General features: G+C 48.5%; 2 protein-coding genes across 2 annotated transcripts; one reads left to right on the forward strand and one right to left on the reverse strand.

Moving 5' to 3' along the window:
- Positions 1–25,852: 25,852 nt before the first annotated feature.
- Positions 25,853–92,760, forward strand: Rab6b (RAB6B, member RAS oncogene family). The gene is made up of 8 exons (XM_028869924.2): positions 25,853–26,276; positions 55,756–55,814; positions 74,958–75,011; positions 75,213–75,318; positions 76,226–76,337; positions 77,570–77,663; positions 82,796–82,862; positions 88,574–92,760. Exons 1-8 carry the CDS (start codon positions 26,207–26,209, stop codon positions 88,636–88,638), a joined length of 627 nt encoding a protein of 208 aa, XP_028725757.1. The 5' UTR covers positions 25,853–26,206; the 3' UTR covers positions 88,639–92,760.
- A 2,476-nt stretch (positions 92,761–95,236) lies between these two features.
- On the reverse strand, positions 95,237–112,005 carry Srprb (SRP receptor subunit beta). The gene is made up of 7 exons (XM_028869923.2): positions 111,783–112,005; positions 111,147–111,241; positions 108,901–108,978; positions 105,146–105,228; positions 99,200–99,336; positions 97,901–97,955; positions 95,237–96,288 (listed from the first exon to the last, which is right to left on the reverse strand). The coding sequence occupies exons 1-7, from the start codon at positions 111,928–111,930 to the stop codon at positions 96,075–96,077; spliced, it is 810 nt and encodes a 269-aa protein (XP_028725756.1). The 5' UTR covers positions 111,931–112,005; the 3' UTR covers positions 95,237–96,074.
- Positions 112,006–112,704: the final 699 nt, after the last annotated feature.

The following is a 112,704-nucleotide window of genomic DNA, read 5'->3' on the forward strand; positions in this document are numbered from 1 at the left end:
ATCATTGCCCTTGAGTTCATATCCAGAAGTGGGGCTGGTCATAAACAACTATATCCATGAATACCATAGTCATTTACTATTATCTAGCAAATCTTGCCCCTCAAATGCCAGAGTGGCTATAAGGATCTCACTTTCTTTTCAATTAGAGAGCAAAGTGTCACACACTTTAATTGTATCCTGCTCAAGATTACTGTTAAAATTTCAAAACACCCTACACAAAGTCTGAGTCCATGTCTATGACTGTAAAAGGGATCCAGAAAGTCCACTTTCCAGGTAGGTGGATGTAGCCCTCAAATCCTATGTGGTGAGTTAGAGCCAAGTCTGGTCAAACTGACCATCAGCATTAACCACCAAAGATGCCTTTCCATTTAAGAAGGCCATAAAAGGTCTTTGGCCCTTCTTGTTTCTCCATGAAGCCTAGAAGTCCTGTAGAGTCTGACTCAGGGCCAGGGTCCCCTTCCTGGGCACAGCCACAGCTATAACTTTGCCTGCCACCTCATTGGAAGATGCACCACCCAGCCTCCCAAGGGAGGATCCAAGGGACCAGGAAGTAAAGGGTCTGCAGGGATTTTCCGCCCATCTTCTGACTCTTAGAAGAAGAAAGGGGTATCTCTATCAAGCAGCCTTTGGCTCAAAGCCTTCTGGCGGGATCCTCACCACAGTTCATGATGAAGGCCACACTAGTCTTGGGGTTCTATTTGAAAATGAAGAATCTTAGCTGGGCATGGTGGAGCACACCTTTAATTCCAGCACTTGATAGGCAGGTGGATTTCTGTGAGTTCAAGACCAGTCTGCTCTACATAGTGAGTTCCAGGACAGCCAAGTCTACCAAGTCTACATACTGAGACCCTGTCTTGAAAAATCTAAGGAGAGAGAGAGAGAGAGAGAGAGAGAGAGAGAGAGAGAGAGAGAGAGAGAGAGAGACTCTAAAGTCAAAGAAACAGCCAGCAAGGTTCACATTACACAAATAACTCACCAAGCTGTCCAGTTCTTTCTGGCTGCCCCAACCCCCTCTCTTCTTCCGAGTCATCCTGAAGTTATGGGGAGCCTTAGGTAGTGAAAAGTCCCCCTCTTTTCCCACTGAAGTCCACTGACTTGTGAGAGGGAAGTGGAGATATCTCTTTAGGGCCATACAGGTTGGATGGTAGAGGTTGGGAGACCCAGGTAACTATTTCACTTGCCCACTGTCTGTTCAAGTATTCTAAGAACGTTACAACTACTCATGAGACAAGACCTGGGGAGCCCTGTGGGCACCACACAGTAAAGAACAGACACAGAGGACAGAACTCTGAGAAGCAGAGCTGTGAGAATGAGGCACACAGACAGACCTTTTGGAGACACTAGCATCTGGTAACTGGTTATCACAGTTCTCGCTTAAGAAACAAAGTCATGTTGTATTTGCTTCAACACTTTCAAAGATGGAGAGATGTGGCTAAGCTGGGTCCTGAATTAGTGTCAACTCGATATTAAAATATTGTATTGCAGCTTCCCAGAGAGATTGGCAGTGGTGTGTGTGAGACAGAGGTTGGTGTGTGTGTGTGTGTGTGTGTGTGTGTGTGTGTGTGTGTGTAAGAGAGAGATTGGGGTGAGGAATCTGTAAATCCAGGAGAAAAATCTCATCTTTCCCAGTCACAGGAACCAAACATGGGAGGAAAAAAATGTCCATTCCCTGCCAAGAGGGCCAGATTCGTTAACCTTTCATCAGTGATTAAATATGTAAACAGGTTCCGGGCAAGCCCTTGGCAAATCATTAATGAGAGAAAGCCTTTCTCTCGTGACAAGCCCTGCCCATTTATCAGTCTCCACACCCATTCCCAGCCCTGTACTGTGGCCACGGGACACAGGGCTCTCTACCTTGCTAAAGTCCTTGCTCCCTAGACACCTGCTACACTTTGATAACAATAATAAAATGTGCGTAGATCATTACAGTTTGCCAAGCAATGCGCTCATTTAACGAACTCCTCAACTCACTCAGAATAGACTTGGCTAGGCTTCCACGAGCCTCACCAGTCTCCGTCACACGACACAACACATTTATCTCTTGTTTGCACAAAGCCCATGGCTTGTCTGGGTGACTCCATAGGGCAGTGTGGCTTCCAAGGGTGGCTCAGTATGCCAGCTATTTGGACTTGAGACACCTCTGTTTCATCATCCACAATTAATGAGGCAGGCAAGAAAGCTAAGAAGGTCTCACCTTGGTAAGCAAGTGTTTCGGCCAAAAGGCGTAGAGTCTTTCTGTTCCCAGGCCCTTGGCCAGAACTAGTCTCCTGGCCATATCTAACTGCTGTATAGGTGGGGAAATAGAATCCTCCGGGCTCAGAGAGGCGAGGGGGCAGATTTGGACAAGTGCTAGAATCTTCCACCATGGGCAGTGATTCTAGGTGAACCAATATGCTCACTGAGACCCTTCAACTAGACTTGACAGACTGTTGGAAGAGGAATGAGTCCAGCCAGGAAATCCCAGGAGAGGAAGCATCCACAGTGGGTCCCCAGACAGGAAAAGATGATGTCTAGGCAGGGCCAGGACTGACTTAGGGACGAAGGTGGGAAGGAAGGTGGGCTCAGAAGAGGCAGAGATGATGGATCAAAGGCTGGGAGAGATGCGGGATCAGAAAAGGGCTCTCTTTAATTGACAGAGACCTAGGCAAAGGATGCGAAGGCTGAGGAGCTGGAGGGAGGATGGCCGATTGAGCATGCCCCCCGGAGGGGAGGAGTCTCTCCAGAGCTTCTCCCTGAACAGTGAGGCCAGCGTGACCATCACATCCCACAGATAAATAAATGAGGTCCCTTCCAGCTGTCAGTCATGCTTTGTTTAGTAGCTGGTGTGTGCAAGGACCAGATGTGACACATTCCTTGAGGTTGCAGAGTGTATACCTTGAACAAGGAGCCAAGAACCAAGTGCTCTGAATTCAGTTGAGAAACCAGAGAAGGGACTAGAGCTGATTTCAAGGGTCAAAAGTGTAAGCAGACGGGACAATGAAGTTGTGAACAAAGGTAGGAAGGAAGGCACATTCTGAGAACTCACTGGTCGGGGGTGCCTGAAGAACAGCGGTCAGGCCAGGAGAGGAGTAGTGTCTTAACAGCTCCTTAGCGGTCATTCAGGGCTGGGTTAGACCAAGCCATGAGGAGTGGAGCCAGCCCTGTTCTCTACCTATTCAAAACCTGAAGGATGGCTTTAGAGGCCAGTCAAACAGTCTCAGGAAGGCATTCCTAGCCCAGAAGGATGTCTAGCTCAAAGTACAGCCCCAGGGGTATACCCCAGAGAGCAGAAAAGTCACCTTCTCAAGCAGTCCGGGGTTACTCCTGGGGGAGCCTCCCTCCTTTGCGGCAGCCAGAGCTGGCTCCCCCTCCCCCTTTTCCTCCTATCTTGCTCTCCAGGTGGGAGCTGGAGCCCCAGGGCTGTAATTGGAAGTCATAGAGACAGGCTCAGTGTACAGTGGGGCCGCTTATTTTAACAGGTCCTCTGTTCTGGTTCCTTATGTGACCCCAAAGTCCTTCTCTTTGCACTGTGGGTCTCTCAGTACATCATCTAAAGTGTGCACAGCATCCAAATCTCTGAGTGACCTCAGAGGTCTCAGATAGGGACAAACATTAGACGGAAAGTTCTTATCTCTCACAAATACCAGCTTACAGGAACGGGCACTCGAAATAACAAGAGGGCTCTCCACTGGGCTTGTCCTGGGAAAAGGCAATCAGAATTCCAGAAAGGCTCCAGAAGTCAAGAGTAGGTTAAAAGATCAAAGAACGCCCTCCGTACTTTCTGCGTGAATCGTGAGGTGCAATTACCACGCTGTTTAATGACAGGGGAGCAGATCTGGCTCCTGGGCAGAGAGCGGTGTCCCGGCCCTGTTCTTGCAGCATCACCAACGCTCCCGGCCCCTGCAATCTCAGTCCGCCACCAGGGGGCACCACTCAACTGAGCCGTGATGAAGTAGCGCCACACCGGGGGTCACCGCGTCTAGCCTGCTGAGAGGGTGTTCCTGCTGATCAGAAGCTCGCTGAGAAGGGCACCCCTCAAACCCACCGCCACACTCTGACATTCCAGACTCCCCACCCAAGCACCCTCGGCCCTGTGGGCGAGTGTGATTTCCCCAGGCCCTGCGACAGTATGGGCAGGTGGTCTGGCTGCATCACGGGACCCCTCTCACCCAGGGGCTGTCAGCCTCCCCAGGGGCTGTCAGCCTCCCCACGATCCACAGGCTGCAGTATTCAGCGGCTGCAGGGCGATCAGTGGGCTTCCACCTCTACCGTCTAGGGCTCCAGTGTTTATCAGGGCACCTCTTGGGCCTCAGGAACTGGCCTCTGAGAGAAATCTGTCCTAATCAAAGGCACTGCCCACCTCCAGAAAAGGTTCTTGTGCCCCGGTCACCTTCTAGGACACTCTGGAAAGGACTGACCTCCAAGGCTAGGGGCAGAGTGAACAAGACTAATGACGCCCCTTGCTCCTTGGGAGCAAAGACAGGAAAGCACACAAACTGGGCCCCTGCGATTGGCTGATCAATTCCAGGCACTGCGGTGCTTGAAGGAGACTCGCAGAGAGACGCCTGTATCCTGATGCAGGGGAAACTGGATTCCCCAACTTTGGCCTCAAATCTGCTATCCTTGACTTCTGCATCTCAGCTAATGACATTCCAGCCTTAAGAGATTAGGCCAAAAACTTACAAACAACATGAAAACATATTTTAAGTGCCTTTCCTGGCAATGCACAATTAAAATCATTTCAAGTCTCTTACTGTTCAGTGCATTTTGATAAATGTACGCAAGAACACAACCACCATGGTCATTTAGGTGTAGAACAGTGTGACTCTTAAAACCATGTTGCTATTCCTTCATGTACAGTCTATGCCTGCTTTCCCACCCTGTACCTCCTGCCACTATTGAGAAGCTTTCTCTCGCTATGGGTTAACTTAACTTATCCTAAAACTTCATATAAATGGTATTATGCAATCCGTTGTAAAGCTTTTGAGATTCATTGCTTGTAGTTGTGATTGTTCATTCTCTTTTATTGTTATGTGGCACTCTGTTGGCTGAATAGGCCATGATTTCTGTATCTACTCAGCTGGTTGTTTAGATGCTTTGCCATTTTTATGATTATGAATAAAATTACTATGAAGATGTGTGTGTGTGAGGTTTTTGTGGACCTATGTTTTCATTTCTGTTGGAAAAATGTCCAGAAGTAAAAACTGATAGATCATAGGCTAAGTATCTGTTTAGCTTTATAAGAAATTAACTCTTGGCCGGGTGGTGGTGGCGCACGCCTTTAATCCCAGCACCCGGGAGGCAGAGGCAGGCAGATCTCTGTGAGTTCCAGGCCAGCCTGGGCTACAGAGCAGGATCCAGGAAAGGCGCAAAGCTACACAGAGAAACCCTGTCTCGAAAAACCAAAAAAGAAAAGAAATTAACTCTTTCCAAAGTTGAACAATTTAACATCTCACTAGCAATGTAGAAGTCTCTTAAAACTTTGGTGTTTAAAAAACAAAACCAAACAAACAAACAAAAAAAACAGCCTTCCTGAGGTTTAATTGGCATGTGGTCATATCCACACATTCTCAGTGCTCTGTCAATTTGTTAGGATGAATGCATGCATTCATGTGACTACTGTGGTGTCCCACATGAGCTCGTGTACTGAATACTTGGTCCTCAGTTTGTGTGACACTCTTTGGGGAGGCTGTGGAGAGGTGTAGCCTTGCTGGGAGAAGGGCCCTGGAGCCAACTTCCATGACCCTTGCTTGCTGTTTCCAGCCGCCATTAAAGCTGTGATTGCCAAGCTTCCTGCCCCAGCTTCCATGCCTCTCCCACCATAATGGACTCTTCCTGGGGAGAGTGAATCACACATGCTATTCACTGAGCTATTATATCCTAAATGGGCTTTTTTTTTTGTAATTAATTTTTTAGACTCTTCTGGAACTCAACCACTGTGGCTGATCTGAGACATTCTGCAGATCCTTGTTCCTTTCCTTCACCCTTTCTTCTTGCTGATCCTCAGATTACATTTTTATTGAGCTGTCTTCAAGTTTATTGAGTTTTCTTCTGCATCCTATAAATACACTCTTGTAACCACCCAGATATATTTTAATTTTAGTTTTATGTTTTTCAGTTCTAAAAATACTGTTCCTTTTTTTTAGTCACTTCCATACTTTCTCTGCTAAAAGTCTTTATTTACCAATTAAGATTGCATTTTCCTTTAACTATAAGATCTTTGAACTATTTATATTAGCTACTTTAAACTATCTGTCTGCTAAGTCAGACATCTGGGTCATTTCACACCTTGGCTGCTTGGATTTCTGGACTTTGGCCACCTTTCCTTTTTATTGCTAGTCTAGTTCTTTTTAGTGTACACTGGATGTTAGGAGTGACGTTTTGTGGACACTCCAGATTCCATGGTTGTATTTTTCCCCGGGTACTGGGATTGAACACACGGCTTTGCATGTGGATGTTCAGGGAAAGCTCTGGTGTCCATTCTAACATCTTGAGGCCTTGAGGTCGTAGAGATAAGGGACTGGGGAAATAGGTGGTGTTGGGGTCACAACTGATTGCCTTCTACCTATGGAAGGGAGCTTTCTTTGGTCTCTTACCCATCTTGTCTTTCTCAAGAGCATCCAAGGTACACCCATGAAGAATATTGCAGGACCAATGTATGATCTGCCAGCGACTGTGGCACCTTAGTGTCTGTGTTTCCTAATCCTTCTAAACAGATGTGCAGATGTGCTAGCCCAGATGTTCCAAATTCGTCTTTTAGGAGCTTAGTGAAATAGGAGCTGATTGTTTTGTTTTTGTGTTGTTTTGTTTGCCCAGCTAGATGGTGAGCCACCAAAAGTGTCACACGGACACACAGTCTTACATCTCCTCAGTGCTTTTGTAATCAGTGTCTGAAGGACTCACACAGTGCTGTACCTTGATTGCCTGTCTGGGTTTGCTGTTGTCTTAAGAATGGAAGAAAAGCGGCGTGGTCACAGCTTAATACACTAGCAGAGCACATTCTGTGAGTTCAGCAGCCTAAATGACCCAGAAACAAAAACAAAAAATCGAAAAAAAAAAAAAAAAAAAAAAAAAGAATGGAAGAATATTCTCTTACAGCTTTTTATTTGTTGGATAGAAAGAAAGGACCTCAGAAACCGTCTCCTACACAGAGAAAAGTAGCACTAACCATAAAATGATTGATCAGTTGAACCATATTGTCTTAGAGTTTTCATTGCTGTGACAAAACACTGGGACCAAAAGCAACTTGGTGAGGAAAGGGTTTATTTTCACCTTACGATTCTCATCACAGTCCACCACTGAGGGAAGTCAAGGCAGGAACCTGGAGGCAGGATATGATGCAGAGGCCATGGAGGGGAGCTGCTTGCTGGCTTGCTCCCAATGGCTTGTTCAGCATGTTTTCTTACAGCACCCAGGACCACTAGCTCAGGGGTGGCCCCAACCACAATGGGCGAGGCCTTCCTAATTATACTACTTATAACGCTGCCAGTACACAACACACAGCATCACAGATAAATCTTGCAAATATTTTGTTGAGTGAAAACTGAAACATAGAACACAAAACCAATGATTCCAAATCCAAACCATAAAAAGGAAGAGGTTAAATTTTGAGGAAGGAATGTTAGTGGCTGGGAGGGGGAGGGAGGGGCATCTATTGTAACAATGTTCAACTTCTTGAACCCACGGTGGGCACGCTGTGTTGTGTATTCTTACTTCTTGTACTTCTGTGTATTGAACTTCCCAGTATAAAATATTACAATTCCAGGCACATACCTCAGTTGGACACTATAGTAATTGCTCCACCATCCCAGGAATTAAACAAAGAATCATCTTTGAAGTCAAATTCATACCTAATATTTTCTACGGATTTATTTAATTAGCAGTTTTAAGTGATTTCAAGTAATAGCCAGCACTCTATTATATTCTATTATATTAATAACATGCTAAAAAGACTGGAAAGAAATGTTTTCATGTTAAAAATGTCCTGACTAGAAAGCACTCTCCATTGTGGAATTTATACCAATTTGTCTCTCCATGTATTAAGTTGTTTGAATGACAGCTGATATGAATGCACTCCAAGAAACTACCTGCTCTGAAATTCATTTTCCCTAGACATGGCCTCAGGCCAAAAGTCTGATTTTTTTTTTCTTAGTAAAATCTAAGAGAAAGGTGACATTGCTTCCTTGCTTTCTCAGTCTGCAGACATAGGGAGCAAACAAATTATGTGGGAAGAAATGGGACTACCAGTTGTAACACTCAGCATAATTTATAATAGCAGACTAGCCTATATTGCTTGAAACTCATTTGGAACTGAAAATATTGCAAGTAGTAGGTTTTTAGCCCCAAACATCTTCATCTACTTGTTACCCCTCAACAGAATGCAGTATTCATTTTAGATGAAAGCTTAATTATTACTATCAGGCTTAATTTTATACTTACAAAGTACTTATCCCAGAAACGTTTTGTTGTTGTTGTTGTTGTTTTAAATAAAGTCTAGTCCTCTAACCACAAATTAAAAAAAGAAAGAAAGAAACTAATTTAATATGCTTACCCACATCTCAGAGTTTAAAACTCCCAGTTTCACTCAGCTTTCTATGGGGTTGACAAGATGGCCGCTGCACCCGCCTCACCCGCCTCACCCCTGGATGTAGAGACACATGGACAACAGAGGAAGGAACACGACCGTCTGTGGTGATATTTGTTGTACTCTAATAAAATTTCCCTGAAGAGCAGAGGACAGAGTCAGCCACTAGATTAAACACAGAGTCAGGCAGTGGTGGCCCACACCTTTAATCCTAGCACTCTGGAGGCAGCGAGCCATATGGATCTCTGTGAGTTCAAAGCCACCCTGGGCTATATGAGATTGATTCCGTCTAGGGGAGAAACAGAGCCAGGCAGTGGTAGCATACATCTTTAATCCCAGCACTTGAAATCTCATGCCTTTGCTACCAGTATTTGGGAAGCACACATGCCATTAATCCCAGCACTAGGAAGGAAGTAATATGGCTGGGTGGAGAAAGGTGTGTAAGGTGTGAGGAGACAGGAACTAGAACCCTTTTGGCTGAGAGGCTCTTTCGGTGGAGGACTCAGAGACTTTTAGTCAGAGGATTCATGAAGATATTCAAGGAAGATCCTTGCCTTCCAATCGACCTGAGGATTTGGTGGTGGTGAGAAGTTTCTCTAGCGGCTTGTTCCTTTGTCTCTCTGATCTTTCAGCATTTACCCCAATATCTGGTTCTGGTTTTTATCATCATCATCATCATCATCATTATTATTATTATTATTATAAGAACTTTTAGAATTCAAGCAACATCTGTCTGCCTCTGCTGTGAGGACCGTGAGTCTGGAAGCTGCAAACCACTTTGGTGTTTATCTGAATCCAGGAATGTTATCGCATCTTTGTACTGGTGACCTGCCAGGGCTAGTGGATCAAGTGTGGGATGTCTGGCAGAGGTGTGATGGCTAGTGTCTTCAACTCAACAGGATCTGGGATCACCTATAAGGCAAGCCTCTGGGCACTGAGCAGCTGCAAGGGATCTTTAACCTCTGTGCCAGTAAGGGATTGTGTTGATTAGATGAACCGGCATGGGAAACTAACACAAAAGTGGGCATCATCATTCCCTGAGGTCGGCTCCAGAATATTGTAAGAGGGAGAGACCTAGCTGAGCACAGCCTGCCCACCTCCTCCAGCTGGAGCTACCTCAGTTCCTTGACATTCATAAAAGAATGTCCTGTTTTATTTAAAATGAACCTGCTATAAATTCTGACAAAAAAAAAAAAACTCAAAAAACAAAACAAAATATAAACCTCTTAAGGAGCAAAGTTTACCATTACTTTGTTTTTCAGTGTTGAGGTCAAACTTAAGACCTTGCGCCTTTCCCACCGAACCCACACATGCCCTCCCACAGGCTCTTACATGTTTCACCAATGGTTTATAGACTCTCTGATCATCACAGGACAAGAGAGAACACAGCCAGGGATTCCTTGTCAAAGAACAAATTCCAGTTTCTAGCACAGACAGAGTTGTTAACTCCAGGTGAGCAGCCGCAGTTTTTATAAAATGTGCCCTCGGAAGTACTCCTTACCCGAATAAATAGACAAAATAAAGCTAGCACTGTAAGTGTATTTCCACAGCTTCAAGGGGTGGGGGTGGGGGGTGAGGGTGTGGTTGTGGTGGTGGTGGTGGTAGTGATGGTGGTGGTGAAGGTGGTGGTGATGGTGGTGGTGGAGGTGGTGGTGATGGTAGTGTGGTGATGGTGATGGAGGTGGTAGTGATGGTGGTGATAGTGGTGGTGGTGGTGGTGATGTTGGTGGTGGTGATGGTGATGGTGGAGGTGGTGGTGGTGATGGTGGTAGTGATGATGGTGGTAGTGGTGCTGGTGGTGGTGGTGGTGATGGTAGTGGTGGTGATGGTGGAGGTGACGGTGGTGGTGTGGTGGTGGTGGTGATGGTGGTGGTGGTGGTGGTGGTGGTGGTGGTGGTGATGGTGGTGGTGATGGTGGTGGTGGTGGTGGTGGTGGTGGTGTGGTGCTGGTGCTGGTGTGTGTGGTGGTGATGGTGGTGGTGGTGATGGTAGTTGGTGGTGATGGTGGTGGTGGTGATGGTGGTAGTTCTGGTGTGGTGGTGGTGATGGTGATGGTGGTGGTGGTGGTGGTGATGGTGGTGGTGGTGATGGTGATGGTGGAGGTGGTGGTGGTGAAGGTGGTGGTGGAGGTGGTGGTGATGGTGGTGGTGGTTGTGGTGGTGGTAGTTACGGGGGCAGGGGTGGCAGTGGTGGTGGCGTTCAAAATGCTTGAAACTGAACGTATGGTCACATGAGTGCTGGGCAAGCACTACCACTGAACTGGATCCCAAGTCCAACTCCACAAAACCTCAATATTAAGGACTAAATTAACCTTCCAGAATTAACCACAAAGCCTAGAGTTCAACTGCAGAAGGTTAAAACACTTAGGAAAATAGACTACTTCCAGGCCAAGACATGATTAAAATAAGCAAAGAATTATTATTTTCCCATTTTATATAAAGAAAACTCAGTTTGGTTTTTTTTTTTTTAAAAAAAGGCATGATTAGTATAAATTATTCACACACTGCCAAGAGGTTAAAACAGTTCAAAGCCACCACACATGAATAATCAGCATCCACATCATCCAGGCAATCTTTGTGTTCTAGAAGGCTAGACAAATACAGTAAAACGTTTGTATAAATATGTGATTTCTTTCTATACACTATTTGTAATAAGTTATTACATCTAATTGCATTCATATTTTCAAATTTAAAAAGAAGTCAAAGGGAAAATGAAAGAATTATGAAATTTTAATTAGGTATTATTTGCTTCAAGATAATTTTGAAAAAAAAAGTTCACATCACAAAAACTAAGCTTTGGGGGGAAAATAGAGCTGAAATGAGACTAAGATACTCTGTACCCGACTAGAGTTTGGATCTGGAATGTGCTCCCAGTGGTCTGCAGTGATCCCTGGGACTGGAGGTAGAAACCACTGAGAAGGGCAGCTCTGTGGGAAGTTCTTGGGTACTGGGCGTACACTCAAGAAGGGGATGAGTGCTCTCTTTTCCCCTGGCTTCTCATGTAAGCTGTTTCCCTTCTCCACACTTCTGTCATGATGTGCTGTCTCAAAAATGGGTACAAATTGCTAAAAACATAAGGCAAAATAAATCCTTTCTCTAGCATTTGTCTCAGGCATTTTGTTACACTAACAGAAAGCTGACTATTGCACAGTCTAAATTTCAAGAGGTACTATTATTTGATTCTGCTATGAGTGATGAAGTCTGTTCGGCTGGAATACCCAGCTCAGCCCCATTTCTTTCCCTCTCCAAAGCCCACCCTCTCAGAAAAAAACACCAAAAAGTCCAGTTCAGCCTTCCTGGTGGTTGTGGCGGCTCCTGCCCTGAAGCTGTCAGCTGCCCAAGACCTCATCTTGTACCATACTCAGGCACAAACCTAGCTTGTGGAGGACACGCCATCCCCCTCGACAACAGGGTACATAAACACCCCGTTACTGGCCAGTCAGCATTTATTTAACCAATTTGAGTGACAAATCTTTACAGTGTACAAAAGGATTATTTCACAGCAGGATGCTCTTCCAGAGGGTCTGAGTTCAATTCCCAGCAACCACATGGCGGCTCACAACCATCTGTAATGAGATCTGGTGCCCTCTTCTGGTGTTCAGGCATACATAATAAATAAATCTTTTTTTAAAAAAAGATTATTTGTTCCACTAAGAAGTATCCAATGCACTGGGGCAACAGGAAGTATGCCTTATGGGCAAGACCCCACACAGGCAAGGGCATCAGGATACAACAATGTAAATTCATTTGAAAAGAGTGTGCCTAAAAAAAGAAATTGCCTTCTAGGTGACCTGCTGGAGAACAGAAGACTTGGGAAGCATTTTCTCAGATTCAGCTTTCAGAGACTACTGTAGCTGTGGTCCAAGGGGACCAGGATATACCTCAGGCTAACAGCAGAACTTGACATCATTCCCATAATTGCTTGTTTTACAGGCATGCAAGATTCATGGGGGTGGAGGGGCAGTGTCATGGAGGCTTGTACTAAGGGCCCAAACAGTTGCTGAGGCCAAGCATTGTATATGCAGGAGCAGAGTCCTTGCATGGAACTCTTGAGTGGGCTATGTTCAAAACTGTGGAGGTGAGGTTGAGGTTGTAGTGGAGGGCCCAGGATACTGGAGGTGCCAGAGCTATGGGACATTCACTGAAAAAATGGCTGGCACTGAGCGGAGCCAGTCCAAGAGAGATGACACAGGAGCAAACAATCAAACTAGAAAAGTGAGGATTCCCAAGTCCATGGGAACCCTGATGATGCCTCCAAGAGCCCCAGATGCTGGACATGAAGCTGCTGGGTTTGGCCTTTGTCCTGTTGAGTTTTGTTTTTTGTTTCCTAATATGGTTGCATTCTTCCCCTTTGGAATACGAATGTTTACTCTATGATGTGGCATATTTGAAGTATGTGACTTGCTTTCATTGACTACACAAGGGGCTTACAGTTAAGTGATTTCCTTGAATCTTACAAGAGACTTTGGGCTTTTGAACAGCATTGGGATTATTGAGATTTAGGGAGTTCTTAGGAATAGACCAAATGCATTTTGTGCTATGAGATGGACAGGAGACTTAAGGAGTCAGGAGTAAAATGTTATGGTCTAAAGTGAAGTTTTGAGTATCAAGTTGGCAAAGGGTGCACTTGTTAGTAATGGTTAACTTAAACCATCAACTTGATTGGATTAATAGACAACTGAGGTTTTGAGACACGCTTTTGGTTGTGTCTGTCAGAACTATTCTAGAGAGGACTGAGAAGGGATACCAGACCTGAATGTGGGCAGTCCATGATCCAGGGTTGTGGGGTGACTAAAAAGAAAAGAAGAGGAGGAGCGGGGAGAGGAGGAGGAGAGAAGGAGGAGGAAGAAGAGAGGAGGAGGAGAAGGAGGAGGAGGAGGGAGAGAAGGAGGAGGAGAGAAGGAGGAGGGAGAGGAGGAGGAGGGGGAGGAGAAGATCAATTAGGCCCTGACATTTTTCCTTCTCTCTTTTCTGTTCCACTGAGAAGCTAGGAGGTGAAAGTTCAAAGATAAGTGCCATGCTTTCCGTGTCATGATGAACTGATACCCTCAAATCATAAGCTAAAATAAATAATTTTCCCTTTGTTTCTTGTCAGGTATTTGGTCATAGCAACAAGAACAATAACTAAGACACTAGTTTCAAAATCATGTTGCTCTAAGAATTCAGAGCACAGAACCTGTGTCATCTTAGCATTAATATCCCGTCAAAGGGGTAATTATTGCTTAAAAATAATTCTAAATTTATCAACATCAGGCATTCTTCACAAATTTCTTCTATTTTTGCAGCCTATGTATATAATAGCAATGATTATAATTAAAATATGCATATCGATTCATTTTCAAAAACTGTTTCAAGTCATTATTTTTGGTTTGTATTATAAAAAGCTGCAAAATAAATGTTTGTTCTTATTTTGCCAGGTCATAAATAATCTTTCCTCTTTCTTTGCTATTTCAGAATTAGATACTTTGCATGAGAGTGTAATACCAGGAAGGAAACAAATCCCACTGACATTTTTATCTTTGTTTATTGAATATCTGGCCAACATTTGTTTTGAACTTATCATAAGTCTGGGTTATTTACTTAAAATTTCTGGAACACTTTCTGGCATGATCTAGCCTAATTTTATTTATATCTAGCTGAGATTATTTTTGACATATATAAAATATTCAAAATATTCTTATTTCAGATTCAGTTCAGACTTTTAGGCCACAAATGAACAATATTTTATAAACTAATTTGGACACACTAGAGGATATCACATCAAAACATCATAGAAAAATATCCCTTATGTCACATGAGCTACTTAGACTTTAAAAAATACCTGTAATTTTTCTAATATTGGATCAATTATCTTTGATATCATGAAGAAATACTCAACTTCATATGGAAAAACAAAAAACCCAGGATAGCTAAAAGAATACTGTACAATAAAACAACCTCTAGAGGCATCACGATCCCTGACCTCAAGCTCTACTATAGAGCTACAGTAATAAAAACAGCTTGGTACTGGCATAAAAACTGACATGTGAACCAATGGAATCGAATTGAAGACCCTGACATTAATCCGCACACCTATGAACGTATAATTTTTGACAAAGAAGCCAAAAGTGTACAGTGGAAAAAAGAAAGCATCTTCAACAAATGGTGCTGGCATAACTGGATATCAACGTGTAGAAGGCTGCAAATAGATCCATATCTGTCACCGTGCACAAAACTTAAGTCCAAGTGGATCAAAGACCTCAACATAAATCCAGCTACTCTGAACCTGCTAGAAGAGAAAGTAAGAAGTAGTCTTGAATGCATTGGCATAGGAGAGCACTTCCTAAATATAACACCAGTAGCTCAGACACAGAGAAACAATCAATCAATGGGACCTCTTGGAACTGAGAAGCTTTTGTAGAGCAAAGGATACAGTCAACAAAGCAAAACAACAACCTACAGAATGGGAAAAGGTCTTCACCAACCCCACATCTGACAGAGGACTGATGTCCAGAATATATAAGGAACTATTTTATTTTTTGAAATGGGTCTCTCACTGAGCCTGAAGCTCACTGATTTGGCCAGACTGGTTGGCCAGCGAGCACCAGGGATCTCTCTATCTCCACCTACTCGGCACTGGTTTTACAGTCATGCACACCACCATGCCCAGCTTTTATGTGGGTGTGAGGATCAAACTTAGATCCTCATGTTTGTGCAGCAAGCACTTTGTAGACTGAGCCATCTCCACAGCCCCTGGTTTCTGTCTTCTGTTCTGGCCACAGTACTATTATCTCCACTAGATTCTACACTTACACTTCCTTTTTATATGTAAAGCTTTGTACACTCATTTTCTCTTAATTAATTAATTAACTAATTAACTAGTGTGTATTGTGTAGACAGATTTTTTTTCTTTGGGCTGCCAGCTCACAAAAACAACATAGAGACTTGTTATTATGAAAGCTTGGCTGATAGCTTAGGCTTGTTTCTAACTAGCTCTTATAACTTAAATTAAACCATTTCTTTTAATCTACATTCTTTTACGTGGCTCAGTTACATTTACTTTGTAATGTCCATGCTGCTTCCTCTGTGTCTGGCTGGTGACTCTGCCTCTGCCCTGAAAATCCTGCCTAGTTATTGGCTGTTTAGCATTTTATTAAACCAATCCAAGTGACATATTCTCACAATGAAAAGGAATATTCCACAACAGTTTGGTGTGTATGAGAGTATGTGTGTTGTATGCACATATGTGTAGTTGCATGATGTGCCTATGTGTGTACACAGAAGCCAGGGAAGAATGTCAGGTGTCCTGCTCTACATCTTATTTCCTTGAGACAGGGTCTCTCACTCAACCTGGAGCTAGGTGGCAGAAAGCAAACCCCAGTGAGCCTCCTGTCTCCTTGCCCTCACAGTGAAGGGATTTCCAGGTTCATGTGACCACTCCTGTCTTTTTATGTGGTTTCTGAGCATTTGAACTCAGGTTCTCATGCTTGCCCACATGGCAAGCTTTATTACTCATTTCCACTGCCCCTATACAGTTACTTTCTAGACTAGGATAATAATTTCATTAGTACTTACAACATATATATATATATATATATATATATATATATATATCCCACTGTACCTATATTATCTAAATAGAATATTATGCTATTATATAAATATATAAATTCATGCTGAGTCAATCCATTAGCACCGACTAGAAACACGAAGTGCTTAGGCATAATTATAGAAAATCCTGTGACACAATGATACAATAAGTTATGTAATGCAACAATTAGAGCAAACTATAGTCCATAAAAATTATAAAGTTGTGTTAAGAAGAAAATACTTTATACTGTTTTGGTGTTTAAATTGTGATATTGATATTAGCCATGTTTGTGTGGAAAACACACTGTTAGGAAAACAGTTCAGGAGCCTCTTCAAAGTCAGTCATATGACAGAGAAATCTAACTCCTGGGCACTCATATCAGTGGCCTGAAGATATATGTTAACACCAAGGTCTGTGTGTGAATGTTGATGGCAGTTTTATTTATAATTTCCCCAAATTGAAACAATAAAACTGTATTGTAATTGATAAACAGGTTTTTAAAATAGCATATCTAAATAATGGAATACCACCAACAATAAGAAGGAATGAACAATTTAGTAATTCCACAAAATGAATGAAGCTTAAATAATTTTTCTAAGTGAGATAAAATAGATCCCAAAGGCTATGTATTGAGTGACCCCTTTGTATGACATCCTGGGAAGGACAAAGCCATAGAAACAGAAAGCAGATCAGTAGCTGCCTGAGATTGGAGAGAAGGGATGGATTCATTGTTGTGAGTAAGAAAAGGGACTCAGAGGACTTTTCTGTGTGATGCTTTAACAACGGGTCTATAACTCAAAATCTGTAGGAATTACTACAAGAAATGGTTTTGTTTTTTTAAAAAGATTTATTTATTTATTATGTATACAGCATGTATGACTACAGGCCAGAAGAGGGTACCAGATCTCATTACAGATGGTTGTGAACCACCATGTGGTTGCTGGGAATTGAACTCAGAACCTCTGGAAGAGCAGTCAGTGCTCTTAACCTCTGAGCCATCTCTCCAGCCCAAGAAATGGTTTTACTGTGTGAAAATGTCACATGCAAGCTGGGCTATCAAGAGAACCCAACGTGGAATACAGGCTGATAGGCAAATCAAGCTCTATTATAAATTAACGCCATAACCATGTCTTAGTTTATTTTCCTGTTACTGTGATAAAATACTCTGATCAAACCAACTTAAGGGGTAAAGGGTTTGTGCTGGCTAGTGTTTTGGTTTTTTTGTTTGTTGGTTGGTTGGTTGGTTTTTGCCTGCCACCTTAAGCCAAGATCTGGGAAGAGAAGACCCCAGCAGAGAAAAACGCCTCCATCATATTGGCCGGTAGGCAAATCGGTGGGTCATTTTCTTGACTGACTGATTGGGAAGGACCCGGCCCACTGTGGGTAGTACCACCCCTGGGCAGGTGGTTTGGGATTCTATAAAAAAAAGCAGGCTGAGCAAGCCATGAGGAGCAAGCCAGTAGGCAATATTCCTTCATGGCTTCTGCTTCAGCTCCTGCCTCCAGGTTCCTGCCCTGAGTTCCCTCAATGATGAAACTGTAATCTGTGAGCTGAAATAGACCCTTTCCCCATCAAGTTGTCTTGGTCATGGTGTTTACTACAGCAATAGAAACCTAACTAGAACGGGGTTTATTTTAGAAAAATGTCCCAATGGCAAAAACCTCACACAAAGGGGGCTCCATATTGTGATGATCCAAATCCACTTAAAGGAAGAAAACCCAACTTCAATGAGTTCCCTGCTCCTTGAGAGCAACTGCTTAAGAAAGTACTTCCCCAAGGCCAGCACACAGAAGCTGATGTGACTGTGGTTCAATGGTACCAGGTTCCATCCGAAGCCAGTCCAGAGTCTGACAGATAGAAGATACAAGACCCTGGATGAGCAACTGAGGCCTGGCAGTGTGTAGCAGGGCTGGAGTTCCTGCACAGAGATACTAAGAGGTCATGGTGTGAAGTTGTGAAAGTGAGGCCTCAGTTATAATGGAGACCCCAGGATATCAGAGATGTCAGGACTGGAGGTCATCTGTCAAGGAGAGCTGCAGACATGGAGTGAGGTGGAGACAATCTGTGGTGCTGCAGGTGGCAGAGACAAAGGAGTAAAGCTATCCAAGCCTTTTGGAGCCCAGTTGATTCTATTATTAGCTCCAGATGCTTGACAGAAAGCGGCAGAATTTGCTATTTGTCCTGTTGGATTTTGGTTTGTTTTGGTGTGACTGTTCCCTGCTATGCATGTTTAAATATATTTACTCTGGCTTTATATGTTAGAAGTGTGTAACTTGTTGGGTTTTTTTTATTATTATTTTATTTTATAGGAGCTGACATTTAAAAAACTTTGGGCTTTAAAAATATTGAAATTGCTAAAAAAAAAAAAACTATGGGGACCTTTAATGCTGGAATAAATGCATTTTATATGGTCATGAGCCTATGGGGGAAAGAAATGGAAGGGTGTATTAATTACTTTTCTATTGCAGTGATAAAACACCATGACCAGACATTACTTAGAAATGAAAAAGCTTATTTTGACTTACAGCTCCAGAGGAAGAGTCCATAATGATGTAGGAGGCATGGCAGGTAGTTGGAGTCTTCAACCCAAAGCAAAGAAAATAAACTGGAAATAAGGGAAGGCTATAAACTCTGAAAGCTTGATCCAGCTGACATACTTCTTCCAGCAAGTCTCCATCTTCCAAAGATTCCATAATCTCCCAAACAGCTCCACCAACCAGGAACCAAGAGTTCAAATCTGTGAGCCTATGGGGCCATTCTCACTCAGACCACCACAAAGGTTATGGCTTCAAAGTGGTGTGCTTGACACCCTTCCTTCAAATCTCAGGGAACAACATGGAAGAGGAGGGGGAAAGACTGTAAGACCAGGAGAACAAAAACAGTGTCTTCTGCATATGGCAGGACCACTGCACTCATGAGTTCACAGCAGCTATGACTGCCCACATAAGACTCACACAAAACAAACCAATGAATAATATCGATAAATCAAAAGTGCATTAAGGCAATCAATTAACCTCTAGACAGAATGCTGGGGGGCAGGGAAGAAGAAATATATACACTGTCAATATCTGGAATAGGAGACATATCACTAGAGAGTTTATAGAATTAAAAGATTAATAAGGCAACATTACAAATAACTTCACATAAATAAATTCTATGGCTTAAGTAGAAAAATTCCTTGAAAGACACTAACTGTTGGCGTTCCCTCAAGTAAACAAACAAACAGTTAACCCGAAGGACCTAAAGAAACTGAGTTGGTATTTTTTAAAAATATTACCATAAAGAAAATGAAGAATGAATGGCTTCATTAGTTAATTCCATGCAACTTAAATTTTTTTCATTAAGAAAAAAATCTTAGCTGGGTGGTGGTGGCTCACATCTTTAATCCTAGCACTCAGAAGGCAAAGGAAGATGGATCTCTGAGTTTGAGGTTAGCCTGGTCTACAGAGAATAGTCAATTTAATGGATGTTTCCTATCCCAACTGCTTGTTCCCAAACACCTGGCAGCCACTTCCCAAATTATCACACAGAGGCTTATATTAATTATAAATGATTGGCCAATAGCTCAGGCTTGTTACTAACTAGCTTTACATTTTAAGTTAACCCATATTCCTTATTTATGCTCTGTCACATGGTGGTACCTTTATTAACATGGCTTGTTCATCTTCTGCTCCCTCTGCATCTGGCTGGTGACTCCTGACACTGCCCTCCTTCCCATCATTCTCAGTTTGGCTTTCCCGCCTAACTTCCTGCCCAGCTACTGGCCTGTCAACTTTTTATTAATCAATGAGAGTAACACATATTCATAGTGTAGAAAAGGATTGTTCCACAGCAAGTCATGGTTACACAGAGGAACCCTGTTTCAAAAAACAAAACAAAAAAAATCTTTATGTGTGTCTGTGTGAGTGCATACCACATGCATGTGAGGCCAGAAGAGGGAGTCAAAGCCCCCTGTAGCTGGTCATGAGCTGCCTGATGTGGGTGCTAGGAACAGAAATCTGGTCCTCTGGAAGCACAGGAAATGTTTTTAACCACTGAGTCATCTCTCCAGTCCTTCCATCCAACTTTTAAAGAAGTAATACCAATTTTACACAAACTCTTGCCAGAAATTGATGATGCCCTTGTACTTCTCAGTTCATTTTATGAGGCCAGCATGACTCTGCTACCCAAACCAATTGATGGCATTATAAGAGAAGAAAATTGCAGGCCAGTATCACTCACAAACATAGGCAAAAAAAAAGCCCCCCAAATTCAGAAGGTCAAATTTAACTTTATGTAAAAGAACAATTTATTATAACCAAGTAAGGTTTATCCAAAGAATGCAAAGAATGTGGGTATCCTTCATGAGTGAGGGACTAAACAAACCTCTGTCATCCCCACCACAGCGTATCTTTCAGCAGTAAATGGAGTGAACTACTGATACAAACAGGGACTTGAGAATCCCCATGGAATTACCCTGAATGGAAAAGAAAAGCCAGTCCCCCAAAGTCACACACTATGTAATTTCAATGAGATTCATGAGATGACAAGTTTCAGGAAACCAAACAGTTCAGTGATTGAGAGTGAGGAAGGAGGTGCAGGTGTGAGGAAAGCAGGTACAGGAGGGTCCCCATGGTGATGGGAATGCTTTTTCCTCGGTTGCCAATATACAGGCCGTGACAATGAACTTGCAAGGTGCAACCATGGTGGAAGGTAGGGGGAAAATATAGGACCCTCAGGGTCTGCCTTTCTTGAAATTGCTTGTGATTCTACAGTGACTTCTGTTGTTTTATCTTCAGCACAGTGGTTGTGCCTCAATCTACTGCTATTTCAGCCCACAATTGCGACATGACAGTTACTGGCCTGCTTCTCTGAAAGTACCCTGGTGCTCGGGCTGCAGCCTGGTGGGAAATTTGTTCCTGTAGGCACCAGCTTTGTTGCTGCTGCTACAGATAGCTTTAACTAAATCTCTGTCGTTCTATTTAGGCTGGGGTGAAAACCTGCTAGCTCAGAGAGGTTGAGTAGTAACTAGTTAACCTTCTCTCCTTGCTGGTATCTCCCAAAAAGTCCACCCTTCTGCTCTGCCAAAACACAAAAAAGGCTATGCCACTCAAAATCCCTCCCTACTACTTCCAGTGTCTCTCTATCTCTTCCAGATGCCCTCTGATGCTCTATGATTACTTTCTGTTAAGTAGTTGCTAGCTCAGCCTCCTGACCCAAGGTTAATTTTATTTAATTAATGCAAATGCAGGGTTCACAGTGTGATAGAATGTCCCCCAACATTTTTCCCTTTTTGTCTAAATAAAAAGGAGATGTTTTAACTCTAACACAGTGAAACTATATACAATAAGAACAATTATCAAGTTAGTATTACATTCCCAATGTCCTGTCCATCTGTATTCGGCAAATTCAGAGAAACTACTTTGTTATCTATCCTATCTTGGTGAGTCCAAAGTTTGATACCCAATTCACTTTCTATCCTAACTTGTATTGCCAGTTCAAAACTATCTTTTTAGACCTCAAGAACATTTTCTTAGAAAAACAAGCTAAGCTTTTATGTCTCTCAACCTGATACACTTTATACCTCTTTTGTGAGTTTCTTTTCTGAATTTGGTAACAAAGAAAACTGTAACTATAACTATTTCATCTTCAACTCCATCAGAGACCTGGAAGGAGAAGGATATAATATTACCTAAGTAAACAGGAAGTGCAAGCAAGCAACTTCCAAAACTACAGAAATGACAGAAGCAGCTGGCTGCCAAGACAGCCACCCAAGTTTCCTCTGCAACGTTGGGGCATCCATCTTCAGTCCACAGCCCTAGAATATCTGACAAACTTTTCTGTGAAGCAAGAATTTTGAAGGACTGTCCTATCTTGCCTCAGTAGTCTCCTTCTTTTGTGCCCTACTTGTCTAATTTGTATGGTACACTGTCAGCCATCAAGGCAAGGACAGTTTCTTGTCTAGTAGCTAAGTTTGCCATAATAAAGACAAACTCCATATGAAGCTTCTTCAATGCCCATCATCCTTTTTTTTTTTTAAGCAAATTGGTGCTGCCAGGAGCAGATGTGTCTCACTGTCATGAAAAGCCTAGGCTATTAAAACATCTTAAATGCCATATTCTGTAGGTTTGTGAAGTCTTTGAAGACCATCTATCTATCTAAAATATATCTCTGTTTAACCTTGAGAATATACCTAACATGACTACAAGTTTGATTACTACAGATGACTAACCTGTACTTCTTAATTATACATTATATTTTTTAATGAGCTGTATAGGTACAATACCTTAAACAATAGTAGAACACATACAGTATAACAAAAATAACCTTAAATTTGTATCAATATACAAAAATCCATACCAATGTAAAATATTTGATATTAATAGTTGCTTTTTAGTTTGAAGTCAATCTAATAATCTACCCTTTTATCCTATTCTTCCTAGACTTCCAAATAAAGAGTAATTTGTAGTACGTTTTTATATAAATAACCAAGGGCAAATAGCCAAGACCTTCTTGAAGAAATATGGGTAACGAGGTAGCTATAGGCTCTGACAACAGTCTTTGGCATAAAGATAACATACATTAGGTTCTACCTCACAATGCATCTCCTCTATGAAGAGCTTTGAAATCTTTTCACAGGTGCACCAGGAGAGAGGTAGAGAGCAATCCTATCTGCATCGTTTGCAAAGCAGAAAGAAGGTTGGGTGCGTTTTCCAAGGTTAATTTCCTGTCTCTGTTAAGGTACTGTGGTTATGTAAGATGTTATTGTGGGGCTGTTGGATGAAGAGACACAGAAACTTCCTGTACTATTTTTTGAAACTTCTATGTTAGTCTAAAATTATTTCAAGCTTTAAAAACTGGACACATTTTACTGAAAATGGTTTCAAAATTGGGGCAGACAGTGGAATACTGAACAGTCGTGGGAATGACAGACTCTCTGCTCTGTGCATCAGCAGGAATCTTGGGAGCATACGGAGAAGGAAAGTCATGAGACAGAGTTTGAAATATCAATTCAAAAGATTCAAAAGAAGTGCAGGTGTTGAGAAGCACATCTAAACAGACTGCAACGGAAAGAAAAGCCAGAGTTTGGGGTTTGTGGGTTGAGGAAGGAAGAAGGGGAGGAAAACCCCCAGGGGCATCGGAAATATTAGAAGGCAGGTGTGTGTGTTCATGGTGGTGACCATTTCTTTCTATGTTCCTCATCCCTCCACTGACGGGCCAGAAAGATGCTATGCAGAAGAAACTTTCTAGTAGGGTTGCCAGGTCAAGGCTTATAGAGCCTATTTTTTCCTATCACTTGAGAAATGTTTGGTGTCCTAGGACAGAATACCCCTAAGAGACAAAGGAATGAAAATGTAGGAGAGAGACTTGGAATAGAGCAGACTCTTAGTGCCTGAGGCTAAGATTCCCACAGCATGAAGACCACACTGTGTGAACCGAGTCCTGCCCAGACTACAGGAGCCAACCCAGCGTTTGCCATCTGAATCATAATTTGAAGAATCCTGCAATGTATTCTTGTCCATGGCTACCTCAGGTGGACTTGGTGCCAAGCCCCATGAGCTGACTCAGAGGCTCAGACGTCCTCGACCCTATTCCTCCTTCCCAAATGCCCACCCTACCTGTAGGTAAACGATCAGCCATTCAGAGAGAAGGTACGGGGTCAAATGGCCAGAGAAGGGTGGTCAGGGCTGAGTTAGCCTTGCCCAGAAGACCACACTTTCTCTTGCCTCAATGATGTCCTCAGGCCAGCATGAGATGGTGTGGGGACACAGTAACAATGTGGAGGTGTGACGTGGAGGAGGTGACCTCCTTGGATGCCTTGACCTCCACTGGCCTTTTACCCACACGCAGAGGGGACTGTGGCTTAGAAGTATTTGTAGGGATGTCCAACCTCTTGATATTGAGACAGGACATTGACAGACTTCACACTGGAGAACCAGGAAATGAAATCAACAGCAACAAATTGCAAAAAATAAAAAGTAAAAATATCCACCCCATATCTCATAACGTTTTACGTATGATGACAATATTGTGTTGGGTAGCATTCATAGTTATCCTGCACAGCATGTGGCCTGTGGACAGTGGGCTGGACATACCTGTCAGACCTTTCTTCAGCCCTTGCTTGGTGATCCTGAGACTGCAGCAATCTCAGGGCAGAAGGTGGGTGGAACCTGAGAGAGTGAGCCTGTATCCCAGGCTTGTATCCCAGGGGGATGATCTCCAACCTCAGGGACTCCAAACCAAAGAAGACCATGAGAACAGAAAGGTTACAATTATTTGAGTCCTAGACATGAATTCGAGCTTTTGGTGATTATACCTAAACTCTGAGGTCCTTGGGATTCCAGATGGAGCCTCAGCTGCTGTTTCCATGGAGTTTACTGTAAGGGTTTAAAGAGCCATGAGAGACTCTAGTGGTACACTCTGAGTAAATTGCTCCTGAGATGGAGTTTCTCTGTGTAGCCCTGGCTGTCCTGGAACTCACTCTGTAGACTGGCTGGCCTTGAACTCAGAGATCTGTCTGCCTCTGTGAGTGCTGGGATTAAAGATGTGCACCACCACCACCACCACCACCCACCACCACCACCACCACCACCTGACTAAAGTTTCAATATCTTTTTTCCTTTGTTTGTTTTTGTTTTTGAGACAGGATTTCTCTGTGTAGCCTTGGCTGTCCTGGAACTTGCTCTACCAAGCTGGAAGTTATCTTAGTAGGCGTGGGGTGCATTTCACTCCTGGCTCTCTTTGCGTAACACACACCACACATTCCAAACGTTCCCACATAAGCATTCCCTGCAAGGTCAGAGGTCAAGACCAGCGGGCAGCAAGAGAGAAAGAAGGGGCTTCTTAAGAACTCTGTTAACCAGATGTTTTTGAATGGGCTGTCCTGGGAATGCATCTAGTCCTTGTCTGCCCCGTGCTCTTTGCTCTCACCCTGTTATGTGTGCCCAGCAAGCAGAGGTGAATAGGAGGAGGTCGCCCTCGTGTCCTCTTGGGGCTCATTATACAAATAAACCTAAATAGCAGGGCGGAAGAGTGTAGTTGGGACTGGTGGTCTCAGGGTCAAAAAAGGCTGGACACTGTCCTGGAGTTAGTGGAGCTGGCTTCCACCAGGCCTTCTCTCCCACGGAGCAGACTAGGACTCAAACCAGTGGGTTAACCGTAGGCACATGCTATAAGGGCGTCTTTCCTCCCACTGGCCAGATCTGCTGGGGACAGCCAAGCCACAGACCCTTCCCCATGAAAGAGTCTGGGCCTAGATGGGAGGGCGAGCTAGAGGCCACCAGGGGCGACAGAGGAGCCCCACCCCGTCTTTGCCAGGTATCCTCATATCTTCCTACTTGTCACTGCACCATGCACTGGCCCTTTCCTACCGTGCCGCCCTGTCCGAACACTGCTCTGCTCATCTGTGTCTGAGACGAAAGAAGGGACCCTCCCCCATCCAGGTGTCAAAGACCAGAAGCAAATGTCCCCCTGACCACCTCGTGTCTTTCTTTTTCTAGGTGGGTGGAGGGGGAAACAGAAGTAGCCAGGCCGTGCGAGCCGCTCCGAGGAGGGGTACCTCTCGTAGGCACAAGGCGAGGTGACTCTCCCCGGGCGGGCTGCACGCGGGGGGCGGGGGCTGGCGCACGCCCCCCAAGCCCCGCAAGCCCACGGGCCCCGCATGACATCAGAGGCAGGGGAGCGCGCAGAGCGCAGGCGCGGGCGGAGCAGGCGGGCGGGAGGGGGCGCGTGGCGCTGCTGGGGAGAGCGCTCCTCCGCCCAGCTCGGTCCCTGCGCCCCGCTCCACCCGTGCCTGGCTGCCCGCGCCGAGCCTCGGGCGTCCACAGCGCGACTGTCGCCCGTGCAGCCAGCGCCGCCCTAAGCTGCGCCGCGCACCCTGCCTCCTCCCTTTCCGCCGTCGCCGCCGTCGGACACGCAGCCGCAGGCCGGGGCCGGGCCGCAGCTGGGGAGTCAGGGGCGCGCGCAGCCAACCCTTCCCCCTCCGGCTCCCGCACCGCCCGCCGCCTCCCCTCGCCCTCCTACTCTCCCCTCCCTGCTCCTTCGCCGCTTCCTCCTCCTCCTCCTCCTCCTCTCGGGGCCCCAGCTGCCAGCATCATGTCCGCAGGGGGAGATTTTGGGAACCCGCTGCGAAAATTCAAGTTGGTGTTCCTGGGGGAGCAGAGCGGTGAGTACTCGGCTTCTTCTCTGGGCTCGGAGCCGAGTCCTTTCCCCACGCCGCCCATTCAGTTACCCCACTGGGGACCCTCCCAGCCCCGGCTCGCCAAGGCCCTTCCACGCCCGGGCGGAGGAGGAAAGGGATGCAGATGGGGAAATGGGGCCGGCTCGGGTGGGGCCGGGCTGGGAGGACCTGGGGTAAAGGATGGAGGTGGCTTCGGGGTCAGGGGATGAGGATGAGGGTGGGATCTGGATAGGGGGACCCCGGGCAGGTGCGTCTGGCAAGACCGAGGGCGGTGGCTAGCTCGGTGGCTGTAGGCGCCGGGTTCGCGGGCTCGCTGACTAGCTCGCACTGCGGCACCGGCTGCGGAGCACGGTGCAGGTGTCTGGGTGCCGGCGAGGTTGTGGGCGAGGGGACAGGAGCCTCTATTGGGAGAACGAGGTGGGGCTGGGGGCTGATTGCCCCCACCCCATAAGATTGCGCCCGAGGGGTTCCCTGTGGACCCTGCCCGGAACCAGGGGAAAGGACACGTTCAGCCCTGGAGCAGATGGCCGCTGGAGAATGGGGGACACGACACCTGTCCCTTTTCGAAAAGAGTGGGTGCAGGTGGTAGGGGAACAGAGCATTTAGCCCCCCCCCCCTGGCTTACATCTGACTGGGCAGAAGGTTCTAGACCCACTGCCCTTCGCTAATGAATTAGCCTCTTTGGGGCTCAGGGGTGTGGATCATGAGAGTGAAAATTCTCTCCTTAGCAGGTGACTTGGGGGATGGTACAGAGGCATCTCATATCAAGGAGCTTGGCACTGGGCAGAGAAAGGCCTAAGCGACACGCCCTGCCTGGCTTCCCTGCCCCCTCCAGAGAGCATCAGTGGAGCCGGTGGATTCTCCCACCCCCATCTCCCAGCTCACCGCCCTTCTTGGGGGAGGGGAGGTCACCGTGACAGCCAGCCAGAGCCGAAGGAGGGGGAGACTGAGGGTTTCTTTGCTGCCCAGGAGTTTCCCCACCCCGAGTATCTGAAACCCAGGTTGGTCCAAGGTGGGAAGCCCAGAATGAAGAGCAGCGACCCCTCTGATAACCTGTAGGAAGGTGTGGCTCCATGAGAGACCTCAGTCCAGGAGCCTCATAACCAGGGGCTTACAGAGACAAGCTGGGTTCCGAGCATTTCTGCTGGAGGAGAAGGGGATCCCCAGGGGGCGGGATTTCCAGCTCTAGCTCTGTAAACCAGTCCTGTTAGCTGGTTTAGAGCAGGAAGGCTGTGGGAGGACCTGGTGGGCTCAGGCACAGTGCAGCTATGACGTGTGTGCGTGGGCTCTGGGGGGTCACATGGTCACCTTCTGTCTGCTGATGCTCAGTACCTGAGAAGGAGGCTTGGGATCCGAGTGGAAGTGGTTGCCTGTCCTGGAGAGCTGGGTTTGGGACATTTCAGGTTGGGACTAGCCCAGCGAGGTAGTCAGCTGGATCTGATTTCCAGGCCTTTGTAGATCCGAGTGTCCTAGTGGACACCTCCGTTCCCTGCTGCGTGGAAAGGATTTGGGTGCACCTCAGCCCTAGGAGGGAACCTGCAGGGGTACAAGCAGCCTTGAGGTGGAAGTCTCATCTGTGTTGTCTTTTGCCTAATTGGAGGCCTCTGGAACACTCAGTTTCTGTCTCTGAAAAATGGGTGGCTTGCGGGAGACCTTGTGCCTCATGTTCTCCCCGGTGCCTGGACTATGCTGTAGTCTCAGAGACTATTTGTTTATTCCGAGTTCGAACACAGTTCCATAGTCTTATGTGGTGAGTCTGGATGAAAACTCTGGGGTCTCTTAGAAACAGTGCTGATGAGTTCTGCCAACCCCTACATGTCTGAAGTCACAAAATGAGAGTCTACCTTCACCTCCATGCTGTGCGGAAAGGGAGCTCCGGGGAATGGGGAGGACTTGCCTGGAGACCCCCTGTGAGTGGTGAACACTTTGGGAACAGGAATCCACACTTCCGTTTTCCAGTCTACCTTTTTTTTACTAGCATGCCACTGGGAAATGAAATGACCTTCAGTGGGGGAAGCAGCGTCCGGAACCTCTTTGAGAGGAAATATGGGCTCAGGGGTAGTTGATTTGGGTGACCCCGTGGGAATGCCGCACTAGTTGGTTGGGGGCAGGGTTCATGGGCCTTTGGAACATGGTCCATTAGTGAGATTGACTGCTGGCCACCTTGGTCCCTTCTGGCAGACAGCCCAAAGCCCCTGAATAGCTCCTTCCACTTAGATGTGTCATTAGTGAGCTGTTTACCTCAGGTTTACAGAGCGTTCGGTGTCTGTGAGATGCAGAGGTTATGTGTATCCCCAAGCCCGGTGGGATGAGATTGCTCCTGATGTAGCCCTGGTCTATGCACAGTTTTCTATGTTAGCATTCTCTGCAGCCTGTGCTGTGGAGGGAGCCTCCTGAGGTCTGATCCAAACCCTACCCTAGCGCTCCCTTCTTCTGTGATCTTGGAGGCCCCTTGCCTTCTATACCAGGGCACTTGAAGCAGCTGAACTCTGAAGCATAAGCTTGCCTGTCTGAGCTGAGTCTGCTGGTGATGGGGAGAGTGGACACAGACGTCTCCTGACCTCTGTTCCTGGCATTGTGGTGGTATCCCTCTAGACTGGTGGGCATCCCTCCAGGCTGGACTCCAAAGAGGAGTGTCAGGGTTGGAGCAGGGTGAGGAAGAAGATACCCTGGGGCAGATAATCACAGGTAGGCATGAGTCCCTCAATGGTACCAAGGAACTAGTTCAAATGGGAAGCCTTTGAGTGCCCTCCTTCCGGAACACACCTCCAGCCTGGAAGAGAGCGTGACAGCAGTGAGTGGTGTCGCATGGCCTATGGACTGTAGTCTGGCTGGCAGTGCCAGCACCGCATGGGGTGGGATCCTGGGCAGGTGCTGTGGACCTAGGAGGGGGTATTTCCTTGCATCAGAGAGGCCATAACATCCTACTGGTGCTCAGGCAGCTGTCTGGATCTTCCTGACTAATCCTAACGTGGATGGCGATGGTGGGGAACACAAGAGGCTGACACACACCAGACTGGTCTGGGACACTTGATAGCATCCAGAAAAGACAGAGAGGAGCAGGTGTCTGAGGGGAAGTGGACCTACAGGGTCCCTAGCTTCTCCCAAGTTGGCAGAGTCTTCAAGGGCATCTAGCCCCCTCATGGGGTGCATCTTGGCGTGTGTGGTGAGGAGGGGGGAAGGCAGGATGGGAAGCTGTCTGCTTTCCCAGGCTGAGGCCAGTAGGGCAGCCTGGGCCTCTGCAGGCCTGAGTGCAAGATTAGGAGGAGATTTCAGAGAAACCTCCCTTTCCTAACCCGCTCTGCAGAACGAATAGATGGAGACACAGGATGTCCAGAGTGGCTCTGGGTCGCTGGCACCCATAGAGACTGACCCTCACTTCCTCCCATTCCTCTCTAGTTAAGGGTTAGGGAGCAGCTGTCCACAGGCTGTTCCCTGCAGCCACCCTCTGCCCCCCGACACCGCACACAGCACACAGCTGCCCTTCACTAGCTTGGTGATGTACCGGCTGCCCTTCCAGAACCTTTCACTTCCTTTCAGCTCCCAGGCCTGTCTTGCCACAAATGGGCACAGCTCGGATTTTTTTTGTTTTAAACAAGCATTTAAGAAAATAATTGGTCATGTGCTGTCCCATGACCCCTCTTCTGTTGTCTCAGGTAGCTAAGGATCTTAAGATGGTAACCTTCTGGGGTGCCCAAATTCCAACTGAAGCGGGTGACCAGAGCACTTCTGAGGGACTGTGTCTTAGTCATCTCCTGCTCCCCACCCCCTCTGTGGGCTGGGTGTGCTCACCGAATATCTTGATTTGAAGATGATGACATCCTTGATGTGTGAGATTTGCTGATGGCCTGTCAGCAGATTAGCAGTGAAGGAGTCAGGGCAGCTTTGTGTGGCTTCCCTTCATCCCAGCACTGCCGCTTTCTTGCCAGAGCTTCTTACCAGGGACACTTGACAGGTTTTTTGTTGTTGTTGTTGTTGTTTTTTTTTTTTTTTTTTTTTTTTTTTTGAGAACTGAATCATTGTGCTATGGTCATGCCCAATCACCTGAGAGTCTCAAAAATTCATAACTCTCTTTATATCTCTGAAGAAATATGGGGGAGCTCCATCCTACCAGAGGTAAGAAAGGACATGTCAGACCAGAGCAGATCTCTTGGAGACCTGGACTAAATCACCAAGCTGTTCTGTGCCTCAGTTGCTCATCTTACTTTTTCTCTCCTTTTAATTTTCTTTCTCCCTACCCCCTCCCTTGAATGCTAGCACAACAGAGAGAACCTTGGATGCTGGGTACAGACCTAGAACCCTTGGTTTTTGTTTGTTTAAAGAAGTGTGTAGGAGAGAATCGCGTGGACACTAAGATGAGCCTACCAGTGTGTGTTGTTACTACAGTGAAACACCCGAGTCAGGCTAGCTTTGTAAGGAACGCAGGTTTCGTTAGCTCACACTCTGAAGAGTCAAGGACAGGGTGCTGACAAGTGGCTCAGTGCTGGTCAGGCTGTCATAACAGATGACATCACAGTGGTGGAAGTGATTATGAGAGCATGAGGTCACATTACCACAGGACGTTAGATAGAGCTTCATAATCCTTTCCCAGCCAAGCTACAGTGGATCAAAAACCTCTTCATAGGTTTCCTGTCTTATTTATCTGTGTGGAGGGTTGAGTGGGGGCGGGGAGATAGGATGGTGGACAAGGGTCTTATATAGGCCTCACTGGCTTTGAATTCCCTGTGTAGCTGAGGATGACCTTGAACTCTCCCACCTCCACCTCCTGAGTGCCAGGGATTGAATCCAGGGCCTCCCACATGCTAGATTAAGCACTCTGTCATCTGAGCTAAATCCCCGGGTCCCACCTCTTAACAGACCCATTACAACGTGAGGGCCAAACCACATCCAGACCAGAGACTTGAAGGTTAACCTGTATACAGCGCAAGAGAAAAACGGCATCAGTAGTGAGAATTTCCCTGTAGAGAGACAGGAAACTGAAGTGTGCTGGCTGTGCGCTGTGGTGATTGCCAGCTTTTGGAAGATAGGACTGTCATTAGTTACAGTCCCCAAATAGTTATAAATCACTTAAAAATGTAATGAAGTAACTTCCTGTCCCCCTCTTCCACACTGCCTCCCTAAAATCAGTCCATGTTGCCCTGATGCTGCAGACCATCCTTGGCAGACCCAAGAGAGGTGTCTGTTGCATCCAGCCCACACTCCCCACCCAGTTCCCCACTCAGTGGCTTTCACTGTTGCTAGACACACAGGGCTGCCTGGTCTCAATATAAAGAATTAACTTGTTGGGCAAAACCATGGAGGGAACTGAAGAGTTAGGTAGAACGGCAAAAGCCATAAGTAGGGATGGACTACTGTCCTGGGCGTGTGTGTGTGTGTGTGTGTGTGTGTGTGTGTGTGTGTGTGTGTGTGTGTGTGTGGGGGGGGGGGGTGTGTGTGTGTGTGCATGTGTGTGTGTGTGTGTGTGTGTGCGTGCGTGTCTGTCTGTCTGTCTGTCTGCCTGCCTGCCTGTCTGTCTGTCTGTTATCCTTTATTGCGTCTCACTGTGCAGAAGGGAAGATGGAGGAAACCTTGGTGGAGGTTGCCAGGGAGAAGTACCAGACACGCCCTGAGATGGGCAGCTCTTTTGTTCCAGCCAGAAATACAGGCTGCTGGGAAACGGGGCTCCAGGCAAGGCCTGGGGACTTGAAGTCCCAAGAGGACTGGGAATGGCAGGCACTCTTTGTTTCTAGAACCAGGAAAGGATGGATGCTAGTTCAATTCTCAGGGCTCCTGAGGAGGACTATATTATATGCCTGGGCTTCAAAAGTCAAATTTTCTTCTTTATTTCTATAACTTTGTTTGAAACCAAGAAGGATCATTTTAAAAAATAAAATTTTCTTTGCCATGAGTACTTCTTATCATTTTAATAATGTAGTTTATTTTTAGTAGAAAAACATATTTATCCTGTTCTCTCGGTAACAAGACCAGTGGGAGCTCAGGTAACTGGAGCTACGTACCTTGGCCTGGCACTGTCTCCAGGGGGTGGCATTACCCAAGGGATAGGCCTGGGTCTTGAAGGATCCAGATGATAGTGGATCCCTGAGCTCAGAATAGAGTTGTTTAAAGTGATCTCCAAGAGGGCTGGAGAGAAGGCTCACCCATTAAAGGCTAGCTCGCAACCCAAACTAAGGTGGTCTCTACGAAATACAGAGAAAGGCTGGCTGTGTCCCTCCCCTGTTAACCTCAGGTGGTTCCAGGTACCTCAGGTCTGTCTGCCCCAGGCTCTCCGGGAGCACTCTGTACTTTCCTGATCACCCCATGACAGACATGCAGTGGTAATCATTTTGCGGTTCATGAGACAGCAGCAGGAGAGAGATGCTCCTGCCTTCTATTAGTGTAGCAAAATTAGAATCTGGAGCTGGGGCTGGAGGGATAACTGAGCTAAGGGGGTGCTTGCCTTGCAAGCATGAAGAACTTTTTTGATTTCCCCCAAAACTCACATTAAAAAGTGGGGTGTGGCTGGGCAGTGATGGCACACACCTTTAACTCCAGCACTCAGGAGGCAAAGGCAGGTGAATCTCTGTGCATTAGAGGCCAGCCTGGTCTACAGAGCGAGTTCCAGGACAGCCAGGGCTGTTGCATAGAGAAACTCTGTCTTGAAAAAAACAAAACAAAACAACTAACCAACAAATAAAACACAAACAACAGGGCTGGAGAGATGGCTCAGCCGTTAAAGGCTAGGTTCACAACCAAAAATATAAGAGTTCGGTTCCCAGCACCCACGGCTGTCTCTCCAGCCACACACACACACACACACACACACACACACACACACAAAAAAAAAAAAAAACAAAAAAAAAAAAACCCACAAACAACAAAAAAGTGGGATGTGGTGACAGATGCTTGTCACCCCAGCACTGGGGAGGTAGAGGCAGGTGTATCCCTGTGACTCAGTAGCTTGCCAACGGAGTCTACTAGGTGAGCCCCAGGCCAATGAGAGACTCTGCCTCAAAAGGGGTGGGGCTTATGTCTGAGGAATGACACCTAAGGATGTCCTCCAACCTCCTCTCTCTCTCTCTCTCTCTCTCTCTCTCTCTCTCTCTCTCTCTCTCTCTCACACACACACACACACACACACACACACACACACACACACACCCCACACAAGCATTTAGACCATGTCGTTGTCAAAGTCAGGCCTTGGCCCAGGAGCAGGGACAGAAGAACATTGAGGTCTTAGCAGCATGAGGTCTGCCGTAAATGACTCAGAACATCTGTGCCAAGCACATGCCGAAGAGGAACCAGCATATCCCTGTACGGAGCAGGCCATGAAAGGCGTTGAGGCCCAGCACAGGAAGGACAGGCCTTTAAGGAGTAGGTACGGTCTCCATGATAGAGGCCGGTGGCTCTGGCGTTGTACGGCAGGCCACACTTGGTCATCTCCCCACACAGTGAACTACTTACTTGGGATGATTTGAAGGGGCCAGCAGAGAATCAACCTTCAGCCTACTTCTCTGGGGGACACTGACCAGGGTGTAGCCGGGAGCCAGTTACCAACAGGGGCCGAACCAGTCAAAGTGTCTTGTTAAACCACCTGCTGTGGACTGCGTGCCTGGGTCTGCCATGTCCTGGAGACACAGACGTTATCTGTCACCAGTTGGTGGTGTTAAATGAGCCCCTTCTCCACGGTGGCCCCCAAGGCTCCTGGGTGGGGTGGCTTCTGGGTGAGCCAGTGGGGTTCAGACTCTCCTTCTGGTAATTCTGTGCTGGCACCGAGCATGCTGCCAGGCATATAACAAGGCTTCAGCCTGGAGGTGGGCACGCTGCTGGCGTGAGGAGCAGCAGGGGTGGTGGTTCTGGTTAGGATCAGGGGTTAGCCGGCTCTCTCTCCCAATGTGTTTGGTCCATCCTCTGCTTCCTGTCGCCAGAAGGCATCTCTTCCACAAATGGATGGCCTAAGAGGAAGGCGTCGGGAAAGGCGTAGCTCTCAGGCACCAGGGCTCAGATAAGGAAAGAGCCAGAACCAAGGCGGGTGTCAGCGACCCTGCCCCAGCTCCTGCTCCAACCGTCACTGTGTCAGACCTCCCGAGTCCTGGGCTTCTGCCCAGCTCAGCCTTACTGTCTGGATGGTGTGTGGGGTGCAGTAGGACCATGCATGCTCACTCAGTTCATGACCTTGCTGGAATTTCACGAAGATCGAATGTGTGAGCGCACAGCTCGTGGTTAAAGCTCAGGTGCCAGCTGGCTTTGTTAATAAAGTCGTGACAGAAGCTTCCCCACCCTCCTCCCCTCGCAGCTGTTAGGGAAGGAGTATGGGTGCCTGGAGCCTCTCTTCAGGTAAGCTGCGGCCCACAGCCTCGGGATGGCACAGTCGCTCATCCCATTGGACAGCTGAAGAAAAGGAGGCTTTGAGAGGAGAGGAGGAGGAGGAGGAGGAGGAGGAGGAGGAGGAGGAGGAGGAGGAGAAGGCGGCAGTGTCTGTGTTCCTAGTAGAGCCCAAAGGCAGCCTCTACTCAGTGAGAAAGGGACCTGGGCCTCTGGCTTAGGGTCTGCCCCTGCTCATCCCTCCTCAGTGGCGGAGGGGGCACCGACTCACCAGCCTACCTCCTCAAGGGCCACCAAAGCCCCTCGTGGGAAGAGTACTTGGTCTTCCCCGAAGAACTGCAGGGGCAGAAGCTGTGTGTGGTGTGACTGGAGGCATATGGACTGTTCAGAGCAGCGCTTGGCCTAAGGTAAGTGGAAAGGAACGCCGGTCATTATAAACAGGAAGCATTACATACAGAAGCAAGGCTGTGGCCATGCTCTGCCTGAGGGAGCCGTGGAAGGCTCTCAGAGGTTTTTATAGTGAGTGGGAAAGCCCCTGCAGACGTGGAGATGCAGGGGACAGGGGCCCCACTGTGCCAAGGCAGTAGAAGACCTGAGGCTTCTGGAGAACTGGGTCTGGTTCAGGGCTGCTGGATCCTGGTGGCCTGCCGGTGCGGGAGAGTAGCCGGTGTAGGGATTGAGCCTACAGAAGATGGCAGAGCCAGACCACCACGGAGCTTTGGCCAGAGGAGGCCCATGCTCATGGATTAGGAGAAAAGGCAGAATGTGGCCCATTTGAAGGTCCAAGTGACTAAACTCGGTCAGACAGAGGATGTGTAGAGCTCCGAGTGGGCTTTGGGAGGCGGAAGCTCAGTCCTCTGCCTAGCTCTGGCCTGCTCAGTTGGGTGGGTATTTTCTCTCAGTTTGGTCTGCAGAGAAGAGCCTCAGGACAATGAAAGGAGCCGGGGAGGACGCCCAGCCTTCTCTCCACACTGCCCCCAGATGTCCCAGAACCAGCCACCTTCAGCAGAGGGAAAGGGCCCAACTTTGACTTGTTCCAGCCTCTCCTGGGTCCCTCTTTGTCCCCACTCCTGGGACAGGCAGGGGTTGAGAGCTAGAGACCCGTCCCTGGTTCGGGAATAGATTGCTGTAACTGTGACCTGTGCACCAGAGCCAAGTCCCAAGGGACGGGCAGATAAACTTCTGGCTAACTCTGAGAAAGGGAGGGAAACGTTGCACCTTGACCCTGTGATGAGCAGGAAGTAGGACATAGGACAGAGCACTGGAGACATTTAAAATGCATTTCTCTCACCCCCCCCCACCCCTCCCCCAGTGTCGAGCGTGGTGAGCAGGCCAGGAGGGAGCCATGGGTGTAGCCAGAGGAAAGGGACACCAAGGATGTGCCGAGTCAGGGGAGATGTGCTTGCTGGTCTCCCTGGGGCTTCCAGAACCAGGATACTTAGCAGCTCTTAATAATGGTACTGGTCCGCCGGGCAGTGGTGGCGCACGCCTTTAATCCCAGCACTCGGGAGACAGAGCCAGGCGGATCTCTGTGAGTTCGAGGCCAGCCTGGGCTACAGAGCGAGATCCAGGAAAGGCACAAAAAGCTACACAGAGAAACCCTGTCTCGAAAAACCAAATAATAATAATAATAATAATAATAATAATAATAATAATGGTACTGTCCATCCCAGGGTTCTGCCCAAGTTCAGCCAAAGGCTGGAGGTTCTGTCAAACTGCCGCTGGTTCTTGGGCATAGGACGTTGTGGCTGTGAAGGACAAGAAGGGGACTGTAGCCCAGTGGGGCATCAGGGGAAAGAAAGATTCTGACTGTGCTGGGGGGGGAGTGGGCGGGGGTAGAAGGGGGGAGACACACGACACCTCCATCAGCCCCACTGTCCCAGGGCTTCCTGTGGGGGACCTGAAGGGAGGGGCGCTGAGCTCCACCTCTTCCTCCCCCAGGGGTTTTTACTCCTGTCTCCGTGACCCTGCAGGTTAACACTTGTTTTTCCGGTAATAAAGTCCCACCTGGGAACTGGGCTCTCTGCTGGCTTCTGCTCTTTCTGTAGAGAGCAGTCCCAGGAAGGGCTTCATTTCAGGGCAGACCACTCCCAAATTATTTTTCAGTTCTTAACACATCCTACATGCAGCCCTAGGGTCTGTATGTTCTTGATGCTATTTATTCATCGAATTTCCTCCCCTTTCCCCACACACCCCACCTTAGTACTGCAGGCCACTGCCCAGATGACAGGGAGCAGGAGGTCTGACAGGGAGGCACCTGGCCAGCCTCTGGTCCTGGTCCTTTCCTACCCACATCAGAAAATGGCAGAGCCCCACATGAAGGGCCAGGAAAACTCGGTTCTTCTCCAGCTCTGGGAACAGAACGGCTGCCAGAGCTGGCCTTGTCTGGGGTCTGCTATCTGGGGGTTCCAGATGTGGTGTCGGGGAGCTGGACAGAGGTGTGCACCCACGCCTGGACCAGTAGACACGGTTGAGCAGCCCTCCATTCTGCCTTTATGGCAGCAGGCTAGGAGAGATGTCCAAAGGCTAGGGGACCTGCAAAGTGTTGTTCCGGGGTCAGCCCAGTTCACAGCAGCGGGAGGGGGAGGGAAAGGCAGTCCCTCTTGTGAGCCCATCACTGTGAGTCCGGTCTTCTCAAATATCCTTCCCCTGAGTGCAGATGGGACTCTGTGACTTGCTGCGAGCCCATACAGTACGGCGAAGGTAACAAGAGGTCACTCCTTGACTTGAGTCATGTTATTGGGAAAGGTAACGGGACAGTTTGTCCCTTGACTATTTCTTTTTATTTATTAATTAAAATGTATTCTTTGAAAATGTCATACATGTATTCCGTGTGTTTTGATCATATCCGTCCCTTATTCCCCCCACTCCACTTCCCCCAGGGGACCACGCCAGCTGGCCTACCCACTCTTCTCTCCACCATGTATTTTGAGACAGGGTCTCTCAGTGACCCTGGAGTCACTGATTGGCTACATTAACTGTTCCGTGAGCCCTGGGAATTCTCCTGCCTCTACCTCCTGTGCTAAGATTTATAGGCACGTGCTGCCTTAGAAAAACAGCACGTGGCTTTTCACATGGGTGCTGGGGATCTGAACTCAGCTCCTCATGCTTGTGTGGCAAGCCCGTGACCCACTGAGCCGTCTCCCGAACCCCTCTTGAATGTTTTATTAGAAAGCCATTCCTCCGTGCCTCAGAGAAATAAGCTGCCATGTGTAGTGTGTACACGTGTGTGGAGAGAGTGACTTGGGGACTGGGGCTTGGCCTCTAAGAGGAAAGTGCAGCCACTAGCCAGCAAGAGATTGAGACTTCAGTCCCACAACGGTGAGGACCCCGACTCTTGTCTTCAACTTCATAGGTTTGGAGGAGGATTCTAACTTCAGAAAATAAATGCAGCCTAGCAGACACCTTGTTTGTGACCTTGTGAGAGCTAGTAATTGTTACACAGCAACAGATCGCTTACACGGAGGAGGGAGATTTTTCAGGCAGGGAGTGTCTTTATCAGAGGAGGCGTGGAGTTCTCAGGAGGGATCCGGGATCTGCTCTGGGTTAAGTACCTGCCCAGGCCCAACCTGTGAAGCCCTGATGCATGATCTGCTTATGTTCTTCATGTGACCCCAGACAAACCTCACTCCTGGGGTTTTCCTCTGCCACATGCAGGGCTAGAACATTCTGTAGGCCCTTCCTGCCATGCCCTGTGTTCTGAGGCCACTCTGATCGATGGCCCTCCCGGAAGCCAGGCTGCCCACTTCGTTGTCCTCTAAGCTCTCTACTGACCCTTGACACTTCCTGTTGCGTGTTTCCACTGGGGTCTTAGCCAGTAGAGTCTCCCTGGCCTGGTGACACATTGGTGACCTTGTGGGTTCACATCAGCGGCAAGAACAGGAGTAAAGAGAACAGCTTCTGAGGGCAAACTCTCGGTTGTGCATTGGACGAGAACAGTGCCTGACTGTGGCCCTGGTGCTGTGTCTGTTACACAGGTGACCCTTCTCCTCTGGCTTCACATCTCTCCGATATGTGAAGAGTAGCATGGAGCCAGCAAGCAAACCAGGATGCTCTCAGTCTCCATGGGAACGGGGAGGGGAGCTGCTACCAGTGACCTGCCTCTCTGGGCCCCAGCTTCTCTTCCTGTCCTCTGCAGATCCTCATACAGCTTCTCACCTTACTGCTGGCCCAGGAGAAACATTGATTCTGAACCATCAGCTCCAGAGTCTTCTGTGGCTTCCAACATTATGGGGGCTGCTTTTGAGAATGGCTCCTGAGAGGCCTAGAGCTTTCAGTGTGGGGGCGAGAATCTGAACATTGCCCTGGTTCCCCTGCTCCTTTGTCCAGTCTCATGCCTAGCCAGCAACCGTCTGTGCTCCACAAAAGCTGGAGGCAGGCACAGTGGTCCTGCCTGCATTCCAGATGCCTCCTCATGGTCACTCACAGGCCCAGGGGCCTGAGGTGTACAGTGCGTTTTCTTCTTCGAGACAACAGTCTTCATGGTACTTCAGCAGAAGACCTGCCCCTATGCAAGTGTGTTTACATATGTCTAAGGAGCAGGAGGATGCTTGGTTTGGGGTTAATGAGAGGCTAGAAGTTTCACTCTTTTGTTCCTCTTTCCAGCCGGCTTGAAGGGAACAGGGCTGGGCCTCTGTCCATCTTCTCCTAAGCCAGAAGTAAGGTGAGAGGCTGTGTAAGAGGCTGTGGAGGACAGGAAGAGAGGCTGGGGACCACAAAAGCTGCCCCGGAAGCAGCCCCCTGCTCTCATGGCACCAGGCTACCCAGCCCAAGAGTTCCTCTGAGAAGGGGATGGACTTCTGGGAAGAGGCCTGCCAGCAGTCACCTGCAGGCCTCTCCCACACTCCTGAGCGAGCTGGGTTCCATTGTCATGCTTAAAGCTTTGACCCTAGTGTTGGGACCTGTAGGTTATTACAAGTCTCTTTGATGACCTAGGGGACACAGCTTTGCCTCTCAGCACTCTGTGCGCCATCTGGTCACCTGACCTTTGTTTCTATTACTGAGGCTTTTAACATCCACACCACCAGCCTTGGGAAGAAAAGGATGAGCATGTCCATTAGTTTACCAAACTCATGGCTGGCTGAATCAAGACATCCTGTTAGGTAAGCTCTCAGATTACATTAACAGGAACATTTTCAAGAGATAGGGGCCAATGGGAATGTAGCATGCACATCCCCCTTCTCTACAGCATGTTTGTGTTCATGGCGGAATAGTTGTGCAGCTACTCAGATAGATGGACACAGTTGGCCTGTAGTGTCTGGCTGGGGTTGGGCTGAGCCTCAGAGCAGTTGAGTGGGAGTACATTTGCCTACTCTAGAGTGGCTTTCCTGAGAAGCGAAGGGTTGCTGTGTGTGCTGTGGATGGGAACCTGTCAATGCCATGTGTCCAGCATTCAGAAGTTTTACTTGGACCTACATGGAAGACGCCATGCCTTTCTGAAGTTGCTCCTAGGGTTTGATACCACTCTGAGAGGCAGAAAGGACTCAGACCTGGATAAGCTGGCTGGAGCTGGAGTAGTTCTGCCATCTACAGTAGGATGCCAAGGTCTCAAGAGGGTCTTAGAAACCCTAAAGGTGGTATTCTTGACCATCAGTCCTAAAAGCAAAAAGCCCAAGAAAACCAAGGCATTTCCACGCAGACCATTTACCATGTATGTACACATGTATGTACACATGTACACAGCAGTATGCACACCTGTATATGTATGTCCAACATGCATCTCAAGTATGTACACATCAGTGGAAACCTGTAATAAGAAAAGCTCACAGCAGCCTCTGACCCTACCCAATCCTGTTCCTCCATGAGGCTTGAATAGATGTATAGTACCATTCCAGTTTCTTAGAGAAATCTCACCAGGGGCTGTGTTAATCCCACCAGTCGAGAAGAAGACCACTACCACAATTTAAAGTCAAATTTGAAGCAAGCTTTAATTAAATACTGGCCAGGTGGATGGGTTCTGGCCAGGTCCATACTCAGATTCCTGAGAAATGGCTCAGAATCAAGTATGGCAAAGGCTTAAGAAGGAAAACCCATAATTCATTGCATTTCCCATCAGGTCCAATCAGGGGCAAGCATACATTCTGACAAATGTCCTGCCTACGTACCTCCCGCCCACATGTGATCGAGCACATCCATCTGGTGTAGATGGGTCAAACAAACTTGTTTAGGGGAGTGAAAACATGAGGCTTGTTATCTCCCAGAAACAATAGCCACCAGCATTTCAGGAAGTATCTGTCCTTGGGCAAGGGACTTGTAGACCAGAGGTGTTTTTGTGGATCTCTTAGGCATAGTAATTAAAACTTAAAATGTAACATTGGCTCTCAAGATGCTCAGTGGTTCAGAGTGTGGATGATTCTTTCAGAGAACCTAAGCTTGGTTCCCAGCACTCACATTGGGTGGTTTATGACCACTTGTAACACCAACTCCAGGGGTTCCAAGACCCTTCTCTGGCCTCCTCAGCCATTGGCTCTCATTATGTGCACATTATTCCCCCCCCACACACACACATGAACACGTACTTAAAATCTTAAAAAAAAAAAAAACATTCATATTCACCAGCACATTTGTTTAATCAGAATACACCATTTCCTGAATATGCTGGGTATCTCAGAGACATGTATACACATATAACTAAAATAATACTTTCCCCTTTGTTTTTTAGGCCTATAAAATGTTACAAAACTAATATAAAGACTTCCCATTTGCCTTTTACCCAGGACCCCAATTTCTAAATTTTCACTACTCTCCTAGAATTCTTAAGACTGTTGTGAGATAGATTGTATGTGTGAGGAAGACGAACCCCAGAGAGGGTGGTAACTAACGTAAGGTCACACAGCAAGCCAGAGGCCTGCCAGTCCTTAAAGCAGCCACGCTGCGTGAATCCATGAAGGCCTCTCCTTCTGCCCTTCGTTTCTTTGCTTGTACACTAGATCTGCCAGCAGTGAATTATCTTGGCATTTGTCTGTATTTCACTTTCATCTTTGAAATATTTTTTTCTGGGAATAGAATCTGGGGCTGATAATATTTCAGAGATGCCACTTGCTCAGCATGTGATCATAGCTGGAGTCCTAGGCCAGAGGTCCAGCTCTGGAAGTTCCAACATACCAGGTCCCCGTCATCGTCACTTACTCCAGAGGAAGCCGGTGGGGATAACGGCGAAAGGACAGCGAAGGACTTTAATGAACACAGCTATGCTGGGAAGCAAACACCACTAAGCATTTGCAGTCCATCTTCTGGGAACTGACTCAGGCTTTAGGTTAAACAGAGGAATGAGTGTGACTGGGGTGAGAGGCATGCCTAAGTAAGCAGTCTTGGTTAAACTGGTCAGTTCCGGTTCTGCTGAAGTCCTTGCTTGAGGGGGCAAGCCAGTTCCCATGAGACAACTACTTCTGTGCCAGGGGGTGGGGTGGGGTGAGGATGGATATGGTGACACTCAAGGTGGGTGTTCTTTGAGCAGCTGTTCTCTGGTACCCTGTGTTTCATTTTGTCAGGGGAGGGGAGGTGTCTCAAACAGAACATCGTAAGATCTGACAGGAAGAAGCTTTTATCTGCATGCTTCCCCGCTCGAAGGGGAATGAGGTAAATCAGGTATCACTGATTTTGCACAGACCTTCCTTGAATGACTAACATGCTGTGTGCAGAGCTAAGCAGCAGCCTGGACCTAAGTTGTTGGTTTGAGACAGGGTCTCACTAGGTAACAGGAACTGGCCTGTCACTATGTAATAGAAACCGGCCTGCTTCTGCCTCCTGAGTGCTGGGATTAAAGGGGGGCACTGGGATACCCAGCTTTGACCCTAAATTTAGGACCAAAGAGAAAGATATGGGATGGAGACTTTTCTCCTGCTTTTATTCCCTCATGGGCCCAGGGAGGATCCATGCTTTCAGTAAAAAGCAGTTTCCAAGCGTCTGTTGTATCATTTCAGAGTAACACGGATTTTTCTCATAATCCTCTCAGGCTTATTGTTATTTTTGTTTAGACCATCACTTATCTTCAGAGGGATTTAAATGGCAAAAATCTTGGTATTTGCCCATGGCCACCATTCTCTAGTGACGCTCCACATTTCCACCCAGCATCATTCCCCTTATTCCTGAAGAAGTTCTGTTAACAGTTTTTGTCATGAGGATCTGCTAGGGACAAATTCTGTTAGCTTTTCTATGTTTCTAAATAAACAAACAAGCAAATAAATAAATAAATAAATAAATAAACAAGCAAACGAACGAATGAATGAATGAATAAATAAATAAATAAAATTAACCTCTTTATCTTGCCTTTACTTTGAAAGATGCTGTCCCTGGGGATAGAATTCTAAATTAATACCTAGTGTAAGTTTTCCCTGTCAGAACTTTATACACATTTACTTCTCTCTCTCTCCCTCCCTCTCTCTCTCTCCTCTCCTCTCTCTCTCTCTCTTAACCATAGGGCTGAGAATTGAACCAGGGCCCAGGGCACGCTAAGCCCTCCATTGTCTTCTTGCTGGCATCACTTTAGGGGAGAGCTCTTCCGGTTCTTGGTACATAGAGAATCCCCCACCCCTGGCCCCACCTCCCACCCTCAGCCCCTATGTGCACTTTTAGAGTTTTCTGCTCACCCCTGCCTATATGTCGCCTGGCAATGGTGCTTCTCGGTGGATGTTTAGTGAACTCTTTTCTTCTTTCTCTTTTTCCCCCTGCCTCTGTCTCTCCTTCAGCCTTGGAGAACACAAGTCACATACATGGAAGACCATTTGACTAGCCCACAGTTCACTGGTTTTCTCACCATTTTGATCTCCCTTCCTCCCCCACACCCTCTCATCTTAGATAGTGTTCATCACTGATCTCAAGTTCACTGCCGTTTCCTTCTGTGATGGGTAATCATCTCTGACACTGTAGTTTTCACTGCTGGAAGTTTGATTTGTGTCTTTACAAACATATTCCTTGTCTCTATTTAATATTTGAACATACGGAATATAGTTATAACAATCTCATAGTGTCTATCTGCTAATTCTAGTGTGCTGGTTTGGATTCGGTTCCAACCGATTTTTTTCCCTCTCCTTTTTATGTTCCTGTTTTCAGGCTTCTTTGCAGGCCTGGTGATTTTTTTTAAGACTTTTATTTCTTATGTGTTTTGCCTGTATGTATGTCTGTGTACCACATGTGTGCCCAGTGCCCAGACAGGCTGGAAGATGGCATGGAATCCCCTAGATCTAGACTTATATATAGTTGTGAGCTACTATGTGGTTGCTGGGAATTGAACCCAGGTCTCCTGGAAGAGTAGCCAGTGCTCTTAGCCTCTGAGCCATCTCTCCAGCCTCACCTGGTGATATTTTTTTTATTGAGTATCAGATACCATGAACTTGGTGTTATTGGGCACTGCATAGTTTTGTAGTCCTATAAATATTCTGAAGATTTATTAGTTAGGTCCTAAGCAACACTCAATTAATTGCAACCCACTTTGAGCATAGCCCTTCTGAGGTCTCCCCCAGGGTCCTTCAAGTGATAAGCGTTCCACGGTGACTGGTGGGGACAGGGGCTGTCACCAGCCCTGTGTAGGCACCAGACACGGCTTCCTCTGATCTGGAAGGAGTTCTGTTCCAACTAGTTTCTCCACACACTGGCTGCCCAGCACTCAGCTTGAGACATGAGAGACCCCCAAAGATGCTACAGTTTTCTCTCTGAGCTTCCTCTCTAGAACTCTGTCTTGTTGACTCTGGTTTAACTTCCTCTAGGATGTCAGCTCCATCCCCTCCACCTAGGGGTGCACCAAGTTTCCCTGACTCTCAAGGCATCGTCTGTGGGGTACATGACATTTGTTTCATGTCTCTCTGAGAGTATCATTTCCCAGAAACCATTACGTTAAATTGCTGTTTTCTGTATTTGTCTGTCATTTGGATGAGATGACTTATCTGGTCTCTCTTGACTAGAAGCTGAAGTCCCTAGATCTTGAGTTTCTCATATCTTCATTGTTTGTCAGAACACTAACCTGAACCTATGACTCTGAAGGCTGACTTGGTCTGGTCATTAGCCTTGGTTTTTCGGTAGTCATGGCATGCAGTTAATTGTATAAGTGTACATATACATGTTGGCTCTTTGAGTGGCTATATAATTTCTGCACTCCAGACCCTTTTCTAAATTTATCTGGAGCACAGCTCATAAAAACCATCTCAATATCACACCTGGTTTGGTTTTTCTCACATGAGTAGAGTGGTACCCTCTATCTGTCTCATGTCTTCTGCTTCCGTTACTAGTGGCCAGTTGGAAGAAGTAGGGTTAACACAGTACAGTAGGGTACTTTGAGTGCAGATGGTGGGATATTTGTGTAACTTTGTAATAGTGAATTGTTGCACTTGTAATATTATGTTATGATTATTATCAATCTCATACACTACATTAGAAATTAAACATTATCATAAGTGTATATACATAAGATGCAACATAGTTTATATAGGGCCTGGTGCTGTCTGTGACTACAGGCACGCTCAGGTCTCAGAATGAATACCCTGTGGATAAGTGAGGGTTGCTATACCCTCAATTTTTTTTTTTTTTCGGTTTTTCAAGACAGGATTTCTCTGTATAGTTTTGGTGCCTGTCCTGGGTCTCGCTCTATAGACCAGGCTGGCCTTGAACTCACAGAGATCCACCTGGCTCTGCCTCCCGAGTGCTAGGATTAAAGGTGAGCACCACCGCTGCCCAGCTACCATGAATCTTATAACTGGTCCTGCTGTGTTTTTTCAACTTTGACTGCCAGGGAAGATGAGGAGGCCACCATCTGGGGAAGTTATTGTGAAATGTATTTCGACAAACAAACTTTGTCTTTTTACTGACCTACCTTTTTGCCTTCCTGAATTTGTAATTGTAAACAAGAGATCTAATGTCCCAGTCCAGCTTGAGCACTGGAGGAAAGATTGGACTGTAACTAGAGTTTTCCTGCCTTGCCCACAGTCAGGACAAATCTTTGTCACCTGCCAGTCCCACAGCCGCTCAGACCCAACCAAGTAAACACAGAGACTTATATTGGTTACAAACTATATGGCCGTGGCAGCCTTCTTGCTAACTGTTCTTATATCTTAAATTAATCCATTTCCATAAATCTATACCTTGCCATGTGGCTTGTGGCTTACCGGCATGTTCACATGCTGGCAGTGACTCCTCCCACCTTCCTGTTCTCTCAATTCTCCTCTCTGTTAGTCCCGCCTATACTTCCTGCCTGGCCACTGGCCAATCAGTGTTTTATTTATTGACCAATCAGAGCATTTGACATACAGACCATCCCACTGCATTGGACAGTTCAGGGCAGAAGGTCAAAGGCACCTCAGCAGTAGCCTGAGTCCCATAGGAGTGGTGTTGGGGAGACGCAATTCTAATGCTGGGTGCCGGCAAATGCTAAAGCCCATCCTCCCATGGTGGCTGCCTCTGAATGCAGAGTCCAGGTTGTAATGAGTTCTCCATCTCACTAGGTTCACACCCGTCCCCTGGTAGAGTCTTGTGTGAGTCTCTGAAGGGAGAAGGCTACTGTGTGCCTCCATGTGTTGCAAGGTGGGCCTTCTCCATTGGAGAGGCAAGCTGTGGCTTCTCCAAACAGTGGACATCCACAGGGATTGGGAAGTTGTTCAATTTTATTAATAGGAAGGTACCGTATTCTGACATGCCTTTCAACAATTACATGTCCGAATATTATTTTCGAGAGTTATGAACAATCTTTTTGGCATAGAGGAGGAGTTACCTGAGTAAATAAATAAGGGCAGGTACTCCTGGCAGTCCTGAGCCAGAGAACACACCTTCTACCTCATGCAAGCTCCCCCAGCTCCCCTCTGCCTTCCCACCACGGTAGATGGCCAGATTTCAGGTCCTTCCTTTAGCTTCAGGGCTCTGGGCTGGATAAAGGGAAGTGGGGACATGAGTAAGGTTTGAAGCCCTGGGGTAAGAGGATTCTGCCCACAGCAGTGAAAGAGCCCTTCTGGAACGTCCATCCTGCAGGATATCAAAGTCGATCCGGATCTTAAAGACCATTTGGCTCAGCCGCATTGGACTACCAATGAGCCCAGGCAAAGCCAAGACACGCGTGGGTGGCACACTGGCAAACTTGTTGGCCGCGTCACTGCCTTGGCCCTCCATCACTTGACAGGCAGCTCTGGACATAGCCCTGGCTGCGTCTGGACAACGGGGCAGGCCACTGTTCTGTCAGTGGACCTCTCTCATGAACGGTGCCTTCCTTGGTTCCAGACTCCTGGCCCAGATCTAGCCCTCTGCAGTGTTTCGGTAAGAATGTCCTGGGCTCTGGCATTCGAGTCTGTTCTGGGACACAGTGTCTGTATTGCAGTGTCCTGAGGCCTCTGCTGCAGAGCCACCTTCGGGCAGACCTGTCTGGTGTTTCCAGTAATGGCTTCCCTTCCTTAGCCCTCAGCAGTCCGGTGTCCCCTTTCCCTTTTATTGCCCATGTCTTCCATTAACTGAGTCCTATAGCTACCGTCTGTCCAGCCCAAATCTGGTGCCCTCCTGACTTCAGGCAATAGAAGTTGGAGCCAGGGACTCCATGTCATTCCCTGACCTTGAACTAGAAAAGCCTCAGGTCAGAGCTTGAGACTGTTTGCTTCCCGGTTCTGGCCTGAGGCTGGCCCTGACTAAGTTTTAGTGTTTTAGGTTTAAGGGGTGGGATATCCTGTAGCTGATACACCCCAAATCATTCAGTCTCACTTGGCCAGGACAAATGCCCCAAGGGTCTGCTTGGGACTGGGGAAGAAGAGGAAATCTCAGTTAGGTCTGACTGGGAAGGGATGATTTCCAGTGTCCTGGAATCTCCTGAGGTGGGGGAAAGGAGGGCCAAGTCCAAGACGACCGTGCAAGTTCCCAGGCTTTGGAGAGGGAAGGAGGGAAGCTGGGATGGGATGTACTGTCTAGTTGCCTGTGGACTGGACTCACCTGCACTCACCTTATAACCCAAGTTTGGACCTTTGACTGACATCTCCCCACTTTACCCCACCCTGCGCCCCTACGCTCTGTTTCTGAAGATTGAACATACAGGTGGAGGAACCGCATGGCTGTGTCTTTGTGCATCTGGCAAACCCTAAGTATTGTCATCACAAAAAACGGCACCTGGGAGGCTGGGCCGATGACTCGGTAGGTGAAGCACTGGCTGTACAGTGTGAGGATTGGTGTTTGGTCCCCAGCACCCACATAAACGCCAGGTGATCATACCCACCGGTGATCGTAGCACTCAGGAGCTGGAGACAGATTATCCTTGGAGCAAGCTGCTTAAAGGAGTTGAGACAAGGAACTCTGGGTTCAAGTGAGAATCCCTGCTTCAATACATAAGGTGAGGAGCAATCGGAGAAGATACCTTACGCCAACCTCTGAGTGCCACATGTGCATGCACGCGCGCACACACACACACACTTGTGCCACACACACCCCACCTGCATACACCTTATATACACACCATGCACGCATGCACTCGCACCACACACACACACACACACACACACACACACACACATGCACGCACACCCCACAGGCACGCATATACACATGTCAGAAAGGTAGCAGTGTTGTGATGAATACATTAGACTAACTGCTGTATCATTTCCTAATGCATATGCCTACTATCTGTATCTATAGAGGGGGAGTGCCAGCGAAGCATCACATTGTATGCTTTAACTATATATAGCTTTCATTTGTCAGTTATGCCTTAGTAAACCTGGGGGTGGAGAAAGAAAAGAAGCTGGAGAACAAAAGGAAACCAAAGATGAGCATACACTCTGTAGGCAGGAAGGTGCCAGAGCTCTCCCTCAGGGCAGCCAGAGGCTGAGCACCTTTGGAGGAGTCTCACCTAGCCCAGCCCTGTGGGCAGCGCTTTCCTCTACTTACCTTGCTACTGAAGGAGGAGCCACTGGAAAAGAAGTGGGAACACAGCCAAGAGTGTTTAGAAAGGGAAACTGAGGCTAGACCTCTCAGTGCACTATCTGGGCACTAGCAATGGGCACAGGGCCTTGATAATGGTATCTGGAGGACTGAGCATCCTGCGTACCTGAGGGTCCCTGCAGGAAGGGAGCATGCTTGTCTGTAGTATTAGGCTTCTTGGGGACAAGGAGCCTTTATTTTGGTCCTTCTGTTTTCTGCCCTTATCTTTTCTACATGGTAGAAGTGGGGGTTTCTTCTTTATTTTATAGCATTGTACTTTTTATTTATCGTTGTTGTTGTTGTTATTACTATTGTTTATTATTACTGTTGTTGTTGAAATTATGTGTATGTGCCCAAGAAGGACAAAGACATCAGACACCCCCCCCCCCCGGAGCTGGAACTGGAGGTATGGGTAGCTGTGAGCCACCAGACATGGGTGCTGGGGACTGAACTCTAGTCATCTGGCGGAACAACCAGTGCTCTTAGCCACAGAGCCATCTCTCCAGCCCCCGAGCTGTGACGTCTTATGTTACCAAGATTTCTTTGGCTCCCCTGATCCTGCTCTTTCTTGCTCAAAGGGCTGCGACCCTCAGGGGGCTATAATGGTTCCAAGGTCTGTGGCCAATCCAGGCCAGATAGGAGGCCAGAACTCCCTTGTCTCCCAGGATCCCCATTTTTCCAGCAAGTGTCAAGAGTGGTAATGAAATGGCATTGTGCTGCAGAGTCAGGACAGGCTTCCAGGGACACTGGGCTTGGCTAGAGGAGCTGGGTCTGTGGAGGGCTGTGAGGCAGGAACACTCAGTAAGGAGGCCAGAGGGTCAGGCATGGTCAGCCTCCTGGCTGGTGCAGAAGGGCCTGAGCCACACCGGCCTGCCCCGTGCCTTGCTGTTTGTTCTCAGCCTCCCTCTTCCTGCCTTCCATCTCCCTGTTCCATCTTCACTGGCCCCTGAGTGAGGCCCAGGCAGCCGAGCATCCGCTGGCAGAGGGAATTAACACACTTAATTAAAGTGTCCGATGAAGAGCTTTGCATATTTCTTAATTACCGTCTGAGTCTGTGGGGGAAAGGTTTGAAATGGGATTTTTCACCTGTTTCCTCATTTAGCCTACAGTGAGCCAGCCGGGCCCCGAGGGCTCAGGTGGGAGCCGTCAAAGGCACTTTGAGCACGGGGTGGCAGAGTGGGGTGTGAAGGGGGAGCCTGGCCCTAGGCGTGGTTTTCTTCCACAGTCAGAGAGGGCTGGATTTTTCTGTTTCTTTAACAGAGAGCAAAAGGAAACAAGACTCCAAGGTAGCTGCTGTCTGCCACTGTTCCTCTCCTCACAGGGTCTAGATGCCGCGTACACCGCGGCCCGGCCAGTGAGAGAGGACCCGGCGTGCAGAGGTTGCAGGGGATGGTGGAGGCATCTTTGAGGACACAGGGTCCGATGGCTTGTCCTGCCAGTTCCAGGCCCCGGGCTCAGCCCCTCTGTAGGCCCTTGCCAGCATCCCCAGGGCATTTCCCATCTGTGTCCTGAAAACTGAGTGCTTGGGACAGCTGAGTGGGCTGGTCCCACTCTAGGAGTCTGTGGCTTGAGCTGGAAGGACACAGATTTGAATTTTCAGCCCCTCGGGCCACCTTCTCAGAGCTGCGGATCTGCTTTGATGAGAGCTGTAGCCGGGTGCAGAGTGTCTGGCATGGGGCCCGTTCTCCTAAAAACACTGAGATCTGAGAGGCAGACAGTCCACCTTGGCTGTCACCGTGAGTTATATGCTGCTGCCACCCAGGGCGTGAGCTCCTTCGGGACCATCAGTGGGACTAGAATGAGCGCATCTCTGTCCAGGAGTGCTGCCGAGCAGTTAGGGGCAGTAATGTGAGCTGAGCTGTGAGCAGGCTGCAGGCCGAGGCTCTCTGTAGTTGTTACAGCTTCTGCCAGGTCTTGCAGACCCCCCATCAAGTCTGCAGATGATTCCTTGTGCTCTGCCTCATTTCCTGGCCCTAACAGCCATCTCTTTTTGCCTACATTCACACTCGCTGTGGAGATGAGGAGGAGATGTGTCCTTCACAGAGGGAAGCTATCTATTCAGCTCTTGTCCTGTGACCAGGACCCAAGCCACACCCAGAGTCCTCATGGGTACTGACCCTCGGGCATGGCACTGATGGAGCAGTGTGGGTGAATGACTTTGTGATGGATAAGCCCATCTCTCAGCCCTCAGATCTTCATTTTTGCCCCTCCCCACCAACCCAGGTACCACCTCCCTTCCAAGAGCATGCTAGGACTCCCCCAGCAGGGCCTCATTACAGCCACCTCCCTCAAGTCTGGCATTTCAGGTGCTCATGGCAGGGTCTTGCGCCGCATGGCCAGGGCTGCTCTGGGGTAGCCTGCCTTCTCACTGTGAATTGGGTGCCCAGATTGAACCTCACAGAGTCAGCACTCAGTAGAGGTTCGCTGAATGCAGAAACTTCTCTGTGTTCTAGAAGCTACTTAGAAACCACCAAAATGTACAAAAATCTGTCAGCCTGGAACTTGTGCTGAGTCACTGGGGCCCACAGACTGTGGGAGGCCAGTGGAGTGCGTGGACCCGGAAGAGACAGGCAGGCAGGCACTGGTAGCAGGCCACCTAGGGCCAGTGTTCTGTCTGTCCAGTGGCTGGTGGTATTGCCGTGGTGTGGGGGACTGAGTGCCACACAGCCTGTGGGTATGCAAGAGCCTGGTCCAGCAGCTCGGGATAGAGTTCAAAGAAAATAGATAGTTATTTCATGGAAAATGGGCATAGATCCTTTGTTCATGAGACTGAATGATTGCTTTTATTTATTTACTTTCTGGAAACAGGGCCTATGTGTGTGCCCTGATCTGATCATTATGAGGAAAGTTTTTACAGTGCTCTGAGGGGTTCTCATTTGACTCTGATCTGGGGTCCTGTCACCTTCTCTGTTCTTTCACCCCTGTTGCCCCTGCAATCTTCCAGATGGTTCATCTCTCACCAGACTTCTGCTCCGCCACCACAGTGGCTTCTGTAGCCAGTCTCCAAGAGCAGTATGAGTAGTTTCTTTGAAAGCTCAGAACTGACTCTGAGTATCTCATGCCCTGTATCAAACCACCCAAAACTCAGCTGCCCAACCAAAGGAAGATATGTACCTGCCTCTCAGGTTCCTAATTGAAGCAGGACACAGCAGGGCACATGTGCTTTGGTTCTGAGCATGCAGCATTGAAAGCAGCCTGGAGGCTGAGGCAAGAGTTCTCAGAATGAGAAGCCTTTGCACGCACAGGTCACCTGGGATAGGGGATGTCTCAGTTTCTTGTCACACGGAACACACTAGAGTGATCTCCCCCAGGTGGTCTGGCATGGGCTCTTGTGAAATCTGACAGCCCAGCTCTAGGGCAGGAGCACATTAGAGGCAGGCGAGCTGCCCTGTCTTGCCTGGTGTCGGGAAGCACACAGCACCATTTCTGTGATCAGAGTCGGACCCTCCAGACTGAGCCCCCGAATGAGTGCCCGGCTTGCATTGTGAGCGCAGGTGGAATGGGGACCGCTCCGGGAGCCTGTGGTGGGAACGTTGAACGACCATCACTGTGCACATCCATACTCCTTGTGCTGAGGTCTCTTCTGGAGCGCTCACTGCCTTGGAAGCTTCAGCTATGGCCGCCAAATCCCTGGCAGCCTAGCCTTTCCATCTGACCCTTGTAAGCCCTCCACAGCTGGCCCCAAAGGTGAAGCTTGGTTTCAGTCAACCCTGCAACCTCACAGAGCTTCTGGGAACAGTGTTTTCCGTTCACCTCTCTCTTCATATACTGTGTCTGGCTCCGTTACCTGTAAGGCAGTGTTAAGATTGAGGGGCCTCTGCATAACATCCCGTGATGACCTGGCCTTCTCCTCTCCTTTCCTAACAGACATCTCCCCTGCATCCCGCCCCCACCCCGCCTCTGTCTTTGCTCACACTGGTCCCGCTGCCTGGGGTGCTGCTGCCCACCCCACCCTCCCCTCCCTCCAGCAGCCTTGCTTGGGGACCCCATGATCTGTTGCTTGCCGGATGGCTCCATGAAGCGGCTGGCTCTGAGGAGCAGCTGAGGCAGAGGTGCCGGCGGACCTGTGCCCCCATCCCGGCTCCACCGCCTGTCCACTTTGTGACCTTGAGCATCTCAATGCATAGGCTGGAAGTGAGGATTCCTGAGGCCACCCAGGGACAGTGCCAAATCCCCCTGTGTGGCTTAAGTAGGGGCCCAGGGAGCATGGGGGTTTCCTCTTCCTGGAGGATCCTGGCCAGTGCGCAGGAATGACTTTTCTCACCTTCATTTGGTTGAAGGAAGAAAAACGCAGCTCCCTGTGTAGTCACGGGGAGGGGGGGGGCGGGGGACGGGGACGGGGGACCGCGCATCCACGAGATGACAGGAGTGTTGCCGAGCCCGGAGCCAACGGTGAAAAGAGCTCTGTGATGGTTCCGCTGCGCGTTTCTAATAAAGCCCAGCCCTGCCTTGCTGCAGTGGGTCTGTGAGCCATTGTTGGCAGTGTGGCAGGGTGACCTTGAGGATGGGGCAGGGTGGGAGGTGGCTCTCTCTGAAGGGTTCCTGCAGGGATTAAAGGCAGAGCGCCTTTCCTGCCCCTCCTCCCCCCTGCCTGTCCTGGTGCCTGCTGAGCACCGCCATCCTCTTAGCCCTCGCTTCTGCCATGACCCACAGTAGAGACCCACAGTAGAGTGCCTCATCGGGTCTATTTCCAGATTCCGGTGTCCGTGATCTGCCCAGGGCTGTGGTAGAGGGCAAGAAAGGGACAGGGAAGGGGCTTCTGCCCTTCAGGGTTAGATGACCTTGGCCGAGAACACCCCAAGCATGAGCCACGGAGCTCTTTCATTTGATGCCATGGTGGGGGCCAGTGTGGGTGGACGGAGGGGGATGTCTTGTAATGAGCTCTGCTCGGGCCTCCTGGAGGTTCCTGGAGGCAGCCATGGAGGAATTACAGCTCTCCCTGCAATCCCTGGTGTCTGGTAGCATTGTCATGCTTTGTGTCCCAAGCAGGGCAGTCCAGTCCCCTGAAGACTGTTGAGCCCAGAGACCTCAGAAGCCAGGGTCAGGACAGAGACCCTGCGGTCCCACGCTTGGCCAAGGTGGGGCTTGAGACAAAAACAAAGTGATCCGAAATAAAAGAGCAGAGACAAACGCTCTAGAGAGCATGATGGCCTGGGAAAGGGTGAGAAGGTGTACCAGGCCCGTCAGGAACTGGAAAATGTTTAGGGGTCCCCCAGACATCTATACTTATGACCAATTAGCTCTAAATCTAGGGGGTCCCCAGTGCCCCTCAGGTCAACAGCAGACCCTCAGGAAAGCACCCCTTAAGATTGAAGCTGTGAGGATGGAGGACAGTGGAGCGAGAGCTCAGCTGGTGTCTTGCCATGCAATCATGAAGACCTGAGTTTGGCTCCCCACGTGACAGATGTGGTGCTGCACATCTGTAATCACAGTCCTGAGGAGGCAGAGACAGGCAGAGCCCTGAAGCTAGCCAGCCTCACCAGTGAGCGAGCTCTGGGAGCATCCCGAATGCAGACTGGCTGGGCCCTCTCCTCACAGAATCACAGCCTGTCCACCCTCCAGGCACATCTGTGTGTTCACAACCCAGGCGGCTCCTCCACAGGGCCTGGCTGTCTAGAGTTCTTCCTGGGGTTTCATTATGTAAACAGAGCTGGTCGAATATTGTCGTCCATGTGTTGGAGCTCAGTCTCCAGCCTTCCTCCCTTCCCTGGACCCAGCCTTCTGGCCATGTGATTGACAGCTCATCCTGAGGCTATCTGGGGAGCCACCACCTCATTAACATAGGCTCCGTTGTAGTCACTAGAAACTCCTGTTGTCCCCTAAAATTCCAATCCTGGCATATGTGCCCTTACCCCAAGACAAGGAGGAATCCGTTTCTTCAGTATACGACCTTAGTGCTGGTGGGTTTGTTTTTCCCTTGTCATATGTCATTCTGGAAAGTGCCTCAGCTCTCTCAGGTGGCCTGATGCTTCCTACTCTCCAGCACTTCCCATGTGCCTTCCACTCTTATTACCTTCCTTACTTCTCCTTACATCCTCTGCCGACTTTGGTATGTTGTAACGAGGTCCAGAGGAGGGGTGATTACCTCAGGTGACACAGCTGAACAGTCCTCCATAGGATTAGTCCTCACCCGGGTCAGACTTGGGTCTTTTGGCTGAAGCCCAGACCTAGTCTGTCAGAGGCTCCTGGTCAGGAGACTGACGCTCTTTGGCCAGTGTTGGCTGTCAGGAATGTTACATGTCTGTAGATTCAGACCCGGCAACGAGCCTTCCCATGGATCATTGGGTTGTCCTGCCCTGCCCAGACAGTGACTAGCCACGCCACCAGACCCAGTCTGGGAATGACCTGCTGAACATGGAGAGGGCGGGATGGTGAGAGCTTGTGGTCTTAGGCACCTTCATCTTCCTTGTCAGGGATGGCTGTCTCCTGCAGCTCCCTTCTGAACCTCCCAGGACTGTGACAGAGTCCTGGTGGGACAGAAGAGAGAAGGGTTCCATGTAGTGACCCGACAAATGTCCTTTTATTATCCCAGATGGCTCGAAGTCCCACAGTTGGCATTTCTGACACTGCCATGTCCCAGGGGACCTGCTCGGGGTTGTATCAGAAGCCAAACCCTGCGGTTTGGGAAATTAGCGCCATTTATGGGTCTCCCAAGAGACTCTTGGCCTCTTAACCATACTAGCAGTTTTCAATTGGGGACGTTTCTGCCCCATTTGGGGTGCTTACAGACCTGTGGGTAAGCCTGCCGTCGGCACAGTATCTGGGAATCCTCTTGTCATTGACTCAGTGGGATCCAGGAATGCCAAAGGCCCGGTGTTGGGCTGGACAGTCAAGCCCACTCTGTGGGGAAGAGGATTGCCCTGGAGAGACACTAAGAAAGGACTGCTGCCTTCACCTGCCCCTTCCTCGCCAATGCTGAAACTGAGTAAATGGGAACCGAAGGGTGTCCCCTGTGAGCAGATGCCCTGTGGTGCGGTGGTGTGGCCCGGCGAACACAGACGGCTATGAGAAGAGCATCCGTGGGCATCACATTTCAGCTGGCACTGGGGTCAGGGCAGACCTGGACTTGGGTGGTAGGAATTGGGGGAGGGGTGGGCCTCCTTCTCCATGGCAGCCTGGCGTCTGACCAGAGTGTCTCTGGAGCTCACCTGGTGTAGACCCCCAGTGCCTTGACTTGGGTCTTCTTCCTGGGGTTCTTGTAAGCCTGTCTCTCTTCCGAGTTTAGAAGCCGCTGGCCGTCAGGCTGGTCTCCTTTCATCTGAACATCTCTCTCCTTTTTGCCTTGCAGTCGGGAAGACGTCTCTGATCACGAGGTTCATGTATGACAGCTTTGACAACACATACCAGGTGAGATTTCCCCACGTCCCTCACGCCACCCTCCTCCTCCCCCGCTTCTCATCTCTGCCTGTGGCACCTGTCTGGAGACCACTGGCAGCCTGTCTCCAGGGATGGCTGAGATCAGAGTGGGACAACTCCAGGTTTCTGAAGTGTCTTTTCGCTTTGAAGGAACGTCTTCCCTGAGTACTGGGCCTATGCAGGAAATGATCTCAGAATCTAGAGGTTGAAAAGGAGACATTTTTGTTTTTCAGGGAGAAATCCCAAAGCCAGAGAGGGGATCTTTTGCTGTTCACAGTCAGGTCAGAACCATTACAATGTTTGGTTATGTTGGGAGGCAGACAGAAGAGGACGAGCTGAAACCCTGGAGCAGTTGAGGAGGGTATACCTCAGGAGTGGTCATGTTCTCTTCGCTGGACTCTACATACCCATAACCCAGAGCACACACACGGAGTCCCTCACACACGCGTGCATTTACATACTCACATTCCCTAGATATCACACCCTCGGCCCCTGTGGTCATTGCTGAAGCCACAGAGAGGCATGGGTGGTGAGTTTATCCTGCCCTGTGTGGTCAGGAGACTGGACATAATGACCTCTGTGGATCTTGATTTTGGAATGGTGGTCTGGCGTCAGCCACAGATCTATTATACTTTAGGTGACCCCAAATCAAAATCCAGGGGGGACAGAGACATCTCTGTTTGGTTTCAGTGGTGCTGGTGGGGGTGTTGTACAAGTGAATTTTCCTCATAATTCAAGCTTTTTGCTGAAGTTGTAAAACTTAGGCATTTCAACTATTCTGATATATTTTAAAAGTACTGTTTTTTTTTTTTTCCTCAGAGTATAGACAGTTCTCCAGTTCATTTCTCTGGGCTGGGAGTCCTGTGAGATACTGGTTCCCAGACATGTTAGTAGGTATTACTTGAAAAAGGGAGGGTGGGGTTTCAAGCAGAGCTGGGCTCTCCAGGCAGGAGACTGCTCTCAGCAAGACTTCTCGGCTCTTCTTCTCAGTGTGGGGCTTCAGCCCGCCACCACCGCAAGCAAATTCAGTGTGTGTGAACGAGGAATCCCTTGTCATCACATTCTCAAGGACGAGTATTTATAGAGCCGCTGGGGCAGCTGTTCCAAGATGTCGCTCCCCACCACTTGGAACAGCTCACCATGCCTGCAGTTCTGTGGCTGTCTGTCCGTCTCTCATTACCCTGGACCGTCAGTCATCCTTGTCTCGGATGCCCTCAGAGGGCCCCCTTTCTGCTGCCCTCGAGTCCCTGCTTTCACTCTGCAGCGGCTGGACCAAAATCCTGCATCGTGTGGAATCCAGGATTGTCTAGGGGGAAGGTCAGGAGTCTCTGGGTGCTTCAGAGTGGGGCCCATGGTGCTGCGCACGGCTTTAGGACATCGATGGTGGCCCTGCCGTTGCGTCCTCCCCAAAGCCAGGACTCCGTATCACTTTGTCTCCCTGTGGCCTGTCCTTCCAGTAAGGGGAATTCTTCTGTCACTGTAGAGCAGAGGTGCCAGCCCTGGGGGACTCCCTCCTAAAGTCTCACTTCGTGCTGTGTGTGCACTCACGTGCGCGTGTGTGTGCCTGCGCGCATGCTCATGTCTTGTTTTTGTTATCTCACTCTTCCCCTTTAGTTTTTTTGAGGCAGAGACTCATGGAGCTCCACCTGGCCTTAAATCTGTCCGCTAGCTAAGGATGACCTTGACCTCTGGATCTCTGCCGGCACCACACCTGGCTACTGCTTGGTTTTAAAATAGTCATCGTCTTCCCCTTTTTCCGTTGACATCACACTGAAAAACACAGTGAGGTTCTTAGCCGCAGCGGACAAGTCACCTCTGACAGGCAGCCACAGAACTTTGAAAAAAGACTCCCCTTCCCGGTGTCACCCTCACCGCCTGGCCCTTGTCACTCAGTTCAGCCTCTACTTGCTGCTCCCTGTGTGGTCCTGCTGCCCTCGGCTCCTGTCGCTGTCCCCTCTCTACTCTGAAACTTCCTCTAGTGCCCGAAGCTTGGGGCAGACGTTTGCCCTCAGCACAGAGACCCTGCCACCTCCATCAGCTCCTCATGACCCTTCGCCTGTAGCATGTTGTCCTTAAGGCTAGTTGGGCCCCCCAAATCTAGGGCGTCTGCTCTGCCCTTCTGGTTTTCACCTGGGTTTTGGGATATGCCAAGCCCAGGATCTTCTTGGAGCCATCTCCATACCAGGCCTGGCCACAGATGGTGTTCACAGACGCCTACTGGCACAGCAGTGGCTGCTTGCCTCAGTTCATTGGTGGCCTCAGACTGAGAGCCCCCAGGTCCACTGTCATGGTGAGTCAAGAGAGACCAAAGGGTAGACCTCGTGCTCCCCAGGCATGGCAGAATTGTCCGACCTGGTTTGTTATAGCCTCAAGTAGAAGTCTCTTCCAAAAGCCCCTTAGAGCAGTAATTAGGTGGAGATACACACACACACACACACACACACACACACACACACACACACACACATACTAATGAACCCTCTGGAGACAGAGGAGGGTAGACTCTTTGTTTATTTTGTTTTTCCTAGCAGAGCAGCAGAGGTGTGTGGGAGTGGACACAGCCTCCACGGGCTCTAGAGGATGAAATTTACCTCTTCTCACGTTGTCCCACTGCACAGTGGCCATGCTGGTTACCCTCCCACCAGTGTCCTGTCTGCCCAGCAGCCAGGATAGCACGGCAGAGTCTAGATCCACTCAGACACTTCCCAGACAGTGCTCCCTCTCTTCTCCCCATGTCTCCAGGCCCCACACTCTCCACCCATTCACTCACTCTGACGAAAGATGTCTGTGTGGTGCCGTCTATGGTCTGTGGAAAGAGCAGCAGAAGGAAGCAGTCAGGGCGTAGAGCCTGGCCCAGCCTCAGCAGGCTAGGGAGGGCAGGGGTCCGTCCTCAGGACAAGCCAGTTCCACCTTGGTCTGGGGCTCAGCAGGCACGAGGCCCTGAAGGGCCACCATGAGGCTCTGAGTATGGGAGGCTGGGGTCCTCTTCTGGACCTCTCAGAAGGTTCTGTCTGCCTGTGGGCCCTGGTGAGCTGACACTTGGCCAGCCCTGGGGACCTTTGAGGAGCATGTCTTTTTCCAGTATTTACCTGGCAGTCACACACACACACACACACACACACACACACACACACACACCGTTTTTCTCCATTAACACATGTACTCTGCAGTCTCTCACCACCTACGAAATGACCCTGAAGAAATCACTTCACTTGTACAAGTGAAAAACCATGTCTTAGCCAGAGAATTGTGTTTGTGATGATTCCTTCCTGTAAAATCCCAGCTAAGAGGTTACCTTCAAATTCTACAGTAGGAAAAGATCTGGACATACCCTGTAATAAAAATTGGCTCTTGGTGTGGCCCCCCCCCCACTCCCCGGGAAATCCCTGTAGGTCCTGGGAAGGTCAGCTGTGTGAAGGAGTCCTGCTGGGAGGTATGGTCCTCTGGAGGCAACTGCTGGCTGAGGTTGGAGAATCGCTGCTTTGTGGGGCCTCTCCAAGGCTCTCTTTCCTGCCTGCGTATTAGGCAACTATTGGGGGATGTCTGGGAGGGGAGCTCAGGCCTTAGCATTTAAACCAAACTGAAGGTGATGGAGTCCGCACAGTGATCCAAGTCAGAAAACAGCAGATCGAAAGGGTTGCCTCCGGGAGAGGCCCACATGCTGAAGGGTTGCTCTCACGGGACACACTGCTGTGACGGGAGAGGGGTTCAGACTCTGAAGGGGCTTCCTAGGAAGCTCTGGCCTTTCCTGAAGGCTCGGGGCTCCTGAGATGCCCTTGCCCGAAGCTGATCCTCCAGCCATGCCAGTCTTTTCTGCCCTAAGGCTTCCCACGCTCGCTTCTTGGGGCTGCCAGACAAACGATCACAAACTGAGTAGCTTCAAACAATGGGCATCATCACCTTCCTGGGGGCCTGAGGGTGACACAGTACAAGAGGACCACGCTCTGTTTAGAGGCGCTAGGGGAGGATGCCCTGGCCAGCTTCCGGTGGCCCCAGACGCTCTGTTGTAGGGCTGCAAGATTCTCATCTGGTCCCTCTTAACAGGATCTGAGATGTGGCTGATGGGTCCGTGTGGATCGCCTCTGGGCCCTTGAGGTGGGGTCAGTGCACCTCTATACTCTGGGGCAAGCTCCTAGCCACCAGGTAGTCAGTCACCTGGTGCCCCACAGCCTGGGATTCTATTTCTGTTTCCTTTTTGTGTGCTCTAGTTGTGGGGACACACACACACACACACACACACACACACACACACAACACACACACACACACACACACACACACACACACACACACGCTGCTGGATCCTGACGCCTCAGCCTCTCTTGAATACTTGTGCATGCACTCATTCCTCCCTCCAGGGTGGCCGCATCAAATCCTGCTCATCTCCCACTGGCTCCACTCTTTCCTCCAGGAAGCCTTCCCGCCCACTCCAGCAGCCACCCATGCCCGGCTTGTCTGGACCACACACCCGAGGGACCTCAGCCCTAACACACAACTCCTTCACAGGCTCAGCCACTAATGTAGGTGGGGGAGGGTGAATGGGCAAGGACTTGGATGACAGCAGAGATGTTTCTCATGATGTAAGCACCATGATCACCCAGGGACAGGGTAGCAAGCTGTTTTTTGTAATAGTGTTCTCTAGAGGAGCAGAACCAATAAAATATATTCACATATAGAATTACAAATGGGATGGCCATTCTTCATGCGGAGTAAAGTAACCACCAGAAGAGGACAGATTGTGACACTGAAAGGCTAGAGGCCTGCCCTGTGACCTTGGGAGCCACCATCGCCTCCTCCACTGAAGGGCTGGCCACCACTGGCAATGGCAGGCAACGACCTGGCCCCCCCACATTTCCAAAGGCTGTCGGATCCTCCCCACAAAGCACCGTCTCCTCTGGGGTCTGAATCTTTAAGTTTACCAGGCTCATTTGCATGGTAATTTGCATGACTTTACCCAGATACTTTTCTCTGCTGGTTGGTTGTGCAGAAGGAGAACAGCAGAGTCATTGTCAAGGGCTTGTCATGCCCAGCTGCTTCCTGCCATTTACGGATGCTTCTCTCCAGCCCTGGGCTCGGCCCCGGCCAAGGCTAAAAGAAGACACACATACTTGCCTTTTCATTCTCTTCCCCAGAAGAAAATGCTGGAGTCAATTTATGCAAATTACCATGCAGATTTCCTCCGTAGACTTTATTGCTGTATCTTGTCAGAATGTGGATGCAGAATTATATTTCATAATAAATGCACAGCGCCAAGAAGATTTCAACAAGTGCCGTAGGGAACACCTTCTTGCTCGGAGATCAGCTGTACCAGTGGAAGTTCTGTCTAGAGGAATGTACGTAACACCATCGTTTGAACCCCTGTTGATACTGTTTAATACCACACTCAGAGGAAGGCAAACGGTGGGGAGGAACTCTGTGCTTCTTAATATTCCTTGCATGTATAAAATAAAGCGGCTGCCATTTTTCACAGGCGGAGCTGTTTGCAAGCGCAAAGGAATAAATTAGCATTGCCAGGTTGGGGGATGGGGTGGGCATGTATCACAATAGAGTACACTGCAGTCTCCTTCAGAGGAGACATCATGCAATACAGGCAGGTAGGCACAGCCTTGCAAGGGCCTCATGGGGCCTCTAGGCTGGCAGGAGATTCTCCAAGCACATGCCTGTTGTTTGTGTGTCTCGGCATCCCATCCCCCATGGAGCAGCTACCATCGGAAATTATTTGTTCCGTGCCTCACAAGATAAAACAGAGAACAGAACAGCTGCTTTGACCATGACTCCTTGGCACAGTGGAAGAGGGCTGTTGCCCTCAGACCCACCTTTCTGAAGCTCGGCCTCTGCTGAAGCCCTGGGAACACCAGATGGTTGAGGTGTTGATAAGGTTTAGGAGCACAGAGGTTCCTAAGCGGGAGGGAGGTGCAGTAGATGAGGAAAAACCCAGTTCCTGTTTCTCCAGTGCAGGACTTAGCAGAGCCTTTAATGTACCACTGGAGGCTGGTTCACCGTTGACCTTCATCCTGAGCGTAGACTCTCAGGGTCATATCACATACCCAGACAGACCCTGGGCAGCTCCATGGGCTTGGCTCTGCAGCTTTGCGTGGACAGCCCCATGTCAGTTGGTTTCTGGTACCAACTGCTCATTTTTGTTTACGTAGCATAGAACAGAGTAAAGTGCCTCCACAGAGCCTAAGTCATGTGGCCCAACAGTCCTTACAGGGAGCTGTAGTGTCTTCAGTTGAGAGATGAGAGGATTGAGAGCTAGGGAAGCTAATCAGACTCTTTAGCTCAACTGCTAGAGTCTAGCATGTGGAGTTAGAAGCCGGAGGGTAAGTTCAAAGCATCCTCAGCAGCATAGTCATTTAAAGGCCAGCTTGGGAGCTGGGGATACAGTAGAGCCTATCTCAGTACAAACAAACAAACAAAAAAACAAACACAGATAACATCAAAGAAAACCATACTGGTGCCCGCTGGACTCCTGACTGATGGCATGGCAGCTCCTCTGGGGCCAGCTGGGGCCTGTCCTGAGTGGCACTGACAGACAGACCCTGAGTATGCTTCCTTTCCGGAAAGCCTGTGAGGGTTCCTCACCACCTTGGCCTCAGGGCAGTGCTGGGGCTCTGTGTGTGTCGGGGGATCCTGACTTTCCCTTCAGAGCAGAAGCCCCGACCCCCTTCCACTCACCAGTATAATACAGCCTTCCATGCCTTTGTACAAATCAAGTGTGAACTTGTGTGTGTCCCCATTACCATGCTTCCCATACACACACACACACACACACACACACAACACACACACACACACACACATCCATCAATACACAACTCTCCTGTGTGACCTGTGCTGACCCTTGAGAGGAAGCTGGTCAAAAGGAGTCACCAAGGATGCCAAGGCCTTTCTGAATAGTTATTTGTTCTTTTTATCTGGTGTCTCCTCCCTCTAACGTCCACCTAAAGTGGGAGCTTCCTTTACAAGTAGACTGCAGATGCAAAGAAGAAAAAAACTAGCTCCATGAGTGAGGGCACTGGGCTGAGAGCGGCAGAACCACCGCCCGGGGCTCAACATTGGATCCTCATTCCCAGCTGGTCGCAGGGAAAGGAAATTCTGCCTGGTTCTTGAAAGGTGATGTGCTCAGAGGTTGCTGTCTCTTGAACAAGCCCACCTCCCCCACAGGCTGTGTTTGAATGCTTGGTCCCCAGCAGGTCAGGATGTTTTGGAAAGGGGTGGGTTCTTTAGGAGGTGGGTCCTGGTGGAGGAAGTGGGTGTCTGTGGGGAAGGCAGCATGCAGTACATTATGGTTACAGCCTGGCTCTCGTTCCAGCTTGAGCCCTGCTTCCTCCTCCACCATGGTGTGAGCAGACAGCTTCACACTCCCACCTGCTCCCACCTGCCATGGGGGGTAGGGGGAGCTGCTGTCACCACTAGATGGGCTGTAGCCCCTAAACAGCCAAAACAGAACCTTTCTCCCTGAAGTTCTTTCTTTAAGATATTCTGCCTCAGCAACAGAAAAGTCGCTAATATAGAGGGTTTCCTAGGGCCAGGCTACAGAGACGTATTTGACGTGGCTTGGCAGGTAGAGTAGTTGGTAGTGGTGTGAACAGCGAGGCGGAGACTCACACGGCAATCCGTACAGCTCACAGTGTACTGCCTGCCTCCTCCCCTCACTTGCTAGCTCCCTTCTGTATGGTGTGGACAAACATCTGCGGTCCATGGCCTGTGAAAGCTGAGTTGACACGGGTCAGAGCCTGTAGGTCCGTGCTGAATAGCAATTAAACAGAACTCTCCGTCAGAGCACAGGAGCCCCCAGGAGCTCCGCTTGCCATGCCCTGGTCACCCCAGCTCATCCCCTGTGAGAATGCCCACCAGTCTGGATTTAGCCTCATGGCTCCCCATTTAGGCAACATACATGAGCGACACCCATGTAGTGTCTGTTATCACTAGTTCTTGTGGTGTGGTTGGGGCTACCCTTTCTGGAATTTGCTCCAAAGGAGTCAGCCTGGATCAGCTATTTTTCCATAGACATTACCTCACACCCAACAGAAACAGCCTGATGTAGAAAGTATTGATTTGGGCACGTGTGGTCGCAGAGACGTTCGTAGATCACAGTGGCGAGCACATGACCAAGCAGAGCAGTTCACATCATGGCGGCAGTTCACATCACAACATCCTGCCCAAGCATGGGGACCACGCGACCATGGGCTCCTGGAAACTGTAAACCAGAAGAAAGTCACCCCATTCTTGAGTTATTGTCTCTGTCAGGTATTTTGGTTGCAGTGAACCCCAAGAGTATACACTACTCAGGTCAAAAAAGTTAACCATTCATTACACAGCCCACGAGGTCTCCTTTATGGCCTCACCCAAAGCCCATGTGCCAGCAGTGGAGAAGATGTGTGACAGTCCTTGTCACCCTGCTGACTCACTGTGAGACTTTGGGAAAGTCACTTCTCGTCTCTGGACCTCTGGTTGGTCCTCTGATAAGTGAAGATGTTGTTCCCACATATACAAGCCACTGCACATGTCAAGACCTTGCCTCAGCCACACAGCCTGAGTCTCTCAGCATCCACCAAGTCCAGCATGTCCTCAGTATCACCCACAGGTGTCCCTCCCTCCGGAGTCTGCTCTCTCCCCTTGCCTATCTTCCAGACTTGCACAGCAAACTTCTATGTGTCTTCCTTGCATTCTTCCATCTGTCAGCCAGAATGACCTTTCTAGAGCTCTGGCCATTAGGAAGTCCTTCTGAATTTCCACTTCATCCAGTTCTCTGGCTTCACCGTGTCCTCTCCTCGTGTCCCCTGTACCAGCCATTGGTCCCAACCATTTTCCATTTTCTGAAGAAAGTATGTGGCTTCGTACTTCAGGGTGTTGTCATCTGCAACACTGTTGCGCGAATCCTAATTGCTCTTACAATAAAAACCTGGAGCCAGACATTGGGGTAAATGCTGAAAGGTCAGAGAGACAAAGGAACAAGCCACTAGAGAAACTTCTCACCATTACCGAATCCTCAGGCTGAAAGGGAGGCGAGTCCTGTCTCCACAAATCCTCAGACTGAATGCCTCTGACTCCTTGGCCAAAAGGGCTGAGTTCCTGTCTCCTTATACCTTATATGCCTTTTTCCACCCAGCCATTTCAGTTCCTATCTCAACCTTCCTAGTGCTGGGATTAATGGTGCATATGCTTCCCAAATACTGGAGTTACAAGTGTGTGCCACCACTGCCTGGCTGTTTCTCTCCTAGACTGAATCAATCTCATGTAGCCCAGGGTGACCTTGAACTCACAGAGATCCGGACACAGAAATCTGTTGTGCAAGTCTGGAAGATAGGCAAGGGGAGAGAGCCGGCTCCAGAGGGAGGGACACCTGTGGCGTGCTAGGATTAAAGGCGTGTGCCACCACTGCCTGACCTCCATGTTTAATCTAGTGGCTGGCTCTGTCCTCTGGTCATCAGGCAAATTTTATTAGAATACAGCAAAATATCAGCCTCACCCATGTAGTGATCCTCTCCTGTATCCTTAGCCTTTCCAGAGGAGTCCCAGTTCCTGCTAACATCATTATTTCCTCTCAGTCTGAGGAACTTCTTTTAACGTAGACTCTTTGTTCCCATTTATTTAAAAATGTTTTTAGTTTATCTGCACATTTGAAGAACTTTTTGCTGGATTTCAAATTCCAAGTCTGCTGTCCCTGTCATCCCTGTCACCATGCCCTTGGCTGTCATGTGTCATTTTCCTCGGACTGCTCCCAAGATTTTATCTTTCATTTGCTGTTCATTGATTTGACTCTGATTTTCTTTTCTTTTAAAAGTGTGTGTGTGTGTGTGTGTGTGTGTGTGTGTGTGTGTGTGTGTGTAGAGGTGCATGCCATGGCACATGTGTGGCCATCAGAGGACAACTTTGTAGGGTGAGTTTTCTCCCTTCTACCCTGTGGGTTCCCAGGATCAAACCAAAGTGGTCAGGTTTGATGGCGGGCACCTTTACCTGATGAGCCATCTTGCTGGCCCAAATCTGAGTCTTCGTTATGAAAATAGGTTTCTTTCTGTGTTTGGACATAATAATATTGACCACTTTAGAATATCTCCTCCGACTTTCAGCGTCTAAATTAGCCCAGAATAGCTCTTCATTTATTTCTCTTTCTCGTGTACGGCTTACATTCTCCGCTCACCTCATGGCTGCTCACTTGGGACTGCCCTGCACATTGTGCTGGTGACCGTGGATTCTGTTTCCAGCCTTGAGCAATGCTGTTTCTTTAACAGTTGCATGGACCCCGATTCTCAGCTCTATCCCGTGCTGTGACAGCAGCCGCCCAATCTCTTCCAATTTCTGTTTGTTTTGTTCTCTTCCCAGCCCTGGGCAGGTTGCTCGGGGTCTTCTCAGCTCGTCCCAAGTCGGGCACGGTTTATAAGCAGACTTCAGAGTCCCTTCTCTGTGGCTTTCTCGTGTCTAGGATTTTCTGTACTTCTCATCAGCTGGGGTACTGTGCATTCTGTCCTCTTATTTTTCAACCAGTTTGACTGTGGGTTTCCGAGCCACCCCTTGGCTGCCGCTGGGGCCGCCTGCCGTTGGGTGAGAAGTCATGAAACCATAGGAAACATGCAGTGTTCCCCTCTAAGTGAGTGTTCACTCACTCTGGTTTCTACCTGCACTTTCTGGTGCCTTCACTCACCTGTTTGTTCTATTTGGTCCACAGTTAATAATAGAAATCATCAAGAGGGTTAGACAAACTCTCGTTTGATAATAACCAGAACTCCTCTTACTCCCTCCAAGATGCTTCTCCCTGAACTTCCCATCCTCCACTGTTCCCCATTCTCTGCCTACTGAAAAGGTGACACGCACTAAGGGCTTGCATAATTCACTCCGTGTTTCCATAAGACACCAAGCAAGTGGGGACCCGCTGCACTGGACCCTCAGAGCCCCGCTCACCTGCTCCTTCTCCATTGCTGTGAGTGACAGTTCTTGTGCATTTATCTTCTTTTTCTTCTCCACAAAGTCAAAAGCTCCTGAGGGGCAGGGACCGGGGATTTTTATAACACACAGTAGGCACTCAAGTGAAGTGGCTTCAATGTTAATTTTAACACCATCTGCCACAATAAAATGCTGCCCAGGGAAGACCATGACCACCTTCTCTGAAATTCTGGCCTTCTTGGTAGAGACGGGCTCCAGCTGGCAGTGGTGTGGGGCCAGCTACTGTGACTTGTATCTGGGAAATAGATGGTGCCCGGAAGCTTGAATTGTTCTGGTCGTGGAGACCCAGCCAAGTCTCTCTCGCAAGGCCTTCCCCTTCTGTCCTTTGAGGGCTCACTTTATTTATTTCTACTAAAATGCAAATGAACTCCCTCTTAAGTGGGCTCTGATGAGCTGTTGTGGCTAATTATTACCACTCTCTGACAGTAGGGAGCCAGATATGATGTGATGCCAGGGAGTCGCAGTGACAGCCTCAGAAACGGACTTCTAGAAGCAAAGGGGGTACAGCTCAGTAGCCCATAGCAGATACTTGGATGTCAGGGAGACGTGGATTCAGATCCCAGCTCTGCTACCCAGACCATGTGACCCTGGTTCTGAGGGAGCCTGGTCCCTGTGCATAACTCCTCATCCACTAGCACTGTCCCCTCTCCCTCAAGCCTTGTCATCAATCTGTGACCCCTGGAGAACACAGCCTCCTCAGACCCGGATCACAGCACGGAGCAGTTATTTGCACACGTCACTGAGCAAGTAAATGATCTGAGAACTCATCTATGGTTCTGATTCCCAGACTGACATCCAGAGCTTGTACTTGTGTCTACCTGAGTGGACTCAGGGATCCCAATGTTCAAAAAGCTCCTGGGGTGATTCTAAAGCCCACGGATCAGCAGGCTACGTGCTCAGAATCACCACATCATTGACCAGTGGCAGAGATGAGTCAGTCTGAGACCTTTCCTGTTTGGTAGTAGAGAAAGTATTGAACAATCTCTGGGCTAGCCTGAGAGTTCAGAATGTGATTTGCAGAGGAGAAGCATCTCAAATTCTAAAGAAATACTTTCAGGGGAGGAACGGCATCAGGAAAAAGACCTGGGAGGGGCCTGCAAGCTGACTCTGTGGGTAAAGGTCCCTGCTGCCAAAGCCTGACACCCTGAGTTCCATCCCCAGACACAGGGTGGAAGGGGAGAACCAACCCCTGTAAATTGCCCTCTGACCTTCACAAAAGAGCCATGGCATGCGTGGATGCACAGATATATTCAAAGTAAATGCACAGTAACGTGGGAATTCCAAACAACATTATTCCCTGGTATAAAGTCAAGCTGAGAAAGAGGAGTATGAGGCCATAAAAAGCCCGTGGTGGGCCCCGAACAGTCAATCACACATGTTTAGACTGTTTCCTAGGAGCATCAGGGAGGAATAGAGTCAGGTTTTTGTTTTATATAATTTTGTGTTTTAAGATGTATTTATCATAAGCAGTGGTGGTGCACTCCTTTAATCCCAGCACTCGGGAGGCAGAGGCAGGTGGATCTTTGTGAGTTCGAGCCAGCCTGGTCTACAGAGTGAGATCCAGGAAAAGCTCAAAGCTACGCAGAGAAACCCTGTCTCGAAAAACAACAACAACAAAAAAAAAGATTTATTTATCTTCCTTTTATGTGTATGAGTGTTTTGCCTGCATATATGAAAGTGTGCCATGTATGTGAAGTGCTGCTGGAGGCCAGAAGAGGGTGTTATATCCCCTGGAACAAGAACTGTAAAGAGTTGTGAGCTGCCATGTGGGCTCTAGGAATGGAACGTGGGTCTTCTGCAAGAGGTTCTTACCTGCTGGGCCACCTCTCCACACCCCTAAGGTTGTTGGTTTTTAAACCCAGAAAAATAACCTCGCCTGCTGTGTAAAGATGCCTTCCAGGACCAGTGTTGAGGACAGGGAAGGCAGGCCAGGTGCCTGGAGGTTACTCACAGGAGAGGTTCAGTCTGAAGTGGGGAGGGTAGGTGGAAGTGGGAAGAAGGGGGCTGGGGGAGGTGAAACTGCAAGAGACAGCGCCATGTGATCTGCTGTCTCCGCCTTCCCTCGTTTCTGTCTTGATTGTTAGGATGTCCTCGGATTGGTTGAGACCCATCTCCACGTCTGTTTTTTCCCTTTTCTTTTTAAGAATACCTGTTTGTATCTTCTGGGAGTCTATTCCTATTGAGGTTGTTTTCCCCCTCTTGATTATGATTCAAATTCCTTCTTTTTTTTATTGAGTGGACATGATGACTTAAGGGCAGGTTCCACTGAGTTCTCTTTGCTTTCCCGGAGACTGAAATCCGTCCATTATCCACCAGCTTGCGAATGGTTTCTTGAACCTACAGGCTAGTCTAATAGAACCTGCTCAGCTGTTAACCAAAGCAGAACCTTAACTATGAGTTGAAGAGAAGCAATGGCGCAGTTGTCCCCAAGAAGTGACACCTGTGCTTTGTCACCGTCATGCACAACTGTGACTTCTTCTCACAGTTATCTGTGCAGTAGATAGGTGGTCTGGTTGGGTGGGGAATCACACTTGGTTTTCGTATGTTTTTGCCACCAAAGTACTCCACAGGAACAATTTACAGAAAGAAAGATTTGTTTGGGTTCATGGTTCCAGAAGAATTCAGTCCTTCACAGACAGGGAAGGCCTGGCAGATTTGCAGCAGTGTGAGCATGTGTGAGCATGTGGTGGGGGGCTCCTCACATCACAGCAGACCATGAAACAGAGAGAGCAAGGCTAGAACCAGGTATAAACTGGTGTACGTGCTAAACACCCACCCTACGTGTCCTGTTTCCACCAGCTAGGTCCTACTCCCCAAAGGTTCCAAACCCTCCCCAAATAGTTCCACCAGCTGGCAAACAATACTCAAAACCTAAGCCTGTGAGAGACACTTTAGATTCAAACTATAACATTCCATCCTGGTTGCCGAAGGCTCATGGCCATCTTGTAATACACAGATGTGTTTATTCCAACTTCAAGAAGCCTCATAGTCTCAACAATGATCAGAAGTCAAAGTCTAAAGTCTCTATTGAGACTCAAAATAGTCTCTTTGCTGTGACCTGTAAAGTAAGAAGAATGTATTCAAGATTGAACCAAAGCAGGACTAATACCGAGCAGGGAAAATATTAAATCTTGTAGCTCCATATCCAGAATCTGGGGCACATTGTTTGGTCTCACTCACAAGTGTTCCTTAAGAACCTAGGGGCAAGACCCCCAAAATCTTGCCTTCTGCACACCTGGAAAATAGTACCTGGTGGATAATTCCAAAGTCTGGTGCCAGTGAGGACCATTTAGATCATGGCTGCATCAGCCAGAGTCCCTGAGCAGCTGAACCCGGAACCGAGAAAATCATTTCTGTAGGTGGCCCTTTTCCATCAGAACACCCTGGTGACTCTTCAAAATTCAGTCTCCTTTGAAGGAATGTATTTTAAGCAAGTCTTCAATTTGATACCCTGGCACCTTCGGAGGGTAAGGACTCCTTCTCAGGTCACCTGTTCTGTTGTCCCCAGTGTCATAGACACAGCTTCTTACAGATGCTGATGACTTGAGCATCAGTGTCCTGCCTTGCCTACACTTCCCTTATCCGCCGCTTTAAACATCCTCACCTTTCTTTCAGGGCCAGACCCCACATTTTAAAAATTCTTCTCTGCATTTTGATCCTGATTCTCACTATAAAACTAACTAAAAGTAGCCAGCCAGAACCGTACCACAGGCTGAGTACTAAGTTGTCTTGCGTTTTCTCCATTACTTTTGAAATCCCCCTCACTCAGATTTTCAGGACATGGGTAGAATGTGAACGAATTCTTGACCAGACACAGTGGCCTCTGTAGTCCTGTTCCCAGTCGGGTCTTTGTCCCTACCTGAGACCACATGAGTACCATCTTTGCTGTCTGTATTGACAGCATCCTGGTCCTCCAAGTTCTCACCAGAGTGGTGAGTCTACATCTTCATAGTCCACTTTCCTTCACCAGCCCGTTTCAAAGGCCGATAAACCACCTGGTGGGATGAGCTATAAGAATGGTGTCGCTATAAACCAGCTGGTGGGATTAGTTATAGCAGTGGCACCACTATAAACCACCTGGTGGGATTAGTTATAGCAATGGCGCCACTTAGCCGGGGCCAGCTCTGCACTTGTTACTTTGGGGTTGTTCTGATGGAAACAACTTGAAGGAAGAAAGATTGGTTCTGGCTCACGGTTTCCCAAAGGACTTCAGCCTGTCCCAGCAAACAGTAGAGGCAGCTCAGGACGTGGGGAGGACGGAGGCTGTGTGTCATCTCCCAAGCCCACCCGACTCCTTCCGCCAGGTATGCCCCGTTCTGAAAGGTTCCACGGCCTCCAAGTTGACACTGCCCACTGGAGACCAAGCACTCAGAACACGAGCCTCTGGGACATTTCAGGTTCAGATTCTAACAAGTGGCCAGAACAGGTCTTAGAGAGAGACAGCTACCAGATTAGGGATTGCACTTCCGTAGTAGCTTGAAGATCAGACTTAGAGAAAGCTGGGGGGATAGGAAGTTGGTCCCTCCCAGCGTTGGTTTACTCCTTGCCCTCTCTTGGGTCAGGCTGTGTTGAGGTTGAATAGAGATGCAGTATGTAGTTCAGTGTTTGTGATGATGGAAGCCACTGGACTATGCGTGGCTGCAGCTTGATCCAGGGACATGATTTCTTGTCAGAGTATCTGATGACCTCTCTCTGCTCCATAGCAACCAAGTGTCTTCTGTGCACACAAGGGGGGAAAAAGGCTGTCACCGTCACAGTTATTATCAGTGACATCGCTGTCACCACCCAGGTGCCGACCTTTGGGGATATGATTTTCCACAGTCCTTCACTCTGTTGATTAAGGTTAGTTACGCTGCCTTGACCGAAGTGGCTGGAGCAAAATAGAAAATGGAGTCTCTCTTGCACTACACGGATAGGTGTACGCAGGCGAGTGCTGCTGAGGTAACTCTGCACAGTCGGGCTCTGTTGAGCAGCTGTCCTGCCCCGTCAGCTGGGTGAGCCATTATCTGCTCACCACACCGTCTGCATTCCTGCATTCCTTTTCTTTTCTTTCTTTCTTTCTTTTTTTTTTTTGGTTTTTTGAGACAGGGTTTCTCTGTGTAGCTTTGTACCTTTCCTGGAACTCACTCTGTAGACCAGGCTGGCCTCAAACTCACAAAGATCTGCCTGCCTCTGCCTCCCGAGTGCTGGGATTAAAGGCATGCGCCACCACCAATGCCCGGCCACCATCTGCATTCCAAGCAGTGGGGAAGGGGGCAGCTTGGAGCACACTGACCCATAACGGACTCATCCCAGACAGTTATCACCTTCTCATCCTTTGATCGGATCGTTTTGTAGCCACCCTGCAGCCATAGGAAACGTGGCCTTCAATGGGGGCAGCCACCAGCTCAACTGTGCATTTCTCAAATTCTGCACTGGGGGATGCTGGCAGCCCTTGCCTCTGATCCTGAGCCCAGGCATCTGGTTTGGTTGGGGGGGGGGTCACTAAAGAAGGAGTTTGGTGCCCCGCAAGGATCCTGTGGCACATAGAGAAGTTGAAATTTCTGTTTGGCACATTCCTTCAGGTTCTAAGTAGACACAGGGTTGTCAGTCCACTCACTGATGAATGACCATGTGTGGCTGCTTGGGGATGAGGCCTTGTCGGCAAGTGCTCATTGGTTTTAGATCCGCCTCCCATGACTGTGCTAGGCAGGACACTACATAGTAATGGGTAGATTTCAGCATGGGTTTTTCCCAGTCCCGCGCCGACTAGCAAAGTCATGAGGCATGCTCTCCAGCTTCTCCAGTCTTCTCTTTTCCTTCCCACAGTCACGACAGGATTGGGTTGTGTTTACAATGTGTGTGTAGCTCTTGAATTGTTGCACATTCATCCTAGAATGAGATGGCATTGGGTACTTTACACATTACCGTGACCAAATACCTGGGAAGCGGCAACTTAAGGAAGGACTCATTTTGGGTCACCGTCTGAGAAGGGCTTGCGATCATCATGGCAAAGATGGGGTGGCAGGGAACGTGAGGCTGCTGGTCCCACTGTGTCCATGGTCTGGAAGGAGAGAGAGAATGGATCCGAGTTTTCTTTTGTTGCTGTGATAAAACACTAAGCAGAACCAGCCTGGCGGGGAAGGGATTGGCTTGCTCTCCTCCATCACTGTCCGTCATTTAGGGAAGTCAGGCAGCAACTTGGCCTTGAAGCAGGAGCTGATGAAGAGCTGCAGAAGAACACTGCTTACTGGCTTGCTCCTCATGGCTTGCTCAGCCTCTTTTCTTATGGCCCCTAGGACCTCGTGCCCAGGGCTGGCCCCACCCACAGTGGGCTGGGCTTTCCCACATCAGCCATTAGTCAAGAAAATGTCCCCATTGACTTGTCCACAGGCCAGACTAACCTGGGGGAGCCAAATAAGATTCGCTCTTCCCAGGTGACTCTAGCAAGCGCACGCACGTGCGCACGACGCACACACACACACCTCTAACTCAGTGAAGGAGAGGAGGGAGGGGGAAAGGAGGAAAGGACTTGCTGTGCTTCCTCTCATTCTCTCCTTTTTGTTCAGTGTGGGACCTCAGCCCATGGGTGCTGCTCACATTTAGGCCGGGTTTTCCCTGCTCAGGCAAGCTTCTCTTGGAAATGCCCTCATAGACAGCCCAAAGGTGTGTCTCCTCGGTGATTCTAAATCAAGTTGACAGAGATCTCTGTATTTATACTGAAGTCTCTCCTTGGTGTTATCTTTTATATTCATTGCAGGTTTTCAAAGGATGAAAACTTTTCTTTCAAATATTTTTTTAAAATAAAGATTCACTGTGTAGGGGACTGGAGAGATGGCTCAGCAGTTAAGAGCAGTGGGGCTGCTCTTCCCGAGGTCCTGGGTTCAATTCCAGCAACCCAGCAACCACATGGTGATTCCCAACCATCTGTCATGAGATCTGGTGCCCTCTTCTGGTGAGCAGATGTACATGCAGGCAGAAAACTGTATACATAATAAATAAATAAATCTTAAAAAAAAAAAAAAAAAAAATTGACCGTGTAGCTCAGGTTAACTTCACACCATGTTCCTCCTTTCTTGAAAGTGCTGGGATTGCACAGCTGTCTCAAGGATTTTTTTTCTTCTAGATTCTTAACTATTAACTGTTTATTATAGAAAATATTAAAATGTGTGATAGAGAAAGCAAAAATTGCCCAAGATGCAACTATTTATTCAGATACCAGAACACAACATACTCTCTTCATCTCAGCATCTGAGAAAACAAGAGACCATCATCTATCTACTTCATTCGATCAAGTTGGGATCTCACCACACACAGTGCTTTGTACTGAGCCTTTCACTCCTGGGTGAAGGTGCCTCCAGAGCTGGATGTATTTTATGAGGTGACTCCAGGCACGGGCTGGCGCACACTGCTGAAGCTTCATTGCCACTCAGTGGTGTTTGCTCCAGTCCACGTTGACAGTCTCTTAGTCCCCCACTTGCAGGCACAGGGTGCAGGTAAGGACCAGAGAGGTGGGGTTGCCAACCAGGACAGAAGAGGTGCCGGGGTGGCACAGGGGGCGGGTGCCAGCTCTTGACTTGGCAGTGTGAGGAGCAAAGAGCTCACTGGGTTTTCGACTAAGACATTATTGTGAATGGTGCACAATACCCCCACCCGAGGCAGGGCATACTGTTCTCTGGTCCCATGCGGTGGCAAGTTCCACCCCCACCCCCACCCCCTCAAAAACCCTCCCAAGAGCAATGGTGAGCCCAAGTTCAAGGTAGAGGCTGTGGGAGCTGGGGAATGCTGGAGGCAGTGGGAACCTCTCTTCCATGCCCCATGCTCTCTCGCCCTTCCTGAAGGCTTTCTCTCTCTCTCTCTCTCTCTCTCTCTCTCTCTCTCTCTCTCTCTCTCTCTCTCTCCCTCCCTCCCTCCCTCCCTCCTTCTCTCTCTCTCTCTCTCTCTCTCTCTCTCTCTCTCTCTCTCTCTCTCTCTCTCTCTCTCTCTCTCTCTGCATAGAAATATTCCTCTCAGAACACAGAAACAAAAACCCATTGGCACCCATGGTTTGCTCAGGCTCCCTCCTCGGAAAAGGGTGTCGGTGGCTAGTGGGGGCACTTGGCTTGGGTGTCCCCTCTGCTGTCTGTGCCACTTCCTGGGGTCTCTGGGCGCTTGGCCCCTTAGTATGAGTCTTTTCCATTTTGACTTCCCTGTGCTGTTCTTTCATAGGCAACCATCGGGATTGACTTCTTGTCAAAAACCATGTACTTGGAAGACCGCACGGTGAGTTCCTGGTCCCCGACCTGGGAGGACAGAGGGGGCATTGTTGGGTTTATCCCCTAGAGCCCCCAGCTGGGCACTCTTGGAAGTCTCTGCTAAGATCGGGATGGACTTGGCAGTGCCGGCATCGTGGGGTCTGGGCCTCCAACTCCCTCGACCAGGAGGGCTCCACGGCCCCACTGATGCCTCTGTCTCGACACTTAGGTTAGACTGCAGCTCTGGGACACAGCCGGGCAAGAGAGGTTCCGCAGCCTCATCCCCAGCTACATCCGGGACTCCACGGTGGCTGTGGTGGTGTACGACATCACTAGTGAGTAGGGGTCTGTGTTGGAATGAGGGAGCTCTCGGGGTCCAGTGTGAGCCTGACCAGACGTGTGTGTGTGTGTGTGTGTGTGTGTGTGTGTGTGTGTGTGTGTGTGAGTGTGTGTGTACAGGTGTGTGCTCAGTGTGGGGGTGGTGACCTATCTTGGACCACTAGTGGGATTCACTGTCCTTCAAACGCCTGCGACAGACCTGGCCGAACAAGACAGGGTCCTGGGTGGACAGGGAGACAGATGCTCACAAGGTTAACCCTCTGTGCCCTCCGTGGCCCTGGCTGACATATGTGCCAACTCTCCCCAGGGATCCCTGGAGGCAGCCCTCCTGGCACACATGGGTCTTGAGAAGGCTTCCCAGACTCAGCGGAGGCCCAGAGGTTAGGGCAGGCCTTAGGCAGAGCCTAGCTACCCAAGACCATCTAGAGGAACAGCTTGGGCGTCACCCTGTGACTCTTCTGAGGGAGATGCTGCTGCCCATAGATGACTTGCTTCCAGATTCATGCCTTGGGGTGGCCTTCCATCCACCTTTCCTGCAGGGTTGCAGGTTCTCATCCCAAGCCAGCCTGGCCTTCCTCAGACTCCCTTGAGCATCCCTTTGGTGGGACAGCATTTCCTAGGGGCCGCGGTGTCCTCCCACAGCCTTCCTTTCCATCCCCCACTGTGAGCCTCAAAGCAGCTCTGACTCTTGCATGGCCTCTAGAGTCACTGTTCTGTGTAGAAATTGTGACAGCCTAGCTTCCCAGGTATGGTGACTTCTCTCCCTGCCTCAGGATCACAGGGCAGGCCTCGCTTCCCTGTACGCCCCAGCCTAACTGTTACGTGGAGCTTGGATTCGTGTCTAGGTCCACGCTTGCCTCTGGGGCCTCTCATTCTCACTCAGTCCCCACTTTCTGCCTCCAGACCTCAACTCCTTCCAGCAGACTTCGAAGTGGATTGATGATGTCAGGACAGAGCGGGGCAGTGACGTGATCATCATGCTTGTGGGCAACAAGACGGATCTGGCTGACAAGAGGTATGCACCAGAGCGTGGAGGCACTGTGGCCGGCAGGTCCATGCTTCCTCACCCCTCTGTGGCTGCTCTGCCCAGGAGGTCTGAGATGACGGAACGGCAAAGCTTGCCTCCACGCACAGGAACCCTGGCCTACCTGTGAGACTCCACACACTGCAAGCTTCTCATCTCAAAGCCCCATCTTTCTCTGCCCAGCACAGGCAGGGCGGGGACCTGTCTGCACACATGTCCCCATTATGGTCCCAAAATAGAGCCTGACACAGTGACCCCCTGGGCTGGAGCTCCTGTCCCTGTGAAGGCCCTGCATTAACTTGTGGGTAGGAGTCTGTGGAATGTCAGCAGAACACAGAACTTGTCCCTCATCTGTGCATCCTGGCTCATCCTGTGTCTGGGCATGGAGTGTTACCGGAACAGGCTTCTCCACAGCTGCCCTCCAGGGTCCCTGCTCTCCATGTGTGTCCACTCTCAGAACTCTGTGCTGACTTGGACAGATAAGGCCACGTGTCATGGTTTCTAATAAAGCATGTGGACTTCTCACAGTATCCCTGCCATTTAAGAAATAATCTGAGTTAGAGTCGAGAGCCCTGTCCAGAGGGGAGGGAAATGGGCTCCTCTGCAGAGCAGCGTGGGCCTGGTGGGGGTGACTTTTAATTTTGGTGTTTGCATTAGGAAAAGGGGACTGATGATTCCTCCCAAGACAGGCTGTGTGTGTCCAGGAGCTCCAGTTCTAAAGGCTACCGAGAAAGGCGGCGGGGGTGTGGCTCAGTTGTAGAGCGTTTGTCGTCCATGCAGGAAGCCCTGGGTTCAGTCTCCAGCACTCACCAAACCAGGCTTGGTGGAATGTGCCTACAGTCCCTGTTGTAGGGAGGTAGACACGGTAGGATCAGAAATGAAGTGTCGTTCTTTGCTACATCACAAATTCAAGGCCAGCCTGGGCTACGTGTGACCCTTCCTTAAAAGGTGGGGGGTAGCCTTGCTCGCTAGTTCAGAAGACATGGAAGAAATGGTGGAAAGGGGCCGCGGTCCTCTGTGCTCAGGTACCACTTCTTACTAGACAGACTATGGCTGGCATTCTAGCAGGGACTCCTGGGCAAGGAGCCTGTCCTCAGGGCTGACCAAGGGGCCTGCCAGGCTCCGTCTCCCCCCTCCCCAGTCCTTCGTCTCAGGTTGCCTCTTTCATGTGTGCCAGGATTGCCTCTCTGCCACCTGATCTTTCCCTCTCCCTTCATTTCCAGGCAGATAACCATCGAGGAAGGAGAGCAGCGAGCCAAAGAACTGAGCGTTATGTTCATCGAGACCAGCGCGAAGACCGGCTACAACGTGAAGCAGGTGAGGAGGACACGCTGGTGAGGGCCCTGATGTGCTCAGGTCTAGAAGCCCTCACCTGGGACATTCCTCACCCTGAGGTGGCTAGTGACTAGGCTGAGGCAGCCAACCAGCGCATAAACCTGTTCCTCTGAGCAGTTAAGGGAGGGCACTAACCTCCAGGGCTGATAAAGCAGGTGATACGGAGGGAACACTCAACTTGGGAGCCATGCAGGTTCTGTCAGTCACTAGTCTCCACAGCTGCGATCAGGTGTGGGTCCCTGTAGCAGCCTGTGTGGATGAGGGGCCAACGTGGACTTCCACCTGGCTGAGGGAGCTGTGGTTCCTAGCATCTCACTTTACTTACAAATGAGAGCGCAAGGTATTTGGTCTGATTAACGTGTTGGGTTTATGTCTTGCACGTAGCAAGAACTCGGGGTCATGAATGACTTGGCTCAGAAATGGAGCAAAGAGGTTCCCATGACAGTTGGGGATCACTGGAGGGAGACGAGGTGGAGCTGGGGCTGGAGCAGTCGTGTTTATCTGGGATCCACCGAACCCAAGTAGTTCACCCGCAGAGCTTAGCTGCTCAGGCGACCTGGGCGGAAGAAAATCCCACCTGTGTTATGGCTACTCACTCATCTGTAGCCTGGTCCTCAGGGATGGAGGAAGACAGCCAGACTCCACATGAGCCGTGACTGCAGTGACGCTCATGGACAGAAACCATAGGTGTCTTCTTGTTGCTTCATGGTGTGACAGGCATCTTTACACACCTGCACTTTACACACGTGGACCTCAGCATTCACTAGCTAATCCTGCTGTCTAACGTGTCCAAAGGGAGACACAGATGTCACCACGGCGTAGATTTATGATCCTTAAATATTCGAGAAGTTTCATTCAGGACTGGTGTTTGAATCTTAGATGGTCTTTTAATAAAAAACAAACAAACAAACAAAAAACCCAGAGCCAGATATCAGGGTGAAAGCTGAAAGATTAGAGAAGCAGAGCAGCCAGCCACTAGTTCTTAATGCTACGAAATCCTCAGCCTAAAGAGAGTGAGTTCCTGTTTCCTCACGCCTTATATACCGTTCTCTGCCCTGCCATATTACTTCCTGGGATTAAAGGCGTGTGTGCTTCCCAAGCAAAGGCATGGATCTCAAGTGCTGGGATTAAAGTGTGTGCACCACTGCCTGGCTCTGTTTTCTCTCCTAGACTGGATCAATCTCATGTAGCTCAGGGTGACCTTGAACTCACAGAGATCCAGATGTTAGCTCTACCTCCCAAGTGATAGGATTAAAGGTGTGTGCCATCACTGCCTGACCTCTGTGTCTAATTTAGTGGCTGGCTCTGTCCTCTGATCCTCGGGCAAGTTTATTAGGGTACGCATTGTATCACCGCACAGAACCAAACAGTTTCCTTTACCACCTCCGTAACTGACTTTACATGTGAAAAGTAGTCTACAGGCTTCAGCAGATTTTGAAAGGGGTCAATGGCTCAAGCGAGGTGAGAACCCCGATTTTGGAGCACGAGGAGGGCGAGGTGACAAGGAGGAAGGGCGTCCCAGGTGAGGCTGGCAGTTGGGCGCCTGCCGCACAGGAATGGGACTCGAGGAAGGAGAGCAGCTTGATGTGGTATCTACTGGGACCCTAGATTTCCCAGGAACGCCAGGCAGACCTAGGCACCAGTTGGCCTTTCGGAGACAGTGATGGTTCATTCCACGTTGATGGTGCTGGTAGCCTCAGAGAGTAAGGGTGACAGAGTAGGAGGGACACTTAGGGCCACCTTAGGGAGACCCACAGCATCCGGAACCCGGTGCCCATTTGGAAGGCCCTCAGCAGCTCCGTTCATCCCAGCCCCTTCCTGGCCTCCATGAGTATCAGATGTGAGCCTGAGGTCCTGCCTTCGGGGTCTCAGAGGAGGAGAGGGAGTATGAGGTGCTGCTCATTGGGTCCAGTGATGTCAAGGGACATAAAGTCAGAGGACAGCATTGGGCATCCATAGAGCAGGTAGCATCTGCACAGGCCTCCTGGTCGAGGAGAGGCTGGTCCCCTTTTCCCATCCTGGAATGATCTGGCATGTGGACAAGGGTTTGAGCAGGAGTTAAATCTGGCCAGTTTAGCCCCTACCATAGATCACCACAGGCTATGTAGCTTAAAGATAATAGAAAATTATTTCTCCCTGCTCTGAAGGCTGAGGAGCCAAGTTAAAGGTGCTGGTGGGTTTAGCAGATTTAGTGTCTTGCGTATTCCTCCCCAGCTCCCCGCAGGTATTTGATGCCTCTGGCTGTTTTCTCACATGAAAGGAACTGGCAGGCTCCCTCAGCCTTCTTGTAAAGGTCCCAGTCAGGAGGACCCCTTAAGGCAACACCTTCTTATACCTTTGTGCTGGGAATCAGGTTTTAACATATGAAGTTGAGGGAGACCCAGACATCCAGACCAGTCCAGAATCTTCTGTGCTTTGGGCTTCTGCCTGTACTTCTTACTTTCAAGGTGTTACTATCTCTGCCAGCCTCCACCTTCCAGGTGCCCTGACGTCTCCTTCTGCTCTCATGCACATTCACTTTGGTAGACTCACACATGAACCCACACTCCACGAGCTTGCTTCCGCCGTGGCCACTTTCTCATATACACACAGAAACGTGACAGTCACAATAACGCATGCTCACACGCACACACACACACACACACACACACACACACACATCCACACAAACCCACAGTGTCATGGTAGTGTTCTCACATCCTTCACTGTGGCTCTGGCTCCCAGAATCTGGCTGCCCCAGTGTCCCTGGAGAGAGTCATTTGTCTTAAGTCCGGTCAGAAACTGGTGTTCTACACCTAGTCCCCATGTGAGGGTTGTTAGTTATTTAGCTGCGTTGTGTTCTTAACCTGCAAGGAAGTGTCACGAAACACGACAGAATCCGCTTATAAGAGTTTATTAGAGATAAAGGGACAGAGAGTGCACAGGCCTGTGGGAGAGACACGTGTGTGGAGAAGAGAGAGAGAGAAGAGAACCGGGAATATGGCGCTCTGCTTTAAAACCGGCTGGGGGCGTGGCCAGGTCACGTCACTACTCCACGCGTGTGCGTAGATCACATGGTCACGTTGCGCGCTTACGTGGCCATGTAGCGTCACGGATCCTGGTTACGCGAGACACCTTGACCCGGAAATGGCTATCTTGACCTGGAACTGGCTAGGCAGAGGTGTCCAGGTCCACCGGGTATCCTGGTTACGAGAGACGCCCTGACCTGGAAATGCCTATCCTGACTGGAATTGGCTAGGCGAAAGTGTCCACCTGGTATATGCAACCGTGGGGGCGTGTTGTGAACCCTTCAAGGGTAATAGACGGAAGTCTACTGAAAGGCCTGCACCCTGGGGCCTGGATGATTCCTGCACTAGGGCAGGTAGGTCCTTTGCGGCCACCGTCATGCCCGCTACTGACTGCCTGTGGCCAGCCTGCCTGTGGGAGAAGCCGCTGCTTTGCTATGCGTGGGGGCATGCGTGTGTTTTCCCCTGCGCAGGCCACAGGTGAGCTTCTGGTGTCATCCCTCAGGTGTCATCTACATTGTGTTTTGAGACAGGGTCTTTGGTTTTATCTGGTGTGCACCAGTTCAGCTAGGCTGGCTGGCAAGTGAGCCCTTGGAAACCTACCTGTCTGCCATCCCATCGCTGGGCTTACGATACCCAGCTTTTTTTAAAATTAATTAATTAATTAATTTTTTAAATTACACTCATGCTATTAATCACATTTGTGGTATTCGTAGATTACATTTGCAGTATTCATTCAAGTTTTTATATATATTTAATTTTAAATGTCGAATGTCATTTCTTGAAGGGGGTAGGAGGTTTTAAATACAGGCTTACAAGCACAACGGGAGGACCCCGGAGGGCAGAAGTTTGCTACTGATGTTTTACAATCTTGCAACTAAGCTGTTAACGCCCATTATTCAGGATACACATACAAGGAACTTCCCTTAAGCATTCAGGAGGGTGGAACCTGGCAGGGAATTAGCATAGGGAGGATATCAAGGTCAAGGTCCTCAAGCAAGGCAACAGTTACCCAAAACGGGGGCCAGGGCCCTGCAGGTCCCCCTTTTATTAAAAAATGAGCTTCTGACTTGGGTTGCGTGGGACGTCAGCAGGTCACCTTACCTGTCATGGAGATGCCTGCCCAGGCCACACAGGTGCTCTGTCTTAGGTTGGTGAGTGCCCCCCCCAGGCATTACCCGTCTCTGAATACTCATTATCATATATATACCGGCTCAATCGTGTGTGAGCTGCAGGGTTAATTGCTGCCAAAGATCTCAAAGTGGCACTGGGATTGCAATCTGTGTGTTCGATACAGAAAAGACCAACAGAGGTCCTATCTCACCCATAGCCAGTAGACTAAAGGCAACTGAGCCTTTCCCTTCCTTATTGAGCCATACTGTACATTGGAGTCCTTGTAAGATAGTATCCCAAAAGCAACTGGAACTTGAGTTTATAAATTTATAATTTTCAAAGCCAATTGAGATGTATATAACTATTGAATTAAATTTATCAGGCCCAATAGAATGAAAGATTAACTAACTGTGGTAGCTACTTTTGTTGCCAGGGTCTCCACTGTGCTAGCTGTAGTAAGCAATTCTGAAATGGTAATCCCAGAAACAGTAGCAGCGATACCCAGCTTTTTGGGGGGAGATGGTTCGAGAGAGGGGTTTCTCTGTGTAGTTTGGTGCCTGTTCTGGATCTTGCACTGCAGACCAGGCTGGCCTTGAACTCATAGGCATCCACCTGGCTCTGCCTCCCGAGTGCTGGGATTAAAGGCGTCTGTGTGTGTGCCACCACCGCCCAGCGATACCCAGCTTTTAACATGGATTCTGAGGATGAAGTTGGGGCCTCAGACTTGTATGGCAAGCACTTTACTGACCAGGCTGTCTCCCTAGCCTGTTTCCTCTTCCTGCAAAAACCCCGAGACCCTCCAGGACCAGCGTGTCCTGTGAAGGGCTATGGTGACAGCAAAGGACTCAGAACCAGCCTGCCTCCAGGGCACAGTCAGTGGACAGGCAGGCAGTTGATGCCTAAGATCCATACACACGAGGAGAGCGGTGCAGGGGGAGACCGGGGAAGGGAAGGAGGGGGACTGGGAGGGCCTGACCCTGCATCTCCTGCCTGCAGCTCTTCCGACGTGTGGCATCCGCTCTGCCCGGCATGGAGAACGTCCAGGAGAAGAGCAAAGAAGGGAGTATCCTTTTCCTTTAACACGTGAGTGAAGAGACGGCCCCCAAAGTCCGTGCTTCCCTTGGGGTTTCAGTAGAGGAGACGAACACTCCCTGGCCTCCAGCCCAGCCTTCCCTGAACTGATACAGATAGCCAGGCCACCTCTCTTCAGCCGCAGGGTGGGCTCCACGGCCTTGGGGCTCCCACCCAGCTCTGACCAAGGCTGCCTCCTCTTGCCCAGCAGTGAAGAGAGGCAAGGGCTGTGCAGCCGTGGTGGGGGAGGGGAGGAGGAACAGTGGCTCTGTCTTGCTTTGTGGTGAGCACGATGTGTGTTTCATGAGTCCTCCGGAGACCCCATGCTTCTATGCAGTGAGCACTTGATTTCAGCCTGTCAGGGCTTCCTCCATCTCCCCACTGCTCTATGGAGGAAGCCTGCACAGAGCTCCCACAGTATAACTGGAAACCCAGCTAACACCCAGATGCTGCAGCTGAGGTTCATAGAGGTAGAATGGTTTCCTTAAAGGCACATCGTACGTAACTTAGAGAGTTAGGATCCACACTGAGGCTCCCTTCATATCTACCCCTACTCTGTTCTGGGGTGCTGTCTCTCAAAGGGCACCTGAGAGGATGCAGTTGGAAGGACATAGGTGGGTGAGGGCATTGCCCACAAACAGGCTTTCTTGGAAGCTAGTCAGATGGCCCTGCCTGAGTAAGGCCCGAGAGACTACACACTCACACCCCAGCTTACATCTTTCAGAATGGGATTCGTCCCTACAAGACAGCTTCCCAGCATCCTCCACTTATCCCTAGAGGTCTGAGGGAGACACCCACTGAGGGTCACAGAGTGACCCAAGTGCTTCGAAGAGCACCTTCAGGCTGATGAGAGCCAAAACCAAGGAAACGTCTAGGTTAATGGGAGGAGCCAAAGAGGTGACATGGCTGTGCCTGTCTCTTTCCCCCTGCTCAGGGCACCTGATGCAGAGTAGAAAATAAAGCCCTAGCAGTTGCTGCAAGGGTGAGCCCCAAGGAACAGGTACCCCAACAATGCCCAAGGATAAACAGTGTCTGTGTGCTTCAGAGATCAACAGGGCACCAAGGGGACAAACTCAGGTGTATCACCTGGTTGGTCAGTCACAAGACCTCACTTGCAGATAAGGAGATAGAAACAGACCCCAGGGCTATGGAGAGTGTCTCCCCACTCTGAGTACATGGCTGAGCTGGGCTGCATTCCTTGGGGAAAAGACCCCTCCACCCCCAGTGTCACCAGCCAGGTGAGGAGGAGCCTTTGAGTCTCCAGAAAATGCAGAACCCCACCTGCAGGGTCAAGAGGAGAACAGGAAGGCAGGATGTGTGCTGACCCCTTCCGTGCCCACCGTGAGAAACAGATAGCCTCCCTCTGTCCTGCCCATTCCAAAGGCGAAGCCAACCTGCCTGGATGAGTGGTGGCCATTCTTTCATGTTCTGCCCAAACATGGTCCACATGGGAATCTATGCTGGACCAATGATCAGGTCACATGGGCTCCCACTTCAGGGCGACAGCTAGCACGGCATCCTGGTGTACCTAGCATCTCACTCAGCTCTAGGGGAAGAGTACCGAGCAGATCACACAGAGCAATCTGGGCTGTGTCTGTTTGCCCTGTGAGGTACCCCCATCGGGCAGATGCAGCCATACCCTTTCCCAGGTGCCCAATGGCTGGAGCCTCCTAGGAGGCAAGACTGGAACAGCCTGGAACAGCCTTGAACAGCCTGGAGACAGCCCAGAAGGGACCAGGTGGAAGCAGCGGCCACTCCGGCTCAGCTGGGGTGTTGGGCTAACACATCTGCTTACTGATAGTTCTTACCCAGATGTTTTGAGGATGTGTTCTTGGGGTTATGCTTGGGATTGCATCAACATAAGGAAGAAGTATACAGAAGTGCCACTCAGCGATGATAAGGGAAAGGTTCTAATGTGGCCTTGTTCCCCGGACTGGTGGCCGGGTGGGGTATAGATATGTGGGTGTAGAGATTCTATCTATGTCCTGCTTTCCGATCCCCAGAGAGCGGCTGCACTTAACCTCCACCCTGCACAGGAAGCCTCCCCAGGGCCCATTCTAGCAGCTCCTCCCACCCACTCCTCTGCTCTCACCCCTCAACAGAGTTGGGCTGAGGGACCACAGAATGATAGGGCCACAAGCTCCTTGCTGGGTCCACACACACAGGGCTCTCCTTTCTAGAACAAGGGTTCCTGTGCCCCATAATGGCAGTGCCTTGGCAGTAACCATGTGTCCCAAGGAGAGAGGACACTTCAGCCTCCCAAGCAGGGCAGAGCATGCCCCAGCCCTCCCCGCTGGTAAACTTGCAGAGCTGTGACACAATCCAAATGTCTGTATTCTGTAACCACGGCCCTCTGATAGAGCAGCGAGGAGCCTTAACATCCCGGAAACCCCACAAGTGCTGGGACCGAGATGCAGACTCAGCAGTTGGAGACAAGATGGTAACAGGCCGCCATCTGGGCCTGTCACTGTCTCAGGAACCATCCGACAGTGGTCCTTGATGTGGTTAGTGATGGGCCACACCTGGGGTCCTGATGTGGCCTGTGCACTGGACTGGGTTCAGAGGGGTGAGCAGCCACACTCTTCTGCCTTACAGAAAGGCACGGGGTATGCTCATGCCAAGTCCTATGGCACATCTCTGCAGAGAATCGCCTCTTCTGGGGACTAGTGAGAAGTGAGTCCACCCATTCTTGCCCACCTTTTCAGTCAAAAGCAGCCCTTGACCACAGTATTTCAGTGGCACAGAGCATTACAAAAAAGGAACATTCAATGTTAGTATGTACAAAAGTGTGCAGCAAATCCTTTAAAGTTGTGCTTTATAATATTAGAGTCTTACACGAGTGTTTCCACTTAAATTAGTTAAAATTGGGTTAAGGTAAAAGTTAAGTTTCAGGATGTGGACATGGGTCAGTGAGTAAAAGAGCACTTGCCACACGAGCCTGAAGACACAAGTTTGAATCCCCAACATTTGCGTAAAAACCCAGACACGGACACACACAGCTGTGACCCCAGTACCGTGGGGAACAGAGACGGGAGGATCAGTGGCGCTTGCTGACCACCAGCCTAGCTCCAGCTTCAGTGAGAGGCCCTATCACACACACACACACACACACACACACACACACACACACACACACACTTTAAAAAGCTCAGTTCCTCGATTGTGCCAACATTATCCAAGCTCTCAGCTGCCGGCGTTGCTAGTGGCCACCATACTGGACATGCAGATGTACAATAGCCCACCGTCACAAGTCCTTTTTAACAGTGCCGTTTTGGAATTATCCCAGTGTCTGTGGCAATGGCTTCTCAGGTGTCGTGCATTGGCATGTCCCCGAGAACTTTTTAATAATTCACCCAGCTCCTGATCCACTGACGTGAGGCCCAGGAAAATGTATTTTTTAACAGGTTTCTCAGGAGATTTTAGTCCAAGAACACCATGTGGTGTGCAAAAGTATTGTGCCTCAGATTGCACTGTAGAAGATTCCTCTGAAACAGTAGTCAGGTCACGCCCATGTGGGACATGCCATAGTTGCAGCTAGCCTTCCAGCTAGACCAGTGCTTCTCAGCTCTGACTGACTCCGGCCCCTCCCTCATGAGGGGAATTGAGCAATGTCTGCCGATGGCTTTGGTTGTGGTAAGTTAGGGGGCTGGGAATCGGGTGTGTCTGGCATCGGATGGGTAGAAATCAAGGATGCTGCGAGCATCCTCCTCCCTCAGAGGATGTACCACACGAGAATAATGCGTGAGCAGGACTAACATGGAGAAGCCCGTGCAAGAAGGATTGAGCAAAACCTGCTCATTGAAAACAAAACTGAGTGGGAGGTATAGCTCGTAAATGAGTGCATGCTTGATGTGTCTGAGGCCCTGGGTTCGACCCCCAGTACAAGTAAGTAAAGAAACTCTAGGTGGAAGGGTAGGTAGCCTTGGGTTTCGCCCAGACCCCTCGGCCTCCAGTCTGGATGGCTCTCGCCACTCTGATCTCTGATGCTGAGGTCAGGTGACACATCTCCCCGGCCTCCCTCCAGGAGCAGAGGAGGTGTTCACTGCGGCCTGAAGAGGCTCCGCCAAGGAGGTGACATAGACCCAAGCCCCGGCTTAGATGAGGACACTGAGAGGCAGAGAAAGGGCGGGAACCTGGATGGGGCAGGGTTGTGTGCAGTGTTTCTAGAAGGAAGGAAAGGATGGAACCTGTTAAAGAAGGGGACAGGTTTGATTGCTGCCCTCTCCGTGCATGGCGGAGGGCAAAGGTCAAGCCAGACTCGTGGGAAGGCCTGAGTGTTAGTGTAAGAGATCTTGGATGCTGTGCCTGTGCCCCAGGTGATGGTGTGGGTGTCACTGAACTGGCTCAGGGATGCCACTCTGCTGAGAGAGTGGGTGGGCAGGCTCGGGGGTACCTGAGGAAGGTGAAGAGACCCTAGTAAGGCCTGTCCCCGGGGCTAACAGTGCAGGCCCGGAACTGGAGGGTGCTGGGATCAGTGGGGACAACCACAGAACCGCAGCTGGCAGAGAACAACATTGAGATAGTCTGGGCAGTGTTTGTGGAGATTTAGGGCATGGAGGAGAAGGACTGTGGGACGGGAGAGGACAAAGCTGGACTGGATGGGAGGGGGAAGGAGAGCAAGTATCTACTACCTATTTACTTATGTATACTCTCCCATGACATCAGAAGTATGGGTGTACGTACACACACATACACACATACAACAAGGCAAAGCTTATGTTTGTATGTGCATGCACATACAATATAGAGAAAATAAAGGTAGAAAAAAATCATATTCAAAATGCATATTGTGCTGAGTGATTGTTAGAAGGGGTAAAATACTGGCCGTGAGCTTCCTGACAGCCAAGGTAAAAAGAGAGACAGTGTGAACTTCAAAGGCATGCTATTCCCAAAGAACCTCATCTGTTATCCTCAAACAGGGGACACAGAGGCGTCCTTAGAATGCCAGCAGCAAGCCTCATCACCACCCCACCCCTCTCACCCCCATTTAGTGTAACAATGCAGCCAGCCCCAGAGTCTAACCAAGGACCAGGGAGGTTGCAGGGCACCCAAGGGCTTGTGGGTGCTCAGCAGCAGTGAGGTGATCTGGCCAGATGCAAAGCCAAAGTCTCAAGGAGTTAGTCAGTCTGGTTTGTAGCCAGAGGTGATGGGAGGGAACAGGTTGCCCTGCCCTTGAACCCACTCCTCTGGTATTTCTGGCGAGTGTAATTTAGCCCCCAGTCGCCAGAGTGCCAGCAGAAAGGGGCTGTGTAGGCCCATGGATGCAGCTTCTCACTGTAGAGGCCTTGAGAAATAAGGACCACAGGACATCCCCACATCCTCCCGTACTTTAGGATGTGGATGGACATTTACATCTGAGCCTGGCCAGGGGCACTCTCCCTTACCAGGGCACTTTGGAGTAGGGCCAGCAGTTAAGGAGGCTGAGACTAAGGCTTGGTGCTGGAATTCGAGCACTACCCAGCAGTCACTGGAGAAGGCTTTCCGAGACAGACCCTCCCTGGCCTGTGTGTCAGGTCACACAGCCCAAGTGTCGCTCTGGGTAGACAGTCTGGGGGATGGAGGCAGGCGGAGGTAGGAGAGAGAAGGGTGGGAGGCGGGCAGTTCCTCCCCACTCCCGCTGAGCTAAGAGCCGAGTCTGGCAGTTTGTGGCAGGACGGAGTGGCATCTTGGTGACGGTCGTCTTCCTTAGCCAGCGTCCCGCAGTGATTGACATCAAGCTGGACAAGCCCCAGGAGCCCCCGGCCAGCGAGGGTGGCTGCTCCTGCTAATACAGCGCCCGCACGGCGCGCGCGGCTTCCTCGACACTAGACACTACTCAGTTGTGGTACCTCCTACTGGTTAGTTTCCTAACGGGGTGGGAAATGCGGTTATCAAACAGGAGGATCTTTCTTTTTCTCTCTCTCTCTCTCTAGGAGTAGGGTGGGACTCGGGAGGGAGGCTGGGCATCAGGGACCACGTCACTCTTAACAGCTGTTACCTAAACAACTATTTTTTGGTTTGGTTGTAATATATTGTACTTTATTAAGATTGCCAAAAACTGTTAAAATTAAAAAAAAAATTTAAATCATGTGTATACAACTTTTTGCCAGATATAAAAAAAAAGCAGTCATTTTCATTTGAAAGATGTGCTTTTTTTTTTGTTTTTGTTTTTGTATATTTGTAAACTTACAGAGAACCTCTCCACACACCTCTTCCTTCCTGTTCTCTTGGAACTGTATGTCACCTCTACCTTCCTCCCAGCCCCGTAAATTAACTGAATAATAGTAATTAGGCTCTGGTCCTGGGTCACATGGCTCAAACCAACCAAGCCCTTCACCCAGGCTCCCCTCAGTCAAATCAGACTTTAGTTTAACAAAAGCAGCCTCCGAGGGGGCATGGCTCTGTCCTTCCATGGCAGCGTGGACTAGCAGGCCCCTGAGTGGAAATGAAGGCTGTGAACTAGCAGCAGCAGCAGCAGGCCCCACGGCTGCTTCTGCCTCGTCTCCTCCCCTGAGAAAACCATGGCGACAGAGAACACACGGTGGAGACAGAGAGCGCCCGCAACCGTGTGTTCTCTGTGCCGACCCAGGGACGAACAGAGTGAGAAGTTACCCGAAGGATGGGGTGCTCCTGGCAGCGGAGGGCTGAGGCAGTGTGCGGTTCCCAAATGTTGTAACCTGCTGGCCCAACAGTTGACACACTTCACCAACTCAGTGTGTGGGGCTGGGTGGCTCGTGCTGAAGCCTGTCTGGGGCACATGCCATCCGTCCACTGTGACTGGGGAGGTGAGGGATGTCTGCCTTTGCTCTGAACAGTATGTGTCATCAGACTCTCTACTAATCTTGCTGAGTACTGTTATGGAAATGCTGATTCCTTGATGTGTTTTCACCCCCCTGGCCTGGTACATTTGAAATCTTTGTATGAATACCTTTGGGAGCGTTGTGGCTGCACCACAGACATCTTGGGGCTACTGTGGGGTTTCCAGAAGGCTGCCCAGGGCACTGCAAACCTGCCCCCAGCAAGCTGTCCTTGCTCTTTCCACTCATTCCTGAGACTGATTTAGTCTTAAAGACCTTCAAAGGCTCTAACAGAGTGCTCTCCTCAAAGCAAAGTAACTCACATTCTAAATGTTCCCAGACTCACTGCCCCAGGCCTCCCCAAAGGCAGGCAGGGGCAGTGACTAAAACATCTCAGCCCCGTAGAATTGGCTCTCCTCCAGACTGCTGATGGGCAGAGTAAACGCTGCCACAGGGGCAGGACTCTTAACAAGGGGGTTAGAATGAATTATGGAACTTCTCAGAAATGAGTTCAAAATGGCAGCCTCCATGGAGGGCCTGATTTTGTGAGTGGGCCTGCCATGCTTCTCCATCCTGGGAGACAGTGTCAGGGCCAGTTCTGGTGAAGAAGAGAGGAAGCAGGATCCTCCTGGGTCCCTCTCCAGAAGGCAAGGACCAATGTACGAGCGTAATTGAAACGTCACGTGTTCAGCTTTTATATGTGTGTACATAATTATACATAGAGATAGACTTGTGTATACACCCCCCCCACACACACACACCCTCACATATACATGTGCTCAATGTATATTCTTGTCGCTCCCGCTCTCAAGTTGGAACTTGCATTGTGATTCCAGTTTTGGAAGTTCAAAAGTATGCAGTGTATTGAAGTAAGAAATACTCAATATTGTCAAATAACTTGTGGTTGTCTTGCCTTCAATAAAATAGTGCATAGATGTGTTCAACTGCAATCGGAACTAGTCCACAGAACTACCTTCACCACTGCTTTATGTACCTGTGTGCACAGGTGTGCATGCCTTTGTGGGCCAGTGTCCCCCCAGCGTGGGCACCCCACCTAAGTGGTGCTTGCTTGAAGAAGGCATACTTGCCCCGTGATGGCAGCAGTCTGGTTGGCAGTGAGGGGCTTCGCTGGCAGCCTCTAGCAGAGTCCCACGGACAGGGCTCTGTACTGTGTCTCAAGGAGTGAATGCAGGGTGGAATCTAATCTTGGCACTGAAGAATAACCTTTCTTGTATTCCTGTAACTCTAAGTAGCAAGCCAGTTCCCTTCTCTTGTGCACACAACCTAAGGCATCATGGCACGCTGTTAGAAACAGCGGGAACCATGGTGGACGCCATCCTGGTGGATCTGGCCTAAGGAGCCCTGCCTTCCCAGCTTGTACACAAAGCCTCCTCTGAAGTTTAAGATCTTCCGACCTCGTGGTCTCTGAGAGTGAGGGTCCTGCCCCATTGTTTTCCCACCCCAGTAGTGCCCTGGCCTTTTCCTCGGCCCAGCTCCTCCCTAACGGCCATTAAGGCAGCCAGGCCCTGCACAGGACTGTCACTCCTGGGGCTTTCTCTTGACCACCCCCACCCCCCATCCTCCTGCTTGTAGGTAGGATCTGGTCAGGTTCTGAAATTATCTCAGTGTCCCCCCGTCTTTGCTGAATCCAGATCAGACAGAAGACAAAATGGAGCATTCTTCTTAGGACATGATCACAACTTAGTAATTCAGTTCCTCTCCCTGGACATTTGGGCCTGGCCTGGCAGATGGGCGTGGCCCTCTTCCTTTTCTTTAGGAGTCTTGAAGGAGAGTTGTCAGCAAAACTTCTGTGAGCATTGCAGAAATAGTCTTAAGATAGAAAAGGCAGGTGGTGTAGCTATACACACATGCACACCAAAATGGTGTGACCTGAGTGCCCTGAGTGCTAGTATTGCTGTGAGGTCAGAGGCTAGAAAGCTTGGTGGTCAGAGCCTCACGGCTGTCACAGTCACTGCTCCCTTCCTGACGCCATCTTTAAACATTCTGCAATATCCCAAGATGGGCGGAGAAGCCATGGCCACATCAGGCAACAGAGATCAGGGTTCAAGGTGATATCTAGGAGTGTAGACAGCTGGGTGCAGTCCCCGTTACCCAGTGGCTAACCAGTGTCAGAGCTCTCACCGGTGCCTGTCCTTCAGTACCCAGTGTGACAGTGTGGGGACAGCACTGCTGGCTTCAGCATCCTGCAGGTAGAGTTTATTCCTTCTCCACATGGAAGGGGGAGAGGCCGGCAGGAAGACAGGGTAGCTGAAGATGATGAATCAGAGCGACAAGAACCAGCTAGCGGGAGTATGTCTCTGTGTGTCAAGTGCTTGGGCTCAATGCTCGCTGGTTTCCAAACTACCTCTCCCCCAGAATAGGAGGCACTGTCACCTTGCCACAGCACTGGGAGCCAAACCCTTCCTGTTTCACAGGTGGGGGAACCCCAACAGACAAGGTCACCTGGGAGCCAGGAATGATCAGAACCAGTGTTGGCAGTCTTCATCTGTTGCTGACCTGGGTGTGCAGACAGGATGGCATCCTGTGCCTGTGTCCCGTAAGCCATGTCTACTCCATGGCTAGAACGTAAGGTTATTCCCAGCTAGAGAGAATATAGGTGCATTTTGGGCTCCTTTACTATAAAGGGTGGTCCTCAGATCTACTTGCATTGTCTTGTACACACACACACACACACACACACACACACACACACACACACAGCAGTAGTCAGGGCACCCTTTTAATTTTTGTTTGAAATCAACTTCTTCGGTATTCCAAAATCTTGCAGTTTCGGTGTGCATACTCCTAGGAGTCCAGGCCCTGTCTGATTGACACCCTGCAGGGTATGATTATCAGGAAAACCTTCAAGCAGGAGTTCAGATGGTCCCTTCAGGAGGCAAAAAGCCCCCATAGCAATGAAGGCCGGCCTGTCTATTGTGTGTTGACTTCTCGCCTCACCTGTTCTTTAAAGTGAGGAACACAGAGGGTGGCATTTCCATCTGTATGGGCTCAGAAGGCAAAGCAGCCATATTGACTTTACATTCAACTGTGTAATATGTGGAAAAGACTCAGCATGTTGGTCAAACAATAAACTGTCCTAATTCTCAACACAAAGCTTCTTGTCGACTGTTTCTACGTGGTGCAGTTCTATTACAGGGGGTTCAAAGTGGATTTCCTCAAAGGCCCTCTCATGGCTGGGTGGCGCGTCCCCTACACAGGGCCTTTTACCTCTTGTCCCTGCTCACCTGGGCGCTCCACTGGTTCTAAAAGAAAACTGTGGGCTAGTGAGATCGGATCCACAGCCTCGTTTGTCTGACTGTCAGATTCTAACAGCAGATGGCCAGGGAAACTCCAGGAGGGACCAGGAGTGTATTTGCCATCACCTCCACACTTGACAGGGCTAGGGGTTAAGAGAGTGCAGGGCCCAGGTTTCTTTCTTATCCCCTTGATGATTTCCAGACCATCATTTAAAGGCAAGAACTCAAGGGTAATCGTGATCCCCTTTCAGATGGCCCCAACATGACCACCCCTAGCCCCTCCCCACACCAGTTAGGGACAGTCTCTGAGAGGCCCCTCAGGGGTCTCCACTACCTCCAACCTGGTAGGTGTCCTAGCTCCTGTCTGGCAGTGGGAACAATTCCTGAGAATGTTGAAGTCTAAGTTTACCGGTGACCTTTCCCATGGAAAGGTTCTGGAGGTTCTGGAACACTCCAATTGGCCACCTCAAGGCCACTACTGATTAAACAGGGAGAGGACAGGAAAAGTCCCTGCCCACTGCCTTAGATTAGTATCTAGTTATAAGGTGGGAGGTGGGCGGGTGCAGGGGATGGCGAAGGGTGGAGGGCTGAGAGCCTGAGAAAATGACCACATTGCTACATGAAAGCGAGAACAGCAACAGTCCTTCCCCAGCACAGTGGTGTCCAGAGCCACCAGGCTTCAAACCACTGAGGGAGAGGTTGCGCTAGGTCAGATGTTAGCACAGCTGCTCTGCAGTCCCCTCAAGACTGAGGAGGTCCTCCAGGTGTGCACACAGATGACATTGTGATGGCTCTGCTTGAAGTGCAGTATGGCCAGGGGGGCTTGCAGGGTGGCTTTCCCCATCACGGCAGGAGTGGCCACTGTCTGCTAAGCCTGAATTCTATATAGATCAGGGAAACCTTGTACTCTTGGATATATGTGTATATATAACATGCATATTATATATACATATATTCGTGTGTGCTTATGTACATATACGTGTATATATACACACACACATATGTATTTTTATCAGGTCAGTGGGACGTGGCTAGGTGCTGTGGTAAGACCGTGGGGTGCCGATGGAGGCTACAGGAAGGGAAATGGTTAACTTACCTAGGACTGCACAGCGGGCACGGGGAATAGCATGAGGGGGGAGGGACAGAGGAATACAGACAGCGTTATATGCTGCTTTAGATGAGATTGGGAATGAACCAGCAGGAGCTTTGACGGTTAAGGAAAAACATTACAAACCGGGTGAAATGATGTCACGGGAACACCTCATGTCAGGATGTGCTGGAGGCAGTGGCAGGGGCTCCCCAGCTATGGTTCATTAAGAGCGAGCTGCGGCCCTTCCAGAAACCGGGGCAGCTGGTACTGGGAAGCCACTGCCATGACTTGAGAGAGCCAGAATGAAGTCTGGCCAGTGCTTCATGGAAGATTCCAGAGTGGAATCCTTCAGGCCGTCCTCGATGCAACTGCCCCTTTATAACTGAGCGGTACAGCACTAGGCAAGCATTCCGCCAACCTCATTTCCAGCCCTGCCCAGCTCACCTTCTGCTTAAGACCATCTCCGGGCTATGAGTAAACTTACCCCTGCTCTCCATCCTTATCACCTCTTTCTGTACTGATTCTCCCAGTAAACAGAATCACTGTTACCCAGAAAAAGGCAGGAGTCAGTGAACACATGTTCTTTAACTGAAACATCTTTTTTTCCTGGGCACCTATTATGAGGTGAATATCGTTCATGCTCCATCTCACTTGACTAATATGAACAGCAGTGGCCAAAGGGTAGTAAGAATCCCAGCTGCAATACTGCTTTCCGGTTTCTGGTGGGAACTGACAGGGTCATCTCCTGACTTACCCATTTTGTAGTGTGTTTGTCTCATACACCAGAAAGAAATGTTTTAGGGTGGGGAGCCCTGAGTACTTATGCTGGAATAGCAGCGATCTCGGAGTGTGCTGTCAGCCCAAGTGACCCACAGGAGGCCATGTGGTGGCAGGCAGAGGCTTGGGCTGGGCTGCCAGGGAGCTCCCCGTGTGTTTATCCTGTGACTCTCACTGGTCCCAAGGCCAGCGCAGATGCTCTGTGCATGCTCCCAGAGCACTGCACCTCCACTCATGGAGTCTCTTTAGTGAGGCCTGTCTCCGAGTTCGAGAGGAGATGAAGAGTCTGTCTGTATACACGCAGCAGTCTGTAGGCTCAGGTAAATCTAAAGTTGACCTTTAGATTCAGCTTTAGTTCAGCTTCTGTTCTCACGTATCATTCGACTTAGTGCTTTCAGATAGACAGTTATTTATCAAGATACCAGTCGTTTGTAAAAGCAATAAAAACACAAATTTTAAGACAGCATTACTTTGAAAAGGCAAATTTCTTTAAAGCATGAATGAATACACACTTAGAAATCTACACAGTGGACTTCTCTGTCTGTGTTGTTCCACGGCTTCTGAGCTGAGGTGGCAGACACAACAGGAGCTGACCAAGTAGCACCGGCAGACAGCCCGGGGTGGGGGACAGCCCGGGGTGGGGGTGGGGCCTCACCACCCCGAGGCTGCAGCGTGCGGTCTCCCGGCTCTCCCCAGTTCCTCTAGAACACACTAAGCCATGAGTGTCTGGGGAGGTGGCTCTTACATCCATCATGTGAGGGCGACTCTAGAGGTTCCCAGCAGGCTTTTGAACCCAAACTGGAATGGAGATAAGTCACTGAGCCCATGAGGAACACACTGTCAACTGTGCCCTGTGGTTCTGAGCCTGTCTTCATTGTAACTACCTTTACACCTGAGACGTCACTAAGAACAGACAATGAATTATGCCAGAATATCAGGGGCAACTGGAAATTAACTGGTTCCACAAACAGGCAGGTCTGGTTCCAGGAAAAGAGACCGAAGCAGAGAGGCAGGGGACAAGAACTTTCCAGATCAACCTATTCTCGTGGTAAGGTCTCTCTGCTATGTCACACACTAAAGCAGTGCTACACCTTCCGAAGGGAGAACAGGAGAATTAAATAAGAAGGACTAGCTGAGAAAGGAGCTGAAAGGGAGGGACATGTACTCTCAAGCTGGTAGAACTGTTCCTAGAACACGGAGTGCTGCAGACCCATGCCTTGCCCCTCTTTATCGGCTCCACCCCAGCACAGCCCTTCCCAACTGCCAGTCAGTCACAGATGACGGTTTGCAGCCAGGGCTGCTCCTCAGGCGATCTTGGCCAGCCACTTCTCCAAGTCCTGGATGTCAGCAGTGCCGGCATCCCCTCGTCCACCCTTGGCACTGCACTCCAGGAACTCCACTTTGAGGGGCAACTGGGAGAATTCAAATTCTTTGCCTTTCTTTCCCAGCTGAGCAGGTGCAGGGCTGGAACTGTCCAGTGTGCTGGGAGCAGCAGACCGGGTGACTCGTAAGGTGTTGCTGTGGAGCAAGGGACAAGTCGGAGGCAATCCGTTAGTTCCCATTGAAGACTGATAGGCTGAAGGTCACTACTAACATGCTGACTTAATCCTTTTTATCCATGAACCACTGTTTCAAACACACAGGTGAGATGGATCCAACCTGTCTGTTTGCCAGAGCCAATGGGTTAAGAGACCCAGGTCACACCAGCTCTTTAATCCTGGGACCACTTCTAAGATCTCCTGAATAACAGCATAGAAAATACAGTTTTAAATGTATGCTGTATTATAAAAACTCAAGTTTTGGAAACTTCAGCAGAGGGAGATAGGGAGCTTTTTACTGTGAGTCTTCTTGGATAGAAAGTTCATACATCCACAAACTTCAAAGTCCCATCTATCCTGTTCATTTGTAAGGAGGAAAACCGACCCAAATAAGTCATTTTCCTGCGAGCTACTGGTCCTATTAGAGAGCAAACAGGCTGCATGCTTACTGACTTTCTGTCAGGGATTCTTTTTTTTTTTAACTGAGGATTGAACTCAGGGCCTTGTGCTTGCTAGGCAAGCGCTCTACCACCGAGCTAAAGAGCTAAATCCCCAACCCAGGGATTAATTTTTATAAATACTAGATCCGACTAAAATGGCAAGCTGGGCCCATGCCTTTAATCCCATCACTAGGGAGGCAGAGGCAGGCTGATCTCCGTGTTTGAGGACAGCCTGGTCTACACAGTGAGTTCTAAGATAGCAAGGGCTACACAGTAAGACCCTGTCTCAAAAAAAAAAACCCCAAAAAACTGTTCCTTTTACAAAAACAATAAGAAAATGTAACTGGTTTTACTGTGTTGGTCTTTTCTTCTGTGAACAAGGTTTTTAGTTCTTAGAAATCAGCACAGCACAGAAGCTTGCTAGATTCCGTAACGCTCACTGTTTATCTCACTCAACTTACAAGTTTTTCAACACTAAAAGATAAATAATATTGCCAATAGCTTGAAATCAACATAAGAAACTAGAAAACAGTAATGTAGATTTTTATATTCTTCCTAAGTGTTCTTGTTCTGTCAACAATAATTTCCAATGGCTATAATTTAAATTTTATTTTCTGGGACAGGCTTTCACTATACAGGCCAGGCAGGCTGGGATTCTTAGTCTCCCTGCTTCCCTAGTCCTGGGACTACAGCTGTGCAGGACCACACCCAGCTTCCAATGGCTTTTCATTTTTTTACTTCCCTTTTCCCCAACCCTCAGTTTTTATTTAATGTTACTATTTTGTACATATTATTTGTACCTTTGAACACTGTTTTACATGCCTTGCTGTGTGAACAAATACCTTCATTGACTGAAATAAAATTATTCTAAATGTGGTGTTTTAAGTCTTTAAAACCTTCCAACTATAAAGAGTAACAGTGATTAAAACAAAATGAACTAATGGTTTCAGTAAGTCATGAAATTTTAAAATAGCTATAAACATCTCAGTAGTTTTTATAATTCCATTAATTCTTTCATAAATTATTTAACACACATATTCCATACTAATCCTGATTATAGTTTTGATAACCATATACAACCAAAGGTGACAGACTTCAACCCTTGAAAGCTTAAGTGTCAGGACATTTTACCAGGAATACACGCACACTTACAGTTCCTTTTCAAGCTGCTGCTGAATTAACTTTGCTGATTTTGCCATTGCGATATCTGGGAAAAAATAAGAGCATTGTTGTAGTTTAAACCAGAATGTGTCTTTTCCCTGAACTTCTAGCACAGATAGAAAATCCCTATTTATACCAGGAAGTTCATCTCCCATCCCTTTGTTAAATCATGCTTTATTGCTATTTCTTTCTCTGTCAAAGTAAATGCTGTATTTGTGGTTTTTTGAAAAAATGCTTTAAAGCATTAAATGCAATAAAACATTGTTTTAGTGATATAATGACCTTGAAACTAATTAAGTTTTCCACACCATACAAGCCTTTGAATACTTCACTTGTCCAGTCAATCTAAAGAAAGCAAGCTTACCAGCACTGTGACTGACAGTTGATAAGAACTTTCAGCACACACTACCTTAGCTCCCGCACACAGCCAGCTAATACTAAGATGCTGTGGTGAGCAGGAAGTACACTAGGTTAGAAACCAGCCCGGGAGGGCACAAAGCCCAAGCCAAATCAGTCCTGACTGCCCTCCTTACACAAAATAGAGAAAGAGGTGAGAGCTGGGGCTGGAGAGATGGCTCAGCGATAAGAGCACTGACTGCTCTTCCCGAGGTCCAGGTTCGATTCCCAGGACCCACATAGCAGCTCACAACTGTTTGTTACTCCAGTCCCAGCAGATCCAAAGCCCTCTTCTAATTTCCTCAGGCACTAGGTATGTACATTGTTCAGACATACATACAGGCAAAACACTCATACACATAAATTTTTTTTTTTAAATAACACCCACAGCAGGTATTAGGATTTAAAAAAATCACTTCTGAAAAATGCTTCAGGCTCTTAAGAAGACGTGGAAGAGCTCTGAAAGACTACCTATCCTGCGTTACTTGAACTGGTCTCAGAATTGAAGCCTGGCTGATCTGAGTGTGAGTACCCAGAGAAGGGGCTGCAATTTCCTCTGGTGGAACTACTCAGTGGTAAAGCGTGTTTGGAGGAGAGACCCCAACAATCTCTCCAGAACAGACAGTATGCAGCCTCACAAACTAACATTTAGTGAAGTAAAATAATTTCTAATCTTTAAAATAAAAAACACTGTATAAAGGGTATAACAACACAGCCCCATGGCTGCCAGCCCTTAGGACAGCCTGGTAAAAAGACTGGGAAAGTAACAGAAATAGATTAAGATTGAATCCCTTAGTTTCTGAACACCCCGCCCCCCACACTCAATATTAACAACTGCAGGTAAATGAGCTAACAGCAATCCCACACCAACCCACTGCCATCGCCAGGAAGCACCTTGCTTATTGCAGGCTATTAAGAAGGAGGGTGTGTTCTTCAGACCCATGCTGTCGATGAGGACCTGATACAGAAACTCGGCCACATCTTTCACCTCCCGCTGGAACGTGGCACTATCCACCACGAACACCACAGCCCTGCGGGGACAGTGAAGGGAAGAGGCACATGAGCACACACAGTAAACAGGATCTCTGATCACTCTAGACTCAGCCCCGTCATACAAACACACAAGTAGCGCACACACACCTTGACATCGACATCATCATCATCACTATAATATAATAAAGCTGTTAAGAAACTAAAAGGGCTGGGAGGTGGTGGCACACGCCTTTAATCCCAGCACTCGGGAGGCAGAGGCAGGCGAATCTCTGTGAGTTCGAGGCCAGCCTGGGCTACCAAGTGAGTCCCAGGAAAGGCACAAAGCTACACAGAGAAACCCTGTCTCGAAAAAAAAAAAAAAAAAAAAAAAAAAAAAAAGAAACTAAAAGGACACTGGAAATACAAGAAATGACATCTGCTCTCAAGAACCGGGAAATCATCCGACAGCCCACCACGGAGTAAAAACAAAGAGGAAGACATCTGAACAGGACCCAGTGGAAGACTAAAGGATGATGGGAAGCTGAACTGACCAAACAGACACACAAACTAGGCACAGACTGTGGCTAGAGGAGTATGCTGACAATACAAATAAATAAAGGAGAAATTCGGAGGGGTGAGTCAGGGAAAGCCAGGTCAGAGATGACAGACACACTGACCTGGAAAGTTTTCCTGGCCTACAAAGACTACGGGTGCCTAAGTGGAAGAGCGACAACTCCTGAGAGGGTAAGTCAAGGAGAAGTACCAGCACGTGGGGCCTAACCTCAGGCAACAACAGTAACAATCATCCCAAACCAGAAACAAAGCCATCAGGGGTAATGCATGGGAACTAAAGACAACAGGTCCTAGGGTCAGGGGCTTGGAGGCCCAGATGGAGAGAGACGTGCTATGGCTAACAGGCCCCGGGCAGCCACACCAAACCCCTGCACAAAGCCTCCAGTTCAAAGGCGGTCTAATGGAGGCTGTGGTTAGAAAACATTTCCAAAGGAACCGAACACCTCGTCGTCTCCAATGCCTCACAGCTATCGTGCAGCAGTTGACAAAGTTCCCCCTGGAGTGAGAGCCCTACGCAGAAGATTACAGAAAAACTGGGCCAGATTCATCAAAGCTCCATGACACCAACAGATGGAAGTAACTCTGTCTGGAGTCTACCCTTTCCTCCTAAAACAACAAAGACTGTCAGCCTCATCAGTGACACCCATTCCCTTGAAGGAGGGGTTCTGGATCAAAACAGATGAAAATACGCAATTACAAGAGGGGATACCCAGAAGCCCCAAACTGGACTCACGGAGATGCAGCTCGGCTGGTAGAATGCTCGCACAGTAAGCACAAAGCCTTAGATCCCATCCCAGCCAGCCTAAAGCCAGGCCAATCCCATGCCTGTAATCCTAGCACCAAGGAGGTAGAGGCAGGAGATCAGAAACTCAAGGTCAGCTTTGGCTAAATAATGAGTGCAAGGCCAGTCTGAACTGAGTGAGAGCCCGCCTTCAAAAAAACAAGGCCATAATAATAAAATATGTTTAAAATTATTGTAGAGGATAACAAGAAACAAAAAGAAACAGGTGGACTTTTAAAGGGTATATTTAAAAGACTACATTATAAAAATAGTATATGTAATTAGCAACTCAGTAGAAACTGAAGCAGAGATGACTTAGCTGAAAGATCACAGCAAACGCAACACAATCTGAGGGGCTCACACAACACTCAAGGGAAAAGGCCTTGTTAGATAAACTAGCAAAGAGATGGCAGAGAAGGATCAAATAACGTCAGCAGAGTCCCAGGCTGAGACAAGTAAGCGCAGACAGTGCCATCTGTTGGCATCACAGGGTTTGATGAATCTGGCCCAATTTTTATGCTAATCTTTTTTCTCTGTTTTTTTTTTTTTTTAAAGATTTATTTATTATGTATACAGAGGAGGGAGCCAAATCTCATTACAGATGGTTGTGAGCCATCATGTGGGTGCTGGGAATTGAACTCAGGACCTCTGGAAGAGCGGTCGGTGTTCTTAACCTCTAAGCCATCTCTCCAGCCCTATGCTAAGCTCTTACTTATTCCAGCAGTGTCCACTCTCGCCCTGTAGCTATGAGGCATGGAAGCCAGGTGTTTCCATTTCTTTCGGAATTATTTTCCAGCTGTAGCCTCCATTAGACTGCTGTTGAATGGGAGGCTTTGTGCAGCGGTTGGTCCAGTTGCCCAGGGCCCGTTAGCCACTGCACTTGAACAGATGATAATGTCCTTTAACGCAGGGTGGTACACTTGAATTCCAAACACCACGAAACCAAAGGCAGATGTCCCATAGGGAAATGACACTGAGAAAAACAGAACTTGAAAGGAAGGAGCAGAATTTGGCAACGAGCAAAGAAATCACAGCCAGCAGGTCCACTTAAGTAACTATTGGATATAAGAGAAGTAGCAATCAATCCCTGGCCGTTACAGAGGGGCATCCCCAAATAACAGAAGGTCTGGGGAAGATCAAAACACAGGCGCTTACAGTTCACCAAAAGGAAAGGAGTACTGATTGGATACTGCAGTTTACTGTTTAAAATGGGGCAGGAATCTATCGAGTAAAAATAATATACTTTTAAGTCAGCAGATGGGGAAAGAATCGTAAGTAGAAGGTAGAATGTTTTAAAATGTCCCGTGGAGCCCAAGAGAGGGCTCAGCAGATAAGAGCAGGAAGGTTAGGTTCCCGGCACCCACATCAGGCAGCTTACAACTGTTTCTAACTCCCGTCTAGGGGATCCAGCACCATGTTCTGGCCCTTCAGGCACCTGTACATACATGATGCACAAACATATACATAGGCACATGCACATAAATTTTTTTAAAAAATCTGAGAAAAAGAAAAAGTCACATACCATAGTAAAAGTATTTTCAACTCCCTTGTATTATGACTGAAGTTTCTGTGAACTTAGTTTTATCTTTATATGCTACATACTCTATTGATTTAAGACACTTGGATAACAGTATAACTATACTACAAACTGTAAATTAACAATAGAAAAAAAACTGGTTTTGAGATAGTTTCACTAAATTGTATAGGCAGGCCTCAAACTTGCCATCCCCCTGCCTCAGTCTCCTCCGCAGTGTGTGTCACAGTGCTCAACCAGAGGGAAAAGAACACCCAATTATGGCCAAATTTAGCAGTTCTAGATATGTCTCAGTTGTCTGAGGAATAAAAATCACATTCTTGTCGATGACAAACTGCTCGTCACCATCTTTCTGTGGCAGGAAGGAATGACAAAGTCTAAGTCTAGAATGCTCAACAAAAAGGAAGCCAGGACACCATCAGTCAGAACCATGAATACCTCAGGCACAATACTGCCAATTAAACTATCACAACATATCTCCAAGATGCTTTCCAGATTCAGCATTAAAATATGCCTTCACGTCACTGAAATGGATCATACAAATTCACCTCTTTAGTTTTTAATCAGTATTAGATAGCAAACATGAAGAAAGCATTTAAACTAGAGCGTACAAATTTTAGGAAAGAATTCAAGAATCAATTGACAGGACGACTTACACTAAAAATAGTTCTTGAGGCACTATTTTAATGTAATTCAAGAACAGACTTACTGGGCCGCCATGCTGCCTCTAGCTTTTTATACAATGGAGGTAAGGACAGTTTCCATACCATGGTTCCTATAAAGTGGACGGCTCCAAACCCACCAGTGGAAAAATACCCAGCAAACAACTTACAAGGCTGCTTGTAAGAGCATGCCACTCCTGTAGGGGTGAGGAAACCTCATCATCCCAAGCCTGGTACTGTGACACTCTACTCAACTCTGAGCCTCAGACTCCCAGTCAGCAGCTGGTGTAGAAATTGCCTGGGACTTCAAGACAGACCAGCACTTTGGGAGTACAACTACTAGTGCTTTACAGGAGCCAAGCCAGGCCTCTCTGGCTGGCCTTTTTGAAGACACCAGTTGTGCGCTATCCATGTGTAATCGGAGTTTTTCTGTCCCAACTGCCCAGTCCCAAATAACTGACTCAGAGGCCGAATATAAATTATAAATGCTTGGCCAATAGCTCAGGCTTGTTACTAACTAGCTTTTATATTTAAGTTAACACATATTCCTTATTTACACTCTGCCACATAGCAGTACCTTATTTATTAGCATGGCACATTCATCTCCTGCTCCGTGTCTGGCTGGCACCTCCTGACTCAGCCCTTCTCCTTCCCATCATCCTTAGTTTGGTGCCCCCCCCCCATACTTCCTGCCTGGCTATTGGCCAATCAGCGTTTTATTAAACCAATTCAAGTGACAAATCTGTACAGTGTACAAGAGGATTATTCCACAGCATCCATGCAAACAATTAGCAGTTATGCCCAAAGATATCCAGCTAGCATGCCACTGCACTATGTGCAAAACATGCTTAAGAATCTACAAGAAACCAGGTGGTGGTGGCGCACACCTTTAATTCCAGCACTCAGGAGGCAGAGGCAGGCAGATCTCTGTGACTTTGAGGCCAGCCTGGTCTACAAAGCGAGATCCAGGACAGGCTCCAAAGGTACACAGAGAAACCCTGTCTCAAAAAACAAAAAAAAAAAAAAAAAAAAAAAAAAAAAAAAAAAAAAAATAAGGGAATTTCTTCTTGATGGCAAAGAAAGAAAGAAAAAGGGGGGGGGGAGACTTGCTAGATGTGGTGGCACACATCTGTAATCCCAGCACTTAGGATAATTAGAAGTTCAAGGTCATCCTGAACTACATGAGACTCTCACAAAGCCAAAACCAAGCAAGCAGGCAGGCAGGAAGGAAAAGATACTTAGTTTACATACATACAATACCTGGAAGGCTGGGGCAAAAAGAGCTTACAGTTCAGGGCCAGCCTGGGCTACCTGAGCTCGAGAGATACTGCCACCTTATCAAAACAAAAGAAAACCAAAAGGAGTAATGTTTTGAGCTTAGCATTTTCTAGGATCCATCCTAGCCTTAAAAATTCCTTTTCCAAAAAAAAAAAAAAAAAACACAAAAAAAAAAACCTCAGAAGTAACTGCTAATGAGCATATGGTTTCTTTGGGGATAATGAAAATATTTTGCAATTAATTGATTGCAATAGTTGCACAGTCCTGTAAATGTAATGCAAACCAATAAACTGTACTAGCCAAAAAAAAAAATTCCTTTTCCAGCCTGGTGGTGGTACATGCCTTTAATCCCAGCACTCAGGAAGGCAGAGGCAGGCAGATCTACAAAAGGCCAGCCTGGTCTACAAAACGAGTTCCTGGATAGCAGGGCTACACAGAGAAACCCTGTCTCAAAAAAATCAAAAACCAATCAAACAAAATTCCTTTTCCAGATTCTAATAGCTCCAACATATCTTTAAACATATCTTCAGAGGTAAGGGCCAGAGACATGGTTCAACAGTTCAGTGTGTGTTCAGCTCTTGCAGAGGAACTGAGTTCAGTTCCCAGCACCTACCTTTGAAAGTTCACAACCACTTGTAACCCCAGGTCCAGGATATTCAACATCCTCCTCTGGCCTAGGCATGTACCTGCACACAGGTACACATATACCACCTCACATCCATATAGCTAAAAATAAAACATTATTTTTTAAACAGTATCTTCAGAGTTACCACGAAATTTAATCATGTTAACGGGAGTAACACTCCCTGAGCAACACTCCCTGAGAAACTCTCCTTAAGCCATCCCCCAGCTTCATGATCCTAGTACCCCAATGGCCTACTACAGGTGTATGACCTTTCCACCCCAGAGCACCATGGTGTCAGCATCTTCTTTTGTTTTGTTTTTTGGCATCAGAAACTTAACAGAGGATGCAGCATGAGTGGATGCCAACAACACAGAATAGACTTGAACAAACCCATGTCACTTCCTCCCTAACTTACCTGGCTGAAGACTTAAAGCGATCTAAGAACTGAAGCCTCAAGCTCTCATGTCCAGGGAGGTCAATCAAAGTCAGGCTATTGCCCTGAGGACAGCAAGAGTGAGATCAAGTCAGCATTTGGTCCAGTTCCAGGTTCACAGGATAATATCACCATCAGAACATGGGCAGCACACTGGTGCTGCACTAATGAATCAAGCAGATAGTGATGTCTGTGGAGCACTTCCTAACAGTAAACACTGATGAAGAACACAGTGCTTGCCTAGGATGCATGAGGCACAGAAAAAAAGGGGGGAGGGGGCTGGGGAAGAGAGGTCAGTTAGTAAAAAAGATCTGAGTTTTAGTTTAAAAGCCTACATAAAAAAATAAATAAAAAATAAAAAGGCCCAGTGTGGTGGTACTTCACCCAGCACTGGAGAAGCAGAGACAAGCAGATCCTTGAAGCTCTCTGATCAGCCAGCCTAGCCTACTTTGTAAGTTCCAGGACAGTGAAAGACAATGTCTCAAAAACCAATGTGTATGGTATCCTCAAGAACCACATACCCAAGCTTGATCCCTGCACACATACCTGCACTCCCCACATTACTGTCCCATACATACATACATACATACAATCATACATATATACATACATAAATAAACAAAACAATGGCCAAAGCTCTGGCAATGAAACAGTAAGCATAGTTCCTGACATGACATGAATTATGAGGGAACAATGCAATATAAAATTATGTAAGATGTATAAAATTACAATGTTAATACATTCTTTTTTTTTTGGGTTTTTTTTTTTTTTTTTTTTGACTTTTCTGTGTGTTTGTTTTGAACTATTTAAGTGGCTTGATCAGAGATCCCTACTTGCTCTGATGCTGGATTAAAGCGTGCACACGACCCCACATGTTAATACATTCTAGTTTGTTTGTTTGATTTTTGTTTGTTGGTTGGTTTTTTGAGATAGGGTTTTACTATGTAGCTCCTGGAACTCACTCTGTAGAGTTAGGCTGGCCTCAAACTCAGAGATCTGCCTGTCCCCTGCTCCCGAATGCTCGGATTAAAGATGTGCAACACCCCCCCCCCACACACACACACACCCCTGGCTTAATAAATGTTCTTAAGAGAATAGAGACACCTTACTGTCTGAAGGATTAATAAGCATGGTCTACCCAAGGCTTAGGAAATACACCAATATGAATATAAGCAAACCTATATACACAAATAATGTAGTTAAAAACATACAATTTATAGTACACATTACAATTAATGAGATTCTCAATCTTAATGAGATATCCATAATTTTGACTTCTGAGTTTTAGATATTGTATAATAGATACACCATTTATTTGTTCCAACGCTGTCAGTATCTTGTTCCAATTCCTGGTCCCCTACTGAGGAAACTCACTATACACCCTAGGAGGTGCTAGTCACCATGCTAGGACCTCATCCTTGGAACATATGTTATTGTAGACAGAAATGACAAGAGTATCAGGTGTGGTCTGGTACATGTATCAGAACCATCCATCATTTCTCACACTGACCTTATCCTCAACCAATAATGACCAGGGTGTCTGCAGGAGGAAGTCAGTACCACATATAGACCACTGAACCCTCTGGATTCACTATGCCCTTTTGGGTAGCCTGCCCAGACCTTCACTGACAAACATGTCTAATAGCTTTGCTGCTTTATGTGCTGGTAAGAGCCCGGAGAGCACACTGGGGTCTAGCTGTTTCTGAAGCAGCACTAGCACTGAACCACACGGTGTTAGTGATCCAGAAGACATCACTGAGTACATTACTGCTTAGACTGGAGCAGACACCAGGGAGCAGGACAAGAGACAGGAAGAAGGGATGAGTGTTCTTTATGTTCAACAAAGCACAGTGCAGGCTCATATGCCTAAGGGAACGTTGCCTATCAACTTTAATAAAGTATTTAAAATCATTTAACCCAACATAAAGTATTATTTCAGATTAATTTATTTTTATTTATGTGTATGTATGTATAAGTAGTATGTACATGTATATGTGGGTGACAGTGAGGACCAGAAAGGGGTGTTACATTTCCTTGAGCTGAAATTACAGGCAGCTGTGAACTATGGGATGTGGGTACTAAAAACTAAACTCCCAGTACCCTGGAAGAACAACAAGTGCTCTTAACTGTTGAGGCCCAGAATCAAGCCACAAAAATCCACCAATACCAAGCCACCCTGGAACACCACCTCCCCACTGCCCCCCAAGAAACCATATATGCTCTGTACCCTGTTCTGTTTGCTGCTGCTTCTCACCTAGAGGCAGCCACCCTCCTGGATTCTTCCTTCCCAATAAATCTCAAGTGAGGTTTGTTGTGTAGGGTGACATTTTCGCTGGAGAGAGCCAGAGCAGACTGGAGCAGAACTGTTAGCACTTTTGCTGGGGAAGTTTTCCCCAGCAGGGCAGAGTTGTTAACACTCGGGGGGACCTAAGCAGAGCTGTAACACCTCTCCAGAGCAGAGCTGTGACAACCTCGCTGGGAAAACCCTCCCCTTGCTGGAGCAGAGTTGTTACACTTGCATTGGGAACCTTTCCCTGGAGGAGGGCTGTAAGCTGCTACGCTTACAGTGACCTTGTGGTATTCCTGGCTCCTAACTGCCAGGAGACCTTTTCATCCAAGCTGCAATGCTTACAATGAGACCTTGTCTTAATAATAATAATAACAATAACAATAATAATAATAATAATAATAAAGTTCTGGATCAGAGAAGTACCATTGTAGAAAAAAAAAGTTGTCAAATGGTTGATCCTTTTATTTTCTGACAGTGCTTAATTCTTAAGGCACCAAAAAGGGGAAGAACAGGGTCTCCAAACTCAGAACTCTAATTCATCCATCACCTATCCTTCCATCCCTAATCGGCCACTGAGCCCTCAGCCCTCCCTCACCACAGCTGTTAGCCTTGTAATCAGCTTGGCAGTTACCATCTGCACCCTGCAGCTACACAGGCATGCAACAAGCCATTCTTCTCATTCTTTGGGGGTATTTTTGAAATGTACAATATATATCCATCACAACAATGCTCATAAAAGCAAAAGATTGTAATGACACTAAATATTAACAATGTTCTGACTAAAAATCTAATTATGAGACAGCTTCTAAAGAAGTCTGGGTAGCAGAGACAGAAAGGGAAAACTACTTTTAAGCAAATGATTAGCCTATGTATTGCCTCTTGTAACAGAAAAAGACCCAATGCCCACTGAAACTCATAGTAAAGATTGGCAAGGGCAGATCGGCTAGGAAGACTATGTTTTTCATAAAAGTAGGCTACAAATGATACCTACATCCTCGGACTACTCCACTCAGGAAGGTCCTTCCTTGACATGCCAGGGTGCTAGTTAGCTTTGTCAACTTGACGCAGCTTACAGTCATCTGAGAGGAGAAACCTCAACAGAAGAAGTCCCATCAGATTGGCCTGTGGGCATGTCAGTGGGGTCATTTTCTTGATTGCTACTTGATATAAGAGGGCCCAGCCCGATGTGGGAGGTTTCATTTTGAGGCAGCTGGTTCAGGGCTATGAAGAAATCAAGCTAAGTAAACTAAAGAGTGGGCCAGAAAGCAGAATTTCTACATGGCTCCTGCTTTCAGGTTCCTGCCTTGATTTCCCTTAATAATGGATTATGACCTGGGAGTGTAAACCAGATTAAACCCTTTCCACCCCAATTTGCTTCTGGTCAGAGTATTTTCTAGAATTCACAGTAAGAAGAGTATCAGATTCTAAAACATTCCAGATACCTTACCCTGTTATTGTTGACTTTGTATGCAGCAGAACTGTCAGTAATGGAAGTCTGTGTGTCTCTGTAGTGGCCAGTTAGCAACTGTAAAAAAACAAGATGGACAAGACCTGGGTAAGCACACTACAATAACACCAAACCCAATTTAAAGAATAACATTTTAATTCTCTCAAGCATAAGGTCAAATGAATGAATGCTACTTGAAATAGCTGAAAAGGATCGTACTGATTTATTTTTAACCTGTAGAAAAATATATAATTAATTATGGGCTTTATTCCTCTTTTTTGCAGTGCTGGTGATCTAACCCAAAGCCTCAGACATGCTTCAAAAGCAACTCTAACAATGGGTGACACCCTTGGCTAAATACTATTTTCTTCAAACTACAGCAAGGGTTCAAATTCACTGACCTGTAAACATTTAAACTACCAAAACCAATTCAAGGCCTGAGGAGATGTGCAAGCCTGCCAATCTGAGTTCAGATCTTCTGAACCCATATAAAAGCAGATCTAGTGATGCGCACATTCATAGCTCTAGTACTCTGGTGGGAGGAGGTGTCAGGAGAATTTCCAGAAATTCAGACCTGCTAACCTGGCACAGCAATGAGAGAAAACCAACACCTGTCATCCTCTGACCTCCATGGATGTGACAGGGCACGCACGTATGTACATACCAGCACTCACACACATGAACACACACACAAAGGACTAAATATAATTTGTACCCTCCAAAGGCAGAGTGGAAATTCTCCATAGTAAAACATGCTCAGTTAAAAAAAAAAATACTGGCTATATAAAGCTAAGTATTAGTAAAAGGAAGCCTCATCAGCTTAAACTACCAAAGGAGGATCATTTTTGTCATGTCTTTGATAATGCTGAGTTGCTCAGAACTGGCCATGCTGCGACTATTTCATGTCCCAACAAAGGTTATTGGGCTTCCTTTATTCTTTCATTGATTGCTTAGATTTAAGAAAGTGATAAAGAAGATTAATAAAGCAGGCTAAACTTAAAAGCAAATGCCTATAGCCATTATATTCTGGTTAGCCCAAGAAACTGACATGCATCCTTTAACATGTGTATGTGTACTCTGGAGGCTGACATTGGGAGTCGTTCCTCTCCACCTTGAGGCTGTGGTCTCTCACTGAACCTGGAGTTCACCAACCAGCAAGGCTGGCCAGCAGCAAGGAATTCCAGGGATCCACTGTGTGTCTACTGGGATGACTGACGGGCACCTCTGGGCCTGGCTTTTAGGTGGGTTCCAGAGATCCAAACTCAGGCCCTCACTTTACCAGGCAAGCACTATGGACTGGGTCACCTCCCCAGCCCCTGATCATATATTCTTAACCATATCACCTGCCTCAGCAAAGAAGTTGCCCATGCCACTGACAAGTCAAGTCCAGCATCCAGCTTCAACATTTCCCTCTCATGCTTTATACTAAAAAACCTATCAGCCAACGTACATGTCACATTCAGCGACAGTGAACTTACTGAGGAATCAGCAGCCTGGGATGCAAATGCCTTTGCCCAGTCTTGGCCCAGCTGCAATCCCAATGCTGCTGCACAGAGTGTTTGGTGAGAACCACTGAGCTATACAGAACTCACAACACAGTTTACAAATGAGTAAAATATATTGTTTTGCATTTTAGAGCAGATTAAGGATGCTAAAGTGATTTAAAAAAAAAAAAAGTGTATGCAAATATTCCAAAATTCAAAACATCCAAAATCTGAAACAACAACGAAAAGTCTCTGGTAAGCTCTCAAAAGGGTTAATTACCCAACAATAACTCTTCTGGCATCTTCACCCACAGAAATATATTTACATAAGACCTTATAGTAAGGGCTAAATGTGTGCATGTGTGGAGGGGTGGTTACAGGTTTTCCTAGAGTCTTTTTGTATTCCCATGTAAGAAAAAAATTAACTCCCAGGGCTGGAGGAGGGTCAGCTAAGTTGGTTAAGAACACATACTGCTCTTGTAAGGGGCCTGAGTTCAATTCCTAGCATCCACATCAGGCAGCTCACTCCACCGAATGAATATACACATCTGGCCTCCACAAGCACAGGCACGCATGTGCACATACCCACAAGCATACATATAATTAAAAAAAGAAAAGACCTTAAAATACATAAAATATTTTTTAAAACTTGTTCCAAACTTGCTTAGTTTCCTGTACCAAATAAGCCACAAGAGGACAGGAATACTGAAACGTCATGACAATTTCTATTACGTTTAACAGAGGTGGAAATCAAAGCATTACCCTGACAAACAGCAACGTTTTCCCAGAGTCACAAAGCCCAACGAAGAGAACAGCCCTCTGACTGCTCTTTCTGCTCCAGATGAACTTCCAGAAAACTGCAGGTAAGAGAAAAACAGCCTTCATTTTCAAGGGCATTAACAGGCATTTACGACAAAACAACGCATTCATTGTTATAACCCATGAGAGTCGTTGTAATAGTTAGGAACCCTCTGAGTGCCAGCCACATCGACTGTCAGCTTTTCCACACCTATGTCCCTCATCCCAACTGTGGAGACTTCAAGTACCTACAGAACGATGAATTTTGAAGAAAAAAAATTAATGGCTTGCTAAATTGATTTGAGGATCTCGACTCTACTCTTAGCACCCCAGTAGCCCAGAGCCCAGCTCACAGATACAAGCAGCTCAAAGTTGGTGTGAGCGATGGAGGCGGACGCACTCGGCGCTCAAGCACACGGGGGAGCCTCCGGCACTCCTGTCCTCAGAACCAGGTCACTTCGGAGTCCCCGTTCGACGCTGCTGGGTTCTGGAGGGCGGATGGCAGAAGAGGGGAGCCTCGCCGCCCGCCTCCCAGGCCTGCTGCAGCGCCGAGCCCCAACTCCGCCACCCCGCCTTCGGCGCGACCGCCCGCCACCTCACCCAGCGTCAGCAGGACCGCGAGCAGCGCCACCGCCGCGGAGAGCAGCGTCGGATCCCTCTGCTGCAGCTCCTGCCGCAAGGAATCGAGGTAAGGCTGGAAGGCGCCCCCGGCGCCGTCCCCCACACGCCGGGTATCCGCGGAAGCCATGAGGAAGGTGAGTTGTCTTCCCGGTCCGCCTAAGCAACGTGGCCCTAGACTCCGGGCTGCGATAGGGCGCGGAGCATCACGGGAGTAGTAGTTCGTAGGTGGGGGGCGGGGGGGGGAGTGTCTTCCCGCCTGCCGGCCGTGAGGAGCTCCAAGTGCCTGATGGGAGTTGGAGTTTTTTAGTTTCTACAAACCGATTAACTGGTCTACGGATACAACTTCATGCTTTGGGATATGTATTTATCAACTCTTGTCTTATTTGTGCGTTCCCCCCCCACGCCCTTACATTTTAAATTTTATCTTTGGAGAATTTCATACACAAATATGTGTTTTAGTCAAATCCACCCCTCTACGCCCATTTCTTTTTGATTTTTGAAAGAACGATGAATTTAAGCGAAGTTAGTGGCTTGCAAAATTTCATTTGAGGATTTCTACTCTGCCTTTACACGGGATGAGACTTGTGAAACGTTTTACCAGAGTATAGTGTGGCAAGAGATGTCACAGGTCGGCCATTTGAGGCCTGGGGTAGACGAGTTCGCCCAGTTTCTCAAGAGAACTTAATTTATAAAAGATTTTCATGGGAAATCTTCTACTTAAGATTTCAGCAGGTAATCGAAAACATTAAAAAAAAAAAATGTGTGCTCGAATTTAAAAACACCTCTACGGGTCAGGAGTGGCCAAGCCTAGAGGGCTCTGTTTGCAGTCTCTGTCATTAAGCATGTGTGTGATTTACAGTATAGGTTTGACTGGGTGATGACATGAGAAGTCAATGTTCCT

This window comes from Peromyscus leucopus, chromosome 7 (assembly GCF_004664715.2).
Source record: "Peromyscus leucopus breed LL Stock chromosome 7, UCI_PerLeu_2.1, whole genome shotgun sequence".
Taxonomy (NCBI): Eukaryota; Metazoa; Chordata; class Mammalia; order Rodentia; family Cricetidae; genus Peromyscus; species Peromyscus leucopus.

What these genes read in the sequence shown, in the direction of transcription:
- Rab6b (XM_028869924.2), top strand. Translation starts at nt 26,207, where the DNA reads ATGTCCGCAGGGGGAGATTTTGGGAACCCGCTGCGAAAATTCAAGTTG. An exon ending in GTTCCTGGGGGAGCAGAGCG is followed by an intron (nt 26,277 to 55,755) that starts GTGAGTACTCGG and finishes TTTGCCTTGCAG; the next exon opens with TCGGGAAGACGTCTCTGATC. An exon ending in ACGGATCTGGCTGACAAGAG is followed by an intron (nt 76,338 to 77,569) that starts GTATGCACCAGA and finishes CTTCATTTCCAG; the next exon opens with GCAGATAACCATCGAGGAAG.
- Srprb (XM_028869923.2), bottom strand. Translation starts at nt 111,930, where the DNA reads ATGGCTTCCGCGGATACCCGGCGTGTGGGGGACGGCGCCGGGGGCGCC. An exon ending in ACAAAGTCAACAATAACAGG is followed by an intron (nt 105,229 to 108,900) that starts GTAAGGTATCTG and finishes TGCTGTCCTCAG; the next exon opens with GGCAATAGCCTGACTTTGAT. An exon ending in AATAGCCTGCAATAAGCAAG is followed by an intron (nt 97,956 to 99,199) that starts GTGCTTCCTGGC and finishes ATTTTTTCCCAG; the next exon opens with ATATCGCAATGGCAAAATCA.